Below are 103243 nucleotides of genomic sequence, written 5' to 3'. Positions count from 1 at the left end.
TGGATCAGTACAACCAGAGATATGTCAGTATACCATCGGAAGATGGGACCCCCAGGTCGGAAGATGGTCAAAATCCTACTGGGGAGGAACAGAGGATAAGTTCAACTAGCCCCAGATGTGATGACGCAGCTAGCTCAAAGCCAAAAGGACAGCTAGCGGCCGACGGTGCTGGTGGTGAACGACGAATCCGATGTTCTAAAGATCAACACACCATAGGAACCTGGAATGTAAGATCTATGAGCCAGGGCAAATTGGATGTGGTTATTGGTGAGATGTCAAGATTAAATATAGATATATTGGGTGTCAGTGAACTGAAATGGACTGGAATGGGCCACTTCACATCAGATCACCACCAGATCTACTACTGTGGACAAGAGGATCACAGAAGAAATGGAGTAGCCTTCATAATTAATAATAAAGTGGCTAAAGCAGTGCTTGGATACAATCCAAAAAATGATAGAATGATCTCAATTTGAATTCAGGGTAAGCCATTTAACATCACAGTGATCCAAATATATGCCCCAACCACAGATGCTGAAGAAGCAGAAGTAGATCAGTTCTATGAGGATCTGCAGCACCTACTGGATAATACACCAAAAAGAGATGTTATTTTCGTTACAGGAGACTGGAACGCTAAGGTGGGCAGTCAAATGACATCTGGAATTACAGGTAAGCATGGTCTAGGAGAACAAAATGAAGCGGGACATAGGCTGATAGAATTCTGCCAGGACAACTCACTGTGCATAACAAACACTCTCTTCCAACAACCGAAAAGACGGCTTTATACATGGACTTCACCAGATGGCCGACACCGAAATCAGATTGACTACATCCTTTGCAGCCAAAGGTGGCGGACATCTATACAGACAGTAAAAACAAGACCTGGAGCAGACTGTAGTTCAGATCACGAACTTCTTATTGCACAATTTAGAATCAAACTAAAGAGAATAGGGAAGACCCACAGAACAGTTAGATATGAGCTCACTAATATTCCTAATGAATATGCAGTGGAAGTGAAGAATAGATTTAAGGGACTAGATTTAGTAGATAGGGTCCCGGAAGAACTATGGACAGAAGTTCGCAACATTGTCCAAGAGGTGGCAACAAAAAACGTCCCAAAGAAAAAGAAAACCAAGAAGGCAAGATGGCTGTCTGCTGAGACACTGGAAGTAGCCCAAGAAAGAAGGAAAGCAAAAGGCAACAGTGATAGGGGGAGATATGCCCAATTAAATGCAAAATTCCAGTGGTTAGCCAGAAGAGATAAGGAATTATTTTTAAACAAGCAATGTGCGGAAGTGAAAGAAGACAATAGAATAGGAAGGACAAGAGACCTCTTCCAGAAAATTAGAAACATCGGAGGTAAATTCCAGGCAAAAATGGGTATGATCAAAAACAAAGATGGCAAGGACCTAACAGAAACAGAAGAGATCAAGAAAAGGTGGCAAGAATATACGGAAGATCTGTATAGGAAGGATAATAATATCGGGGATAGCTCAGACGGTGTGGTCAGTGAGTTAGAGCCAGACATCCTGAAGAGTGAGGTCAAATGGGCCTTAAGAAGCATTGCTAATAACAAGGCAGCAGGAGACGACGGTATCCCAGCTGAACTGTTTAAAATATTGCAAGATGATGCTGTCAAGGTGATGCATGCCATATGCCAGCAAATTTGGAAAACACAAGAATGGCCATCAGACTGGAAAAAATCAACTTATATCCCCATACCAAAAAAGGGAAACACTAAAGAGTGTTCAAACTATCGGACAGTGACACTTATTTCACATGCCAGCAAGGTAATGCTCAAGATCCTGCAAGGTAGACTCCAGCAATTCATGGAGCGAGAATTGCCAGATGTACAAGCTGGGTTTAGAAAAGGCAGAGGAACTAGAGACCAAATTGCCAATATCCGCTGGATAATGGAGAAAGCCAGGGAATTCCAGAAAAACATCTATTTCTGTTTTATTGACTATTCTAAAGCCTTTGACTGTGTGGATCATAACAAACTGTGGCAAGTTCTTGGTGGTATGGGGATACCAAGTCATCTTGTCTGCCTCCTGAGGAATCTGTATAACAAACAAGTAGCAACGGTAAGAACAGACCACGGATTGGGAAAGGAGTACGGCAGGGTTGTATACTCTCACCTTACCTATTTAACTTGTATGCAGAACACATCATGTGACGTGCTGGGCTTGACGAATCCAAGGCTGGAGTTAAAATCGCAGGAAGAAACATTAACAATCTCAGATATGCAGATGACACCACTTTGATGGCTGAAAGTGAGGAGGAGTTGAGGAGTCTTATGACAAAGGTGAAAGAAGAAAGTGCAAAAGCTGGGTTGCAGTTAAACCTCAAAAAAACCAAGATTATGGCAACCAGCTTGATTGATAACTGGCAAATAGAGGGAGAAAACGTGGAGGCAGTGACAGACTTTGTATTTCTGGGCGCAAAGATTACTGCAGACGCTGACTGCAGCCAGGAAATCAGAAGACGTTTACTTCTTGGGAGGAGAGCAATGACAAATCTTGATAAAATAGTTAAGAGCAGAGACACCACACTGACAACAAAGGTCCGCATAGTTAAAGCAATGGCATTCCCCGTAGTAACCTATGGCTGCGAGAGCTGGACCATAAGGAAAGCTGAGCGAAGGAAGATAGATGCTTTTGAACTGTGGTGTTGGAGGAAAATTCTGAGAGTGCCTTGGACTGCAAGAAGATCAAACCAGTCCATACTCCAGGAAATAAAGCCAGACTGCTCCCTTGAGGGAATGGTATTAAAGGCAAAACTGAAGTACTTCGGCCACATAATGAGAAGACAGGATACCCTGGAGAAGAGGCTGATGCTAGGGAAAGTGGAAGGCAAAAGGAAGAGGGGCCGACCGAGGGCAAGATGGATGGATGATATTCTGGAGGTGACAGACTTGACCTTGGGGGAGCTAGGGGTGGCGACAGCCGACAGAAAGCTCTGGCGTGGGCGGTCCATGAAGTCACGAAGAGTCGGAAGCGACTTGAACGAATAAACAACAACAAGGTGGCACTGGGCTTAGTTGTAACAGACGGAGGTTGTTAGTTTGCTGGGAATGTACTTTGAATCTTCCTTGACAGAAGTTAAGGCTGCAATCTTATATGTTAAGAGTATAGGTAACCTGGTGCCCCCCAGATTTTGGACTACAACTCCCATAATCCCCGAAGCATACAGAAATTGTAGTCTCAAACATCTAGAGGGTATCAGATCACCTACCACTCCTATAAGTACTTATCTGGGTTAAACTCCCTTTGGATTCAGTAGGACTTGCTGCTCAGAAGATGTGCATGGGCTTTGGCCGCGCCCACTACGAACGTGTGACTCTTGACAGAAAAAAGTTCCCCATGCCTTGGTCCAAAATCCTTTTGCTTATCAGTTAAATCCATTGGTTTAGTCCCTACCCTCTGGAGCAGCCTTCCCCAGCTTGGTACGCTCCAGATGTCTTGGACTACAACTCCCACCAACCCCAGACAGAACAGCCCCACTGGGTGGTGGTGATGGGAGTTGTAATCCAAGACATCTAGAAGGTGCCACAGTGCTTTGGTCGTTCTTTTTTTTTATTTTTATTTTTATAAATTTTTATTTTTTTCCTACAATACTTAAACATACACATTTACATTATCACAAAAGGAAATAAAAAAAAAACATAACATACTACATAATATTGAAATGTTGAATACATAATGAATACATGTTGAATACAATTGTTGTAAACCGCCCAGAGAGCTTCGGCTGGGGGGGGGGGGGCGGTATATAAATGTAATAAAATAAATAAAAATAAATAATATCTTATCTAAATAACATAATCAAGATTAACATACAAGTGCACCCCCCACCTCGGGATCTCATTCCTGATTCCAAAATCTCATACTTTCTTCTGCTGGTGGTTTCCCACTTCCCTTAGAAAACACAAATATTAGGAACTGTTTCCAAATGCCTTCAAAATCATTTGATTTAGCTAAACCTCTTCTCCATTTAATATTACATGTCAATTTATCATTAATAGCTATATCCCATACTTCTTTATACCATTCTTCAACAGAATATTCCCCTTGAATCTTCCAGTTCCTAGCTGCCATCAATCTTGCTGCAGTCAGCAAATTCGTTATCAATTCCTTGATTTCCTTTTTACATTTTAAATCTTCAAATAGTGACAGTAATGCAACTTTTTGGTGTTCAGTGCTTTGGTCGTTCTGGAGCAACAGAATTCATATTGGCTCCATCTATGTGACAACTGTTCAAATATTTGAAGAGGATGATCATATCACCATATAACTGCGGAGTTGAACATTTAAAGCACCTCAGGAGAGAAGCTTCTCCTGGCACCAACCGAAAGTTCCCTTTTGAAGGTATAGCATTTGTGGTGGTGGTGGGATTGTTCTCAGTACTGAAGCCCAGGAGGAAAGTTTAAAAAACAAAAATCACTTCCCTGTGCAGCATGGTCCTGATGTCCCTCTCACTAATGGAGATTTAAAAAATTTTTTTAAAAAAAAAGCTACATGGAATGCATTCACGCATTTCACTTCTTGTCTAGTTTAATCCTCTGACTAGCCTAGCTACCAGGGTTATCATGAAGATAAAATCAAGTATGCTGCTTTGAGGTCCTTGGAGAAAGGGTGCTATCAAATTAATGGAATACGTTTCTTTTATTTTTGTCCTACCTGGCTTCTTCTGCACCACATGGTGTAGTGGGGCAGCTGGGAGCTCAGCTCATTGCACATCCTTTTTGCACCCATGTTGTGTCAGCTGTGCAACCAAGTCTGCGCTCCTCTTTTGAGCAACATCCACAGAGGGCAAGCACAGCACAGCTTGAGTGAGTTTTGAGGCCAAGTCCAATAGAAAGCTTCCATAGAAATGTATGGAATACCAGAAAGTAGACACATGTCATAGAAGTAAAACCAACAACATCCCCAACACATGAATGCAAAGAGGGTCCCAAAGAATTCAAGGAGTCCCATCAGTTTTCACAGTTTGTCAGATCACATTGAGATTCCACTGTACCCCTGACTCATGGGTGAGTCAGGAGTTTCTAGACACTCTCAGATATGGCTAGAGGCAAACAAAACACTCTTCGAAACAACCATAAGGCCATGATACAATCCCTAGGGGGTGTCTGACTGGGGTTGGGTAGGGTGAACAGTGAGACACTTCTAATTTTAAAACAATTGTATTTTTATTATTTTGCTTTTTAAAAAATACCAAGGTATACAGACTATGTAATGCAAATTAGATATAAAAGTGGGTATTTGGTCCCAGTGGCGGATATGCAGATGAGAAAGCACTTTTATTTTTAGCTGGGTTGGGTGAGAGATCCTCTCACAACCCAGGCAATAACAGGAAATGAAAACTACAATCTATCTATTTGTGTGTGTGTGTGTGTGTGTGTGTGTGTGTGTGTGCGCGCATGTATTGGATGTCCTTGTGGGTTGCTACCAATCAGGGACAGCACAAGATTTTTTTGTAAACCGTCCAGAGAGCTTTGGATATGGGGCAGTATATAAATGCAATAAATAAATAAATAAATAAATAAATTATTTTGCTGCTGAGGTGAAGGCAAGATGGCGTCCCCGTCCCTTTCCATCTACAGCAGAGAACTGGACTGGCAGTTGAAATGTACTGCATCACTGGCAATGGGCTAGTTTCCACACTTGAATAGCAGTCTAGTTTAGGGTCCCCAGGACAGATTGTGTAGCCTACACAGCTTAGTCCTCCAACCCAGGAGAATAGCCTGGGAATTCAGCAGGAACTCCCACATCATCTGCAGCCTGAGGTAATTGCCTCATTCTGCCTAATGGTAGGGCCGGCCCTGTTGCCAAAAGTACACATACAGATTTCCTGGGCTGCAGTCCCAGACTCGCTTATCTGGGTGTAAATCCCCCACCAAATCCAACGGGACTTATTTCGGAGAAGATCAGGGATAGGATTTCACTGTCAATTAAAATCTCATGGATTGTATGTGTGTGCAATAAATCTAAAGCACAATATATGCTATTTTAGTTGCCATGACTCCCACAGTGATTAAAGGCACAACCATTACAGAGAGATTTGTTCATTCGATTTAGAGATCTATTTCTTTATTTAAAATAGCTTTAGCCAACCTTTTACCCTTTGTTCTCAAGTTGGCTGCTAATGTAATTGTTTAATACCACAATGGTATGCATGTTTACTCCCAGTCTGTAGGGTGACCATATGAAAATGAGGACAGGGCTCCTGTATCTTTAACAGTTGTCTAGAAAAGGGAATTTCAGCAAGTGTCATTTCTATGCATGCAGCACCTGGTGAAATTCCCTATTCATCACAACAGTTAAAGCCGCAGGAGCCCTGCCCTCTTGACCAGATACAAAAGAGCGATTTCCCCCCTGTGTAAACATGCATAGGTTTGCATCCTAAATGTTGAAAGCATGTAAATATGAAGCATAGATGTCATCTTTGTTCCACCACTGAACTAAGGCTTAGTTCAGCCTTCCCCAACCTGGCACCCTCCAGATGTTTTGGACTTTAACTCCCATCAGCCCCAGCTAGCATGACCAAAGGTTGGGGATGATAGGAGTTGTAGTCCAAAACATCTGGAAGGCCACGGGTTGGAGAAGGCTGAATTAGTTACTAAATAAAAAAGAGAACTGTATGAGACCTTTCCAGTTTTCCATGAACCACTAATTTCAGTAGAATCTATTTAATTCTCTGGAACCAGTCTCAGAATTCAAGCCTGCTGCCATTGTCTGTTGTCTGGCTCTGCGCCAACTTCTTCTGCCCTTCTTGTGAAGTGCCATGGCCTTATTTCCTGATTTGTTTCAAGCCAGCTGACATTATACAAAACGTCTGGTCTAACCAGCAGTGGCTGGCTAGTTCGGTGTGCTTACAGAGCACAGGAAATTGTTTGACCTCCTCATTCTGTTCTGTGTGCCTTGTTTTTAAGGGAGGGCAAAGATCTGTACTTTCAAAATGAATGGAGGAGGAATAATTTGACCAGCAGCAGAAGGACCAAATTTGCCTTTTTAATTTCAGAGTAAGCAGAAAGGAGACAGGATGCTACCCTGTTTCCCCGAAAGTAAGACATCCCCCGAAAATAAGACCTACTTCCAGTTTTGCCTCTCGCTGTAATATAAGGCATCTCCCCGAAAATAAGACCTTTTTTTGTTGTTCAACAATAAATGTGTACCGTATTCTTCTTCATGGAAAAATAAGACATCCCCTGAAAATAAGACCTAGCGCATCTTTGGGAGCCAAAATTAATATAAGACACTGTCTTATTTTCGGGGAAACAGGGTATATATCAGAAACAACTGTTCTAATCCAGTGACCTCTGGATTATTAAAACGGTTTGCAGAAGCTGCTTGACAGACAGGGTTGGCTCAAGGCTTTTTTTTTTTTTTCTGCCTGAGGCGAAGGACAAGATGGCGCCCCTTCCATTCCATTTACAGAACTGGCAGTTGAAGCTTACTTCAACCCTAGTGAAGGGACAGCATCCTCCTCATCATCTGAAGGCAGGGTCCAGGGCAAGCTGCTTGAAACACACAGCTCTATCCTCCCAAATGGAGGGGGTTGGCTAGCGGGCTGCCCCTGCTGCCCCTCACCACCACGCATCTGCAGCCTGAGGTGACTGCCTCAGGCTGCCTACTGTTATGGCCAGGCCAGCTGACAGAGCGGAATGGCTTATTTCGTGATAGAATATGCTGTTTTATTTTTTTTATCATGTTACTGTTTTATTCCAATGTCTATTTTCCATATGGAGTGGTATATAAATACTGTAAATAAATAAATAAATCAGTATGTCTTCTCACCCCATTTGCCTTGGGTCTGCCCATAGCACAAGTTATGGCCCAGGGAGACAGGTTGCTGTCAACAGCACAGTAGCTAGTATTATATTTATTTTCAGAGAAAAGGGCCATAGAGTTCTTGCCCTGTTGACAGGAGGTGGGCAGAGTAAACCTTGATTCGGGGTAGGAATCCTACAGCCTTCCTTTTTTTCTTAAAAAACACACCAACCTGATATGTGAACCAGCGTTAATAATAGGTACCTATTGTATAACCACCACATGAGCACTTTACATATATCCGTCATGCCATCTGCAGTTATAAAAATGCTGGCAGGGTGGGGTGGGGGGTAGATTTAACTTGAAACCTCAAATCCCACTCTGGGTGCTGGGAAAGAGCAACTGTAACCCTTTGGCAGTGGGGAGAAATTATTTATACATACGTACATACACAAAGCATAAAGGAATATTGCCTGCAGCCAAAAGATGGTGCACCCTCATTACTGGGGTAGTTTGGGGTGGGAATGTCTGTACACAGGCCAAGTGCTCCAACTTCATCCGTCTGTTTTTGGCAGCATTCTACAACTGGAACTGAAGAAAAGAGAAAGCCCTGCCTGTATAAAGCACACGGGGGGGGGGGAAGGAAGATGTAGCTCTGGGAGAAGAGGACCCCACCCAGAGACCCACTGAGACTTTAACAGATGTCACCTAAACATTTCCAAAGTTTTTCTTCACTGCCATGAAGTCTAGAAACTTTGCCTTGGAATAAATGACAGTTTAACCTCTCATATTTCTGATACCTGCACGAAATAGTCACTTCTAACACCTTTGTTCTGGTGCTACAGGTGCAAATAGTAAAGGCAATGCTGGACATATAGTCACTATAATAGGAAATAAATGTAAAGACCCATGGAACTTTGTCTTCATAATGCCATAGTGCTGAGTAAAGCCAGACTAACCAAATCCCTTCCAGCCATACAACTTAGACACAGAGACACACTTTAAGGCTAATGCTGCCAAGAATTTCTTGGGGGAAAGTGGACTATCAATTAAATAAATAATAGTAAACACACATAAGACTGGAAAACCTAGGTTTGGTTAGGAACTGAGGATGGAAGAAACACCACATGGTTTGAAATAGTAGGAAGCTACTACGTTCTCAAGGAAGTAATTCTATTATTATTTTTTTAGAATATATACAAACAGTGGGTTGGATCCAGCCATACTTAGAATATGAGTAGACCCATTGAAATCAATGGAACTTGTTAGTAATGATTAAGTCCCATTGATTTCAATGTATCTATTCTACATTTGACTATCAGTCTGGTTCGAACCTGAAGAAGAGAATGGGGGAGCATTAATAAATGATGTATTGCCACATTACCAGGATAGAACACCAGAGGGTACTAATGTCCAACATTTGCTGACGGCATTAAATGTTTTTGTATTGTTTATTGATTAAAAAAAGTTGGATCTAGTTCACAACAAACTGGCTGGAGAATCTTAAAACCAGTCTTTTTTCCATTTGTGTCTCCAAGTATCTGTGCTTTCATGTCAAGAACTACTGAAGTGGGTTTTTAGACTTCCACTGTCAAATTAGACTGGAACTCAAGAGATTCCCCCACAGTTCCAGAGCCACGGAAATGGGGCATACAGATCTCATTGCAGGTTTGATCTGTGAATCACACAGCACTTCCTTTGTTACACAAGTCATTCTTTGTAATGGATGGAATGGCTCTGTCCAGCCTCGATTCCCATACAAAGGAATATTGATACACAAGTTGGTAAGGCTGGAGTACCCATTAGTCATGCTAAATATACTATAGAGCAAAGTCCAATCCAAGATATAGGGTATCAGAGAAAATGGTGTGTGTGTGTGTGTAGGAATTTCCCCAAATTCCAAGAAAAGAAAGAGATTAATTTTTAGATGAGAGTGAAAAAGGCTGCCTTCATTTGTGTGTGATCTGTGCCAGCATATGTATGAGAGGAAACAAAGTTGATTATGGATTTTCAGTTTTAGATGAGAAGTGATAGTTGAGAAAGATGGATGGCCTCCAAAATAGCATAAGATTCCAAACCACATCCCTCAGGATTGGGGCAGAAATGACCCTCACACAGTGGTTTTTACTTGTGTCAGATAAGTAAGCTGCAATCCGTTTCAGATGCTTTTCCTTCCAGCTGGGAATTAACCCTCTATCCACCCCCAATTTCCAAAAGGCAGAATCTTTCAGGGGTGAGTTGAAAGATTTATCTGTGGTTCCCCCCCTTTTTTTTTTCTTAGAAGGCTCGTCATTTTGAGTGGGAGAGGGGATAGAATATTTGAACTGGGAAGGTTGCATAGAAAATTTGGGGTGATATAACAAGAATAAGAAAGGGTTGAAGGCCCAGCATTAAGAATGCATATGGGGCCTTTAATGGGCTAAAAGACAAGGTACAAATCTAAAATAAAACAAGCACCTATCATTTGTTTCTATATTAAAAGAGTTTTCAAACCTTCTTTCTTGGTTCCCTTATGTGTATATCTCCAAACATGCTAGATGTGACATGGGAGATGAGCAAGATCGACTCTGCTAATATATTTTTGTTTCATTAAAAGCGGCCATGGGAGATCCTACTTGGGTCAGGGCCATGATGTGCTGGTTTTTTTTTTAACGGTCAGTTGTTTAAACCTGTGCCCTTTCCCTGATGGAAATTCCCCCCTACCAGACTGCTAATAGCCACAGATAAGGGGGGAGTACAACACAGGCACCTTCCCTCCCCCACCTCCAAGGTTAATAACAGTTGGGGGGTGGGAGAAATGGTGCAGGAGGAAAGCCTCTCTAGAACCCTCCTCAGACCAAATCATCCTCCCAGTAGCTACTTTTAATCAAAGAAAATGGCATTAGGAGATGTGATCATGGATCTCCTATACCACATTAATGTTGATCTTTAGACTGTGAAACCATTAACAGGGAGATGAAAAAAATGCTGTTAGTCTCTGTAATCATTTGGTTCAACAGAACAAGAAGCTGTCACAGAGCAAACAAGGCAATACTTTTATTTGGACCAGCAAAAAATTTAAATGCATTATGTGATCTACAACAATTCCAGGATCCTTCTCGTTTGTAGTATTGCTGAGCCAAGTATCCCCCATCTTGTAACTGTGCATTTAGTTTCTATTTCTTAAATGTAGAAATATCCATCAGATATTGTGGTCCCAAGCTGTGTAAGGCTTTATATGTTAGAATCAGCACCCTGAATCAGGCTTGGAAACGTACAAGCAGCCAATGCAAGCGGGCCAAAGGTGGTCTTATATGTTTGAACCTCCTGGTCCCTGTTTTCAATCTGGCTGCCACAATTTGCACAAGCTGCAGTTTCTGAAATGACTCGAAAGAAGTTTGTATATGAATATATATGTGAGAATGTTCGTATATGTCTTATACTCAGTCTCTCTTAGATAGATAGCTCTCACATACACTCTTAAGGTTCCACAGAGTTCTCATTTCTAGTTCCTAGTAAGTTTCTAAATTCTCACAGTTGCACAGGAACCAATGTAAAAACTAAAATAAAACGGGGGGGGGGGGTAGAAGCTCGCAATGGTTTGAAATTATCATGCCCTGCCCTGAAACCGCCCCCATCCTTTCAAAGTCTTTTGCTCAATAGAGGAACCTACTTTTTTACTCTTTGGCTATTTTAAAAAACTCTGCGGTTTTAAAAAGAAAGGTAGTTGGTTTGGTTAGGAAAAAGACAGATGAGCAGGGAAGTAAAAGGTGGCATATAGCATCTGATTTTAATTTTTGTTGTTAAGTAAGTGATATAATGAACAAGCATTTTGGAAAGTCGGGCCTTCAGACTCTTTTCAATTCCAATAATGTTATTCAACAGGTAAAATTTAAAGCAATATTTAAGTCTGTGCCTATTCAAATAACATGATTTCCCAGAGAGACAGATGGGGTGGGGGTGGGTGGTGGGTGGGTGGGAATTGAACCAGACAGTTCAAGCTATAAAAGTCAGCCTATGGAGAAGTGAGTACTTGGCCAGAAAAGGAAAAAGAGATTGGTCAATAGGGAGTTCCCTTAGCTCAGTGGCAGAACACATACATTTCATATTTAAAATCCCACGCATCTCCAATGAAAGGATCTCAGGACTGGAAAAGACCACAACTTGTGACCCCTGGAGAGTCAGAGTAGACTAGAGTGGGCCCACTGACAAGTGGAAAATCATACTTTGGCGTTAAGTGAGACACAGTACTGGGCTTTGATTTGGGACATTTCTGGCTTGCAGAAAGCTGCACGATAAGCAGACAAAGTGGAGGCTGGTGGCTCTGATTTCGGTGGGGCGGCAAATCCATTCTGGGCTTCAAACAGAACTTTGAAAGAGCTATCCAGGGTGCTGAACCTATTTGGGGGTGGGTGGGGTGGTTCAGCACCTTGGATAGCTCCTTCAGAGTTCTAAAAGGTTCTGACCAAAACCCAGAATGGATTCACAGGCCCACCAAAGTCAGAGCCACCAGCCTCCACTAGGCAGACATTCAACTTGTACAAACTTTTCAATTGCTTAATTTATTTATTATTGGCATTTTACCCTATGTTTTTGTTTGTTTATTTATTTATTACATTTCTATACCGGCCAACAGCTGAAGCTCTCTGGGCGGTTCACAAGAATTAAAACCATAAAATACAACATGATAAAATGCAATATAGTTTAAAAGTTTAAAACAATATAAAATAAACATAACCTAATAGAATATAGCAGCAATGCAAAGATTTAAAGATGGGCTTAGAAGCCCATTTAGTTCAAAGTAGCACAAAGGAGGAACAGGAGGCAAAAACATGTTCCTTCTGCTCTGCCTGGTTCTTCCCAGGGCAACAGACAAAAGTCCAAAACAAAATGACATAGTAAATACACACACACATACACACTGCAATCGTATACACATGTCTACTCAAACAAATCCCCGTTGAGTAGAAAGGGACTTACTCCCAGGTAAATGTATAAAGGATGCCACCTTAGAAAGACACAGGAACTCTGCTTCATCCATCACCACCCAATGTATGTTTTCTTGGAAACAGTGACCACAGTGCTATCTGATTTAATATAAATTTAAGTGGAAAATTGCCAAGGAAGTCCAATACAGGAGAAGCTGAATGAATTACTTTCATCTGTCTTCACCGCAAAAGATACCTGTGCTTGAACTGCTCTTTTCAGGAAGGAAGGAACTTGGGCAAATAGTGGTGACAAAAGATGAAGTTCTCAACATTATCTACAAACTGAATGCAAATAAAGCACTAGGCTCAGATGGTACCCATCCTATAGTTCTTAAAGAACTCAAATATGAAATTGCTGGTCTTTAACAAAAATGTGCAGGATGTCCAATCAGCCAATGAATCAGAGGACTAGAGAATGGCCAGTGTAATGCCAATTTGTAAAAAGGGATCCAGGGGGGATCTGAGAAATTATAGGCCAGTTAGCTTAACGTATGCTCCAGGTGAATTGGTTGGAAGAATTATTAAAGATAAAACCAGTAAGCATATAGAAGGAGAAGCCCTGCTGAAAAGGATCAACATGTCTTCCCCAAAGGTGAGTCATGTCTCACTGACCTTTTAGAGTTCTTTGAGAGTACCAATAAACTTATGGACAGGGGTGATACTGTTCACATTGTTTACTTGGATTTCCAAAAGGCTTTTGACAAAGTCCCTCACCAAAGACTCCTGAGCAAACTTAGCAGTCAGCAAACTTAGCAGTCATGGAATATGAGGAGAGGACCTCTTATGGATCAGTAACTGCTTAAAGATCAGAAAGCAGAGAATAGGAATAAATGGTACATTTTCCAAATCGAGGGATGTAAATAGTGGGGTCTGACTGGAACCTGTATTAGGACTAATACTTTTCAACTTGTTCATAAATGATCTGGAATTCGGAGTGAGGGTCAGGTTTGCCAATGACACCAAATTTAGGGTGTTTAAAACAAAAAGGGATTGCAAAGAGCTCCAAAAGTTTCTCTCTGAACTGGGTGAATGGGTGCCAAAATGGCAAGGTTCAGTGTAAGCATATGTAAAATGATGCATGTTGGGGCAAAAATAAAAATAAAAACCACGTACACGTTGATGGGATCTGAGCTACCAGTGACTGACCAAGAAAGAAATCTTGGGGTTGTAGTGGACAACTCAATGAAAATGTAAACCTAGTGTATTACTTCTGGGAAAAAGGCAAATTCCATGTTAGGCATAATCAGGAAAGGAATTGAAAATAAAACTGCCAAGCTCACACTCTCCTTTATACAAATTTATGGTGTGCCCATAGTATGAATACTTCGTAAAGTTCTGGTCATAGCACCCAAAAAAAATATACTGTAGAGTTGGAAAAAGTGCAGAAAAGAGCAACTGAAATGATCAAGGGCTGGAGCAACTCCCCTTTGAGGAAACATTACAACATCTGGAAACATTTAGCTTAAAGAAAAGTTGAATGAGGAGACATGAAGCTGAATCCAGACAAAACAGAGGTGCTTGCTGTCAAGGGCTCTGACCTAGGTTTGGAGGTGTGTCAGCCAGTTCTGGATGGGGCTACACTCCCCCTGAAAAACTGTGTTCGCAGTTTGGGGGTGCTCTTGGATCCGTCGCTCCAAATGACAGCCCAGATGGATGCGACGGCCAGGAGTGCCTACTATCAACTTCGGCTGATGCGCCAGCTGCGCCCCTTCTTAGAGTCAGAAGACCTAAAGACGGTTGTGCACGCGCTGGTAACTGGGCTTGACTTCTGCTATGCGCTCTACACAGGGCTACCATTGTATCTAGTTCGGAAACTTCAACTAGTTCAAAATATGGCAGCCAGGTTGGTCACCAGTACATCTAGGGGTGAGCATATTACCCCAACATTAAAATCACTCCACTGGCTGCCAATTAGTTTCCGGGCAAAGTACAAAGTGTTGGTCATTACCTTTAAAGCCCTAAATGGTTTGGGTCCAGGTTACCTGCGGGATCGCCTTCTCCCATATAGTCCACCCCGCACACTCAGGTCCTCTGGGGTGAACTTACTTCAGTCAGCTAAAACTAGGCTGACATCAGTTTCCCAGAGGACATTTTCTTCTGTCACCCCCAGATTGTGGAATGGCCTGCCAGAGGAGATTCGTAAAATTAACTCACTGTGTGATTTTAAGGCAGCTTTAAAGACTAGCCTTTTCCAGCAGGCCTATCCAGATCAATGTTAAATCATGAATTTTTAAGATGTATTGATTCCTGTTCTAATGTTGTTCCCCGCCTCAATCCAAAGGGAGAGGCGGGTAAGAAATAAATAAATATATGATGATGATGATGATGATGATGATGATGATGATAGAGGTGTACAAAATTATGCATTGGTGTGGAGAAAGTGGACATTTTTCTCCCTCTCTTACAATACTAGAACCTAGGGTCATCCAATGAAGATGATTGGTGGGAGATTCCCGACAGATAAAAGGGAGAACTTCTTCACACTGCATATATTTAAACTATGGAATTCAGTACCACAAGATGTACTGATGGCAAACAGTTTGGATGGCTTTAAAAGCAGATCAGATAAATTCATGGAGGATAAGGCTATCAATAGCTACTAATCCTGATGGGTATATGCTACCTTCAGTATCACAGGCAGGTACACCAATTGCTGGGGAACATGGGTGGGAGGGTGCTGTTGCACTCATGCCCTGCTTGTGGATTTTCTATGTGCAGCTGATCGGCTACTGCACCTTGGTCTGATCCAGCACCGTTCTTATGTTTTTCTTTTTTCTTTACCATAGATGTTTTTTTCACAACAAACAAAAGGAAATTTGCCACTCCTGTCCTTTTAAAAATCTAGAAACGATGTAGAAATTCAACAGGTGAAGTATTTTCCAGTCCTATTTTCCACCTGTTGAATTCCTACCTGTTACAATGCTTGTAAAAGCAAGGGAGCCCTACTGGCTGGGTGGTGGTGGATTTGAACCTTACAAGCAAAGAAGGGAAAAGTGACATTCTTGTCTAACTTGTTTTGGTAAGGGGGTGTGTGTTGTTGGTAGAGGATATGATTATTTCAAAAGAGTCATGAATGGGAAATGTGGAACTCTGCCTGAGTTTTGTTTGGCTGTGTTATTGTATTTTATTTACATTGATTCCTGTTTGACTGTTGCAGCCCAATCCTATGGTTGTTTACTCAGAAATAAATCCCAGGGTACTCACTGGGGCTGACCCCTGGTAAGTGTGCATAAGGAGGTTTTATGCTACCACTCCCATCATCTCCAACCATTGACCACGCTGGCTGGGGACGATGGGGGGTTGTAGTCCCACAACACCGGGAGGACACCACCCTTACAACGCAGTCGTATATTTACTTAGAGAAGCAAGCCCCATGGACTTCAATGGAGCTTACTCCCAGGTATGCAGGTAGTAGAGGATTACACATGGAAGAAGGAACCGGAAGCCCTCGTTACTCCCTCTCTCTCTCACACACACACACGTACGTTATGTAGTAGCCTCTTGTCAATGAGAGACTGCAGCCAGTTTTTCAGGTTCTCCTCAGCGGTTTCACTCACCCAACCACGGCGCACACGCGCACCCTTCCCCCTTCTTCCCTTTGCCGTTGCTCCAGGACACACACGCGCGCGCGCCCCCGCCCGCCGTTCCCTCCCTCCCATTCCTCCTCCTCCTCCTCCTCCTCCTCCGCCGCTGGGCGCGCGCTTGCTTGCTTGCTCAAGCTGACGAGGAAGAGGGCGGAGGCGCGGGAGGAGAGCGCGAGAGCTGCCAGCCAAGCCACTCGCCGCGCCCCTCTCCCCTCAGTCGATTCCAGCCGTTGCCGGGGCGGCTTCCTGCCTTGCCTTGCCTGACTTCGCCTCGCCTGCCTGACTTCCCCTCGCTTCGCGTAGCCCCGCCGCGGGCGCGGTTTTGGAGGCAGCGGGGACGGACGCGCGCTCTCTCTCTCTCTCTCGCCCCTTCCCCTTCATCCGCACGCCCAGGCACACTCCCCGCTTCCGCCGCCATGAACCCCAGCTGCGCCCGCTGCGGCAAGATCGTTTACCCGACCGAGAAGGTGAACTGCCTCGACAAGGTAAGTGCTCTGAGGGGAGGACGGGGACCGCTGGGAGGCGGTCGAGGCGGTGTGCCGGGGGAGGGTGGGGTGGGGGTGGGGGGAAAGTCAGGAAGGCGAGAAAGCGGGGGTGGGGAGAGCGAGGGTGGGGCGGGGCTGGGTGGGTCGGTGGGTGGTTGGTTGGGTGGGGAGGGGGCGAGGAGAAGCAGTTGGAAGTGTGTGTGTGTCTGAGAGAGAGAGAGAGAGAGAGAGAGAGAGAGAGAGGGCGGAAGAGGAATTGCTGGCCGCCGGAGGGGGGTTGTACGGATAAAAGGGGGCTCTCTAGGTGTGTGCCGTGAAGGGAGGGGGCATTTCTTGGGGAAGACGGGCGAGTTGGCAGGGGAGGAATGCAGGCCCCAAAGTGAGGAATGGCCGGAAGGAGAGGAAGGAGGGAGAAGGGGAGTAAGTGTGTAGAAAGCACAAAGGGGAGGAGGAAGGGGGACGATTTGAGAGTGGCTAGGGGGTTGCGAATAGGAGAGGGCAAGGTAGGTTGAACCAAAAAGTAGGCGGGGAGGAGGGAGTTGCTGAGGGCATCCGTGGCGGGAGTTGCAGGGCGAAGGGCATGGTAGACAACATGAGAGAAAGGGGAGTGTGACAAGTCTAGAAAGATGGCAGTAACAGGTTATTCTTGGAAGGGAACCATTGCAGAGCTGATTGCTAGGTGCAGATTCGAAGTGCTTGTGTGTGTGTTGGGGGGTGGGTACTGGGTGTGGAATGGCAGGGGGTGGATTTGCTGGCAGTGAATAGGATGTGGTTGATGTGGAAGCCCCCTAGGGTGAGAGTGGTGCCCAGGAGGCAACTTCAAAGGTGCATGGGAGGGGAAAGGGGGCTGTAGAGAGTGGTATATGCCTGCAGGGTGTGGGGGATGATGACAAGCAGCCTGTCTTTCAGTGCTGGGGGGAGTCAGGGTGGGTGGGGGGAGAGTAGTACGTAGTGGGAGCTGCTGCTAAATTTCAAATCTCATCTGTCATGTGTTGCACAGAAAGTAATGCAATTTGGGAGACTTCTGGGAGGAACTATGGAGAGGGCTTGGGGAAGGCAGGCATGATTGTGGACAGAAATCTTGAAATAACTTGGGGAAAGCAGGTCTTTGGTGGGATATGGTGTTTAAGAGTGGGGAGGGGTGACAAGGTGTTGTGTTTGTGTGGGTAGTCTCACTTCTGGTCTTGGTAGGTCTGACACTTAAGCATCTGAAATTTATGTAGTATGACAATAGATCTGATTGATTGAATCCTGTTGATCCTTTCTCGCAAGAAGCCTGGCTTTAAGGGGTCAGAAATGAAAAAAGGGCAATGGGCATGTGTTGTCAAGAGGGCAAATGACTTCAGGAGATATGTGTTCTTAGATCATGAATCTGGCACTTGAAATAGATTCTCTCCTTGTGCTTAGTGACTGTGAAGGTATCACTCACCCTTAAATGCTGCAATCTTCCCCTTTTGCTGAAGGGTGTGAATACCGAGCTAATGTAAACAAACCAGTACAGGCCTCACACCTAGTATTTTTTCTGCCTCTTTTCTATCTGGGTTGTTCCTCCCACCCCACCCCATATGCTGGTAAATTAGTTAGACAATAGTATACTTACTTTTTTTAATAAGACTTCTAAGCTATCTGTCCAGTAAGAGATTGTTGCATGAAAGTTTTGGAGAAAAGCACCTTTTTCAATTCCTCTCTTAAAAAAACAACGTATGGCGCAGCTGAATTGATGTTGGAGTAACTCCAGTTTTGACTAAGGTCAAAAGACAGGAATTTGAGCCACGTTGTCAGCTGCTTGTTTCAGCCCCTGTTTAAAAAGCAATATAAGTGCCATAACTTCTGGATCTTTTAAAAAAATGTTTAAAACTGGCTTCTAATGAAGCCAGTAACAAAGAGAATTTTTCCAGTGTTTTTTCTTACACACTAACAAACACAGCTGGATGTTTCTACAGACAAAATGAAAAGGGACTTACTCTATCATCTGCTTTACATTAGATTCTTTTCCCCTGTCTCCTCTCTTTAGATTGATTGTTCTGCAGTGTTTCATACTTTAAAAAAACTTAGAATTGGTTTTATTGACTTCTTTAAAGGGTTGACTTCCTCCTTCTGCTATTGTTGGTTGTAGTGGTTTAATGAGCTTTAAAATCTTATATGTAGTACCCCATGATTAAGGAGAAATTAATTTGGTTTTGCTTATATTTTGTCAGTAGCAGAAAAACTTACTAATTACTCTGAACTGTTGTTGCCCCAATAGAATCTTCTGTACTGTTTGTACTTGGTACTGGCCTTCCCCAACTTTGTATAGAAGATAAGTCTGAAAAATTAAAATGTCTCAATACAACATTCCAAATTCAAGAGACTGCTCTACCCACTTATCCTGGTTTGGTGACCTTTGAAGTTAATGTGAGGGCGTCCGTTGTTTTAGTGGGATAGGAATATTCCACCATGTGTGTCTTGTATATTGCACAATTGTGTGCCATGTGGTATATTTACAGGTTCATCAGGATTATATTCCTTGCCAACACCAATCTATGTGTTGGGCTTTTAAAAGGTTCAGTTGTTTATATGCCTGGATGATATGGCACTCAGGGTTCTCCAGCCCTGCATACTGTGCCTCTTTTGGAGGTGAGGTGAGAAGTATGTTGCCACAAGTTACACCTACTGATTAGATATCTGTGTTTGAAGTTGTGATGGAGACTCTTAATTCAATGACTATTGCTGAGATTTCTGGTAGCAGGTCTTCTGATGTCAACAGTAGAGCCACTTTGGTCTAACTGCATTCAGAGCAAGTTCTATTGATTCTAATTGACAGCTAGAATTGAACCAGTGTTTCAGGGAACAACTTTAGCGTTGGGGGTGAAAGTGGGGTAAATGAAGAAAAAGTGTTATGTTCGGATTTCACAGATGATTCCCTCCTATACCTCACAGTGCAGTACCCTTCAGCTCTTAGAGATTAATATGGAATTCAGCTATATGTGGGTTCTACATATGCTATAGAACTGTAGTGGGGATCAGACTGAGCACCAGGTTCAAAACTGCTTTTTTAGTTATCTCTGTTGCTATTTGGAGAATGCAAAAACTGTGACGTACAGGCTTCCTCAGGCAGCACCCAAAGTCAAGGCTATATCCGTTTGCTGTGATTTCAAAGCAGTGGGACATAGGAATTGCACATAGGATGAGTGTCAGGCTGATGTTAAAAGGACAGTATTTATAAAGTTTACTTCCATATGATATAACTATATACAGCCAACTGGAAGGTGATGTCAAAATTGAGATTTGACATGGTTTCCTAGTTTTCCTTAGTATGCAGACCACTGTATTGTCAATTTCTCAGATAATGGCTAATAAGATTTCCACATATTACGTATGGGTTTTATGTGTCTTGGTGGCTTAATTCTGGCTATAGTTGTTACATTAAAGAAAAGTGAGTTTCTGAGGAACCTTGTGACTCTGGCTGCATGTCTTTGAGCATAAACTTCTTACATTTTCTGTATTTTAAGATATTAAATGGAACCTGATAGTTCTTGAAACCCCAAATAGTTTGTGCTTTTCTCCTGTGCTTGTATTCAATCATCAGAAGCTGGTTGAGTAAAAGCAGTGGTGGCAAGCTATACTATGTATCATGTGAGCCAATGTGGTGTGGTGGTTGGACTGGGACTCACAAGATCCATGTTCTAATCCCCACCTGGCCATGAAGCTCATTAGGTGATTTCGTGCCATTAACTTGCTCTCAGCCTAACCTAGCTCACAGGGCTGTTGTGAGAATAAAATGGAGAGGAAAAACGGTGGGATATAAATGTAACAATAAATAAGTGCTTCATACTATTTCTTCCTCCTCCATATGAAGTAGATTAGTATTTCCGTCTTGCAGATGAAAAACTGAGGGTGAATGAGAAGTCTGGTGAGGACAATAGCTGAATAAGAGTTCTGATTTTTCATGTCACATTCCTATCTGCTGTCCATTAAGCCACACTGGCCGTTGTAACACATAACTTTACTATACTTGTCATTGTTTGAATCTGCCATTATTTCTGCTGCATTGACATGAACAGCATTAGACACTTCTATTAGATATGGTGAATCTGTGGCTACCTTCTGTCTTAATCTTACATGGGTATGCAATGCTGTTCCCCTTCCTTCCTCAGATTGCTTTTAGTGGAGTAATGTGGAGATACATTCTCTTAACTCTGCTTTCTACCATGTAATAGCCATATTTTCTGTGGTGGCCAGATGTGGTTTTAGTAGGAGAAAAATGGGGCCCTACATAATGTTTGCACACACAGTTCTGTAGTGAGAGGATGTATTCCTGATCCTTCCTCATTTTTAATTGCTTTCAGAACAATTGAGGATTTTTTAATTGTTGAGGACCTGTAGCATGTTTGTTAAACTGAAATAACTCTTCATATGAACATAGCCCTACATTATGCCAGTTTTAGACTTAGTAGGTTGTTCCATGAAGGACCTGTTAAAGATCCTATGTGGCTGTAAACTTTACCTTTACATACTGTACTTGGTGCCATGCCATTTTACTACAAACTGTTATTAAGTTGAAGTATGAATAGCTTCTTGTCTGGGGCAGTATGTGAATTGCATAGGCCTTGGTTATGTGAGTTTGAGATGCAATTTGCAGTCAGCCTAATGTCTGCATACATACTAGAGGTGGGAAGGTTGTAGTTTTGATGAGCTATCTGAGGCTCTCTTCAGCCCTGCATCTTTTTAGTTGTGGATGACTTGTTATTGCCCATATGTCTAGATTTTTTGTAATGAACTACAGAGAAAAACCTGCATAGCCAACCAGCTATGCAATTTTGTCAACCCGTAATCTATTTACTTGCACTAAAAATCTGCCACTATGGGTAGGTTACACAAAATCCAGTACTTTTGTACCCAAATAGTCCTTTGTCCAGGTTGTTATGGGCATCTTGAAATACCTATAAACGGAAGAGTCTGAAAGACCTAGGGCTAAAATGGGATCCCATATCTATGCATTAGAGATCAAGATCTCTCTAATGTATAGCTATGAAGTTGGTTACATTGCAGATAGAATGGTGAACGAGTTTTGCCTGTTTGCAGTCAGAGGGCCCTGCTGAGCTGAAGAATATAGACATTTACTTCTTCGAGTGGAATTGGCTTTCAGCCACAGATGAAGGTGCGAATCTGTTGCCCTTGGCGATCAAAGTGAGGCAGGCTCCCTCTGTTCTGCTACTGAGTCATTACATGCTCCTGTCATTTGGGTTGTGGCTATGTTTAAATATTGGGTGTGGTATGCTCATTCATACCGGAATTTCCATAATATTAGTTGGCTCCAGAATACTTTGCAACCACCATGTTCCAGAGGAATAGCAAACCTACTCATAGATCTTGGTTATTAAATAGAAATGTGGCAGTTGCTAAAAGACAGACTTGTTTAAATACCTGTAATTTTGCACTTGATGAAAGAAACAAATATCACTCGATAGAACCTGTAGACAAAGGGGTCCAACTAGGTTTGATGGTATCATGCAACACAGTATCTGATACTTTCTACAGAACTGTGAGGGACTGAAGTCTGTCCTCTTTGTTTAAAGCAGGGGTGGGCAACTTATGGCCACCAAGGTGTTTTGGCCTACAACTCCTATCAGCACTAGCCAACATAGTTCCTCTTGAACATGTACATTGCATCCCATGATAACCTAACTTCCCCTTCCTTATGCTATCAGTGCTGAATACTTTTCAGAATCTCCCAAAATGATCTGTGGAATTTGGAGTTCAATTAAGGCAATAGAAGTTGCCATACGTTAATTTGCTTTGTTTGCACCATAAGGCTAAATAATTACACTTTCATCCTATCAAATTTGGAAGAAATTTGGCAGGATTTTCAGAAGGCCGAGAAGCATCTCCTGCTGTTGCTCACAAAATCCAGGATTTTGTAGTGAAGTAGGCAGGTTGCTTGGCTACAAGAGTTCACCAGCATGTGGTTGTAGGGATGAATTTTTGTACTCTGTCAGAATAGTTGGGGTTGACAATCCAATGCCACCTCTTCTCAGTTTGGAACTTTCTTCTTGTGTTTGCATATCAGAGGATGTAACATACTCTTAGGAAGGTGTCTTGGAATCAAGGCTGCTTTTACATCAATCTTTCATGATAAGCTATCTTCCAAGACCGGTTGGGAAGCCTAGGCTACTTTTGAAGTTACTGTGAAAGGAGACCTTTCTCAGGGTATCAGGATTATATTTCTGTTCTAAGGCCAAATATGGCAACTTCCTGTTGTGGGGAAGAGGGCTCTTGCTGCAGTCAGGTAGTGAGTTGCAAATACTTCCTTTAAGGCTCAGTGTTTGCCAATATAGCACAATCTGTTAGAGCTAACTAAATTGTATAAGCTAGTAATACTTGTTTATATTCAGCCAGTAACCTATTTATTTTTAACAAAGGAATGTTTTCCCTGGACTTACTTTTTAAACACAGTGTGTTTTGGGTAGAGTTAAAAGACTAAATAGGGGTGAGCATATGCCTAAACAAGCTTTCATAAAGGCATGGAGGGTGCTCTGGGTTACTTCAGAAATAATTCTGCTGCAAAATTATCTTGAATATCATTACTAGAGACATGGCTAATGACTGTTGCTACTTCAGCTAGGAAGAAATAACAACTGGAAACATTTTGATTTACACTTCTTTCTTATATTTCCCCCAGTACTGGCATAAAGCATGTTTCCACTGCGAGGTCTGCAAGATGACTCTCAACATGAAAAACTACAAGGGCTATGAGAAGAAGCCATACTGCAATGCGTAAGTTGCCTATGCTCCCAACACCTTGCCCTCCTACTCTGTAGCACTAGGTGCAAAAAATAAATTTTAAGGGACTGTATTTTTTTGTAGGTCTCAATGTGCTTGTACTGCTGGACTTCTTCAGCAGCCAAGAGGTATGAGGAAAAAATCTGGGTTAATACTTCTGGAGTTAGGGCGTCCTTAACCCTGTTTAGTCTATTGGTATCTTTTCAAAGCCCTGTCACTTTCTCTGCTCTTGATGGAGTGAATGGCAAGAACATGATAAGTGACATAGACCACAAAGTGACACAATGACCCTGTTCAGTTGACATGCTAAGCCATGGTTAGGCCACTAAGCCTTTTGCAGCAGATGTTTAGTGAGTGTGTTTAAACCGTGGTTATGTAGCCACCATGGTTAAGAATGGTTCACACAACATGCTGAGCCATAATGTTTAGCTCAAAATGCTTAACCACCATGGCTTTGCATGTCTGAACGGGGTCATTCCTTGCCTGAATGGTTGTAATACTAAGCTTAGATGAATAATACCAATGTGATGGACTAGCAAGTATGGTGTGTGGATGAAGTAATGGCAGTGGTTCAGGAAAAGCTCTGGACTAGTGGATTTTGAGGAAGGTTTTGGAGAGAGAATTCTAGACATAGAGAATTGAAACAGGCAAGATGTTGTACATAGAACAATGTCATGAACAGAAGAACAGGAAAGTGAAAATATTTAAACTTTGGAAAGTAATAGAGCTCAAGTATAAAGATGTAAGTGAGAGAAAGATTTTGTTCATAGCAGTAGGGGCAAGAAAGCTTGAGAGGTATTCTGAAATGATTAAGGAAGGGGAAAGGCTGGGAGCAGGTTAAGATTAGGAATTTTGGTAAAAAGCAAAAGTTATACTTAAGTATGTAACATGAAGAACATAGTTGGTAATTATAAGCGAGAGGTGGCTAGCCACACAGGATACAGATGCTGCTTCCTCAAATATTGGTGTCTTCTGGAGAAACCATCTAAGAATCTTAAACTTATTTACCATCTGGATAATAAACATTAAAACGCTGACAGTTCAAAGACATCACAGTTCGCTAGAATTATTTTATTCAGTAGACTAATTATATCTTACTTGTCTACTGGAGTGCTTGAAGTGGCTCACAGCATTTATTAAATGCAATGGATACATAAAACTATATGCACAAAACAAAACCAGCCCAGCAGGAGCCTTCTCCAGCAGGATTTGTCTTACTGCCTTCGGTCTTCTATCAAACCCTCATCCTCTCTCCCTCTCCTTGATTCCTATCCATAGATTGGTATTAGATATTGACTGGGTTCGCACAATTGCTGCAGCTCATCAGGGCCACCATCCTGAAAATTCAAGCTGTAATTGCGACTTATTGTGCCATCCAAACCTGGCTGCGGTGGGTTGTGTGAGATTGAAACCCTAAAACAGTCGCATAACCCTAAAACAGTCATGGATTCTGTGGGGTTGTTCAAGTCCCATACAGCCTACCCTCACCAGCTTCAAATGACACAACAAGATGTAATCACAGCTTCAATCTGCCCCAATACATAAGGTGAAGAGTCATGGGTAAGAGAATTTCACTTGGAGATAGCTCTAAAATGTCAAAATATGGCTGGTGGGTTCCCTTAGTGAAAAGCTTGGTAAACTAGTTTAGGTAAAGGTTTTTGGTTTATTCTTTGTAAGAGCTTCCTTTTTTTACCAATTACTACATAAGTAAAAGGACTTGTTGTTTTTATTTCAGTAAGGTCAAAATATATAATATACACACATTAATGTGTTCCAAAGATGAAAGCAAGTGATAGATATATTTAAGAAATGAGACATGCAAGAAACATGTGGTTAGCTATGATGATTTGCTAATATAAACACGGGATTGTGTAAAGCCTGTGAAAATGATGACTGCCTGCAACCTTTGACCCACTCCTGCTACTTGGCATCCTGAAGAGACGGAAAAAGTAATATTTCCCTTTGGGAACTTCTGTGAGACTAATTTTGTAATAATAAAGAAAATGAAGTTGTGTTCTATCAATAGCTTATGGCACATCCAGAAACTTCTAAACCAGGGGTGCACAACATTTTGGGACTCGTGGGCCACACACATGCATGTGTGGATATGCGCACACGTGCACATACACATCCCACCAATACTGATACAGATTGCTCTTTCCTTATTTCTAGCAGGAGTGAGAAAAGAGTAATCTGTATCAGAATCTCTGGCGGTGGGGAGACTTCTTTCCATCCCTTCCCGTAGAGATCTTGATATAGCTTTTTCTATCCTTGCTGCTGCTACCAGTGTGGAAAGAGTGATCTTTATCAGGATCACCGGGGGAGGGAATTCACTGGCAGTGGCAGAGGTTGGAGCACTCATGGGAGTTGCAGTGCAGGTGGTCAGGGGTGGGGGGAAGCTGTGAACCCTTGTTCTAAATGCTGGGAGTGTTCCACTGTTTATACTTATGTTCCCACTACCACTTCTGTCTAGAGATATGGGATACTTTAGCCAATACTGGACCCTGCTTACCAAGACAGGCACTGTCTTCCCCCAGGGCATTTGCTGTGATTCTGGTTGTACACTGAGACGAATGTGGCTGCTACCTATTAGGAGATGAGAATCTATGTATGATGCTACCTTATCAATTAAGGTTCCCCAATAGCCCAAGGTGGTGACTAGGTGACACTCCTCCTTGACATATTGCCTCTCTGGGCTAGAACTATAGGAGGGCTTCTAGTGTGTCCAGAATAAGAATATATTGCGGGTAGGGTGGTACTGAGCTTTTTGGTGCCTAGTTTTCCACATGTCAAATTTGGCATGTCTCAGGAGATCAGACATGAAATATTCATTCATTACATCTTGACTTTTACTTTAAAAAGCAAAACAAACCTCTTCAAAATAAAGTTCAAACTATGTATGTAATGGAAAGTGTGAAAATAAGCCTTCTGACTGAGCCTGCAATATTTAACTGGACGTTTTTAACAAATATTTAAAGGTTATCCCTCACTCCCGCCCCCCGCCCCAATTAACTGCGTAGTAGAATTATGTGTGTATTTTTAATACAAGTACATACAAAAAACTGGTAAGTACGGTGGAAGCAATTTCTTATTTCTCATGAGAAAATGGGCTGATTCAGCCATTGTGCCTTTTTCTATCGTGCTGGCTAGGTCTGTGCCTCTTCTAAGATGGTGGCTAATGTCACACATGTATACACTATCTCAAATACACTTTTCTTCAGAACTGTTTTTATTCATTTACAAATTTTCTCAGATTTAATTAGTTAAAACCCATATGACTAGCTAGGATTCCTTTATTTAGGTGATAGCTGAATTCCAGCCCCCATAAATATGAGGACAAGGTTGAAAATGTGTTGAAATATGAGGCTGCATTTGGATAACACAATAAGTTCTTCATCGTGGTCTCTATTCATCACACATATGGGCTTTGCGCCTGCGCAGAGACCTGGATCGGAACCTTCTATAGCTAAGTGAAACGTTTTTTGCAGGAACCCCTCCCCTGCGCCACTGCGCATGTCTCCGGGGTTCCCGCCCTTACCTCAGTTCTTCGTCGTCCGCCATTGTGCCTAGACCTGCAGAACGAACCTCTTAGCGTTTTTCACGATTTTTTCTTCAAAATCCTTCTTCAAGGACATCATTCCATCGTGGAGCCTGTCAGTTGTGCTACAATCACTGACAAGGAAAACTTTTGAGCCCATGGCCACGGCAGATCTCAGACTTTTGACATTCAAGACTGTCTTCCTAGTGGTCATAACATCTGCAAGGCGTGCGAGTGAGCTTAGAGCTCTCAGTATATACGCACCCTATACAATTTTTCATAAAGACAAGGTTGTACTACGCCCAGACCCAGCTTTCCTACCTAAAGTAGTGTCAACCTTTCATCTGTCTCAGCACATCATCTTACCAGCCTTCTTTCCGAATCCAGCAACACCGCTGGATGTGTCGTTACACACGCTTGACGTAAGAAGGGCTCTCGCTTTTTACAAGGCGAGGACTGAGAGTTTTAGAAAAACAAAGCAATTATTTGTTTGTTATGGAGAGCCATCCAAGGGTCTACCTGTGTCATGCCAGCGGTTGTCACGCTGGATTGTAGAAACAATTGAACTTGCTTATGCTCTCTCAAAGCTAAAGCTGCAACAACCTGTGACAGCTCATTCTACAAGAGCTGTAGCAACATCTGTTGCCTTCAACAGGGGTGTCCCGTTGACAGACATTTGTGAAGTTGCAACCTGGTCCACACCATCCATGTTTGTCAAACACTACAGTTTGGACACTCGTGCTCGACAGGACTGCTCCTTTGGGAGGACAGTGCTCTCTGAGGTCCTAGGGTGATGCACCAACCCACCTCCAAGGTATGTCAGCTTGCTACTCGCCCATATGTGTGATGCATAGAGACCACGATGAAGAAATGCAGGTTGCTTACCTGTAACTGTAGTTCTTCAAGTGGTCATCTATGCATTCACACAACCCACCCACCGTCCCCTCTTGGTGGTATACAAGGTGTATATATGATATTTTTATTATCTGTAGTATAATATACAGTTGAGATATTTCTGTTTACACTCATGTTTGTGGGGGCACAATGTCGGACTCCTGTAAACTGAGGTAAGGGCGGGAACCCCGGAGACATGCGCAGTGGCGCGGGGGAGGGGTTCCTGCCAAAAACGTTTCACTTAGCTATAGAAGGTTCCGATCCAGGTCTCTGCGCAGGCGCAAAGCCCATATGTGTGAATGCATAGATGACCACTCGAAGAACTACAGTTACAGGTAAGCAACCTACATTTACTAGTCAACTCCACAGTTGATTATTGAGGGGGTACTCCCCACACGACATGACTATAATAAACTGTGGTGTGGATTAAGGCCAGCGATGAGTCAACTATTAGTCAATGATGTGTTTGACACATCCCCTCAGTCCTCCTGCTGGTATCCCATCAGCCAATTGGACTAGAGCGGCAGCTGCCGCTTTGGTCACTCCTGCCAGGGGACTATGTAGTTGCTGAAAATAAATCAACTGTGTGCAACAAAATAGTCAACAGTGTCTGACACTCAACACAATAACCAACAGTTGTTCAAATAATCAACTCTGCACATCGTTGGTTATTTGCACTGGTTATTTCAGCAGAATAACCAACTGTGATGTTAAGAAGTCCCAACAGACGACACAATAATTTATTGTTGGTTATCGTGTGATCCAAACCCAGTGAGTGTCTCTGAAAAGCTCTAGATTGGAAGTGGTGGATTTACCCTTACTTTAGTCTGTGCTGATGTTAATTTACCTCAGAGTCTTTTCCAAACACTATTCCTTGCCAAAAGCACAGAACTGTGTGACACTTCAGCCACTAAATTTAATATAAAGTGTATACAATAGGTTGAGGCAAAACCTCCTTATGTACTATTTGGCATAATATTTTGGGGTGGGGTGGACTGCAACTATGATAATTGCTGGCAGAGTCGTACTGGCAACTTGTAGTGTTGCTCACAAGGCCTTCCTTTCTAAACAGCCCTCATAAGAACTGGAACTGCACAATGAACGTCCTATCATTTTCTGAGGAGTGGGGAGGGGAAAAGGCCACGTTTATGCTGGCAGGAGCAAGCTTGCTTCTTCAAACATGCCTAATACAAGCTTTCCTCTGTCCATGCTTTGGCATCCTGTCAAGCTGTAAGCTTATTTTTCAGTGAGAGCAGTAGGAAGAAGGCTGGGCTTCCTTTCTGCTGTCTTGATGCCATATGGTAATCTGAACATAACCTTCCAATGGGAGCCTTTGCTGTTTGCTCTGAGACTTCCCTGCATCAGTGAGGTGCCGTGAATGGGGCATGTTTGCTCTGATCTCAAGGACTTACTTCCTAGCCCCTTCTGTCAATAGTGTCTCTGTAAACAAATTAGACTGACTGATAATACCCCTTTAACCCCAATTTTAGAGAGCTGGTTTAGAATAGTGACTAAGATGGAACTATGAATCAGGACATCTCTGATTTGAATATTATCACTTTCAGGCTAGGTGGCCTTAAGCAAGGCAGGTTTTCTCAGTCCCCATCTGTAATATAGGAATAACACTGATCGGCCTTACTGGGTTAATGTACAGGTTACAGTGAAAAGTTAAAATACAGTGAGCAGAATGGGTATCTGCATGTCTGCAGGTTGTGGCTATCGGTAATGGAATTTGACCAAGTAGTGGGGAAAAGTTGGTTCTTTGAAATTATTGTTCACACTTGTATCTTTCCCTTTCTCCACTGAGTTCAGGGGTGTGGGTTGCTCCCTTTGTCTTCACAACTCTGTGTGGTAGGCTAGGTTGTGTGTGTGAGAGAGAGTGGCCCAAAGTCATCCAGTTAGCTTATGAGCAGAATGTGAACTCTGATCAACTTGGAGCTCCATCACATCAGCGTTTTATCGCACTCTCGTCCTGCCTGGTTTGCCATTTTGAAACGTGATACTCACATGACGTCGTGCCTGTCCTGCAGTCACTTTGCCTCTTCCCCTCCATTTTCCTTTTTTTTTCTGGGCAGGGAAACGGTGATTTATTTTCTCCATGCGAAATAAAAGTGCCCTTTCGTCTCTGTGTATTGCTGTTCTCACACTATGTTGCTTTTGTTGGGGGTGGTCTTGCTGATGAAAGAGGAAGGCAGGGTGGTTCTCCAGCTTGCTGAGTCTGTCGGTCAAATGAACAGACTTGTGCTGAGCTGGTCGAACAGACTTTTGCTGCTCCAACTCCATCCTCGTTGCCCAGTTAAAAACATTTTTGTGTACTATGTATGATTGTACAGATGTTTAAACATTTCTAGTAATCCCATTTTGATCACCCCCTCAAATGTTTCTGTTGATCCCCTAGCATAATTATCAGGCTTATTAGCAATGTGCCTGCCTTTTTAATTTATATTTAAATTTGCTTATTAATAAAACTATGTACAGAGATGCCTTTTGAAGGCAGTGTTAAAAAGTTGCTACTCATTGATAGAATGCTCTTGTTAATATTTTATTTTTTATAACCTATTACAGTAGCGCAGTGGAACCAATTTAGCCTTGGCAAATAGTGTATTCTTGCTTCATAATTTCGCTGATTAAAATCAGCCCCTGTTGCTTTAGCTGATTTACTCCATACAGCTACTTTTTGAACTGTGAGTAAAGATGTGAAGGCCCGGAAAAAAACCAGGAAAATTTGGAAAAAAGCTGTGTGTCCCCCTCCCGTTTTTTCCTGAAGCCTTTTTTGTTTGTTTTTCTGAAAAATTGAAAAACATAAAGAAAAAACTGATTATGGGATGTTTTATTTTAGCATGATGAATAAAATGTTTAAGACAAGATGTTCAGATATTTACTTCTCCAAATGATTTCTAAAAACTTATTATTTATATTATTTATTGCATTTGTATATCACTCCATAGCCGAAGCTCTCTGGGCGGTTTACATAAGATAAAACTATGTACAGTATCAGATTATTACAATTTCTGTGCACAAAGGACAAATAAATCCTAGGTTGCAAACTAAGACTACAACTCTAAAATGCAAGAGCGAGATGCATTTTTGCCTCTAGGGGGCACTGCCACTGAAGCAGAGACTGAAACTGATAGTGATAGCTATAGCTCAGAAAATGAGCCTAATTAAATTTCATGCATATTCATTGAAACTTGGTCCCCCCTTTTTCTCAGCTCTTTTTATGGGAATGGGTGCTTTATGTCTTCTTGACACTGTGGAGGACTAGTGAAGGCATAAATAATTTTCTTTGTTACTAATGTTGGTGGTTTCTTCTGTTGTTTTTTAAAATTGTTTTTTGTCTGCTCCTCAAACTGGCAAAACCAAAGAGGTTCCTTACAGTTCAGGAGCTTGTAGCTCCATTTGTTACCATTTAAAAAAAAATTTTTTTTTAAGTAAATTAAATTTGTAATAATGGTTTGAATACACTATACCGTATTTCTTCAATTCTAAGACACACTTTTCCCCCATATAAACATCTCTAAAAATGGGGTGCGTCTTAGAATTGCAGGTGTGTTTTAGGGTGTTTTTTCCTGTTGGTGGTACTGAAATAAGTGTGCGTCTTACAATTGGTGGCGTCTTACAATCGAAGAAATACGGTACTTTTAATATACCAAATGTAATAATTTTATGCCAAACCAACTTGGACAAAATTACATTTTATGTTCCTAAAGTAACAAAGTGACTTTCAATCTGTAAAAAGTGCTAATATTGCATTATTTCAATTTTTCTGAAAATTTCTGTTTTTCTGAAAAAAAATTGTTTTCCCAAGTCTTTAAAATTTCTGGAAATTTTACATCTCTACCTGCAAGCACATTTGAGAATTTGTCCTAGGCACCACTACAAAATAGCTGCTATGGGAGGTTTGGCAAAGGACAAGTAACCTGCCCAAAATACTGAGTACAATGCAGACGTGGGGTCTAAGCCCCAACACACTGAAGTCCTTTGAACCCACAGTTTCCAGCAATAACAGAAACCTCTTTCACAGTAATCTTAGCTGCTGATAAGAAAGTATGTTTATTGAAAAAGAAATGGGAGAGGTAGGGCATGTTAGTGTACACCAAGAATGGTGTCTGGGAACTCATTGGTTGCCTACCGCTGATAAAGTCTGTTTCCGTTGTGATGCAAGTTTGTCATAGACATGATTTGGAAGATCATGATATAAGATCTGTAATTAGGATTTCCTACAGATTAAAAATAATAATAGATGGGGTGGGGGAGGAATTTGGATATAGACTGAAGCATTAACCTTTCCCCACCATATCACTAAGCGTCCCCTCGTTTCTCCCATATACATTTATCTTAGAAATATATATCCTGCCACTAGTGATACTTTACGGAGAAACAATTTAAGATTACATAAAAGCATACCTTTCGCTGTTCATTTGCATGCCCAGACTTCTAAGACTGGAAAGGTTAGATTTATTAGCAATAACAAAGATAAAAAAATAAAAAATACCCTAGGCCAAATCTGGAACTTGATCAGCATGTATAGCTATCTCTCTCTCTCTCTCTCTCTCTCTCTCTCTCTCTCTCTCTCTTTCTCTCTCTCTCTCTCTCTCTCTCTCTCTCTCTCTGTGTGTGTGTGTGCGCGCGCGCGCACACACACACACACACACACACACACACACACACACACACGCAAGTTTAGCCAGTGTATTAAGATTGTGCAATTGGAACAGCAATTGTCTTCCCATACTAAAGAGAGTGGGTGCTTGTATTGATCAAGACAGTATGAGTGTGTGGTTAATCGGAGAGGCTGTCTTCCTTGCACACACACTGCTGAGCAGTCCTCTTTATTTCTTGAAGTGCTGTAAAATAGCTGGCAGGAAGCTAGTGGCCTAGTTGCACAGCTATTTCCTCTTCCCTCCTCCTGCTTGGGAGGAAGACACAGCGTTCTTTTCTGCAGAACAGCTGCTTTAAAACAGCAATAGCTTTTTTGTTGTTGGACTTGCTCTGGAGGAATAGTGCTCTTGCTTGCTATAGGTTACGTACTTCTGCTACCAAACTTGCCAGGAAGAATATTGTGTGTGTGCTGGTTGGGAGTAGGTTATTCTCTACTTCATAATTAGTGTAACTTCTGCTTTTAGCACATATAGCTTCTGTGATGGTCAGCATCTCCTGTGAAAATTCCAGTAGCCCTCAAGTGTCAAGTTTTAAGGCAGCGTTAATTTAAATTATGAGGTGGTCCTAGCCCATCCTATCTTTACTGTTCACCTGCTACTCACAATGGCTAGGTGCTGACTCCTAAGTTCCACTTCCCTTATAGAGGGTATGTTCACATGGGTCTTCTCAGTTCTGCCTAAAATGGGGTCCAATTCTAGTGTGAGTAGGTTTGCATGTTTCTCCATTCTAAATTAATGCTAAAATAGCTTTGGAGTTGAGATAGCCATATATAAATTTAATAAATAAATACAATCCATCAGTGACTGAATTCGCACAATTGTCATAGGTTGTCCTGGCTTAGCCATGACCAGCTGTGGTGCTTGCAGGAACCATCCTGAATATTCATTCCGTGGCTTATGTCGTCCAAACCCAGTAACGGTGGGTTATGTAAAGGTTAAATAACCTTGCAGAACCCATGGCCTGTTTTAGTTGTTTACTTGTGAGGGTTATTTAACCCTCGCTTAATCCACAGTCCCTGAGTTTGGACAGCATGGTCACGGCTTGAATATCCAAAATGGCCTCCAGCATGCGCCATAGTTTACTATGGCTTAAATAAGGCAGTGGAGTATTCGATTGTGCAAACTTCCAAGTTCTGTACCTTCAGAAACAGATATGGCTGATTCCTGTAGCAGAAGATTATTATAGTCATCTAGGACTAAAAAGTATTACTAGATCACCTATTTGGTTTTATGCATTGCTGTTCTGGTGGGTCATCACACTGCCCGAGTTCATAGACCCATCACTCCTACATGACTAGACTCCATAAGATGTCTTCTTCTCCCTAGTTGTGCTCCCTATCTTTTTGGATGTGCAAAATCACTGCACATGGGAGTCAGATGTTGTGATAGTCTGTAAGTTCAGCACTTTTTAGGTCTGTGTTCTATTTTTAGAAGGGTGTTCAAAGCTTTTTTTTGATAATCCATGGGCTGTCTGGTGCTATTTGAGCATCAGTTCCCCCTCTTAATAAATAAGGTCCGGGTACGGGCCCAATTCAAAGTGCTGGTATTGATATTTAAAGACGGGCCAGGTTATTTGAAGGAATGCCTCCTCCCATATGTACCTGCCCGGACCTTAAGATCATCTACAGGGGCCCTTCTTCGTGAGCCCCTGCCAAAGGAAGTGAGGCAGGTGGCTACTAGGAGGAGGGCTTTCTCCGCTGTGGCACCCCGGTTGTGGAATGAGCTCTCCAGAGAGGTCTGCCTGGCGCCTACACTGTACTGCTTTCGTCACCAGCTGAAGGCCTTTTTATTCTCTCAGTATTTTAACACTTAATTTTAACTTAAATTTAAATTTTACTGTTCTAACTCTGTATTTTAATCTTATATCATTTTTGCTGTGTGGTTTTATCCTGCTTGTGCTTTTTATACTGTATTTTGTATTTGTGCTTTTAACCTGTTGGTTGTTTTATTATGGTTTTAATTTTTGTGAACCGCCCAGAGAGCTTTGGCTATTGGGCGGTATAAAAATGTAATAAATAAATAAATAATGCATTTTTACTTTGCTTTTTGTTGCTTCCTTGTTAAAATGATAGTGGACTGAGAGAAGCCTGTATTGCTATTGTAAATGTACTTCTATTTGAAAAATTCTGTCACTTGAAAACCAAGGAATTATTGCTTGATTAGCATTTGCCATCTTGGAGAAACAATCCCAGCGGAGAACTTCATTTTTCTTATGTTGCTTTCCTCTTTGAAGGATATCTTGAGAGTACGAGCCTGTTGTCAGCTTTTCTTGTTAGGTGAAGACTGTGAATGAGTGGTACCACGCCTGTATATCACCAGCTTTCCTGCTGCTGTGTTTGAGCCTGTCACAGAGGCGGCATCATAGTGTATGGCTTTTGTTGATTTCCGCTATAGATCAATCAGGAAATTGTTCTGTAGCTGGTGGTGGTTGAAAAGTACACCCATTTCTGGCTCTAGAAACTAGGCAACCGGGATTTCCAAACTGTATCAGGGCATACATTTGAATAGCATGTAACTTCCCAGGATTATAGACTGTCAAAAGTCTGGCATCTGTCCTTGGGTCCTTTCCTTTAACAAGAGTTGCTGCGCTCTCAAGGCTCTCCATTCACAAGTCTTTGCTTCAAGTTAGTCTCTGTGTTATTACTCATCTCCTTCTTTCTCTGTTCTTAAAAGCTTAATATTTTTTCAGGAATTGCTGTCACCTAGTAGCAGACTTCATACAAATGTCACCTTTTGCAGTGTGTAGGTCTAATTACTTCCATTCAGTATGGCAGAAAGACTGACTAGATTTTAAACAGCTCCCTTTTATCTGTTGTGGCTGCTTGTTTGTATTTCTAAAAACAGAATGCTGTCAGTGAAGTAGTTTTGCCTCTGTATTTTGTCTTTCATATTCATTCTCTTGTAAAGATCAATCTTCCACTTCCCCACTCAGCCAGTGTCATATCTACATTTATGTGCTGTACATAAAATGTGGGGCCCCAAGCCTTTAAGTGGTTAGCAATATATGTTTTGCTTTTCCTTGCTTTGAGGGCTCCCTTAGTTCAAGAGCTTAGGACAGATGCAGGTGCTGTCGACGTAAAAGACTGATCACAAGTATATCTACTAAAGATAAAGGGGAATATGAAAGAAGAACTTATACGTAATGTAATACTTTGAAAAGCTTTTGGAAAAGACTAGTTCTAAAGTTTTTTTTTAACTATGGGTCACACTTGGAAAATGAAAGGTTCTTGCAGATCTTGCATTCGTTGGTATTAGAACCCTCTTCTAATTAAACACATTCCCCTCAAAGTTCAAATTCGGTGCCAGATAAACCTTTAGTTCAGGGTGTTCCTCTCTCTCAGTTTTCTGCGATGTGGGCAAGCCAGTTTTACCCCTTAAAACTGAAACTTTTGGGGTGATTTCAGGACTACTTTTGCCAATTTCATCTTGATTGCATATCACAATCACTAAATGTGTGTGTGTATGTATATGTATGTATGTATGTGTATGAATGCAGCACCATAGTGGTGCATGGTGCCTGAGTGTTCCTTCTACAAGTGAGAACGGGTTGTTTACTGTGACTTGCAAACCGACCAGAGTTGGAACCTAATGGAATGTCCCTGTGTTGTTTAGTTACTCCCACTTGCAGCAGGAGCAGTCGGACAACATGCACCAGTGCTGGGCCTTTATCTTATGTGAAAGATAAAAATAATTTTATTTGCATTAAAAATATATTTTCTTGTGCAATAGAAAATGAGTAGCTACAGAACTGCCCCCCTCACCATTATTATGAAGTGGCAGGGAGTATAATCTGCAGGGGCTGAAGGCAGCAATTTGCTTTGCAAGGAGGAGATCATGGAATGGGTTTTGAGGCAGGCCATAAATATGGAAGTGGGGATCAGATCATGTTCATTCAAGTATGTAGTAAAGCTTACGAGATAGACGGAGATCATTTATATGATTGAGGCCACACTCAGCATCTTTATTAAAACCTTTAAATAAGTTGTGTAATAACTGTGTCTGTTTTGTGTATATGCATTCTTCTTTTGCCTTGTTCCAAGCATTTGTATTTTTAATGGCAAACCGAGAGTGGCAAGGCCTGTCTTATTCAGATAAGTGGGGAGGATCCCAACTTTTCCTCCTCTGCACTGGATTCCTTCTCTGTCCATTGCTTAGTAATTATAATGGTAGTAATATAAAATTTCCAAGGCACAGATTCAACAGCTTTCTCTGCCAAAATATCTTCTTGCTGTTTGCCTGGGTGTCTTATAAAGTGCACTGCTTCTTTCAAATCTGCACAGTCGTCTTGTCTTGTTTCCAAAATCTCACTACTAATGCTTATGCAAAATATTCAAATGCATGCTTCCTTTGAGAAACCAAGCTCTTGTAGGAATGGTGGACTAGTTGTTGTATCCACTCAAATTCCCTCTAGATCAATAACTGACAGTGCTCCTGTGCTATTGTAGGGATCAGCTTCCCTGATGGTAGTTCAGTGTTGAATGCCTTAAGCCAGTGGTCCCCAACCTTTTTGGCACCAGGGACCGGTTTCGTAGAAGACAATTTTTCCATGGACCGGGGTGGGTGGGTTGAGGGGTTAGGGAGGCACCAAGGGGTGGGCCGCCCCTTTCCTTGCCAGCCGCAGCCACCCTCCCTCCTCCCACCAAGCATCAGCCCAAGCTGCAACCTGCTCTGCATTTTCAAGGCCTGCTCCTGCCTGCAAGCGGTGGCGGTGGCCAGAGTCACGCCCGCCTGGTCCCCGAGAGGGAGGAGCGGAGCGGAGCTGCGGCAGCCTCCCCACCCCCGCCGCCACACCCGGAAGCCGCTCTCCCACAGCCGCTCTGAGAGATGCTGGAGTGGGAGTGGGGCGGGCGAGCATGGCTTTGCTTCGGCTGGGTGGGCGCCCAGCTGAAGCGAAGCTAGGATGCTCGGGTGGGCGGCTTGGGAACGGCGCGCCCGGAAGTAGCTCTCCCAAAGCGGCTTCTGGTTGGGCGCGCCATTCCGAAGCCGCCCACCCCCACCCCAGCATCCTAGCTTCGCTTCGGCTGGGCAGGCGAGATGGCGCCCTGCGCCCAGGTACACTGGGGTGGGGGTAGAGGTGGGTGGGTGCAAGCTAGCTACCCGCCTGTTCTGGTTCCTAACAGGCCACGGACCGGTACCAGTCCGCAGACCGGGGGTTGGGGACCCCTGCCTTAAGCTACCACTTGGTTTTAAGTATTGATCTCAAGCATCCCAGATTCTTGTATCTTTTTGGACAGTATGAATTGTCTTTATCAGATCTCCTGTTATTTTATTCCCTGCTTTATGGGACAGCTCCATCTTTTAAATATGATGCATACAGGAAGTAGTTAAATTTTGGTGGAACACAGAAGCAATTAAGCAAGTAGAAAATGGAGTTCAAATATGAACTATCAATTTCTAATTTTGATCAACCTATTTTGTTTCTGGGTTCTGTATCGTGTTGCAAATAACTGTAAAAAGAAGAGAACCAGTATTGGCAGGTCTCTCGAATTGCTTAGGGCATTGGGATCTCCAGCACCCTTTCCCAAAGTTTCATTACATGTCTCTTTAGAATTCTAATAGTTCCTTTTTTTTGGATTTTCTACATTTTTTAAAAAATAAATCCTTTCTTGTCTTTCCTCTGCACCAAAACTCAGAGGCCACTGCTGGGAGCTCTCGTTTTGAACACAAGCACTGGATATGGTTGCCATGGCAAACTAAGGAGCCTGGCTCTCTGCAGTAGCAGCATAAAGCTCATGAACCGTGACTGAACCATAAATGTGCCAGTATGCCTAGCCATGGTGTATGCCTTGGAAGGTTTCTTTTTTAAAAGCGGCTTGAAACAACAAAAGACAGCAGTCTCTTCCGTAGAATCTGTTTTCATTGACAGGCAAATCGTATGTATACAGCCTTATACAATTAAATCCTGGTTAAACTATTATTATTACTATTATTACTATTATTACTATTATTATTATTATTATTTATATACTGCTCCATAGCCGAAGCTCTCTGGGTGGTTTACAAAAGATTAAAACACGGAACATTATCTTTTCTCCCGCCCCCATGAGCAACAGGTAAATGTGCATTGCCTCTCCTACATACTTCAACCCCTCTAGGGGGGAATCCGCACGTCGTTCCGAGATCGCTTCTAAGCGGCCCCAGTGCGGCGTGAAAGCGATCGTGTAACTGGCCTTTGGAAGAGCCGATGAAGAGACGTCCTTCCCGCCGCCACCCACAGATCTCCTCGCCGACCGGCAAGGAGAGCTCGGCTGAAGAACGCGGGGTTGAGAGCGGAAGAAGCTCTCCACCCCGCCTTCTTCCCCTGAGCTCTCCGTCCCAGCCGGCGAGGAGGTCTGCGGGTGGCGGCGGCGGGAAGGACGTCTCTTCGTCGGCTCTTCCAAAGGCCAGTTACACGATCGCTTTCACGCTGCACTGGGGTCGCTTAGAAGCGATCTCGGAACGACGTGCGGATTCCCCCTAGTACTCAACAGATAAGTATCTTTTGATCTTTGTTCTTGCTGGTCTCTGCTCCATCTTGCTCCATTTCAATCTAGCGACACAGTAGCTAGATTGCAGCAGCCACCTTCTCCATAGCCTGAGTTCTCTACCTCTCCAGCACTTGGTTAGTATCCTAGTTCAGCCTCATGTGCTGCTTCTACCCTGTTAAATATCAGTTACTCCTGACAGGAGAAAAATGAACCAACTCCCTTAAAATTAACAGAAGCTTTTCTTAGCTGGGCACCTAGAGTTGATGTTTACCACAGGCAGCAGAGTCAAATGAGTAGCAAATGTGTAGGCGCTAGTCATTGGTCAGCCTGGTTGCAGTCCACCCCTCTCCTTGCACCAGATTCAGCAAATGCTGAGGCTGCTCCTAAATTTAACAACTTGCCTGCTTGTCCACTGTCTCCTTATTTAGCTACTCCTTTGAAGACAGATAGACAGACAGTGCCTTTTCTTCTGTGGCACTCCATTCTATGAATTGCTTCTTATAATGACAGCGTTCTCAGTCCTGGCTCAAACTTGTTTGTGTGCAGCAGAGGAATATATTTAGATATTATAAATAATATAATCAAGAACATAAATGCATAGCAAGACTATCCAGAGATTAAAATATCCATGATCTATTCTTGTTGTATACAAATATGGTTCACACAGTGTTTATAATCAAGATTCCCCCCTCACACACACACTCTCCATAATTGCATTGTTAAGATTTGTGTGTGGTGCAATATAGCCTAGCTGCTTCTGTGCCATAAACTTCAGTATACTTCTCATAATGAATACCCCCATTCATAATAAATATCCTCACCAGCATCCAATTAGCACTATTTGGATTAACTGTTGTTGACCAATGGTGAGGGATGGTGGGAGCTGTTGTCCAGCAGCATCTGGAGGGTCCTACATTTCCCATCTGGGATTTAATGAAAATATAAAATTCATGCATCTAAAAGGCATTTGCAATAGCAGTGGAACTGGGAATTTGAGACTTCATTCTCCATTACATTAGGTAGTTCCTGTCCCCTGTGGAATGGAACTGACAAAGTTTTGTGTGTGGGTGGGTTGGTGTGATGGCTCTGTGAAGGGTTGAGAAATTTTGAATGAGTGTCTTTCCCAATACATTTGGGAACGCATGTTCTGCGCATGTTGCTTTTTTTGGTAGCATCTGCAACTCTGGTCTGCATCTTATTTGGGAGGGGCAGTGGTTCTTCAGAAATCCACCATGGGGCAGAAATAGTTGAATGGCTTGGAGACTGTGCTTGCAACCACCTGTTTTTTTATGTTACATTAGGGCAAACCTGCTCAATGGTTCTTCCATTGGATGCTCTCAATCTATTGCCTTTTCTATAATAATGTATTTAAATTATTTTAAAGCCATTGTTTAGGCCTGTGCCCTCACAAAGTGACATTCAGATGAGAGAAAAGGCAAGATACAGTGAAAGAAGCCACATTAACAAGCCTGCAGAATACTTTGAGAAGTGGACTGAAACACATAAGCTAAACTACAATCTCAGTTAAAGTCAGGATTGAAGAGGAAGGTGTTCAAGGCTCATTTTAACACCTGTATAGAAAGGGTAAAACACGAGTCATTGGGAAGGGAGTTGCAAAATTTTGGACTCACCACTGAGAAGATCAGAATTCATTTTCAGGTTTCCTTGCACCTCCTAAAAATCTCAGCTGCTTCATTTTGTAACAGCTGCAGCTTCTGGATCATCTTCAAAGGCAGACCCATGTAAAGCGCATTGGAATAGTCCAGTTTGGAGTTAAACAATGCAAAGATAACTGAGGCCAGTCCCAACCACTCCAGACAAGGTTGGATATGACATACAAGCCACAGCTTGTAAAATGCACTCCTGGTCAGAGCCTCTATCTGCAACTCAGCAGAAGAGTCCAGAAGCATCCTCCAAGATGCACACCTGGTCCGTTAAGGGGAATGCAACCCCCATCCAGGAGCATTTCCACATCATTATCCAGATCCACCTATATCCCAACCAACAGACTCTCCATATTTTCCAGATGAAGTTTCAGCTTGTTTTCCCTCGTTTCTTTCACTACCACATCTATGGACTTGTTCAAGAGTTCCATGACTTTCCTTGGTGTATTAAGTGGAAAAGAGAGGTAGAGCTGCATGGCGTTTGCATACTGGTGACTTTGAAGTCCAAACCTCCAGATGATACCTGGCCCAAATGAAGGGGTAAATGACTACCTTGGTTGCTGTCCACGTAGTCAATGTTGAAGTCAGCATCATACTATTTGGTCCAATCAAAACAACCAAAATTGGTCCCAGAATTCAGGAGCAGTAGTTCCTCAGACCTCCTACTTAATTACACTAAATGTGCAACTGCTTCCAAAAATGTTCATATATCTATCTTTCTCCTCCCCCTTATCATCTAGTAGAACTTTCCTATGCCTTAGGGTCCCAAGATTCTACATTTCTATCCTAACAGCAGTCAGTGACGTGGAGTAACGGCAGGGAAAAGAAGAAAGTTACGATATGAAAACTAAGAGCTAGGACTCCGGCTGTCATTTTTAGCAGCAGCTGCAGGTTTAGCATAACATCACATTTCTCCCAAAGGTAATTGGAGCAGAGAGGGGTGACATGTATTCAAAATGGCAGCCTTCTGTCCACATCTTGCTGTTCAGAAATTTCAGCTCGGTTCCCAGCAGTCTCTTCATTTTACAATTTTGATCCCTTTTCAAGGCAATTTTGTAGTAATATAGCATTTTTATAGTCCTACAAACTTAAAAGCAAAAGTGACGTGTTTGATTTGTATCCACTCTACCTGTCACCCTTGGCTTATTGAGACACTTCTATAGTTGGAGTGCTATAATAATTGTCTATTTACTATTGCATTCATCTGCAATTGTTCTTTGAGATGTTGCTTCTGTTTCATGTTTCACATTGGTGAACTAAGCGAGAGTGGTTTGCTGCAAGGCCATAGCTGAAGAAAAACTAAAACCTAAATCTTCCAATGTCTAATGCTCTTATGGCTCAAGCTAGCTACCCGCTTGTTCTGTGACCATACTGTGGTTACATGGAATAACTAGCCGCTCTAAGCGGGTTATCCTGAATTGGGATTAAGGGACCCCTCTGGGTTTAAATGTTGTGAGGGCAAACATAGGAGGTGCAAGATCCTCATTCAAGGCATTAGCCTTGTCATGCTTGCAGGCTGGGGGAAGGTCTTCAAGCTGACAGGCTGCTTTCTATTTCACTGGCACTCATAATAATAAATTGCCAGACAGGACTTAAATTAAGGCATACATCTTTAATACTCTCCCCACTCCCTGCCCCAAAGAATAGCTTCCTGACTCATTTTCCATCTTCCAGGATATGACATCTCTATAGCTCAGGGGAGGGCAACTTCAACTCCCTGGAACACCCTAGGGGTTACACCTCTGCTGTGTATCCCTGAATTTCAGCAGCAGCTAAATAATTGGCAGTTTGCTGCTGAATTTTGGCAGCAAGCCAACTATTGTTTCGTCAGTGCTTCTGCCCCAGTAGCAAATTTGGGGGTGACCGGGGGTGTGGTCACTTAAGGCCTGGGCAGTGGCATGTTGCCCACCTATGCTACAGACCATACTGAATGCCTATTGGTTGCTACAACTCCTCTATGTTTCTCTCTTCCTCTGTGCCTTCATAATTTTGGGCATTGGCCTAACAATCTTACTGGGTGGTCCCTTCTGTTTCCAATATTTTGGTCATTCAACATAATCTGGTCCTGATGTTATAGAATTGCACATGAGGGTGTTTTTTAAACACTGCCATCATTGCCACCTTCCTCACAGATAATGGCATGGCCATGGAGTTTGCATACTTTGTATGGTACTAGATGTTTGGGGGAAGGGTGCTGACTGCATGCTGTTGCTTGCTGCTTGCCTTTCTTTTTAGCAAGCACATCTAAGCATTTTTTCATTCTTGCTGGTCTTTCTGAGTAGTCAGCTCTATTTTTAACCCTGCATTTCCTGCCTTTCTGCTAAATCGTACATCGTTACACCTTTCCTCCTCCCTGGTGTGGCTAGTGGCTCAACTTTGTGTGGTATCGGTGGATAATCTTGTGCGGTTGAAGAGTTATAATAGACAGCACTGGGTACAAGAGCTAATAGTATTTAATGATCAGTTTGCATACTGGTGACTGACAACACAACAGTGCTTTCCAGCAGATCATTACTATTCCGTTTTTACAGCTTGTGGGGAGTTAAGGCTGCACAGCAGAAGTAGGACTCAAGGGCTACTCTTCGAGATCCAAGTCTGATACCATTCTGTTAGGACCAATTATAAATGCAATACTGAATGAGCGAGAAAATCTTATCAACGCAGTGTTGCATATACCCTGTCTGTGGATAAATGTGAAAGGTGGATTCCAAAGGGAACTTTGAAATGAGAAGGGGCAGGGGGCTTCCCCCTCCTTCAGCCACTACTGCTCCCAAAATGGCAAAGTGGAGGTTGCCATCCAATGAGTGGAGGCTAATTCTCCTCAGGAGAATGCAGTGAATCTTCACACGCCAAGAAAGCAAAACTGACAGCATTTGGGAGCGGAGAAGGAAGGCTCTGACGCTTCATTGATGTAGCCCAAGGACAGATGAGATGCCCAAGCTCTGAAGAGTGATTTCATTAAAGCGAAAGAGCTCCATGCATGCTGCATTTTGAAAAACTCTGAATTTTGCACCAGGATAACCCAAATGCTGTGATGCAAAAGAATTCTGCAAATGTGTAGATATTGGCTTGTTCTGCTCCTCCTACCTATTGGGAAGGGCACTGATCTTCCAGGATCACTGCTCCTCAGCCACTGGAGTCCTGTTCAGGCACTTATGAGCTTGCTAAGCATTGGCCTCATTTTCAAGCTTGCCCCTGCAGCTATAAGGGTTAGAAATCTCCTTTTTTCAGAAATGAATGCTGGGATACTCTGGATTCTGCACAAAATAATACTGCACTTCTGCAGGCATGTTTTTCTAAATGATTTTGATTATCTACAATGCCCCCTAGATAAAAGAACTTTGATTTATTTATTTTTGTCCAATGATGGCTCTAAAAATTGCCTGATTGTGTTTATGCAAACCAAGTAACTTGCATTAGTTTCTCCAAATGATTGTAGTTGCAAGATCTTTCTGTTCATGATTTGTGGTTGTGCTTGCGTATTTTAGCAATGTGTGTGTGGAAATAGAGGTATGCAAAAACTTAACCACTCTATGCCTCCATGAAAATTCTTCGAGTCTCTGAAGCTTTAGAAGATTAATGACTTCTGCATTCATAAAGACTAAAGTTACTTGAGACAGCTTGATGTTTTGCAATGCAGTGGTACAAATTCGTCATAACTAATGTCTGTCCCGCTGGTGGTAGGAAGGGAAATCTTATAAAGTTGCCTTTTTGGTGTAAAGCCTGTTGAAAAAGTAACTCTGTGCAAATCACGTGAGGTACTGGTTCCTCTCTATTCGGCCCTGGTTAGGCCTCATCTAGAGTATTGTGTCCAGTTCTGGACTCTACAATTCAAGAAGGATGCAGACAAGCTGGAGCGTGTTCAGAGGAGGGCAACCAGGATGATCAGGGGTCTGGAAACAAAGCCCTATGAAGAGAGACTGAAAGAACTGGGCATGTTTAGCCTGGAGAAGAGAAGATTGAGGGGAGACATGATAGCAGTCTTCAAATACTTAAAAGGTTGTCACACAGAGGAGGGCCAGGATCTCTTCTCAATCCTCCCAGAGTACAGGACACGGAATAACGGGCTCAAGTTAAAGAAAGCCAGATTCCGGCTGGACATCAGGAAAAACTTCCTGACTGTTAGAGCAGTGCGACGGTGGAATCAGTTACCTAGGGAGATTGTGGGCTCTCCCACACTAGAGGCCTTCAAGAGGCAGCTGGACAAGCATCTGTCAGGGATGCTTTAGGGTGGATTCCTGCATTGAGCAGGGGGTTGGACTAGATGGCCTTGTAGGACCCTTCCAACTCTGCTATTCTATGATTCTATGACTGTGCAGGCATCTAAGAGGTAGTTACCTCTTTCTAGCTTAAAACTTGAAATGAATTCCTTATCAGCCAAACAAACTAGATAACTGCAGGGCAGGTCCCTAGTTGAGCCTCCTTCTCTCCTCCACCCCAAAACACCACTATAAGCTGAAATTTTCATGGAAGTAGCTTCTTAAGTTGCCCGATTTGGACTTTGAAAATAACTCTGACATAGCCTGGAAATTCTTGGATCGTTCCTGAGCTTAGCTGATGGGCAGTGAGGGGGAAAGCATTAAAGCTAGTTACTTGTCATGTTTTTGACTGGCCTGACCCCAGCTTCTCTTACATTTGCCTCTAAGGCAAGCGATAGATGATGGCTTCTAAATTTGGATACATTCAAATAAGTTACTCTGCAAAGGAACAAATTGTAGGGGGATTTGTTCCTTTTTGGGAGATGACAAGCCTCCGGTATTTGAGAAGGGGGGTGTAAATGTAAGACTTACAACAAGGCTATCCTATTCATAAAGTTGCCAACTATATGTGCCTTTTCTCTCTCCCTTCCACCCGCCCGCCCCGAATTTTGATATATTGAAGCTGATTCAGTTCAAGGAGTTCACAGAGGGAATGTCAGCATTTTCCTGTAGTTTGTTCAATAGTTCCTTGTAGTCCTCCGCATACTGAAAGCAGCTGCAATAGAGAAAGAGCAAATATCCATTCTATTAGATGTTCAGAGGCACCTTGAATGGCTGGGTAGATTTCAGGAACAGTTCACAGTGATGCAAGCTGGATGGGAAGTATCTGGCATAGATAGAGGCTGTGTTGATGTTGCTGTCCTCTGTGGATTCGATGGCTCATTATTGGCCTAACAAGAGTCACTGTTAACATAACTTCATTTCTTCCCTTTGCAGACACTACCCGAAGCAGTCCTTCACCATGGTGGCAGACACTCCAGAGAACCTGCGCCTTAAGCAGCAGAGCGAACTTCAGAGTCAAGTAAGGCTACCAGTGGTTCATCACATGTTGCCAACTATATTTTGTCAATTATATCCTTCTTTTAGTAGCCTTCTCCAAGCAACACCCAAAGAGGATATTAGTAAAAGGTCAACCTCTCTTAAAATAGAATTCTGCTTATTTGTCAAAACAGAAAGCTGCTAAAATATTGTCAGAGGAAATGAAATTAACAAAGCTGAAATGAAATGAACAAGCTCTGACAAGCATCCACCTTACAAGCAGATGACATCTATGATTCAGTAATTGAGGGACACGAACTCAAAGCTCCTAAAAAGCAGTTGAAAGATCTACATAGATGGGTGGATTTACAGGTTAAAAAAGAACAAATATACACCTGCCTGGGGAGAAACGCAAGCTATAAATTATACAGTAAATAGGTGAGCAAATAACATGCGGAAAATCTACCAAGCACTTTGGAATATTATAGTACGGAAGGTGGTGAGAGACAAGTGGGGCAATATGGGCAGGAATCAAGCAGCACAGAGTGATAGGTTCAAGAACATTCATACCCTGAATAAGGAATAGGGGACTGCTTTTAACAGTCAACTCTGAAGAGCACAACGTGCAAATTTGTTTTCTCCTGCACAAGGTGTCCCCTTCTTTCAAATCCCTCTTCCACTGTGAGTTAGGAGTGGTAGTAGTGGCAGCTCTGAATGCATCACACACTGTTTCTATCATACTGTATACAGTTGCTGCAAGGGTGGGCAAATGATGGTACAGCTCTTTGTATGCTCGAAGCGCTAAAGGAAGTTATAATCCCATGCATGTTGTAGCCAAATTACTTCTATGTTTACTCAGAAATAAGTCACCATGGTTTATTTGTGTTTATAAAATCAAACAGTTTCTAAGCATTTGCACAGGAGTTGCCTGCATGTTTCCATATTTTCCACCATGAAGACAAACTCTTGCAATATAGATATAGTATATGCTGACATCTGAATATCAGAAACAACTTAAGTCTGGTGATATTTTAAAGGCTAATTGGTCCTTGCAGCAGAAACAAATACTGCTGCTACACTGCAGTCCACCTAGTCCAATGCCATCCCACCAAGTTCAGGCCTTTCCTAGCCCTGCTGGTGAAGATCATCTTCATTGGAGATGCAAGGAAAGAACATGAAATCTTCTACATGCAAGGCAGAGCTCTGTTGCTAAACTCAAATCTCTTTCTTGTGTAGTGTGTATAGAATGTTACCTATGAATGACTTTGGGCAAGTTGGAGAGGGAAGTGGAAAAGAAAGCAAACATGTTACAGGGAAACCTCTCCGTGGGTGGGTAGCAGCTATGGTTATTCTGGAAGATTTAAAAAAAAAAAACACTACTGGGGATCATTCAGGATTAGCTTTTCTCCCATGCTAAACTTTATGAATCTCAAGACTGTTTCCCTGGAGAGGTTTCTCTCATTTAGAGGGGGAGAAACCTAAAGTCTGGTGCTTTTCTATGTGATCTCTTCTGGCCACAGAATTTGTTACTTACAGATGGTGTGATATTGTAGACTTACATACATGCACCCCCCACATTCTAGCTCTACTTTTGAAATGTCTCCTGTAATGCGGCTCCATTGCTTAATAGCCTCCTGATTTGCACATTTTTTCTTAGCTTTCCTTGTAACTCTCTTCAATGTTGTTTTTGTTGTAAAATGCTAATTCTTTTGAGTCCCTAGGAACTGGAATACTATTCTAATCTGGGACTCAGTTAATCATTGGGCTAAGTAAATGAGTAGAGTTCCACCACAGCTCACCTATGTTATTGTAAACTACTTCTCTCCATTGCCTCTTTCGCCAAGCATAGCATCTGTTGCCATTGGACGCTTCCTATTCCATTCATTTTCAATGCCTGACTAACCTCATTCCACCCACAATACTGGTGTTGCCCATCTAACATTGATCTAAACCCTCTGGAAGAGGGTTGTGTGTTAGTCACTGTAAAGAAAGCACCATGTTTAGTAGTAGTTGCACACACATGCTGCTTTCATGTTCTTGATGGTTCTCTATATTCACAAGGAGAAACGTTTAACATTCTGTGTTTTCTTAAAAGCTGAGGTTCTTGTGGTGTTACATTTTGTGCAGCTCTACTTTCTGGATAGAGGCCTTGCTCTTAAGTTCCTCTAACTGGAAAACCTTTCTGCTGAGCCAGGGTGTTAATACCGTGCCAGGTAGACATCTCACTTTCAGAAGTGGTAATGCATTTTGGAAGCCAGTATATGAAGCTGTCACGAGGCAGCTTGTGGGTAGGAGGCAGCCCAGGAGTAGTTCTCTTCCTCATCTCCAATATTCTTTCCATGTGTCCATAGGTTAGTGAGAGACAAACAGGCTGACAGCTTGATGGGAATATGTCCCCTGGATAGGACGGCTGTTTCTTCCTAGGGAGTTTGATGTGCTCCCCTTCTGTCTTAATCTGCCATCTGGGGAGACTTGGTTTTGACTTCAACATCTGTGCCCAATTGCAGTGGCTTGAGGGAATGAAAGACTCAAGGCAAAGTGCCAAGGTGTTGTGTTGAAAGGGAGAGCCTAACAAACTGACCCAGAAACGTCTGTCCCAGATGCCTAAAGCCAAGGCCTAATGAGGACAGGCTCAGTACTTGAATGTGCTGAACGATGCCTGATTTTAGTGTTGCAATCTCTTATCTAAAAGTATTTAAATTCTTAGCACATTCATGGAAAGCTTAACATTTTTCTACTGGACAGCAGTGTGAAGGCTGTTAAAACATTTGAGATGAGCACAGAGATATAGATTGAAAAGCATCACTCATATTCCCCCTCCCTCATCACCTCTAACTGGAAAGATAGTAGAACTCTTAATTTTTTTATTTTCAAATTGCTGTTCCTCAGCCAATAGCACATGGCCACATCAGGCCTCCGAGCCTTTGTTTCAAATACCTTTCTTTGCTGTTTGGGATTGGTAATCCCATCCCCCTTCACAGTACTTTCTTATAATAGTTCTGTGTGTCTATGTATGTTGGGGAGCAGAAAGACACCATGAACAGAAGATGAGCAGGACAGGTGACAGCCTTGTAGTGGAGGACTGAATTGCCCCACAGTTAGAATAGCACTGTGTCAAGCCAGTGTGATGACTTGGGCAGATTGCTCTTTCCATGAGAGAAGTAGGCATGTTAGAAATTGTGCTGGATGCAGAAGGGAAATTGTCTTTGCCCCACTGGTTTAGAATTTAAATATTGCCCACATGTTGTACCATCTGGTAACTCTAGGAGCTCCTGCTGGACCTTCTTTAAAGGCATCTGGAACTCTGAAATACCTCTGAATTCTGTCTTTATTTTGAGTAGCCGAGGAGGCGTAGCTAGTTCCGATAACTTGCCCAAAGCATACAATTATGTTCTATGTGAGTAAACAAGTCCTCCGGTTGGATTAATTTTAACACCTGCAGCCCACAAACAGCCATGAAATAGGAGGGTTTATTTCCTGTGTTTTTGCTTTCTCAAATGGTGAAAATAGCACCTTGGGCAGAGTAAGGATATGTGGCAGGACAGCATCTGAGACTTAGAGTCCTGTAGTTGCTCTGCTCCAGGGTAAGCAGTGCTATTTTAAACCTCTGTCCATCATTTTTACTAAGGTGGGCATAAGGCAGCTGCGTACCATAGCTGGGCAGTCTTTTCCACACAGCTGATTTGTACTGGTTTATTAGATAATTACTTTTTGTGTTGTCTTAACCCCGAACCATGTGCACTTCTGAAGAGTAAGACCCACTCCTTCACATAGCACCTCCATCCAAAAGAAAACACCATTTCCTCCTCAAAAAGAGGAGAACTCTGGGAATGGACTTGTGTAACTGAGAGTGGTTTACAACTAGTAAAATATTCTTTGAATAGTGTCAGGGCAGTGTTCAGCCAGTCCCCGGTGTAGGTATGTCTATATATTGTGCGCTACTAAACAAAAACCAAAATCTGTACCAGGAAAAGCTGGAGAGTTCAACCTCTATAAAGCATGGAAATTTGTATAAGTTCATTTTGCAAAAATTATTCTCCTTTTCCTAGGACTAGGATAAATTATTCTGGAAATCTGATCAGACGTTCCTCCTTCCATCCTAGTTTTTAGATTGCACTATACGTTGTCCACACTTTGTCCACTTTTAAAAAATGGTTTTCATTTTTTTATATGAAGGTTGAGGTTTTCAAGATGCTGAATTGTGTCTAATACCCACCTATGCACTTGTGTAGAATGCACACAGATGTATTATTATTATTATTATTTATTTATATAGCACCATCAATGTACATGGTGCTGTACAGATTACACAGTAAATAGCAGGACCCTGCCGCATAGGCTTACAAGGCAATCCACTTATTCCAGATCAATCCTATTGATTTTAGAACTATTCTGAGGTTGTAGTCATAGCTTGGCTAGACTTCCATAGCTCCTTAACAGGCGCGGCCGGCTGGAGAAAAAAATCATACCTTTTTGTTAGTCTGATGAATAGCATTGGTTCTCACTGAGGGGCGAGGGGCTGCTAGCCCCCTCCCCCCCTCCTGACTTCCCCATTTAGTGCCTTGTCTCTCTTAGTCGTACACCCCCGTCATCCTCTTTCTACCAGCTCATAATAGCCTAGCATTGAGCAGGACATGGGAAAGAGGTAGCCAGCTTGCCTGACTCACTCATGTCTGGCCTTCCGCAAGCATCAGAGTTGAGTTGATTCCAGCTGAGTGCCCATAAAAGGACAGAAAAAACTGAAAGCCAGCCTTGTCTGAGCACTCCCTCTGCTTGCTGCACTCTGTTGCTTCACCCTCTGGTGTGCAGGAGAAATGTCCCGCTTGCACACAGTCTGCAAAACATCAGTAGGCATATTTCCTTGCTGAATTCTCTGTTGTAATGTTATTTATTTTTCTTTGGAATATTTTTAGATTATCCCTCTGCTCAATGAATGTGTGAGGCGAAGTACAAATAAAAAACAACTAAAAATGTAATACAACCAATTACAAAGAGCTGAATGTTTTGTACAATAAAACCAGAGAGTAATAGTAGAATCAAAGTGGCATTAGCTATTAAAAGTTTAGTGAAACAATGTTGTCTTCACCAGCCATGTAAAGGATCATAAAGTGGAGGCTACCCTAACCACTTTGAGAAGGGAATTTCATGACTCCGCTGCTGTTACACAAAAGGGCCTGTCTTGAGTACCCACCAACCTCCCCATTCTTGGAGGTGGGACATATAACAGATCCTCAGATGATGAATGCAACTTTTAGGCAAGTTTACAGATTACAGAGAGGTGAATGTAAGAAGTAAAATGAATTAAAACACCATTATTAAAATTGCTCTTTTAAAAGCAGAATGCCAATAAAAGCTGTGGCTGGTTAGTTAAAGAATGCTTCCTGGAAGAGAGCTGTTTTCAGGAGGCGCTGAAAGAAGCATAGTGTTGGTGCCTGACTGACCTCCAGGTGCAGGGGTTTCTAAAGAAAGGGGGCCACCACACTGAAGGCTCTTCACCTGATTGGAGTCCAGGCTATACATCCATATGGAACCACCAGGAGATATAGTCCCAATCCGAGGCTGGTCAGTCATAATCTACTATAATTGGTATAGTAGATATCTGACAAGTTGCATTTAATCATGTTCTCAGTTCTCACATCTCTGGGTGATTTGATTTCCCATTTTACGGATGGAGTAATGAGCTCAGTGTATGACATGCCCAGTGGAAATGAGTTTGTGGCTGAGCTGCAATTTAAAGAGAAAGATAAAAGGTAGAAAGTTGAAGGTATGTGGTGGAAAAAAAGTTTTCCCTATGGAGAAAATTGACATTTGGAGTAAAATGGGGTGGAAGAACATGTAAGATAGTAGGGTGATGACCACCAAAACATAGGGTGAGAGTCAGATGTGTCTTGCAGACCAGAGGCATATTCTAGGATGGAGATTGGCAAATCTAGAGAGCTTTCCTCTGGGCGGTTGTGTCAAAATCTCTGAGGTATTGTGGTCTTAGGAAATCAATATTTTATTTTGCATTTTTGGACTAACATGGGCTCATGTAGCAGTATGCAAGCTCTCAAGTTCCACAAAAGAAGAATTGAAAGGAGCCAAATTCCAGCAATATGTAGAGGAGTTGGATGTGATGCACAGCTGATAATGGATAGTTACAAAACCTTTTTTTTTAAAAAAAAAAATTGCATTGTGCAAATGAGTGATGCTTGTAATCCAATGTGCTCTGCTTACATATGAATGCTGACTCCTTTGTGTGAAATACCAAAGCTTTGTGTATTCTTATACCAACCCAAGGACCTCGTTTTGCTTACTGTGCATATCCTACCTTTGGGAACAACATACCAACTACCAACTACCATCTACCATCTACAGGGCTTCAAATATCTGATGCATTTGGGAACACACATGGGGCCGTTCAGACTTCTTGCACTGGGAAGTGGTTTCGCTGGAGCAGTTCTCACAATGCTTGCAGGCTACATACATGCATCTTTCACTCCTTGCTAGAATTGCAGTCATGTATATCTCTGTGCTTGTTAACCTCACACTACTCCTCTGTATTAGGCTCTGTTTACTTGAAGGCTCTCAACCATTTGAGATCCAGGAAGCTGCTTGCAGCTGTGACTGTCTCTCTATGGTCTTGTGAGAACAAGGCTCCCTGTCTTTTCTCCCCCTCATGCCGACTCCCATTGGACGGGCCAGCAAGGCTGTTTGCATCCACCAGGCAGATGATTTTAGGGTTTTTGTTCTTACTTGAAGGCTGGAGTTGAGTTACTCGGTAGTAACTCAACTACCGAGATCTTACAATCTCAAGTTGTAAGAGTGTATACATTTTTGAGTTTCATCGACTTCTTCATCAGGCAGAAGTTTTCAGGAAAAACAAAAACTTTCTCACCATCCCAAGTTGAGCCAACAAAATTCTGATTATTTTGTAGCTCCTGTCCATTTGGGTGGGGGGAGCAACCACCGTCTGGTGATCCTCCTTTCCAACTCTCATGACTGCACGTGCATATATAGCATGCTAGCTAAGAACAAATATTGAGGTGGGGGACTCTTAAACTTACTTGTGGGGACATTGTGACATATATTTAAGTGTGTGTGTGTGTGTGTGTGTGTACATGAAGGTTGGATCCAGATAATCAAACTTCGCTTAGACTCATAGAAATAAATAAATAAGTATGACTAAGTTTGAATATATTTGTGCAGTCTGCATTCCTCAGGATTATTTTAAGAGTTACTTGGTCAATTATTTTAAGGGGGTGGGGAGGAGAATAGACATGGGAAGATGAGTGTAGAGAGGATTTATCTAGTAAAGACTTCAGTGGTTTTAACTTCCTGAATATCATTACATGTGATTCTTATCTCTGGCTAATCAGACTGTAGTGACTCAGATCAAGTTCCAGGATGGGTACATTTAGAAAGTTCTCTTCTCCATGGGATGTCTGAAAGCTTATATGCTCTCAGTAGCTGGATTCACCAAGAACATGTCCCACAACTTCAGCAATTCATAAACATTGGTCAAAGGTCACTTGTATCATTCAGACTGAGCCATAATCTCATATGAAAGCAGTTCTTTGAGAGAATTCCAAGATTAAAATTGGAGGCAAACAAATTGGATGCAAAAAAGGGAATGTCTTATTCCAAATAAATTGATTGGCCCATATGATAAATTTTACTTTGGTAATTTACTGGCTCAAATGAAGTATTTATTATTTTAAAATATTTATAGATAGTAACTTTATCCAAAAGAGGATTTCAGGATGGTATATAGAAAATTAAAATGTTCACTACAATATAAATACAGTAAAATTGAGAAGCATAATGTGATTTCAACTAACTAAAAATACAGATGCCTGGGAAAATAAAAAGGGTTTAACCTGGCACCAAAATCAAAGTGTTTAAATCATTAGCCATGGTGAAATCATTAGCCACGGTCATTCATGCACTAGTTACCTCACAATTAGACTACTGTAACATGCTCTATGTGGGGCTACCCATATGTGTGGTTCGGAAGCTGCAGCTTGTGCAGAACGCAGCAGCTAGGGTGCTCGCTGGGATGCCTAGCTCTGCCCACATAAAAACAGTGTTAAAAGAACTGCAGTGCCTGTTTGTTAGCTACCTAGCCACGTACAAGGTTATGTTACTATCCTATAAAGCCCTAAACAAGTTGGGACCAGGATACCTAGCAGACGGCCTTCCCTTATATACACTCAGACAACATTTACGATCGTCAGAGGAGGCCCTGCTCGTCATTCCGAGATGAACAGAATGTTATGAAGAACCTCGAAGGTGGGCCTTCTCTGTAGTGGCACCCACCCTCTGGAAAATCCTCCCTCGTGCAGATCAGGAGGTGGAAAATGTAACATCTTTCAAATGCCTCCTGAAAGCATACCTTTTTAGGCAAGCTGTCCCTGGAGTTTAACTTATTCTGGTTTTATATGACTTTTTTTTTTAAAAAAAAAAGTTTTAAATGTTGATTTGTATATTATGGTTTTAATTGTAAACTGCCCAGAGAGCCTTGGCTGTTGGGCAGTATAAATATGAAATAAATAAAATTGTTGAAATCAGCAATAAAAAAGGCCAATTTAAACCATTGATTTAAATCAAGTTTACAGTTGATATTACTTATGTTTCCTTAACAGTGGTGCAAGTTTGACCACTAAACCAGCCTTGGTCTCTTGATGTATTGGAGGCCATACTGACTGGTGACTGTGGGAATTGTAGCCCAAGACATCTAGGATGGTATTAGGTTGGGAAGGCTACAACAACAATAATAACAATAACAATAACAATAATAATAATAATAATAATAATAATAATAATACACTAAAATGTGTTAACTTACAACTAAATTGAGCATACTTTCATGTTCATACTTACAATTAGGCTTTGCATCTATTTGGCATGCTTTACACATTTTGCATGCTTCCCTATATATTCCTATAGAGGAATATATAATGTCTTTAAAATATTCATTATAGGTTTGTTCTTGTGACCAGCAGCCGGTGCAGTTTGAGATTAAGATTGCACTCCTGTAAACACTTACCTGTGAATAAATCTCACTGAACTCAGTGAGGCTTACTGATTAGATATGTATAGAATTGCACTGTCAGTATGGGAGTATCAATATTGGAAGTTGTGCATTGGACAACATTGTCTTCTCCTTCTTTCCAGTGTTTTTCCTTTCTGTTTCCCTCTGCCTTGACTCAGCCCCACCCCCAGGAAAACAAAATAGCAAATAAAAATGGTTTGCCCATGAGTGATAGGATGCAGTAAGGTCTGATAGCTACTGGGCAAACTAGAGCAAGTGAAAATGAATTTTCTATGTTTCGTAGGTAAAGTGTAAGAATTTATATTTGATAAATGGTCAGATTTTTTCTTTGTGTACGTAGAAAAGTCTCCTTTAACTCAAAGCATCTGGGAGAATTTAGTGTTCCCCTTTGCCCAAGGCTTTTCAGTGGCAACAGTCTAATACTGTCATCTGCATGTAAGAGGTGGAGATGTGATATGTGATCTTGTTGTAGCAGATAGTGGTACTTCTGTTTAGAGATCTGGCCAGATAATGAGCTCCTGAAAAACTTGGCTGTTAGTTCACTTTAAAGGGCTTATGCATAGAGATGTGAAGGCCCAGAAAAAAACCTGGAAAAACTTGGAGGAACGTTTCTCCCCCCCCCCCCCCGTTTTTTTCCTGAAAACTTTGTTGTCTTTTTTTCAAAAAATAGAAAAAAGTGAAGAAAAAATGGATTGTGGAATGTTTTATTTTAGCATGATGAATAAAATGCTTATAAGACAAGGTGTTCATATATTTACTTTTCCAAATGATTTCTAAAAACTATGAACATTATCAGATTATTACAATTTCTGTGCACCGAGGACAAGTAAGTCCTAGGTTGCAGACTGAAACTACAGCTGTCAAATACAAGTGCAAGATGCATTTCTGCCTCTAGGGGGCACTGCCATTGAAGCAGAGACTGAAACTGATAGTGATTGCTATAGGTCAGAAAATGAGTCTGATTAAATTTCATGCATATTCATTGAATCTTGGTGTGCGTCCCCCTTCCCCCCCCCCCTCATTTCTTTTTATGGGAATGGGTGCTTTATTTCTGCTTGACACTGTGGAGGACTAGTGGAAACATAAATAATTTTCTTTGTTACTAATGTTGATGGTTTCTTCTGTTGTTTTTTAATTGTTTTTTGTCTGCTCCTCTTAAACTGGCAAAACCAAAGAGGTTCCTTACAGTTCAGGTGTTCCTTACAGTTCAGGAGCTTCTAGCTCCATTTGTTACCAAAAAAAGTAAAAAATTAAAATAAGTTCAATTTGTAATAATTGTTTGAATACACTGTACTTTTAATATACCAAATGTGATAATTTTATACCAGGCCAACTTGTACATAATTACATTTTATGTTCCTAAAGTATCAAAGTGACCTTCAATCTGTAAAAATATTGCATTTTTTCAATTTTTCCCAAAATACCCACCTCCCCCCCCCCCCCCCCCGGCTTTAAAATTTCTGGAAATTTTACATCTCTACTTACACACATACCAGGCTCTTACTTGATGGTACATAATTAATGTAGTCTTTAATGCTAGCTCAGTGGTTCTCAACCTTCCGAAAGGGGTTTGAAACCTGCTTCTACTGTGACTTGGATACTTCTGCCCCTCAACAGTAGTGGATTTTCTTGCTGCGTAAGCTTGTGGTCCACATCCTGGCCCTGCAAGTTAGGACCTATGCATATTGAAAGAGCTTCTGACTGTGGGTAAATAATATCGTATATGTTTCCTCATACATAGGTCCGCTACAAGGAGGAATTTGAAAAAAATAAAGGCAAGGGCTTCAGTGTAGTGGCTGACACCCCTGAACTACAGCGGATCAAGAAGACTCAGGATCAGATCAGCAATGTAAGTTGCCCTGCATATTGAATTTTCTGCCTAAATTTTTTATACAAATAATGCTATTTAACTTCAGTTTTTTAACCTTGGCAGCTGTTACTGAGGCACAGTTTCACTCTAAAAGTCTCACCTGTAAAATCCTGAATTCTAGAGTAGGTATTTTTAAATCAGGCCGCATTGCAGGAATGTCCTTCTTTTGTAGAGCAGTATTTGGCTTGCTTTTTCTGCACAACAAATGAAACAATACATTGTCTTTTCTAAAATTCCAAATGCTGAACATAGTTTTCTTCTTATTTTTCTCTTTTATTGCAAAAAATATAAAAATGCACGGAGCTTCATGATAAAGGAATAAAATCTAAGACATTTATGCACTATTATTTTAACAATATTGCCTAAGAAAATATTTGCCATCTCAGTTTACATTATAGGAAAAACTTACGTCTTTTACAAATTCAGATTGGGTCTTTTCCTCAAAATCAATAAAAGGAAACCACTTAAAGTCTCAGCTCACAACTGTTCTTCATATGTTGAATTTTCTATACGAAAATAAAATGCTGAAGCTGGTGATCACTTTCTAAATTGAATTTTCTTTCCTACAAAGAAGTAGGAAGTAGGTGGGATTAAGCAGGAAATATGGTCTCATTTACAAAGTGTCTACCCTTGCTGTAGGAATTGGGTTACGTAATGGTTCCCCCAACTTCATTACTTAGTAAACAATTTCCAGGAAATATAAATTACTTTATTTTCTTTAGGTTGTATTTAGTCACCAGTCTGAAAAAAGCATTTGGACTTTTGATGTATTGTGTGATTGGCATGTTAGAGGCAACCATGACAGTGACAATTACCGGGGTCATTTTTCTGAGTTGGGTACTACTCAGAACTACTAAGTAGTTGTGATGTCTTCCAGAGCCCCTTTATTTGCATTTGCCTATAAATTACTTAGGAAAAAATGTTCTGCCATTTTTTCCCCCCACGTAAAAATGTTTGAAGCTATTGTTTTATTTATTTATTACATTTTTATACCGCCCAATAGCCAAAGCTCTTTATAAACGATAGAGGTGATTCTTAGGCGTCTGCATTATCAGCTCTTCAAAACAAGAGCATAGCCTGGAAGATTTTTACCATTTATGCTCTCCCGTTCACTTCATGGTATGAGCAATTTACAAAATGAGGAAGTGTTAGCAGAATTTATCCTGCTTCAAGTGGCTTTGAACTAAACATCTTGTGTTTGTGCCACGACAGTGTATGGTAATGAGTTTCTGCATTTGGAGGATCAGACCACAGGGAGCCAGGAATCCCAGTTCTCTTGTGGGCCAATGGAGCAATTCTGGTTTATCCCTGCTGTATGTCTCATATCTGGAAAATGTAGCAAAATGCATGCACTCTTCTCCCTCCCGCTTTTAAGAGACTGTCTGCTATTGTTTTCGGCTGTTTTCCCCTTGACCTGTATTCCGTCTCCAGCTGTATACAGAAGGCTTCAGTAGCCCAGGCATGAGGAATTTGAACCAGCTGCTAGATTCTTCCTGTTGTATCTGGGTTGGAAAGACATGAGCCCAGCCTTTCCAGCACCTGCTCTTGCTGGAAGTTGTAATGGAATGGGGCAGTTGGCATGATAATGGCTCGTTAGGGACCCAGTTGGAGGAGACGGGAAACTTTATTTCCTTTTTCACAATTTCTTCATGTAGGAAAACAACAAAAATCGTGATTCTTCAAACAACATAACACCCCAGCATAGGGGTGGCATGTACATGGTGTGTGCAGCCACCATTTTGAATATGCAGTCCCCCTTGCGGGGGTGTCATGTGAACGCAGCAAGCATGGGCTATGCAAGGAATTTTAGAACCACTCATTCATGGTTTTTCATTGTTCCTATCACCCAGTAATTATTCACATTCCGCAAAGTTGGGAGGGCTAGATAGAGCATGTGGCTTGCTGAGAGCCATCACATAATCCTTTTAAGATGAGATTTAAGCCCATATTCTCGCTGTACCAATTTGGGTTCATTTTACCTACAAGAACACACTGGCCCCATTCACCCGTGTAATGGCCCGTGCCTGGCACCACTTTGAATATTCAGCCTCCAATTGGAGGTTGCTCTATGACATCCAAAACAGACACTATTGATTAATCATGGGTTAAACAACCCATAGTTAACCTAAGAACTAATTGTAGGCTAACCGTGGGTTATGTAACCCACAATTAATGCATAGTGTTTGAGTTTGGATGTCACAGAGCAACCTCCAATCAGCCTGATCAGAGATTGTAGATTCAAAATGGCAGTGGCACACACCTGGCACACACCATGGCAAATTAATTAACCTACAATTTGCCACTATTACGTATGAACAGAGTAATTGACTTGAATGTGTGTATGACTGCACTATTTGACTAAACTGATGAGAGAATTTATAACATGTAAGGAAAAAAACATACAAGTGGCGGAGGTATAGTATAATATGAGCTAGTAGGGGGAGTAGGGATAACCATATGAAATATCCAGGCATTTAGTGGTTAAAATGAGTGTTTGGTGATTTCTCAGTATCCTCTCCATATAATCCTAGCTGCAAAATACTTTACTTCAGGCCTGTTGAGTAATCTGCCCTCAATAATTTGCTTCGGCCATCTGGTGTGAGCTGGCGCACTGGGAGTTAATTCTGAGGGAGCCCTGCAGGATGAGTTTAATCCCACAAGGATTCCCTTCCCAGGCCCTCTGCGCCAGGGTCTCTTTTGCCAGACACACTTTGAGCTTTTAAATCTGTAATTGCCCCTTTGTTTTGCTTTTTTGCTCGTCAATTACGGATGCAGTCCAGTCCCCTCTTGGCTGCAGACCTCCCAGAGCTGCAATTGGATGTGTGCCTCGGGAAAGGGTTTGTCTGATGCTTATAGCACAGCACAGATTGGCCCAATCATCTTGGAGAAATCTGTAGCACATCTGAACCACACATCGGAGACTGTCTTGATGTAGGTTCCAGAAAGTTTAAACATGTGAGCAGTGCCTATCTGGTATTTTTGAAGCCAAAAAGTGTGATGGGGATGTGTCTGAGAAAATTAGTCGGATTTGCAGTGGTCAGGGAATGGACTTTTATGCTCTGCATATCCTTGCATAGATGCAAATTGCTTGGTTTCAGCAAGCAATTTCACTAGAACTGTTTTTTCTTAGAGCAGAATTTGGGTTATTTTCTTCCACTGCTCTGTTTATAGTCCTTATGCCTATCAAATCACAAGGTGACTGTGAAGTTTGGTCACTATCCCCATTTCATTGGTGGAGAAACTGAGCGGAAGAGGTGATAGGAGAATGTTTGTCCAAATGACAATGTGATGGGTTGAAGTTTTGAACCCTAGTCGAGACACAGGATGTTCTCTCTACTGAACTCAGATATATCGTGCACAAAATGTGCCCTTTTCCCTACCTCTTTTCACCCTGCCACTTCAAGTAATGCATTGCTATGGAGGAAGGATGACATACGGCACAGCTTGTAATAATGGAAGTGTACCTGGGGTTGTTAGGCAGAGTTGTGACCACAGGTGACTACATATTTTCCTTGATCATATGGAGAATTGACAGCCAGACACCGATGACATTTGGAGATAGAGGATAACTTTTATTGTCCATACAACATTCTGTCCCTTTTTCTAAACGTTAATGGCCGTGAGCATGCTTCCATGCCCGTACTGGAATCTGGCTTCCAACACATTAAGCACATTCATCAGATTCCAGAGTGTTTTCTAGTTCTCATCATACCCAACAGCAGTAGAAAGGTTTACCTGCTAAAGATACTGAGACTGGAGGAAAGGTGTGGCAGGAGCTTTGAGTCACCAAAGTGAGTTACTCTTCTCCATTCAGTTCCCTGCCATCCCCATTGTCTGTAGTTCAATCATTCAGTCCCCAAGTCTTTTCCCCCCCTTTTTGTCCAGGCTTCATTTTCATCTTGGTGTCACCACAGTTTAGCCTCAGCTCCTACTTACAATGCCTTAAGGATGGTCCTGTGAAGCTTCATAATGTGCATATCTTTAAGCATGCACAGAGAGCCATTCCCTTGCTACTGGGTACTCACAAGCAGAGGGGATAGTAGCTTCTCAGGCAGAGGGTGCAACTTCAAAACACAGGCTTAGGGCCCAACATCACATTTTAAATACTAGGAACTGACCTCAGTTATTGAACTTTTGTTTTTTATGCCACATTTAGTGTGGATGGGTAACATTTTCACAGGAATGGCTTCAGGTTTGACGAGGGCATGGGCATTGTCAGCTGGCCCTGGCAGGCTTAGCTGGTGGTGGGTGGTGGTAGTGCTATAAACAGTGAGTTTAGTTACCGTTTGGATCTCCCATAATGCCCCAGGGTGTTGGGACATCTTGGGAAACTTAAATGGTGGCTAGACACAGCCGTCCATTGCCTTTCAGAATGCTGTGCAGGGGTATAAATAAAAGAGAGGACCCAAGCCAGGCATCAGAGGTGGACCTTACCAGGGAGCTTGATCCCTGGCAGCTGCCCAAGGATAGCAGGTGCTGCACCTTCAGGTAGCAGATGCTCATATTCTTTACATCTAATACAGCTGAGGAGCTGGATCAAATAACCTGCAGTCTGATCATTTGGTATTCCTGATGGTAGAGTTTGTTCAACATGCACTGAACAAATACAAGATTTGGATGAAGGAGTTTGTGTTCCATCTACTGCCGAGAAAAGGGCAGATCAGATATCTGAAAGGGGAGGATCTGGCTGGCATTGAGCTGAGCTGTGCCAAGCCATTCTTCTGGTTGTGCCCCCCCTCGACCAACAAGAGAAGGGGAGTTGACAATCCATCATACTGACTCTCCACTGCCACCTTCTGGTTCATCCGCAGTAACTTCTCAGATGAGAGAAGGTTGAAAGGTGCTGTTAGAACGAGAAAACCAGTGTTCAGATTATAGGAGCGTCCACCCTTGGGATTATTTGTGCTGGCGCACTACTGGCAACCATTGGTTTCATTTGGAGCAGTAGAGAGAAGTGTAAGGGCAGTAGAAATGGGGGAGTATGACATAATGACTCTGTAGATGGGTCAGAGGGGATTTCCTACTGATTATAAACCGTTAACAAGCAGAAGGACTTTCCACCTGTCTCTGAACTATGTGTGTTCGTGCTTAGAGCTTCTGTATTACTAACTCCTCTTTCCTTTATAGATAAAGTACCATGAAGAGTTTGAGAAGAGCAGAATGGGCACATCTGGCGGGGAAGGAGGGGAACTGGAACGCCGCAATTCCCAGGAGGGCGCCAACTACAGGAGGACAGTGGAGCAGCAACCACCACCGCACCAGCAACCTCACCATGTCCAGCCAAGTACCCCTGGTAATGAAGAAAAATGGGGGCAGGGGGAGAAGATAGCAGCAACCCAGCCTGCTTAACCACATTAATATCAAGGGGTGCCTTATGGGATACAGCAACCACCACCTTAAAAAACCACCATCACCCCGGGAGGTGTGGCTCTGTTCGCTGTGTGCCTCTAAGGCAATGCTGGCGCAAGAAGGCCCTGTTAGAACAGCCATGCATTGCATGTGCTGAGCAGGAACATTCCACAGCAGTTAAGGGGATGAGAGTGGGGAGCCTGAGTTGAAGGTAGAACAAAATTAGAGGACGACATACAGCTGGAGAGAGAATTGTTGAGTTATGGCTTTATAGTTATTGCACAGACTGGGTTTCTGGCACATAACCTTTTGTGTTAAGTCTCTGTCTGGGCCCTACAGAGACTAGCAGAGATTACAGCGGTTCTCAGCCAAGTCAGCAAAGACGTGAATTAAGACAGAGATTCATGTAGGTTAAAACAAACCTTTTTTTTACTGGCAAATAAATATATAATTTAGTTATGGCAGTACAGATACAAATACTTACAAACGGTCAGTCAATACAGCTCACATGAGGGACATGGAAGTTATACAGGAACTTGAAAATACATTTACTTTTATAGACAACCTGTACAATGATGCAACTCCTTGCAACCCTTAATTGAAGACAATCAGTTAGACAATTATTCAATTATGACACTCAATGTCCAGGTGTAGAGTTGACCTTTAAGTTTCTGCTGAGTCTTCTGTTCCTCCAGATCCTCAGCAATTAACAAATCAATGGAAAACATAACCAGGATCCATTCCAGGATCCAACAAGAATAACCTGCTTTATGCCAGATGCTGCGTCTGTCCAACCACAGCTTATCCGAATAGTCTGCTATGCATCTGTGAGTTCCATCCCTAGCCTCATGCGGACAGAGTAGCTGACAGTAGGCTCAGAGTAATTGAGGGCTGAGAGATAGAAATGATGGATTCTGGTGGGGGTGGGGCGCAGGTTCACCACCCCGATTAAGAATATATTAGTTCTTCCATGTTCATTAGATAATCATCTTACCTGCTATGATAGCTTTTTGAGCCAAAGACAAGTTGCATGTCTTCTGAAACTTGACAGCTGCTCTGAACCATGTACACGCTCCTGCAGCAGAGTTCCAAGTTCCCCCCCCAAAAAAGGGGGGGGGGGTCTTTGGGGAAAAATAGTGGAATTCTGCAAGAAGGAAGTCCCAAGCTACAGTCACATTTAGATAAGGTGCAGCTCAGCCTTCTCCACTGTAACTGGAGGAAGCTGAGCTGCACCTATCTTGTTGGATATTTAGTAGAGCAGGAATCAACTCTTCCCATTCCTTTCTACCAAGTTCTTTTTTCATTTCTCATGGTGAACCTTTCTAAAGGAAAAAGTGATCCGGATGGTTGGTGGGTGATGTTCAAAGAACTGCAAGGCAGAAAGAAAGGACTAGCCTTAGGGGTGGGGGTCTGCTCTAACTCAGCTTCTTCCTTCCCTCTGGTTCACTCTACCATCACTACTACTAACTATATAGTCTCTCTTTGTGTGCTATTCAGGAAAACAACTTTGTCTCAATTGCAGTTAGTCACGTTGAGCCCTTGAGATAGGGAGGGCTATAAAACCTCCAGTTGGAATAGATCATGCCCAAGGTGCATGATTGTGATTGCACACTGCAGCTGCAGAAGTCTTTTGTAAGTTGGTTTTTTTTTTTAAGGAATGAGTGTAGAATGGCAGAAACTTCATTGAAGACTGGGAGGGAGGAGAAAGGAACTCTTGGGCTCCACCAGGTTTTGTGGCCTGTAAGGTGGCTGTGGACGTTTTCCCATCTGTGACACTTGCTTATTGCAGATACCTTCTACAGGAATTCAGCATTGTCTTACAGGGTTCTGAGGAAGGTTCTGCTGCCTTGATCAGATCAATGAAAGAGTTAACAGTAATGTTTATGTCTCTCCCAGTTTACCACCACCAGCCACCGCAACAGCCAGCCCCTCAGTCCTACTACAAGGAACCCGCAGCACCTGTCTCAATACAGCGTAATGCCCCATCTGGAGGAGGGGTAAGTCTGGCCTAGGAGGGGAGCAAGACAGCTAGTATTGTGGCGGGGGTCGGAGGAACGAAACTGAAAAGTTAATAAAACCTTGCCTATCGCAGAAGTCTATTTCTCTGCATTGATGTGTGTGTTTTTAGTAGCTTTCCTTATGACAGCATGCAAAAGTTCAGATTTTCATTCTGAAATTAACAATTACACTGTAAACTCTTCTGAGTCTAAACCTGGGGTGGAGATCAGGAAAAGGAATGCTGCTGAGTAAAGCCCCCAACCTAAAGAACAAATCAGGCAGTCATGTTGTAAAGCATGCATATTAAGCTAATATACTCAATTCAACCAATTTGTGCAAATTATTGGAAGTGAACGAAGTGTTTTATAGGTCTTTTTGGTGGGGAAACTATGTAAAACACAAGCCAAGAGATGGTGATATACTGCTGTAAGCTACCATTGAGTCCATGACTACACTGGTATTTGAACCTCGATCTGAGACCACCACCACCTCTCAGTGAGCCAGTTTGCCCAACATAGCAGCCTGTTGCAGCACATGCAGCTGCCGCTTTGCATATCCAAACCCCACTTGGAGGTTGTGTTGTGCGAACCCAGCGAATGTAGGTTATGCAATAGTTAAACAATCCTCACTTAACCCTAAAACAGACCATGGGTTAGGTGAGCATTGTTTAACACTTAGCCCTCGGTCGCCAGGGTTGCATGACACGATAGCCCCTGAGCAGGGTTGGATATGTGAAGTTCATCACAGGTTAAACAACCCACAATGAGCCTCATGTGAACCTGGTCATTGGCCGTGTTAGGGTCCTTAATATGATGTAGTTGGAAAGGACGATAAGGTGCTCAAGTCCAACCTAGGTAGGCTTCTTTGGTCAGACACCATCACGCATCCCAGATCAGCCCACAAAGCATGGAATTACATACCATCGAGCACATGAACAACGTATCTGTGGATCAGATAGCTCTGCACCTCTTCTGTTTTAATTATTTAAAACAGAATAAATTCAGAATAATTCAGAATAATTATTTTTATGGTGTGCTGTGTTTTTTGTTCCATTTTGTTAATTTTAAATATAATATAATATAATATAATATTATATATATATATATATATATATATATATATATATATATATAATATTATGGAGCATAATTAACAGAATCAATTTGTCATAAGGGAGTTAATAATGACTTAGTACAGTGAGATTTGTTAAAAATATATATTTAAAAAAATCAAATAAATTGAATGCATGTTACTAATTCATGATTGCCAAACACCGAGTCTCATCCAGGGTATTCCATCCAAAGCTAGTACAGTAAAATTTAGCAAATAGTGCTGGCTGAGAATTTGACCCATCCTAGCAGGCTTGTCACAGGTTTAGTGAAGCAAGAACAATTTATAAAAATATGTTCTCTTATCTATCTTATATAAGTAACGGGTCAAATTGTCTCCTTCCTCCAGAATCAGAAACAACTTTTGGAGAGATGAACTCGCCTGTGTTGTACTATCTTCTCTGCTTATTACTTGTGTTTTTTTGCTCTTTTGTAAACCACCCTAGAAATATTGATTGGGCATTGAAAAGCAGGGAATATATTTCAAAAAATAAATGCGTTAGTCACCAGTGTGGAAACGTCTTCCTTCCCCACGATTTCCCTCAAGCCCTGCACTGCACAATAGATGAATGGAAAACAGTTCAGTAGTGGGGGGAAAGGAGGCTGCATACAGTCCCATTGCTCAGCTGAATGATGGGACTGCAATGCCCACTTTTTCTTGCTGCTCAGCTGTTTCCCCCAATCAGCTGAGCAGGTTTAAAGGAGGTTTAAATTGAAACGTCCCTGCAGTTTCCCCGCTGCCTCGCTCAGCTAACAGCTGAGCAGCACAGGGGAAGGGAGTCATTGGGAGGTGCCATGGATAGGGGCAGGTCCTTGCAGGAGAGCCTGGTGGGTTATCTGAGGAGGCCCTGTGGGCAACATCTGACCCATGGACTGGAGGTTCCCCACCTTTGTTGTAAGCCTTACAGTGTAAGGGGACTTTCCAGTGGTACTGTGACTGTGGGGAAGTATCAGCTGTCAAACCATCTACTGCCAGCCCCAGTCTCCTGCTGCCGTGGTTTTGCTGCTATGTGCATACACACACGCTAGAGCACTGGGGGCCACGATGAGCAGCATGGGTGCAGGATGCCAAGCAACGAATAGGAATAAATGTCCCTTTCTCTTGGGATTCTGGTGCCGCTTAAATAACCCCACTTTTTCGATGCCTGATGTATTTAAAACTGGATAGCGAGAAAAAGTAAGTTCTCCAAACCCATTAGATTTCACAGGTGCCATTTGCTCGAGGTCTTTTCTCTGGATTCCTGCTGCCATACCATACAGGCTGCACTTTCCTGAATCCCTCTAAATTGGAGCAGCTGAACAAAATTTGACAAGCCTTAGTGTGAAGTTTACTCCCCTCCAGTTTTGGGATCCCCAACTTCCCTGAGCACTAACCCATCCTTATTCTCTTCTCTCCCTCCTCCCAGAAACGGTTCCGTGCAGTCTATGATTACAACGCAGCTGATGAAGATGAGGTCTCCTTTCAAGATGGTGACACCATCATCAATGTGCAGCAGATTGATGACGGCTGGATGTATGGCACCGTTGAGCGGACCGGCGACACGGGCATGCTTCCAGCCAACTATGTGGAGGCTATATGAGCTCCGCTCCGGTGCCACCCTGAAAGCAAGCAAGCAGGGGGAGGGCTCTCGTGTGCTTCTTGTTCCATTATCCCTTCTCTGCTGTCTCTCGTCACACATCAATTATTTTGTTATGAACCTCTGACATGGCCATCTTTAGTCTTCTGCCAAAATAGCCTTGTTTTGGAGGCATTTGAACTCGGGGCGGGTATCTTTTTTGTTTTTTACTCTCATATGAGACTTTTCTCAAAGACCAGCTGTCCTTCCATCCTCTCTCTCAGCTTTCATGGAACATGGCACTGTGCCCTTCTCCCCCCTCAGGGCTCTGCCATTTTGGTGACTGATTGGGATCCTGAATGAAGCGAGCCCAACTTAACCAAACTGCTACATGGGACCAGGAAAAAGTGTAGGGAGGGGCAGGGGCAGAAACCATTGCCATGCTTGCTTTTGGGGAGTGTGGAGCTTTGAGTAATTTGGGAGAGTCTCTTATCCATTTCCATTCAAAAATTTATCCAAGGCCTCTGTTTGCATGTTGATCCTTGCTCACTTATATTCTGTTAAGCCTTCCTTTCTATAAACTTTAAATATCAGTTTGAAAGAAATCAAATCATTTGTTAAAAGCAGGAGAGCCTTTGGTGGAATCGAAAGAACCAGCGTATGTGTAATGTCTACAAGGGAGATAAAAGCCAAAGTAGTTGCTGGTGTACAGGTACAGAAGAAGGGGTTTAGGAGGAATAATGATACTTCTAGTCAGGGTGCCCAAGAATTGGCTCTTGGATGCCCTGGCTCAATAAGAGTGGGCATCTACTTAGGCTTGATGTGAGGCATGAAGAGAACATGCATCCTGTATTCTTGGGGATAAGCAGCTGGGCCTAAGCTGCTGTCCAAGATTTTGCAGCTAAGGAATATTAGTCTGCATGGCTCAATTTTGGTGCTACCTCCTGGCTTGAGAGAGTGAGAGGAGGAACAGCATATTCCAAATGCTTCTGGCTATTCCTGCTGCCCTCCCCACCCCCAAAAAAGTAGCTTCAGAGCAAGCCTCTGAACCAGCCTATGCAAGACCCCCTTAGCTAATGCCTGCAAATAGCTCCTTGTTCAAAATCTCTGGTGTCAGTGTCGTTGCCCCATCCCTTTCTTTTTGTTAGCGCCCGTGTGCAAATAACTAGGCACTTCCCTGAATAACCTTAAGTATAGCAGCCCTAGGTAAGAAGAATCACACTTGCTGTGGAGGTGCTATCTTTGGGACCAGTTCTTCTTTTTCATTGGGAGCTTTCATAGGGCTCCACTGAAGGCGGATCCTTGTCTAGAGCTTTTTCTCCTGAACCCAAGTCTCTGTCGGTCAAAAGGCAGACTAGTTGACAGCTTCATCTCCCTATCTTGTACCTTTTGAGCCAAGCAATGTTTACAATCTTTTCTCCAACCCACTGCCCCCCAACCAGCCTGGCAGTTGGGTGAAGGGGTCAGGGGAACACATTCCTTGCACTAGAAACATACCTCTTCCCCTTTCTCTGGTATCAAGCTGGCAGTTGCTGGCTTGGGATAGTATCATGGACCAAAAGCAAATTCAGTGAAGTATTTTGCTGTCAAAATAGCAGGGAATTATTATATAACTGGAAATTTATGACGCTGGGGTGGTGTAATGGAAGAATAAAGGCAGGGCAGATTCCTCTGAAGCAGGAGTGAGATTCTTAAGTCACTATTCATTTGCTGTATATTGATTGCTTCTTCTCCCACTACTTTTAAAGATCTGCATTGAAGCCCCAGAGTCACTTCTGTGTTGGCAAAAAAGGGCAAGTCCTGTTGGAGCAACATGCAACCAGTTTCTCTGCACCGCAGCAAAACAAAACCTTAAAAATGGATCAGATTGCTGATGTCTGTTACTTGTTTAGATGTGATGTGACTGCAGATATTTCCAAATGGAAGTGATCTCTGGGAATTATCTGCTGTCTTTAAATGTAACATGAGAAGTAGCTCTAAGCCACTTTAGTAGTTGTCTCTGTCCTAATTAGGACAACTGAAACAGTTGGTGAATGGACCTCTGGGGGTAGACTTTTAAAACCTTTTTTTAAAAATGCCCTTCAAAGGCACTTCATGGAGAGGTACTTTGGTCCACTGAATTCCTTTCTGTTTTTGTTGTTACTTCAATACCTGGAATAAATAAGGACCAAGGGTTTAAAAACACACACACCTTCTACATTATGCCAGCACTGCTTGCATGTATCCACACCTGATCTCCCCTTTTCCCCTTCTGTACAGCTTATCGGGGGCTAGCTTTCTCCCCGCATTATTTCCACTGTTCTGTGTATTTTTGAGGTGCAGAGAAAGAATAAACCTAGATAAGATTAATAAGCACCCACTTAGTCTCTTTACAAGAGGTGCAAAATAGGCTTACGTTAAGCAAGGGTTAAGGAGACCTTTCTCCCTCAATGTTTAGATCCCTCAAGTTGAAAACAAAGGGATACTTCATTTTGTCACTCCTGTAGTAAGTCTTGCATTTCTTTGTATCTGGTTGAGTGCAGTATGCTAGCGTCTTCTGGCTTAATCTCACAGGAGTTTTAGACTTCCCTTGTTGGGTCCCTGCCTCAGTTTAAAATTATGAAGTTCCTGCACAGCCCTCAAATCAGTGGCAGAAACAGTGACCAAATCATCTACTAAGGTAGTAGAAGCACATACATTTTAGAATCTTTTTCATAAAGTCCTAGTTTCTACCTTTTCTTTGGACACTTGCACTAGTGAAAAAGGTGTTAAAAGAGAGGAGTGTTTCAGATTCCTCTTTGCCATATCTGTACCCTAGAGAAATCCATGTGTAGAAATAGAAAGGTCACTGAGAATGGTGGCAGCTTTTTCTTTAACAAGATCATTTTTAGAGGGATGCTATAGGTGTCTAGGGACCACCTAACCTTGGGGTGAACTTTCAGATGGTGCCAACAAGAGTGACTGACGGGTGAGGAGAGGTCACAATCTTCTTGGTGCTAAGGCAGAAGCACAAGCTTAATCATGGCTGTTTTTCTAACTGATGAGAATGAGGCAAAATCATGTCTAGACAATCCTTGAGAGGACAACTTTTTATGCGGAAGATACAAAATAACATAATGTGAATAAATATTTTTAGAGGACCAAATAAAATGCTCATTTTTAAAAATCTGTCCTAGCTTTTTCACCCCTGCCCTGGGAGAAACGGTTTCTCACTGCTTGATTTTTTTTTCTGCCTTCTTTAACTTATGCACTTTTGCCTTTGATTTTTTTCCAATAGCTGAAAAGCACCTAAACCTGTATTTAAATAAATAAAATGTAAAAAAAGAAAAACAGCTAAATTGCATCTGTGTAGCCATTTTATTCATGTCAAATCTCCTGTACATCTTAGCTTTTCAGGCTAGATTTCAGTGTCTGATATTAGAATGATTTGGGGGTTTGGAGTATATTTTGGGGTTTTCATTTGTTGTCTTTGTGTATTTCTTCTTTATGGGCTTTGCACGCCCTCTCCAAAAGTCATTTGGCCTTTTTCAATGGCACCATAGAATCAAATGTAACACCAGGACTCTTCTGGTTTACACCAATTTGAAAATAAAAGTATAATTTTTACCTACTGACTGATTTTCATCTTCATTTATAGTTTTATTCTCCCTCTGTGATATAAACCTGAAAATCTTTAATAATAATTTTTGAGCATGTTGACTCAGAGGAGAGGGGAAAATAGGTTGCTATCTCAGAACAATGCATTTTAGAGGCACACCACCACTTTAAATATAGCAAGTTGTAAGGAAGGTAACCTTAGCAATATTACAGGCTCTTGCAATCTAATCCTGGGGAAAGTAGTTAAAAAATAGAGTTAGATGGACTTACCTGTAAAGAGAGAGTGAGTTCAAATGTAATGACTAGGCCATGATTTTGCAGTTCATGAAGGGCTTCAGGCTTGCACACATTTTTTCTTGTGAATTCTGATTCCCTCCTATTCTTCCTATTTTGGACAAACCATAGTTTGTCTCCAAAACAGAACTTGAAACCTGTTTGAGACTAAGATTTCCAATTCTGGACTGGAGGCAAATTACGGCTCGTCCAAATAAGGAAACGTTGAAGAAAAGGGCACCTAAAATGATCAAGGGGCTGGAGCATCTCCCCTATGAGGGAAAGTTACAATGACTGGGGTTGTTTAGCTTGGGGAAAAAGGAGAGTAAGGGAGACATAACAGAGGTGTACAAAATTATGCATGGTGTGGAGAATGTAGAGAGGGAGACATTTTTCTCCCTCTCAAAATACTAGAACTCGGGATCATCAAGCTGATTGATGGGAGATTCAGGATAAAGTACTTCTTCACACAGTCCATAGTTAAACTGTGGAATTCGCTACCATGTGGTGATGGCCACGAATTTGGATGGCTTTAAAAGGGGGTTGGATAAATTCCTGGAGGAGAAGGCTATCAATGCTTACCAGTCCTGATGGCTATGTGCTACCGCCAGTATTAGAGGCTCTAAGCCTATGTACACCAGTTGCAGGTGGGCAGGAGGTTGTTGTTGGATTCATGCCCTGCTTGTGGGTTCCTGGTCAACAGCTGGCTGGCCATTATGTGGACACAATGCTGCAGTAGATGGGCCTTGCTCTGATCCAGCATGGCTTTTCTTATATTCTTATGAAGGAAATAGGAGCATGTAAGGGGAAGTCCATTCACAATGGCTAAGCCATGGTTTGTGCATTAGTTCTCAAATCAGGGACTCCCTTAATAGTCCAAGATGAAATTCCTTGTTTGTGTAATGCCTCAAGATAGCCTCTGACTTGTAGAGGGTGTTTTGGAGGGGTTTCCTCACTAAAACTGCCACAGAGCATGATTTTTCTACATATGCTCCTGGACTAGGTGGGATGTATTCTTACAGGAGCTTCATACAGCAAAGAAGATCCATTCGACCTTATCATAGAGGTGCTCTACAGAAAGAAACCAAGTAACCATTTGTGCCTACTCCTATATGATACACAATCTGCTTATTATGCCTAGTTTCATATCAGGTGGTAAGATGGGTGTTTGCATGTGGCAATGACTTGTGTAGGGTTTTACTGTTTGCCTCTATTGATAGATCAGCATACATTTATACTAATATATCCATGATGGTGAGGGTGGGGGGAGATCAGAAGAGGTTTCAAGGAGAGACAATAGGTGTAAGCTTCCAAACATCCCTAATTTTTCATATGGTCAAAATGCCCTTAACACAGTGTGACACGTCCTTAACACAGTGTGAGACGTGTTCCTTCTCTGATTTTTACTGTTCCAGTCCTTGATTTGATTGAAAACAATATTTCCTTGGGAATGGGTGGACTCTGTAGTCCTTATGTTTAAAAACAAGAGCATTTGCAGGATGGTACAGGTCAAGTAATCCCACAATCTTCCTATCATCCCTGCCATCTAAAAATCTAAGGCAATCCTGGATTTAACTGGCTTCTCTTGCAAGGCAAGGGATTGATTGGACAATTTTTGATAGATTGTAAATTAAGCATGTTGTCTGTTTCCACTGCAAACTTAATTCCCTGCTGTACAATTCAGCTTCATACTTGATTGACACTGCTACAGTAGAATTGGTATTTCTACTGTATCTTGATTTTAACCAAGTTGTCGATAACTATAACGTTGATAAAGATAGCTCAGCCTTCCCCAACCTCCGTCATCCTTCGCCAGCATGACAAATAGGAGTTTTAGGCCAGTCTTCCCCAACTGGGTACCCACCAGTTGTCTTGGACTACAAACCCCATTGATCACACTGGTTCTGGATGATAGGAGTTGTAGTCCAGCACATGGCGGGCACCCGTTTGGGTAAGAGCGCTGGTTCTTGAATGTTATCACTTTTTTGTAGCATTTTACATCTGTAAAATGCTTTACAGTATTTACTGTATTTGACATTCTAAGGGTCACATGTAGAACCTACAACCAAATGTTGCAGTTTACCCTGGCTCTAAGGGAGCACTCTTTGCCTAGGCTCGAGCTCTCCTGGAACACGGGGCACTGTAGTTCAGTTCAGGTATCGCATGGGACAAAGTAACAGTGGTGTTGACTTTATCAAGACAGTCAGAAAGAAAGCAGCAATTTATCTGACCTGCCAGACAGTGTCCTTATTAAGGGAGACAGCAAGCCCTCATGCCGTTATAAAAATTACAGTAAAAAAACCCATCAGTGCAAGGGATTCAGTTTCACCCAAATCAAAAGGACAAAGTCTTTGCATGAATGGAATTCTTTGAAAGTGACCTTCCATTACCATAGAACGCGTATCATCTAGCCAAGAAGAAGGGTCTTCTATAACAACATAAGACCACAAGAGCTCTGCTGCAGTAGCCAACTATATGCCTGTGGGAAGCCCACAAGCAGTACTTGAGCACAATGGTCATGACAGAGAGGTTTGGGGAGGGGACAGGCAACTTGTGACCCTTCAGATGTTTTGGTCTACAGCTCCCGTTATCCTTAGCCAGCATAGCCAAGGATGAGGAATGATGGGTGTTGTAGGCCAAAACATCTGGAGGGCCACACGTCGTCCATCCCTGGTCTAACATGTATTATTATTTATTTATTTATTTATATAGCGCCATCAATGTACATGGTGCTGTACAGAGTAAAACAATAAAATAGCAAGACCCTGCCACATAGGCTTATATTCTAATAAAATCATAATAAAACAATAAGGAGGGGAAGAGAATGCACCAAACAGGCACAGGGTAGAGTAAAACTAACAGTATAAAAGTCAGAACAAAATCAAGTTTTACAAGCTTTAGGAAAAAGAAAAGTTTTTAGCTGAGCTTTAAAAGCTGCGATTGAACTTGTAGTTCTCAAATGTTCTGGAAGAGCGTTCCAGGCGTAAGGGGCAGCCGAAGAAAATGGACGAAGCCGAGCAAGGGAAGTAGAGACCCTTGGACAGGTGAGAAACATGGCATCAGAGGAGCGAAGAGCACGAGCGGGGCAATAGTGTGAGATGAGAGAGGAAAGATACTGTTTATCAATACTGTTTATCAATACCCTGGATCCTTCACTTAACATATTTTTGTATGTGTGCTATCAAAAATAAGTATCAGAATGAATCAGAAAGGGAACAAAAGCAATCTTTTTCACACTCTTCCATAAAAGAGAGCCATTGATCTCCACCAATCAATCTGCAGTTCAGACACCTGTACACTGCAAGTGCATCAAAGGCACTCAAAGAATGAATAGCTCCTGGGAAACCAAGCTGCGTGTAGAAGGCAAGGAAATTAAAGCCAGGATCATAATCAGTCTGACCTAGGAAATCATTTCTTCATGCACCAAATGTGGTGATCCTGTCTGCAGAATCTTGCCAAGATCTTTCACTGGGGTGTTGTGCCCAAGCTGGGAGAGTGGGCATCTAAAAAGCAGATGCAGTTCAATGTAAGCAAGTGTAAAGTGAAGCATATTGGGACAAAAAAATTGCAACTTGAAGTATAACCTGATGGGAACTGAGCTGGCGGTTACCAACCAAGAAAGCAATCTTAGGGTTGTGGTGGAAAGCTCAATTAAAATGTTAACCCAGTGTGCAGCTGTTGTAACGAAGTCAAACGCCATGTCAGGCATTATTAGAAAAGGAACTGAGAATAGAACTGCCAGTATCATACTGCCTTTATACAAATCTATGGTGTAACCACACTTAGAATACTGTGTACAGTTTTGGTCATCACACCTAAAAAAAGATGTAGAGCTGGAAAAAGTGCAGAACAGGGAAACTAAAATGATCAAGGGGCTGGAGCATCTCCCCTATTAGGGAAAGTTACAACAGCTGGGATTGTTTAGCTTGGAAAAAAGGAGGCTAAGGGGAGACATGTTTGAGGTATACAAAATTATGTCTGGTGTGGAGAAGGTGGATAGGGAGACAGTTTTCTCCCTGTCCCATAATACTTGAACCTGGGATCATCCCATAAAGCTGATTGGTGGGAGATTCAGAACAGATAAAATGAAGTACTTCTTCACATAGCGCCTAGTTAAACTATAGGATTCACTATCACAAGATGTGGTGATAGCAATTGGATGGCTTTAAAGGGGGCGGATGGATAAATTCCTGGTGGAGAAGGCTATCAATGGCTACTAGTCCTGAAGGCTAAGTACTGTCATCAGTATCAGAGGCAGTAAGCCTATATACAATAGTTGCTGGGGAACATTGGTAGGAGGGTGGTATTGCACCATGTCCTGCTTTGTGGATCCATGGTCGACAGCTGATTGGCTACTGTGTGAACAGAGTGCTGGACTAGATGGACCCTTGATGTGATCCAGCATGACTCTTATGTCCTATGCCATCCATCATCCTTCATAGCAATCTCTGATGCACCACACTAAAGAAAGCCTTAAAATCAGGAGGGCAACAGAATTGAACTCAAGGATGTTCAATCTTTTGACCTCAGTGGGGCTTAATTGTACTTGGTTTTTTCTGGATTGTGGTCAGACTTTTTGTCAGAATCCAGATCTTCAAGAAATCTGCACTAAAGAGGCACCAGTGAATTCTTGCTTTCAGTAACAAATCAGAAGTAGGAACCTTAGCTGCTTTGCTTTCATCTCATTCCCCTGACTCCTGCTTCTCTCTCTCTCTGTCTTCGCTGAAGAAAAGGACAGTTCTGTTTCATCTGGAATCATCTTTCTGTCCTATTAAAATGCTGCTGTGGGTGAACGCATCACTGCATCCATCTTGCCTGTAAATCCCTCCCCCTCCTTCCTTTTTTCCTTCCCTCCCTCCATGCACCATCTGTCCGTCTCTCTCTCCTAGCCTCTGAATCCAGGCACCACAGACGCTGTCCTCGTTTCCCCCTCCATCATCATGTTGGACATCTTCATTCTCATGTTTTTTGCCATTATAGGCTTGGTTGTCTTATCCTACATCATCTATATGCTGTAGAATCTCCAAGCACACCGCCGTCAGCAGCCTGCGGAGGACAGCCAAGCAGCTAGGCAGTTTTTGTCCATTTAATGCAGTTATCTCAGCAATGTTGCAGGTGGGAATTCTGAATTCTTTGTCACTGATATTTAAACCCCCACATTGTGTTTTTAAGTTTTTGCTGTGGACGGGTGGGAGAGGGGGCGCGCAATACAATGGCATATGTGACGGTTCTTATTTTTCTAGCTCTCTCCTGTCCTCAATAGCATCTTTCAGTCTTTCTGAAATAGGATGCTGCAGGCTTCTGTATTTTGCTGAGCAGAATGCATGTTTAAAAACAGCGCTTACGCTAGTGCTTTCTGGCGTCTTGCATAACCTGTTCATAATTATGCTAGTTTTGTGATGGTGATTGGGACTAAACAAAGGTGTGAAGATATATAGAGGTGCTACCTTTTGTAGCTTTTATGCTGGCTTTAAACATTAGATGACTGCATGATGTCTTGCACGGTCAGGCATTTGATGACCTCTGATAAGTCTTGGCATATGTATTTATATCCACATATTCCCTTTTTGCCTTAAAATGTGGATTTTCTGCAGATGGAAGACCCCACCCTGAATCAGATCCCTGTTTACATCAAAGCAGAGTCGCTGCTGTGGTCTTGCAGAGTGATTCCAGAGCATTCTGGAGAAAAGTTAACCCTCTGCATAACTAACTGGCAAAGAGACGAATGATTCAGCAAGGAAACCTGAAGATGTATCTCAAGATTTCGAAAGACTTGAGTTGGAAATGCACTGGGAGAACAAGTAACAAGGAATGAGATGGACAAAAGCAGACTGCAAGAGCATATCATGGAACAGTTCTAAGTGGAGGGGGAAAGTGATTGTCTCTGCTATCCTGGTGTTCAAAAGAAACCCCAAAAAATCCTAAAGGGGTGATTTTATCTAGATAGGCAAATTCTGAATGGAAAAAATAGCCTTCTCTGTCATTTTAAGTTCTATATATGAAATTGGAAAAATGCAAAAGATTGGTAAAGACCAAATAGAAGAGGGCGGAAACAGATTGATGCGCCAGCCACATTCCACTTAATGCTTGCCACACTAAATTCCAACAAAGACAACATGTTGTGTTTGTGCAAAATCAGTTGTAGTAGATATGCAAAAGCCTGCTGGGAGGGGATCACACCCAGCAGCTCAATAGTGTATTAAAAAACCACCATGCCTATCCATGTGTGGAAGGCTGCAAGCTGAGCACTGTATATCAGAGGGTGCAGCCTGGAGCTGCTGTTCTGTGGGCCAGGAGGTTTGCTTTTGCTTGATTATTTTTTTAAAGAGAAACCTTTTTAAGCAGTATTTTTATACATATTCACTTTCACCTCCAATAAGCCACCTGGCAAAATAGAAAGAGATTTGTGTGGATGGGGGTGATATGAAAGCCAGAAATACGCTTTCCCCAAACTGTAGCACATTCATAATTTCTACCAACACAAGAGGACTATGACAAGTGAGTATAGTTTGATCATCTTGGAGTGGGGGTTTTCTTTGGAGGAAAATGTTTATGGGATGACTTAAGAGCTCATACATTGAGGAAGATTAGCACAATGACTAACACAGATGAGAATCTGATCTGGTGCAGTGACATGTTTGTGCAAAACTAACCATAGTTTGTGACTTCTGCTGCTTTGTCTAAGAGTGCAACCCTATGGCCCCCAGGAGGGTGTCCCAGGGGCCATTGTAACAACTTACTTTCTTGAACGTATATTAAAAACAAGCATTGTCCTAAAGCAGGGATGGGCAAAACAAAAGATTTTTGGCTGCAACTCCCATCATCCCTAGCCAGCATAACCAATGGTAAGGGAAGATGGGAGTTGTAGGCCAAAACATCTAGAGGGCCACAAGTTGTCCTGTCCCATCCTAAAGGATGAAAGGGTAGCTAAAGAAAGGATTGTTTTTTGGGGGGGGGGGAGTGTCAAAAGAAGGGATAAAAATGTTCCTTTTTAATTCTTCCAAAAAAACTATAACTAAAAATAGTGTATGAGTGACATAATTGTTTTTATATCATAACCTTCTTCAAAGCTGAAGGCAACATACATAGTCCTCCTCCTTATTTTATCCTACCAACAACCCTCTGAGAGATAGTGATTGGCCCAAGTGAACTTCATAGCTGAGTGGAATTTTAACATGGGTTTCCTCAGTCCTAGAGCATCATCAGATGAGCCTTTCGTTGCATGCTCATTACTGCACACAATGCTGTCTGCCTCCCATGCGCCTCTCACTCCTTCCACTTGTTTTTCTGTTGTAAAAAAAAAGACCCAGAAAATCTGACTTATTCTTTAAAATGAAATTTGCCACCATTTCCTGCTATGTGCAGGAAAAGCAGCGCAATAAAAACACCCACTGAATAGGCCATGTGGCCGTTTCTGCTCCCTCTTTCTCTCCCTGTGTAAAGAGAGTGTCGCTATTGTGGGACAGCAGCAGAAGGCCATAGCGATGGTAGGGAAACATGAACCCCCCCCCCCCGCTGTCTGAGGATACCCCAGGTCTGATGTTCTGAGAACTACTACACCATATCACACTGGCTCTCACCAGGTTTCCTATTGGAATTAGACAGCTTCTCCTCAACGTACTGTGACATTTTCAACTTCTAAATGGTTAGGATAGTCATGGATTCTGTAACTCCATCACAATATCAAGAGGAATTTTATCAGGGTGGAATATAAGTAAGACTCCTCAGGTTGCAATGCCTTCAGGATATCAGACAGGCGTAGGGATTGTCTCACAATGTGATTTTTAATACCTGCAACAGTCAGAACTTGGCTGCTTTGCAGATTTAAGGGGGAAGACTAAATAATTGTCACGTGCCCTTCTTACATCAAACCAAGAAGGTCAGCCGTAAGCTGGTCTTATCATGAGGCCCACTGATCTTCTTGTCGCAGGTGGTGGATTGGAAGGGATGGTAAAACAAGAACACCTCCCATCACTGGCAGTATGAGCTCTGCCACCATGTGGCTGCCACACCAGAATGGCCTTTCTGCCAGCTGCCAACTGCAGCCACCTGGCTGGGTGCTCAAATCCAGAGGTTCATTTTCTCTTTTGTTTGAAATGTAGCCGCTGCAACATAAAAGCAAGTGAATGGTGGCAGCTGCTTGGCCAGGCTCTCCATGGCCACCGGCATCACCAGACCAGACCCAGCAGGCCCACCCACAAGCTGAGGCCAGGCCACATAGCGTGAGGCTTTACGTGGCCCTCCCCGCCACAGTCTCGGTGAAGCCTGAGGAGACTTTGACAAAGCCTCGCAAGGTTTAGAGCAGCTTCTCCGTGACACCACAACACCTGCTGAATCCATGGCAGGGCACAGGAAGCATAGCACTCTGTCTCAGGAGGGAGAATGGCTTGAGCCCGTACTGCCAGTACAACAAACGCAGAAAAATAGAAATAAAAACATGCTTTCTGCCCACTGTGCATGCAGGAAATGGTTTTGTGCTGTAAGTCTTTGTTTCTAGTAGCCCACTTAATCAGAAGTCGGCTGGGTTGTGGTAAGGAGAATGGAATCTCAGAACTGCAACTTTCCAAAGTGATGCTGCCTCATCTCTTTATATACATTGATTGTTGCAGGTCAAATCTGCAACTGTACATACATTTTTGCCTGTCAGTTTTTTCTGAGAAGTGCGGAGCACTGTGTCGTGGTCTGGTTGCCACTTCTCAAAAAGGGCATTGGAGAACTGGAAAAGGTTAATGAAAGGGAAACTAAAATGATAATTTGATAAAGTGGACTGTATTCCTCAAAAACTTGTGTCGCAATTAATTTATTAGGCTTAAAGGTACTACTAGATGCCTTGTTGTATTTGCTACAATGGACTAGCATGGCTTTCCCTCTACAACATGATCGGGGGTGGTGGGGGTGGAGCAACTCCTCTGCAAGGAACGGTTACAACATTTGGGGCAAGTAAGGACAGAGGCAAATGAAAGGAAATATTTCTTCACACAGCACAAGTAAACTGTGGAATGTGCTGTCACCAGATATGCTGATGTCCAGCAACTTAGTCATGGACGGCATTAAATGGTGATTAGTCAACTTCATGGCTAACAAATGGCTACTAGTCCTGACAACTATCTGCTACATCCAGGATCAGAGGCAGCAGGCATCTGAATACCAGTTGCTGAGGAACAAGAGCAGGAAAGGGCTATTGCCCTCATCCCTTTCTTGTGAGCTTTCCAAAGGAAGCTGGTTGGTCACTTTGGGAGGCAGGATGCTGGTCATGTCCTAAGCACGAGACAAAGTCATCCCAAGGAAGACCTGAACGCAGCTCCACACATTGTGTTCTCTGTTGTGGCAGTTTGTAACGCTTTGCCGCTAGAATTGTTGAGGAAAATATCAAATTATATAAAAAAAGAACTATCCGTAGCAAAGCCCTGCTGTCTTAAATTCAAATAAACTACTCTCTCCCAGAATAATGTTAAGTATTACTTTTTTCTAGGTCTTGGCGTGCCACTGAATAGAAGCTACATCTCTGTAGTTACCTGTATCTTTTCATTCAGGGGTACAGAACCTCAGGCCAGAGGCCAAATCCGGCGACCTGGGGTTCCCCAGATGGCCCCACTCATATTATTTGTTGATTTTGCAGCTTTTGCTGTTTCCTCCATTCTAAAAGGTTGCAATGATTCTCCTAAGGCTTAGTTACTGGCAGTAAGCTAAAATATGCTGGTAGTTTTAGTATTTTGAACGCTGCCTTTTTTGCCTTCAGCCCCACCAGCCACTGGAATGTGGCCCCCAAGAGCTTCTCTGGAAAAAATAAAATAAATCAACATCCCTAAATCAATTCAGATTCTTGAATACGGACACAATATTTATTGTTCTCCAGTCCTCAAATATTCAGAAAAATGATTTATTAAAAATAATTTCTAGTGGGCCTACTCTTTCATGTGCCAAATACTTTAATATTCTTGGGTGTATCTTATCTCACTCTGCTCTTGTGCTTAAACATCATGGCTTTCAACTTCTTTTCAGCTCCATTTGCAAGGCCTCACTCTTATCCACCCAGGCGCCCCTGGACTGGTGGCATTAGTGCTCGCGTGGGTGGATGCAGCGGTGGTAGAAGGAAAGCCAGGAGCAGCATTAGCAACATTGTGAAGATGAGGGGCAGGTGATCAAACAGGTTGCAACGGTGAAGAGAAGTCCAGGGGGGCTTTCTTAGTGGGCCCCTACTGGGTTGTGGGCCCTCAGCAGATGCCCAAACATGCCTGTCCTGCAAACGCCCCTTAATTTTCCAAACATGCCCTGGGAACAGGGGGGAAACTACTGGCAGGATTGGAGCTGGGATAGTTATTTCCCCTCCATTCAGCAATTTAATGACACATAGTGGAATATAGTGTCATAATGTATGACAACATAACGTTTAGTTTGGCCCTGATTCTCAAAGGTGGGAAATGCTGACAATCATATATCTGCATAAATCCAAGAAAGAGTCATTTTGCTAGATGTGTGGGAAAGACTCAGGGAGTCTTTAAATTAAGGCGAAATCACGTTGCTTACCCAGGCCGTTTGTGCTTCCAGCTTTTTGGCATGCTTGTTATGGGCTGCATTACATGGGCGGAGAGGGGTGACCATGTGGATTGAATTAAATACTTCCTTTCTAAGTGTGTGCCATTTACTTCCATCGAGACAGTGCCATCTAATGGCAGAAGATCCCGCTCTTTTCAGGATGTTACTTTAAAAGGAGTTCTTTTGGCGGATTTTTTTAGGGATACAGTGGGAGACACCCTGGTCTTTCATGATGTTGTGTAAAAGAACTGCAAACTGTTGTGAGTGGCAATCATGAGCATGCAATAAATTGCTCATTTAGAGGAGCCCTCAGCAGCAATACAATCATCCTAAAAATACACACACATATAATAAAACCTTCTTGCATTTCATTTTTAGATGAATTACTTACAGGAGTGACTTTAAAATGCAACAGGTCAAGTAGTTCCACTACCTGATATAGCTATGGGGCTATTTTTTATGGTTTGTATTTCTCTACTTTGCCAGCAGCAGCTAGCTGCTTGTTTCTGCAAAGTTCATCTCTACACTCTCTCCCACCCCCTGCAAGTATAAAGTTGTGTGTTAATGTGTGTTTATGCACACACTGAAATTTGAATTTGGAAGACCGGTGAGGATATTGGCAGCCATTTGTGAAGGTAAAAATTTTAATGGGAAAATGGTTCACTTGTTTTACTGGTTGTGGCGGTGTCTTCTCCAAAATTTACATGTTGATGGTCATGGTCAGAAAAAGGATTTCCTTATGGAAATTTGCTTGGGCGTTCACCAGATGAAACAGGTTTATAAAGCTGCTGTCTTCCTCATCATGCTCCCCTAAGCAAAACAAATAAGAGGTTAAAAAAGTATATTCTTGCTTGAAAACAGTTTTTGTGGAATCTGCTTAAAATGTACAAGCCAGTGGATTACACTTTATTTGTAAAGTGTAAAGTAGTTCTGTTACATTAGTAATCAACTTAATGTCGCTCACTTCTTAAGCACAAATCCTACCTAATCCTCTCAGGAATAAGAGTTGTTTTTTTCTTTTATTTATCTTCTGACTGTTATGTTCTGACTGAATGGGTTGCATTTTTGTAAATCTTTAAGGTCAAATGGAAAACCAATAGCCCATGATGTTGCATATGCAGATAGTAATTTGTGGGCAGACATTAAGCTTTCATTTCTTTTTCATTCTGTAGTGTGAAGCATGACATTTAGAAAATCACAAATTTATAAGGAGCTTCAACTATAACACTCTGGATGTTCACTGGACTTAATTTGAGCTAAGGCTAGATTTTTTTTTTAATGCATGCTGAAATTCTATGGAATCCAATATTAGTGCATCGTTCTATCTGAGATTCTGGATATGCAGAATTATGTATGATGAATTTCTTTAAAGAAGAAAATTAAAGGAAAGGAAGAGGATTTTCAGACGGGTGGGAAATCGCGTTTCCTTACCATCACTCTGCTTCCTGGTTTTCTTCCACAATAAGGATGAGCAGAATCACACAGGGAAGAAAGGGAAAGCGAGCAGCAACAATGTGGCGCCCTCTAGTGAGCGTTTTATAATGCAACTTTACCTGCACATGGTGGGGAATAGCAACAAATATTGCTATAGCAAAGAAAATTCGGGTTTTCGGGGGTCTTATTTTGTGACAGGAAAAAGAGCAGAAGAAGCGGGAGACGTGCAAGACAAGAGGATCACTGCATCATCAAAATGACCCACAAACAACCGTGAGTGGTCAGTCACGAGCGTGGTATAAAATGCTCGTTTGAAGAAGCAGTCAGACAGAAAAGTGTAGCATCACAAATCCAAGGCAAAAAAGATATATTTCTGTAAGCTATCCTGGAGATTAAACTAGCGTACAATACATCAAATATATAATTATATATCTATTTTTCTGAGTTAAATAATGGATTTGCGATGGTGGTGGTCTGGACTGGGACTACTGCACATAAATTTTTAAAAACCCTTTCACACTGCAGTCCCAGTGATAGTCATCCCCTAGAGGCAGTGATTTGCCCTGGGAAGGAAGCACCCTTAACAGCTACTTTCCTAGGGCAAGTTAGCAGCCTCCATGGGGGGAATTTTGTGAGGAGAAGGGTTCAATTCCTGTTCCTTAGGCAGGGGTCCCAATCCTGATTCTGTGATTGCTAATTAAGCTATGAAATAACCCAGATATGTGAAATGCCATTAATTATGCATTTTACATATTGCCTAGTTTGGCCCTAAGAGTGATAACATTGAAGGGCAGTATAGAAGTCTTCTAAATAAAATATTTCAATAAATGCAGGAAGTAGTTTAACTGAACATAGCACAGGACTGAAGCAGGGGTAAGCAACATGGAGCCCATGGGCAGTCATATGCCCACGGACACCTTTCCTGGCACCCACCAAGATGCCCTACACCTCCCAGTTCTTCTTTTTAATTAACACATTTTCTTATTAGCAGCTGTGAAATAGGTTTCTCTTGGTGCTGAAAATGGTAGGTTTAAAAGAATTTAGTGTGTTGGGGCTCAAACTCCACTTCTGCCTTGTACTCCGTCTTTTGGGCAGGTTACTTGTCCTTTGACATGTGTCCCATGGCAGCCATTTTGTGTTGGTGCCCAGAACAGTTTCTTAAATTAACAAATGTGACAATGGCCCAGAGAAGTTGCCTGGTCTTGGTCTAAAGTTAAGTATTGCATCTCCTTTTGGGATTCTAAACTATTGGGGGATGAGGCTTTCAACGCCTACTAGTCAAGATGTCTATATATTGCCTCCAGTATCAAAGGCAGGATGCCACTGAATACCAGCCGTTGAGGAACACAGGAGGACAGTGTGACTCTCCCATTCTGCCTTTGGGCTTCCTATGGGCACTGGGCCGGCTGCTGTGAGAGGGGAATGCTGGACTAGAGGCCTTTGATCTGATCTAGCACAGCTCATCTTATGTTCTTCTTATTCCTGAGGAAGACATTTTTTTCGGAAAGTGCTGGGACTTGATGCACTCCATTAAACTATTTCTGCATCTATTGGAACAGCCTTCCCAACCACCTTCCAAATGTGTTGGACTACAGTTTCCACCATCCCCTTTCAACATGGCCAATGGCAGCGCAGGATGGGGATGATGAGAAATGTAATCCAATACATCTGGGGGGCACACTATATTAGAATATCTCATTTTATGGGAGAGGATGCACCTAATGAAAAGGAAACTGGAAACTAATGAAACTGGCAGATTCAGATAATCAACATCAAGGCAATGAGTGGGTACAATATTTCTACTATTGGATTTCTTACCAGATATTACCAACTGTAGCGCATCCATGATAATGTGTGCAAAAGCATTCTCCACACTTTGCAAGAAGTTGTTCCTTTCACTTGGAGTACTGAAAACCTTGCAGACTTTCTGCATCATTTTTACAGCCCAGTCCATGCAATAGAGGTCCTTCTCGCACACCTGGTACAAAAGCAGGATATATCCATAAAGCAAAGTTTTCACCCCAAAGCAATTAAATGCATATGTTGAGTCAAATGACATTTTACATAACAGACAGAACGTTTGATAGGAGGAGATCAAGCTGACTAGTGTTCAGTTCACAGAGACGCCTTTTTAAGAGTTTGTTTGCTTCTTTTATGATTGTTTGGAGTTTCTTTGTCTTCCTTTACAGCACATGAGTTGAACTGCAGAGTGTGGGTCATCTTTGCTCTGCAGGCACTTTCCCTGCTTCATTTTCTCTCCACTTATAGCTCACTGTGATCAGATTACTGGTCTTCTTCAGGCAGTGGGCTTGGAACATTGGACCCACACATGCATGCTCTTGTAACACCCCTATTCTCTCACCCAAGAATCGCTTTCTTTAAGAGCCCCCCCCACATGCACTCTTCCATTACAAGTTGCCAAATGTGTACTCTTCCTTGCCTGCTGCATTCATTTATACTGCATTAGCCTGCCCTCTACTGATTTAGCGATCACTCTTTGGTAAACATTACTGTCTTATGTTATTGTCTTACAGCAGCTTCTCCCAATCTAGTGCCCTCCTGATCTGTTGGACTACAGCTCCCAGCATCTCCCCATGCTGGCTGAACGATACTGGGAGTTGTAGTCCAAAACATCTGGAGAGTACCAAATTGGGGGAGTTTGTTCTACTGTATGCTATCAATTCAAAATACCTCAGTAGCTGACACAATGGGTGAAATTGCATATGCATTAGAGACATGATGCATCCATTCCCAAATCCAATTCTAGAGATCCTGGGGAAAGAGCTGAAACCTGCCCTCGTCTATACGACAGCGGGATTGTTCCTCATTAAATATAAACCCGATTTTTCATTGGTTCAAATGTAGGTAAAGAGCATCACACTGCAGCAGCAGCGATTTATCTCCTGTATTTTTTTTTGTAGTGCAGTTATACATGCGCACGTGCGCATTATCACATATGGGATATGGAGACGGGTGAAGTGATATAGGTTATATGCAGAACTCTGCAGATTGATATAACAGCAAAAACCAGAGCGGGGGAAGAAAGGAACGAGGCTGCAGAGGAGGATGGCAGTGCGTTTCTGCCTCTTTGTTTATGCGGAGCTCCGTAGAATAAGATCGTTCAACCTAAAAATGGCACGAGAAAAGGAGCCAGCTGATAGGTGGGAAACCAGCTAATCACGTTCTCCTACCCTTAAAGCTCCGCCCACCTGTCAAAATGCGCTTTAACTTCCCAAATGACACATAACCATAATGCAGAGCGAAGTCGGACATGAGCGAAAAGTCACGGTAAATCGCTGATGTGAATATGCGTATCATCGAGGTTAAAACGCGATGTTACTGCGAACGGTCGGCTGACTCGTGTGTCCTAAAATGAGAATATGTGCAGCTACGTCGGAGTAAACAAGCCGTATAAACAAGCCCCCTGAAGAATCACAACACTAGCAAATTACACTTACAAAATATTAACAAGGTACCTCCCCAAGGCAAACAGAGGGGCAGGAATGTCCCAAGACAGGTACTAGAAAACTGGGATGATCCCAAATAAAGAGGGGCAGTTGGAACATCCTCAAGCAGCTCAAGACAGTTAGAATAATTGGCGTTGCTGTGAACTGCCCAGAGAGCTTTGGCTATTGGGCAATATAGAAAATAAATAAATAAATAAATAAATAAATAAATAAATAAATAAATATTCTTAGCATCACTACAGTGCTTTCAAACATACCAAGTGCTTCAGATAATCCTTTCAACAACCCTGTTAGGGAGCCCAGTTTTATTATCATATTACAGAAAGGGGACTGAGGATGAGAGAACGTAGCTGCTGGTCAAAGGCCACTCAGTGAGGTTACGGCACAGCTGAGATTTGAGGGCTTCCTGATTCAAAGCTTAGTCCAGCCTTCCCCAACCTGGTGCCCTCTAGTTGTGCTGGATTGCAACCACCCAAATCTCCATGTGGGTGATGGTATTTATAGCTCAATACACCTTGGGTGCACCAGGGTGTGGAGGGCTGCCTTAGTCCCTCGGCCGCTGTACCATGTTTGCTCTCAGTAGGAATGGGTTTGCTCACCCTGGCATGAAAAGCTGCATCTACCAAATTTTCCTCTACTCCTGTGCAATTATTAAAAGAACAAAAGTCCTGCTGTCCCCCCTCATGTCTGGTTAACTGAGAGAGAGAGACACTAGGAAGACGGCTATGTAACAATCTGTGCTAATCTGCCATATATCATCAGGACAAAACACTCAGATATAGGTTGCAATACAGGTAAAGATGTAGAGCATTGAGACATGTGATTTTCTGAGTGTCAGGTGCACTGAGTCCCAGTAGCTCAGATGGCGGAGCAGGGCCTTTAAGCGGGTAAGTAGGGATAGCAAAGTGCAAATGAAATATCACTCCATGGATTATTGTACAAAACTGTAAAGATGTTTTCCTTATTTCCCATTTAAAGCAAAATTGTTCAACCAGAAACACAAGAAACGGCAGCCTGAAGGCTGCCATAGAAACAATCTGTAGCAGGATAATTAGTATGCAGTGTTCTCAAACATGATATTAAGTCGTCTTTCTCAAAATTTTACTATAATTTTGGCAAATGGCCTGAAAACTGGAATAGAGGAGCTGGTATCTAAAGACCAAATTAGATACGACATTAAAAACAAGTTTGCATTTAACATGTTTAGGTTTTTCTTCTAAACAACAGCTGCGAGGGGGGAATCAGGATTGGGACCGTAGTGCTGGGGGAGGGGGTTAACCCTTTATTTATTTATTTATTTATTTATTAGATTTTTATACCGCCCAATAGCTGAAGCTCTCTGGGCGGTTCACAAAAATTTCCCTCCTACCACAGTCCTGATGCCCCAAAGTAGCTATTACACTTGACAGGAAGCTTCCTTAGGTGCCAACTGCAGCTTTCTTCCCAGGCCAAATAGCAGCTTTGGGAGAAGGGGATTTTAATTGAAACTGCAGGAGGGGGAAGGCCTAACCCTTTGCTACCCACATGCCACTGTCCTGATCCTAATTGCTCACCATGGCGAGCTGCTATTTAAAAGTGGGGGCAGGGAACCACACATATACAATCACACATTTAATGTCAAGTCTAGTTTCACTCTTTGATAGACGGAAGGAAGAGGATACTAATTCAGAAGGAAAATTGAGTATTTATTGCTACTCACCAAAACCAGGAAAACCATCAGCCTTGCAAGTTCATTAGCTCGGCCATTCACAGCTTTATTTGCCATAAATGTGAAGCAGATATTGTTTCCACACAAGATAAGGAGCCGAGCACTGTTTTCCAGAAGCCAGTCCTGAGGAACTACTATCAAAAATATGGAAAGGTGTTTATATATATATATATATATATATATATATATATATATATATATGACTATTTATTATGTTTTAACATTTATCTTTAAATTCTATTTGCTGCTTTTGCCAATCGTATACCCTTGAGATACTTGCAATATTGAAAAAATAAAATGTCTCCAGTCAACACAACAAACAATAAAAATATAGATCATAAAATGTCAGCCAACCAGCATATCTATAAAACAAAACAAAACAAAGCCTTATAATTTAAATGCTAGCTTAAAAGGTTGAGGTCTTTTGGACTTGCTGCTGACAAATCTGCAGTGAGGGGCTTAAAACTGATCAGGAATTTCACAAAGTAGATGCTACTGTTAGGGTGACCATATGAAAAGGAGGACAGGCAAATGACGTCCCCATCACATTTAGTTTGGTCCTCAGAGCCAGTCCACATAGTCACAATGTCTGTATTCTGAACTGTGAGCAGTGTGTATCTGTGCGGCTGGGTTTGTGCAGCAGTGGAAAGATGGTTGTATAATTGCGTCACTTTATGACCACATCAAATGTTTCCCAATTTATGTTCATGGCTTACCACACTACTGCCAACCAATTGTGGGCATGGTAAAATTTGAGCCCTGAGGACACACTGAAGCATCAGGATCCGTGAAAAAATCTGGAATAACCTGGATGTCATCTGAGCAAACAAGCTCAGGTTAGAGTATCAGTCCACAATTCAGCATGAGCCCTGGGACATGCGAACTGGCTCTAATTTTTGTGGCTACCTGATAATTTCCTGGATTTGGGGGAGAATGAGCATTGCTAATGTGCAGAATAAGGGGCGGTTTTTACCTGCAAGTTCATCCACCAGACTGATGACATCATCTGCTGTCCACTCCTTTGCTTCTGTGCCATACAGTAGTTTAATCGCATCTGCCAGCCCCTTCAAACTGGTTTCATCTGTTGGACCTTCTATCATTTTTTGCCAAACCACACGTCCTGTATCACATTAACCAGAAGAGTCACTGAGGAGGGGAACAGACTTGAACAAAAGTAAGCATTACCCACTGTCCACTCCCTAAAATTGAAAAATGAGATAATTGTCTAAGGCCGCTTCCATCACTACCCATGAAATGACAAAAACGGTGTAGATAAGTGTTTAATTAAGAAAAACACATTGCTAAATTGGTAATGTCTGGGAAAGATTCCCATCCCCTTTATTTTTTAAAATTACCATTTTGGTCTTACAGCAATTTCGTTTAAGGAATGTTTTGCTAATAGATTTTTTTAAAAAAACAATTATGGCTGTAAAACATTTTAGCTCCGGCTATTGGGCGGTATAGAAATGTAATAAATAAATAAATAAATAAATAAATAAATAAATAAATAAATAAATAAAATTGTGCCCACTGCAAAGGTTGTAGTGAACGTGCCCTGAGCTGTGATAGATTCACCTCCCCATGCTACTTTTAAAAAGACAGAAGAGTATCTACATCTGTAGAGATGGTGCTGCTTTTCCTCAGCCCACCTCTCTGTAACAGTCCCTCCAGACCCCTGAAAACCCTATACAGAAGGTCAGAGGACCCTGCTGATTGGGGTGAGCTGTGGTGTGTGTGTGTGTGTGTGTTGGGGGGGGGGGGAAATCAGATTATCAGAAGGCAGATCCTGGACCCAACCCCATATGCCACTGACAAGGAATTCTGAAAAGCACCCCTTTGAAACCCCTCAGTTCAAACACACTCCTGACACTTTCCCTCTATCCCCCACCTTCGTGCCTCTAGAAATGAAGAGACACAGGAAGCCTCAAGGCTGTCCTGATCTCTTGGCTCCTTAGCTGCCATGGCAATGTGTTACTTTTTCCAAAAACATTCTGCTTGTGTTTAGGAACCAGGCTGAAGAACATGGAGATGTGCATCGTTTAATTTATTTACCATCTAAAGCCCTCTGACTAGGCATTTCTGAAGGGTCAGAGCATACTCTGGGCTTCTTATTTCTCCTTGAGGTGCTTATCAAAGAACAGAATGCAACATTTTGTACCAATTACAGGCTACCAAAATATGGCATTGTTTATGTAAGAATGGGACTCTATGGAACATGTATGGGATTTGTGATCAGTCACGGGAAGGAGGAAGGAAAAGTATGACTTCATCAGAGCAACTTTGATAAAAGTATGCTGATGTGGATGATGGGTAGGAAGTTTTCGCCATCGGTTTGTATGGGGTGAGCCTTTGTCCTACGTGCGTAGTAAAATAAAGGGTCTCTGTATCTGGACCGGTTGTTGAAGTCGTTCCTTCCCCAATGAGTTAGGGGAATTTCCCTAACATCACCTCCATTGCATTTACCAAGGATTATCAATCAAGCAGAGGACATGAACCGGTTACAAAGTCTTTCTACTGCAACATGAAGAGCTCCATCAGATGAGTGTTTATTGCACGCTCATTACTGGGCACTCACGGATTTTTGCAGGTCCCTCTCACAACATCGTCTGGCTCCTGAGCACCTCCCGCCCCTTATTATTATTATTATTATTATTATTATTATTATTATTATTATTTATATAGCACCATCAATGTACATGGTGCTGTACAGAGTAAAACAATAAATAGCAAGACCCTGCCGCATAGGCTTACATTCTAATAAAATCATAATAAAACAATAAGGAGGGGAAGAGAATGCACCAAACAGGCAGTATAAAAGTCAGATCAAAATCAAGTTTTAAAAGCTTTAGGAAAAAGAAAAGTTTTTAGCTGAGCTTTAAAAGCTGCGATTGAACTTGTAGTTCTCAAATGTTCTGGAAGAGCGTTCCACGCGTAAGGGGCAGCTGAAGAAAATGGACGAAGCCGAGCAAGGGAAGGAGAGACCCTTGGGCAGGTGAGAAACATGGCATCAGAGGAGCGAAGAGCACGAGCGGGGCAATAGTGTGAGATGAGAGAGGAAAGATAGGAAGGAGCCTTCTTCACACAACAACAACAAAACACCTCAGAGCATCGTCACACAGGTAAGGGGAAAATCGCATTTGCTTACCGTCACTTCTCCACCCACGCGTTCATCCCTCATTACTTTCTCTTTTGAAATAGGAAGTAAGCAATGTGCACGTGGCCCATTCAGATCCTGCTGCTTCTCCTGCACACAGCAGGAGACAGTGGCAGCTGCTGTCTTTAAAAATAAGTTGGACTTACTGGGGTGTTTTTTTTTGTCGTGCGAAGAAGGCTAGGAGGGGTGAGAGGCTCCCAGGAGGCACATGGGAGGCAGACGATGTCATGAGAGGGACCCACGAAAGTCCGTGAGTGTTCAGTAATGATCATGCAATAAAATGCTTGTCTGATGGAGCTCCTAGTAAGTCTGACTTATTTTTAAAGATGGAAGTTGCCGCTATCTCCTGCTGTGTGCAGGAGAAGCAGTGCCATCAAAATAGTCCACTGAATGGGCCATGTGCACATTGTTTATTTCCTCTTCCAAAAGAGGAAGTAATAGACAAACGCACAGGCAGAGAAATGACGGTAAGCAAGCGCGATTTTCCTTTGTGTGATTTTCCTTTGCAGTATCATATTGGATACTGCCCAGAATTCACAGGTGCTTCTGTTTATGCCTTATTCATTAAAATAGCTTACCATCCAGAGTACAGGCAGGTCCAAATATTATATATAGTAGCCGAGCTTGATTTACCATCGGCCATGGCTTTAAAATACGTGTCAGCCAAAATGCTAAATCACTCCGATGGTTCCAACGGTTTAAGAGGACACTGCGGCAAAATATCCTTATCCTTAACTCCAATTTTTGGACACTTCCTAGGACAAATGATAAAAATAATATAGGAATCAATCTGGATGTAATGAAGCTACAAATTGTACTGGGAAAGATGTGGATTGATTGGCATTCCAATAAATTCCGAGTCATGGCTTTGATCCTTGCCTCCTTAGTTCAGAACAAGAGGGTTACAGTCAACAGGAGAGAGCCAGATTTATAACATATTTAATATGTTCAGATGATTGCAGTGGGGGTAAAGATGCCATTGTGGGTTGTAGACTGGGTATGGAGCCACTCATGCCATGCTGTGCATCGGGTTTTGACAACCCACCCTATGGTGCAGTGGGGGGTCATTCTATAAACAACTTGGCCATTGCCTAACATGGAGTACTTACCAGGTTTGTTGCTCACAACTGTCTGCACTCTCCGAGGTAAACTGCTCAGCTCACAGAGGAAATTGTAAACCCGATGACATTCTAATTCATCCCAACCAGCTGTTAAGGTCTGAAAACAATATAGCGAAAAACAAGGCAATGTATTCATGAAAATCACCAAGTTACTCTGCAAGGTTTGAAATCTCTTAGCTGTGCATACATTTTCTATTTATTCTAAGGCTGCCTTCTCCCTTATGAGCCTGGAGGAGGCCCTTGTTTTGGTACTGCCACCATCAGAGACACGTTTGGTGGGGACATGAGAGAGGGCCTTCTTAGTGGCCGCTTCCAGGCTCTGGAACTCCCTGCCAAGAGAAGGGTAGCTTGGCTCCCTCCTTGTTGCCCTTCCGCTGGCAGGGAAAGTCATTTTTATTCAGACAGACCTTTGGCAATTAAGTTGGTATGTTGTTGAAGGGTTTTTTAATTGGTTTATTTCTTTTATTATGTTTTTAATTGTTTTTTAATGTTATGTTTTAATTAAGATTTTGTTTTTAATCTTGGTTTTATTGTTAGACATCCCAAGGGTAAATTCTAGGAAGGTGGGATTACTTTTGTTTCCTTTTTTTTTAAAAAAAGTTCTCTTTTACCTGCATGTTTTAGTGGCAGGGAGGTAATGAAATTAAGGTAAGTGACCAGAAGCAAAAAGCAGAAGATAAGCGCTGACCTTGGAGCTAGAGACCTATCCTCCAAAAACTAATAACTGTAGCAAATATCTGTGAGGCCATGGCAAGGCCCAGAAAGAGAGTTAAGCTTCGCCAACATTGGAAAAAGATGAAGCCTGTTTGTAACCTTCTACATTTCATTTCCTTCACTGTTAACAATTCTTGCCCCCCCTACAAACCTGTATATACCTGCAACATTTCATGCATCTGATGGACTAGACTCTAATCCATGGAAGTTTATGCCGTAATAAATGTGTTATGGTGTCACAACACACTTTGTTATTTTTACCTGTAAAAATACTCCATAACATTGTAGTCCTGAACAGTGCAAAGGATCCGAGCAGCCACTAAGTTTAAAACAGGAAATCTATAGATTAAAAAAAAAGAAAAAGAAATACGCCCTTCAATTTACCAGGCAGTGCATATTAGGTGGCACAATGAAATTAATATGTTCATAGGTTTAATGCTTTTTGGGGGCGGGATTGTTATGCTTACTTCAGAAAGTATCTTGTGTATATATTTCAGTCTCTCTTTTGTGGGCATAAGTAAAGTGCACCTTTTTAGCAACAGGCCTGCAAAGACAAAGAAGCACACAGAAATGCTTGAAATATAATATTCTGAATATGATTACCAATGACTGCAATCTTATGCTGAGATAGGAGCCAGAAGCTAATTTATTTTAATTAGTTAGGATCAGGCTACAGGCATTGCTTATACTATAAAGCAATGAAATATTATAAGCTTTATAGCTAGTTAAGATTGCCAGATTATACATTCACCTCTTTCAAATCCCTCACGAGTTGTTTCTCCAGCAAATACTTTCTCCACTGCCACCAAAATCTCTTCTATCACAATCCTACTATCCACTGAAAACCTGTGCCCCCTTCCCTGGCTTGTCCTCACATAGACAGTAATCCCTCTGAGGAAGGACAACCTCATATCTATGTTCTATACAGCACATAGCACCCTACAGGTACTACATAAATATTTATTAATTGTATTCCTAGTTGTAAGCTGACTTAGTACCATTTACTTCAAATGAATGCTTGGACATAAGCCAAGTCAGTTGGACAAAATCAAAGTGTTCCAGATTAATTGGTTTATGGATCAGTCTGTAAAGCTGAAATCCTCTGACATTTCTGCCAAATTTAGCTCTTTTTGCAGAGGCTTGCACATCAAGCATCTTGGATATGGTTGCTGTTTTTAAAAGGTTTTGTAAACAACATCTACAGTCTTGCAAGAAAGATTATATCCAACTTGAGTAAAAGTTGTTAAACACATTCACATTAAAGAGAAACTCATCAGAATTCAAAAATACAATGGAGAAACCCTGTTTTCCTTGTCTGTAGTGGAAATAAGAGCTTTTGAGATTTTTTCATGCCATGTCAGAGAATATATTATTCCAAATTATTGTAAGATAGCACAGAGTTAGTTTCTGGTGTTGTAGAATTTAGAACAGCTTGTTTGTGGTAGGAAAAACGGGTTTCTTAGCCAGTGGAAACTTATGGTTTAAATTTTTCTTTCAAAGTTCTGGATAAACTGTGCATTGTCTGGGAAAACTGGTAATGAATTATTAGTGGGGGCACTGGGAATATATCTGGGGATAGGCAAAGAAAAGCCAAAGCAGTCTCTGAGGGATATACATTCAGAAACCTTGCTTGTTAAGCAGCTGAAATTACAGTACAATGTAATGGTTAGGAACAGGGGAAACAGGAGTTCATCTTCAGCTCATTACTGGGTGGGCATATTGCTCTTCTAGCAGGGGCAAGAACTTCTGCACATCCTGTACCACAGCCAAGTAAAGGATGCTAATTGTCAACTATCTGATGATACTACTTGATTTTGCACGCCATTTCTTTGGCCTTAGGAGCCCTCATGATGAGCTGGCTTTACACCAATTTTATGAGGTGCAAAAGTATAGGAAGATAACAGTACATCAACAAGAAAAATGACAAATAACATTCATAATGTTGCAATGGAAAAAAATGGTGCACAATTGAAACAGATGTCATTAAATTCAAAGAACCCCAGTGAATGAATTTCACTGTCATTAAATTCATTAAATTCAAAGAACCCCAGTGAATTTCATATGAAATTGTGTGCTGTAACTCAGTGGTAGAGCACATGCTTCGCATGCAGAAAGTCCCAGGTTCAGTCCTTGGCATCTCTGGAGAGATCTGTTAAAAATACCTGTCTGAAACCCTAGAGTCAGTGACAATCAGCTTTCCCCAATGTAGTTCCCTTCAGAGGTTTTAGAATATAATCCCCATTGGCCCCAGCATGGTGAATGGTCAGGGACTCTTGAAACCGTAGTCCAAATGGTCAGATTTGCATAATTACCCTTGTCAGCATAACTTGCCGTGGTGTGTGAACCCGGCAAGGCTGGCTTGTTGTCATGGTTAACAAGCCACCCAGAAACCATGGGCTGTTGTAAATTCTGGGGTTATTTGTTAAACAGGGCAACAAGCCAGCCTTGGCAGGTTTGCCCGACACAGTAAGCTGCGGTGGCAAGGGTAATTATGCAAATCCCCCTGGCGTGCAACTGGCACACACAGAGGGGGAAATAACTCATAGTGGCTGATTTCCCCCACCATGATCATGCAAACAAGCCCAGATGGTTCCTAGCGCTACCCACTTAGGAGGCATTGTGCAGCTATTCCATTTTTTTCTGCTTCATGGATTTTTTTGTAGTAAGAAAATAGATAGAAGAAATGGTAGGAAAACACGGGAGGATTGCAAGTGGAAGATGATGATGTCTGGATCTCCCATAAAATTCTGTGAATGTGGCAGGACGATGGCATGAAAAAAGCCTCATATGGAAGCATCCTTGGAGGGCCCCAGGATGGGGAAGTTGGTGTAGATAGTCAGCTAGTGGTTTCACTCAATATAAGGCAGCTTCCTAATTCTTCATAAAAAATAGGATTAACCTAGGGCTCATCTAAACCAAGCAGGATATTCCACTATGAAAACACTATGAAAGCAGTATATAAAAGGCAAGAGCCACACTACTGCTTTATAGTGGTACTGAAGTGCACTGACAACTGTTGGGGTCCATGACACATCTACACCAAGCAGGATATAACACCATGAAAGTGGTATATGGTATGTGTTAATCGGCCCCAACAGTTGTCAGTGCACTTCAGTACCGCGATAAAGCAGTAGTGTGGCTCCTGCCTTTTATATACCGCTTCCATACCACTTTCATAGTGGAATATCCTGCTTAGTTTAGATGAGCCCATAGTGCAGGTGCTGTACAAAAGTAAACACAGAAGTAACACTGCCTCTCCTAGAGAAAATCCAATCAAGTAAAAGACAAAAGAGGGTTTGATGAAGGAGCAGCACAGATGAATTCTGGAGTCAGAGAATGCAGCAGCTAGATTAAAAAAGCAGGGGCCATGGTGGCCGTCCTATGAATCCAAACATACTCCTGCTAAACTACGTGGACATTAAGCAACTCCAAACACTGAGCATGGAGCTGATTTCTCTTTTACAGGTTGCAGCAAGACTTCAATTATATAAATAGAAAGCCAAGGCAGGATAGGAAAACTCATCTATTCAGCAATTATTTGACAATCTCTTTGTTATCTTTTGGAGGAAGTGAGCTGGACCTGTGGACAAAAAAGTCCCACATAATTTATTTATTTGGACATATATCTCACCCTATACAAAGGGGTCCAAGGTGCATAACACATATTTTAGCAGCTTGCGGCTTAAAAAGAAACATGACAGAAAAATAAACTGTTTGTCCCTGAAAGTGTCATAATATAACTATGGGAGGAAGGGGGGCATTTAACATACAGAGACTAAACAACTACAGCAATAGGCTCATCATAAAAAGCTTTTTATTTTCCACCTATTTCCAGTCAGCATTCTATCACCTGAAGGGACGGGCCAAGCCTTTCCATTCTATTGATCAGTAATTACCTCTAATAGATTTATAATACATAAGCTTTCATGCATTAGAGCCTATTTCATCAGATGAATGAATATATCATATCTATCTATCTATCTATCTATCTATCTATCTATCACACACTACACACAAACAAACATGGGCAAAATGGCCATGAAATCCAAGAGGTTGCATTCATGACAGTTCTATATAAAGCATTATAGTATTCAAGGCAAGAGTACAGTGACTATTCTTAACAGCAGCAATTGGTGGCAATACAGTCATCCAACTGACTTCATGTATCTAATTAAGTGGACTCTAATCCACCAAAACTTATGCCATAATAAATTTGTTAGTCCTAAAATGCCACAAAACTTGTTTTTGCTGCAACAGACTTATCATGGCTGCCCTTGGGCTTTGTTCATGCTCCTTTCCACTTACAAGCTAACATTTCCCCTCTATCTTTATTGTCACAAATGTCAAATGCTGAAAATGAAAAGGCTCCCCCCCCCCAACAGCCACCCATTATCTACTTTCCCATGGGAGTCCAGCACAGTTGGGAGTGCTTAAGCCCTTTTATAATCAATGGAACTAAACAAGCCTAACTAATTTGTATTGGTAAGTGGCAACTGATGGAAAGCCTGCAGCAGCTAAATGAAATGCAGCAAGGAAAAATGTGGCACAAAACCAGTGACAGAAGCCTGGTGAGAGATGGGTGGGACTGAGATGAAGAATCTGCATGGGGTGGGAGGAAAGAAGAATCAGTTTAGGGAGTTGAATCCTCCATCCAAGGAGCGTTTTATTGCACGCTCATTACTGGGCACTCATGGAGTTTGCTCAGGTTCCTCACAATGACGTCGTCTGCCTCCCGCCTCTTCTGGCCTTCCTTGCGTGACAACCCCCCCACCAACCCTGGTTTAAGTCTGATGTATTTTAAAACAGGGAATTGCTGGTCTCTCCTGCTATGTGCAGGAGAAGCAGTGCCATTGGAACAGCGGACTCAATGGGCCTTGTGCTCTTTGTGTACTTCCTCTTTTGAAAGAGAAAGTAACTGAGGAACAAAAACACGGGTGGAAAAGTGATGGTAGGGAGTGTGTCTGCCCCCCCCCCCCCCGGGATGTTGCTCACAATCAAAGAACATGATAGGAAGAACTCACACAGACCATTTTTGGAGAACTCCCTTTGTTCGCTTTTTCATTGTAAACAAATCTAATTTCCAGCAAAGGTCTGTGGGACTAGCATTTATGACCATCTATTGTAACAATGTAACTCTGAATCTGGATTTGATTTGCATATTCATTTGCCATAGGGAAATACTCTTCCCATCCTACACGGTTATGTTTTCCAGTTATTTAACGGGATGCAGTTTGTGGCTGTATTCTCCACTCCCAATTAATTGAGGTTTTTGTACCTTAACTTCTTTTTATTTGGTTTAAACTCTTTCATATTTGTGTGTATTTGAAAAAGGAATAAAATGTCATAGTTTTTTTTTTTTTTTTGGTCACCTAATGATCTGTAGTGTTCTAGAATAGCGGATTCTTTATTACAGCCAGATAACTCAGGGTTATGAAAGTCCTGCAGCAAAAGCCTTCTGTTTCCTGTAGGTGTTGAGATGTAATTAATAAGGCGGCTGCTGATAGTCTTTGATACCATGCTTAACATGCTGATATCCTTCACTGAATAAAAGGAGAAAAAGAAAAGACAATAGTTAAACACTGGTGATCATTAATTAAGAAGAATTCACTTTTTATTTGATTCAACTGGTAGCCTTGAGAGTTTGGTGCATTCTCCAAGGGGTTACTTTCTGCCCCCCACCCCACCGCAGCATAGCCCTCACTATACACTTCAGCTATTTTCTCCCATCTCAACATGCCAGCAAAGGGCTCTTTTGCACTCTCTTCCCAATCATAAGAGGTTCAACGGAGACTTTGGTAGAGTCCTCCACTTATTATGAATGTCATCTATTGAGCATATTAAGACAGAAGCAAATGGCACCAAGCAACTGAGATGTACAAGGGCTGAATTCTGATAGAATCTATGGATGTCCACAGATGTACCTAAAAACAAGAGTTGGTTCATTTTTTCTGTGTGAGCCCAGAGATATCGTTTAGATCTTGTAAGTGGAATCTAAATCTATAGAATAAATAAAACTGGGCCAGGTCTATACCTTGTGTTGAATTTCAATCCCATCATGATAATGCTATATCCCTTTTGCACATTTATATCTCGTAGGACACATGATGAACATTTGTTAAATGGTATGTGTAATGTGCCCCAACAGTTATCAGTGCACTTCCTTGGGCAAAGCAGTTTTGTAGGACTGGCAGGTCTGGGAGGAAAGGTCTGTGATGGTAGAACTGCCACTCCCTAAGCCCTTCTGGAACTGCAGCAGCCATGGCAGAACGTGAGTTTTTTTCCCTTTAAAAACTCCCCCCCCACTGATTTGCTTCTCCCCACCTCCCCCCACAATAGAAGGGAAAAACGACTTTGCCAGGTCAAGGACTGGAGTAGTCCCCCACTTTTCTACAGGTGTGCCCACAGAATGAAGGGGCTTTGGATCAGTGGATCCAAATTCATCCCAAACCCCTCTTTTGTCCTTACTGCTTTCAGAGCAGCTGCAGTGGAGCAGCCACGGTGGTAGATCTTTCTCCAGATGGTTAAAGGAGGCCCTCCACATGGTAAGGGCCTTTCCTTACCATGAATGGACCTCCCTCTCCACACACAGAGGGAATATGCAATCTCCTATGGCTCCTGAGACCTGTTCCCAGAGACCACAGAATGGCATCCTGAACGAGCATCCTGATCCTATAAACCCAATATAGTGTCTTGCCACATTCAGAGTGTCATCAGGCTAGCATTTGATCTCACACTCATTATTCCCCATTCATGGATGTTTGCGGGTCTTTTTGACAATGACATTTGCCTCCCATGCGTCTCCCACTCCTGCTTGCCTTCTTTCTGTCACAAAATAGATATCTTTAAATCCGATTTTTTTAAAAAATGAAATGTGCCACTATTTCCTGCTGTGTGCAGGAAAAGCAGTGCGATAAAAACAGCCACTGAATGTGCCACATTTACTTTCTCTTTCTTCCCCTGAGTGAAGAAAGAGGAAATATCGTGGGACAGAAGAGGAGGAGCGATGATGGTAAGGAAACATGCTTCCCCAACTTTTAGAATGGCAGAATGGATGCTATATTTGGCAGGTGGGATATAGCTTTTCTTAGCAGATAGGCCATACAACCGCAAATTCTCACCTGGCAGATACTCTAAAACCAACTGAAATATTTCTAAAGGGAGTGCTTTGAAGTTCCCAAGAGTTGACAGAGATGGAGAATCTCTTTCCAGGATGTTGCTAAACTTTCTGGAATGACGATAGCTACGTCGATATTTCTGGCTAGGAATCAAGGTGTAGCTGGTTCTTACAGGTGATGTCATCCTTCTTCCTTGGTCCACAAACTTACCCTGAAGAAAAATAATTTTAAAAATGATGCTTACTTGGTTGATAAAATAAAATAAAACATGAGATAAAGGGCTAATATTTGGTGGCATAATTATTATCTAGTTGCTACACAAACAGGGCACATGTATACTATACCTGTACAGTTCAATAGCATATCAAACATCCTTACAAATCTATAGCAGTAATTTCCTAAACTCTATTGCAATACATAAACATGACGCCTCTGAAGTATTGACAGCTTCCCCTAAAACACACCTTGAAAAACACTGTTCTAGTGTAAGGCAGGACCATCTAATCTGAGGTTCCTTACTACCCAGTACAGAAGTCAGAGTGCTAAAAGCAGACAACAGGTGCATTGCAAGAAGCTGCATGCAGACCTAACACTTCCAGATGACTGAATTAAGCAAGATAAGGTAGTCCCATCTCTCAAAACAAACAAATAAAACTAAAGCCCACTATGATAATTAACCAGTCTAAAATGGAGAAAGATTTATTCCCCCCCTCCAAAGTCTTTCCAAAGAAAATTGTACTGGAGTGCAACATCTCCCTGTCTCTAGGTGTGCCAATCATCTCTGCTTTACCTCTCTCAAACCATTGATACATTAAAAATAGGCCACATGCAAAATGACATTGTGGATTTAATATCTTTATTCTTTGGGCCTCTATGAGCCTTTGTCAATCTCTATAGAACTTTTTTACATGCAAATCTGCTTAGTCAAGCCTGAAGGAGGCTAGAAAAATGTTTCACCTATACAAACACAACAAATCAATCATAATGATAGAGTTTGTGCATATATATTGTGATTTATTCATAGAAAAGGAACAATCAACATTCAACATTCCTGACTCTAAATGGTTTATAAATTCTCACATCCTATGAATGCATATTTGTTCCAATAACACAGTTAATTTCCGGGCTTTGCATTTATCATTTTGCAAATTATGCCTCACCAGAAGCATCATCTCTGACAGCAGCTTTAATATTTTGGCAGGTCTTTCTTCTTTCTAGGCATTTTATAAATTATTATTTTTAAAAGGGGCAACTTGGATTGAAATTATACAGTTACGCACACCCTACTTCCCTCTGAATATAGCCTCAAATCTCTGAATGTGGTTGGGGAACCAGGGCCTACAAAGATCATACTTTTATTTGTTCTAGAAAGGGACTCCTGATTGCTTTAGTATGTTAAAGCTGCAATCCTATCTATGCACAATTATTAAGTCTTATTGAACTTGGTCTAAATTAACATGCTTAGTATTGGGCTGCTACCCTAAATGTATACTGAGTAGACATATATTGAATTAGGCAAAAATAATTTTAATATAAGGAGAACACATTCTATTAACTTGAAGACTTGGTAAGCATTAGAGAAACTGCAAAGTTCCTCTGGATAAGCATATGCATCCACCAGCACCCCGGCTACACACACAAACATACACAGATAATTATCCAAGTAATAAAATGTATGAGTTGCATTGGATTAGATTTTTCTTGTTTCCTAGTAAAATACTATCAAATAGGCGTACAACCAATTAAAAATAGCATGCAAACTATAAAAGAAATTTAAAATACTCCATCATTAAAACAAGACCAATAAAGACATAGAAAAGAACAGTCAATATTCCCCCATCCTGAAGACTCACCCACCCAAAAGGATTATTGTTTGTTTGTTTGTTTCATCTATTTTTATCTGTTTCATCTGTTGTTGTTTTTCAGTTTCCTGGATGAGAGGTGAAGTGGTCATGAAAGCTTTCCTGGGCAGATGTTCCAGAAGTATGGTGTCATTACCAAGAACTCACCCAGTTCACTGCTAGTTATACCTCAGATAGTGGTGGCAGCCCCAACAAGAGTCCCCTCTTATGTCTTAATACACCGAGGGAGGGTGGAAAATTAGGGAAGAAGATGTCCCTTCAAATTACAGGTCCAGGGCCCATACTGCAAATATTAAGGTATCAAAACTCAACAACAGTACTTTAAACAGGGCCTAGCAACTTACTAGCAACCAATGTAGTCATCTGAGAATTGGTCCCTCAGGCCAGTTTTAGTCAGTAACTTGGCTGTTATATTTTGGATCAGCTGAAGTTTCTGGACAGTCTTCAAAGGTGGCCACATGTAGAGTATATTACAGTAATCTAATTTAGAGTTTACCAAGCTATGTAGGGCTATGACATGATCTTTATCATGCTCCATACATCTTTATCTTGATGTATGAAGCACGACTAGAAAACGGCACCTCAGGCCATAGCTATCAAACAAGGTTAGGTCCAGCAACATGGAGGAGCTGTAGACCTCATATTTCAGGAGGATTACAGCCCCATCCAGAATAGACTATTTAACTAGCCTATTCCCAAACTGACTGGCCCACCTACCATCAATAAGTCAGTCTTAGCTGGACTGCGCTTCTGTTTATTGGCCTTCGTCCAGCTCATGACTGACTCCAGAAAGCTGTTCAAAGTTTCCAACACCTTTTCAAGATTTGAAAAAGATATAGCTGATGACACTGAACTCCAGGTGCTCAAATCACCTCTCCCAATAGCTTCATGTATGTGTTGAATAATGTGGAAGACAAGATGGAACATTGCACCACCACACAGGTTAGCTCCCATGAGGCCGAGCACTACCTTTATGGAATCTAGCAGGTAAGAGCAGAACCATGGTCAAACAAGGCCCCCTACTTCCCGCTTAGTTGGGCAATCCTGAAGAATATGATAGTAGATGATAGTGCTGGTCAGGACAATCAGCAGGAATGAAAAGGAGGGAAGAGATACTACTATATTCTGCTCTATAAGTACATGTGAAAAATTAATCACATACTTTCTTTTTTTAAAAAAAATATTGACACTGTTATCACTCTGTTGGGTTGGGTTGTTGTTATTTTTGAAGTGCCACCTTCCCACTTTTAACATTTTCTTGTTTTGCTCTGTATTTACTACCAGAACACTTGTATTCTAGTGATAGTATTATTCTAATATCGCCTGTATTAAATAC

At 42.1% G+C, this 103243-nt stretch overlaps 2 protein-coding genes across 5 annotated transcripts; one reads left to right on the top strand and one right to left on the bottom strand.

Moving 5' to 3' along the window:
• Positions 1–16521: 16521 nt before the first annotated feature.
• On the top strand, positions 16522–70532 carry LASP1 (LIM and SH3 protein 1). Of its 4 annotated transcripts, none has more exons than XM_063138530.1 (7): positions 16522–16808; positions 23470–23564; positions 45990–46074; positions 56807–56914; positions 62063–62228; positions 64181–64281; positions 66798–70532. In XM_063138530.1, exons 1-7 carry the CDS (start codon positions 16740–16742, stop codon positions 66969–66971), a joined length of 798 nt encoding a protein of 265 aa, XP_062994600.1. In that variant the 5' UTR covers positions 16522–16739; the 3' UTR covers positions 66972–70532. The 4 variants fall into 4 exon arrangements, with proteins under 4 accessions (XP_062994600.1, XP_062994598.1, XP_062994599.1 ...); XM_063138528.1 differs by lacking the exon at positions 16522–16808 and adding an exon at positions 17380–17447; XM_063138529.1 differs by lacking the exon at positions 16522–16808 and adding an exon at positions 17423–17487.
• Positions 70533–81872: 11340 nt separating this feature from the next.
• On the bottom strand, positions 81873–100229 carry FBXO47 (F-box protein 47). The gene is made up of 10 exons (XM_063138698.1): positions 100049–100229; positions 98300–98470; positions 93398–93474; positions 93192–93269; positions 92205–92313; positions 91674–91850; positions 88915–89061; positions 87933–88075; positions 84585–84744; positions 81873–82142 (listed from the first exon to the last, which is right to left on the bottom strand). The coding sequence occupies exons 1-10, from the start codon at positions 100227–100229 to the stop codon at positions 82033–82035; spliced, it is 1353 nt and encodes a 450-aa protein (XP_062994768.1). The 3' UTR covers positions 81873–82032.
• Between the last annotated feature and the right edge of the window lie 3014 nt (positions 100230–103243).

The sequence above is a fragment of the Elgaria multicarinata genome, chromosome 11 (assembly GCF_023053635.1).
Source record: "Elgaria multicarinata webbii isolate HBS135686 ecotype San Diego chromosome 11, rElgMul1.1.pri, whole genome shotgun sequence".
Taxonomy (NCBI): Eukaryota; Metazoa; Chordata; class Lepidosauria; order Squamata; family Anguidae; genus Elgaria; species Elgaria multicarinata.
Note: the sequence above shows the minus strand (reverse complement) of the source record. Positions and strands in the feature narration are given on the sequence as shown.

Coding starts and splice junctions, on each gene's coding strand:
- LASP1 (XM_063138530.1), top strand. CDS start 16,740: ATGAACCCCAGCTGCGCCCGCTGCGGCAAGATCGTTTACCCGACCGAG. Junction 16,809..23,469: donor AGGTGAACTGCCTCGACAAG/GTAAGTGCTCTG, acceptor TATTTCCCCCAG/TACTGGCATAAAGCATGTTT. Junction 23,565..45,989: donor AAGAAGCCATACTGCAATGC/GTAAGTTGCCTA, acceptor TTCCCTTTGCAG/ACACTACCCGAAGCAGTCCT.
- FBXO47 (XM_063138698.1), bottom strand. CDS start 100,229: ATGACATCACCTGTAAGAACCAGCTACACCTTGATTCCTAGCCAGAAA. Junction 98,471..100,048: donor GGTTTTAGAGTATCTGCCAG/GTGAGAATTTGC, acceptor CCTTTTATTCAG/TGAAGGATATCAGCATGTTA. Junction 84,745..87,932: donor TGATGGTTTTCCTGGTTTTG/GTGAGTAGCAAT, acceptor CTTTTGTACCAG/GTGTGCGAGAAGGACCTCTA.